At 41.3% G+C, this 144179-nt stretch overlaps 3 protein-coding genes across 3 annotated transcripts in view; 2 read left to right on the top strand and 1 right to left on the bottom strand.

Annotated features, from left to right (window-relative positions):
- LOC139689842 (ras-like GTP-binding protein RhoL) overlaps positions 1-18833 on the bottom strand; it is a 75977-nt gene extending 57144 nt beyond the window's left edge. The window contains exon 1 of the mRNA XM_071586935.1: positions 18357-18833. The gene's annotated coding sequence lies outside the window, so the exon portion shown is untranslated. The remainder of the gene's footprint in view (positions 1-18356) is intronic.
- Positions 18834-48776: 29943 nt separating this feature from the next.
- Positions 48777-76275, top strand: LOC139689863 (dnaJ homolog subfamily C member 8). Its single transcript, XM_071586962.1, has 8 exons — positions 48777-48884; positions 49241-49399; positions 49649-49715; positions 61304-61398; positions 67496-67735; positions 68533-68642; positions 72887-72936; positions 75062-76275. Exons 1-7 carry the CDS (start codon positions 48798-48800, stop codon positions 72909-72911), a joined length of 783 nt encoding a protein of 260 aa, XP_071443063.1. The 5' UTR covers positions 48777-48797; the 3' UTR covers positions 72912-72936; positions 75062-76275.
- A 7731-nt stretch (positions 76276-84006) lies between these two features.
- LOC139689867 (uncharacterized) lies at positions 84007-119893 on the top strand. The gene is made up of 6 exons (XM_071586970.1): positions 84007-84068; positions 100857-100996; positions 102521-102644; positions 106905-107112; positions 113503-113581; positions 119767-119893. The coding sequence occupies exons 2-6, from the start codon at positions 100895-100897 to the stop codon at positions 119770-119772; spliced, it is 519 nt and encodes a 172-aa protein (XP_071443071.1). The 5' UTR covers positions 84007-84068; positions 100857-100894; the 3' UTR covers positions 119773-119893.
- The last annotated feature ends 24286 nt before the right edge of the window (positions 119894-144179 follow it).

The raw sequence follows: 144179 nt of genomic DNA, 5'->3' as shown, positions 1-144179 counted from the left end.
CGTAAAAACGGATTTAGTGGCGCACGGACGTTGGAAATGTTGGAAAAGTGTTTCGGCAACGATTCTCTAAAAAAAACGGTCGTTTACCAGTGGCACGAGCGGTTCAGAAGTGGTCGTGAGTCAATCGAAGATGATGAACGCAGTGGCAGACCATCGACATCGAAAGTCGGTGAAAAAATTGATAAAGTAAAAGAAATGTTGGTCAATAACCGCAAATTAACCATCAGAGAAATAGCGGAGGACTTGAACATTGCCTATGGATCCGCCCAAGACATTGTGGTTAATGATTTGGGTTTCCGTCGTGTAGCAGCAAAGTTGGTGCCAAAAGACCTCAATTTCATGCAAAAAAGAGACCGTGTTGACGTCGCAAAAGACATGATTTGCGAGGCTGAATCCGATCCCACATTCATCAAAAGGATCATTACTGGAGACGAGACGTGGGTTTATGAGTACGACACGCAATCCAGACATCAGGCAAGTGAATGGCGTTCACCAAATGAGCCGAGACCAAAAAAACCACGTCGTTTTCAGTCAAAAAAGAAGGCAATGCTGACGGTTTTCATGGATTACAACGGTGTAGTGCATCATGAATTTTTGCCAGAAGGCCAGACAGTAAACAAAGAGTATTATTTGGGCGTTATGAGACGTTTGCGTGAAGCAATTCGCCGAAAGAGACCAGAAATGTGGGCAGAAAACTCGTGGATTTTGCACCATGATAACGCACCGTCGCACAGTGCTATCATTATTCGTAATTTTTTGACAAAAAATGCAACAAATACCATCCAACAGCCACCGAATTCACCTGATTTGGCTCCCTGTGACTTCTTTCTGTTCAATCGAGTTAAAAAACCATTACGGGGAACGCGTTTTAGCAGCCGAGAGGAAGTAATGGAAAAATCGCAGGAAGCACTGATGGACATACCGAAAACCGAATATAAAAAATGTTTCGAGGATTGGATCAAGCGCTGGCATAAGTGTGTTGCAGTCGATGGGGATTACTTTGAAGGGGACAATATAGATTTAGATGAATAAACTTGTATTTTTAATTTTCTGAATAAATTCCGGGAAATTTTTGATCAAGGTAGTATATATTTATGGTAATCTACTGGTTAAGGTAGGTTTTGGATGGACACAACTACCAAACAAATACTTTATTACTCCTAACAAAACACAAAATCCATCATCCTACTCTATATCAGGTCCCTCTTCATCTCTGAGTACTTTCTTCCTCCCTTCATCCCGTCCAACATCCCTATCCTGTTCCTTCCCTTTCCTCTTTTGCCCAACATTCTACCCTCTATCACAGTCTTCAACATCCCACTGCCGGTCAATACCCCCTTCATCGACCTTTCCTGCCTCCATATGATTGCTCCCAACAAACCCCTCTCTTCGCCCACCATACCAAGTACTTCCTCATTTGTTTTCTTCTCTGTCCATTTCACCTGCTCCATTCTTCTCCACACCCACATTTCAAAAGCCTCCAGTCTACGCCTATCCTCCTGCTTCAATGACCACGTTTCCGCACCGTACATAGCTATGCTCCATATCAAAGTTTTTACGAGTGTTTTCTTAACATCCTTACTCAACGTCCCCGTCATCAACTCCCTCCTCCTTGTGAAAGCCTCTTTGCCTAGCGCAATTCTTCTCCTTACGTCCTTACTACTTTGACCGTGTTGGTCCAAACACTACCGAGATACGTAAACTGTTCTACCTGCTCTAGTTTTTGCCCTCCTATTTTAATGTTAAGCTTGGCCTTTTTCTTTCTAGAAAATCGCATAACCTTTGTTTTCTTAATATTGATTCTCATCCCATAGCTGTCGCAATGAATTTCCAATTCACTAAGCAATACTTGCAGTCCCTTGGCTGACTGACAAACTAAAGCTAGGTCATCAGCAAACCTAACTGATTTTACGAATTCCCCGCCCACTTTCATTCCTACCTCGAGTTCTTCCCATGCCTCTTTGATCATTTCCTCTGCATACAGCAACGGTGATAATGGGCAACCCTGCCTTACACCCCTTCCTAACACTGCCCATCCTGACTCCCCGTTTCCCACCCGCACCTGAGCATTCTGAGACATGTACAGGTTGCGGATTAGCCTCCTTTCCCGCCAATCTATTCCTATTTTTGCAGAATACTCATTAGTTTTTCCCAATTCACTCTATCAAACGCTTTTTCGAAATCTACGAAACAGGCAAATACCTCCTGGTTGTGTTCTATATTCCTCTCGATTAATAATCTCATTACTGCAATGGCATCACGCGTACCTCTCCCCTTCCTAAACCCAAACTGATCATCCCCTAAGTAATCATTTGCCCTACTCTCTATCCTTTTGTTTATGATCCTGAGAACAACTTTAGCTGCGTGGGATATCAAACTAATTGTCCTATAGTCCTCACATGACGTGGCCTTTACCTTTTTCGGAATAGGAACTAAAACTGATCTCACAAAGTCTTCCCGCCAGATTCCTTCCTCATAGATACTATGAATGAGCCCAGATAGCCTCTTCCTCCCACATTTTCCTAAGCCTTTTAAAAGTTCCGCGGGAATGTTATCCACCCCTGTGGCCTTATTTAGTTTCATCTCCCTTAATGCCCTTTCTATCTCATTGTCTAGTATGCCTGGACCTAAGCTATCTTCCTCTACGTCATGTTCCTTTTCAATGTCTAACTTTGTTGGTCTAAGCTCTTTACTATACAGTTCTTCTATATACTCCTTCCATCTCTCTTGGATCTTTCCTGCGTCAACTATTACCTTACCCGCCTTATCTCTAACTGTTAGCATAGGTCTTCCTTTCTTACTCCCCGATAAAGATTTAACTTTGCTGTACAGCGCACCGATTTCACCCTTCCTCTGCAGACTTTCCATATCCTCGCACTGCGTCTTCCACCATGCTTCCTTTGCTTTATTTGTTGCCCGCCTCAATTTATTGTTCAATTCTTTGTACTTCATTTTGCCTAATTCTGTATTTATATTCTTCCATTTTCGCCGCTCATCCATCTTTGTAATCATCTCATCCGTGATCCATGGTTTCCTAGTCCTTTTAGCGTTAACGGTTCCAATAGTGTCTTTTGCGACTTAGACAACCCTTTCTTGATCATTTCCCATTTTTCTTCGATAGTACTAAGCCCTTTACCATCCTCCATGATTTTCTCTACCGCCTGTTTGTATTCCTTCCTTTTCAACCCATTTAATGCTTCCACATTCCATTTTCTAACTCGCCGCCCCTGCCTTATCTTTTTGAAACGCACGCTATATTTCATAACAACTAAATTGTGGTCTGAGTCCGCATCCGCTCCCGGGAAGCTGTGGGAATTTATCACACTGTTCCTAAACCGGTGTCTAACCAGGATATAATCTAGCTGATACCTTTCTGAGTCACCTGGCATTTTCCATGTATACCTGCGTCTTTTGTGGTGTCTAAACCAAGTGTTGGTGATGACTAACCCCTGTCTCCTGCAGAACTCAACTGCTATCTCCCTGCGGTCATTCCTCGTGCCTAAACCGTAGTCCCCCACCTCATCACCATCTCTTCTTTCGCCTACCGTCGCATTCCAATCCCCCATCACTATCAAATGTTTCCCTGCAGGAACACACGCGATCATGTCCTCTAACTGATCGTATATCCTATCGACCTCTTCTTCCTTGTGGTTGCTCGGTGGCATGTATACCTGAATAATAACTAAGTTCGTCGGTTCTGCTTTTATCTCCACTAATAGTATTCTATCTGTTACCTGTCCAATGTTGATTACGCTTCTTCCTACCTCTTCATTTAATACTATGGCAACCCCTTGTTGGCTCTCATCTTCACCGCTGTATATTATTCTATAATTATCACTCCAGTAATCCCCACTATTCATCCATCTCACCTCGTATAGACCTAAAATATCTATGTTTCCCCTTTCCAACTCTCGCTTAACATTCTCCAATTTCCCTGTCCTCATCATTGTCCTAACATTCCACGTTCCTATTCTAACTAATGTGGTCTTCTTCTCCTGCGTCTTCAGTCCTGCTGCTGCTGGTTTTCCCTTGCAAGGGTTTCGTGGGATGACGACCGCGGAAGCCTTGCCTCCCCCGCTGTCGGGCACGACACACGGCCGATTCGGCCGAGCCCCGTGGTTGCCAGGACTCAAAATATCTCTCTAACCCGGGCCCTCTGGGTGGGAAGCCAGTACGTTAGCCACCGCTCCATCCCGATCCCCGCACTGGATTCATATTCCTGTTATTGCATTTTTTTTAATAATTTCGTTTTATTCTTTTTACTAGCGGGTGCAGACACCATGCATTGCACCTATCTATCTCATTCTTGTCTCAAACCTTTTGTCTCTCGTATTTTTTTCAAATATCTAAAGAAAGGTTTTGATGAGGTTCGTATATTTTGAGATTTCATTATTCCTGATTTAATTTGAACTTCTGAAATGTCATGGAATGCTTCAAAATTATATTTTCCAAGTGTTATTTACTAGTTTCCAGAGTCTATGCAAAATGGATATTAAACCAGTTCTGTATGTTATTGTTTCATGTGCGCATTGTTTGGTGAAAATATTTACAAATGAAGGAATCGGAAAGATGCAGTGGCTGACTTCCACCTTGAGTAGTAGTAGTTGTTTTTATGGGAGGCGACCGACAACTGAGGTCATTTGCGCCATAGGGGATGGACAGGAAAGGATGAAGGGTGGAGAGAAACCCGGCGTCGGCTTTAGCCTACTCTTTACGAAAGGCGCCAAGAGGTCCGCAGCTTAACGTCCCATCCGACGGACGGCGTACTCACTCAAATTGCCCCCCACAAAACATCTCTAGTAAATATCGAGATACCACTTGAAAAATAGTCAACACCGCCGGGACTTGAACCCGGGCCCTCTGGGTGGGAACCCAGTACCAATTGTAGCCAATTACGAGCCCTGGTGATGGATGAGAGGCAACCCACAGAGCAACCCCCCATCCAATCAAATCTTTTAAATGAAAAACAAGTCGAACACAGTAATGTCTGGTTTTTGAAATTGAGAAGACATTTCTCGAGTTCTATGCCTGTTTTCTTGCGATCAGTAATTACTATCGTTCCATACTTAGCGTTACATCCTGAACTCAACCAATGATTGAATCGACTTTTTTTGCTCCAGCTTCCTCAAGCATTTTAATTTTGCTGAAATGTTCTCCGGACCGAGAGACTTGGCCATTGAACTGCAGCCCTCACGACAAGACCACTACAAGACTATATTTTTGGATAACATCTTAGCTGAATAAATGATCTCTGCCACAAAATACAAGGTCTGCCCTAAATGTAAGCTGACTTATTTTTTCCCAGGTAGACGGACGGATGGACGAGCTGCGGTTTCTCTGGCTGGCCTCGAGGGAGGGGAGTCTCAGGAAATGCTGGAGGCCGGTGGCAGTTGGCCCCCAGCCTTGTCGGAAGGCGGGTCGTTCGTTTGCAAAACCTCTATGATGTCACCTAGTTACGCTCCATCATGAACCGGTTGTAGTAACACAACTACACCAACCAAATTCGTGCGAAACCGGGAAGGAGACGCATGAGAAATCATGCTCGAGGCAGCTGAATTCCAGAAGACGAACGAGGCGTTGAAAACTCACTGGCAGCGGTGTGAGGACGCAATGTGAGGGTGCTACTTCAAGGACTTAAAGCGTCAATGTATCAATTCTGGCTCTAAATATTTTTAATGAACTCAGCCCTACTACTTTTGGGGCATATCTTGTGACCAAATTATTTCTCAATTAACTTCACCTAGCGCCAGTATTCCTCACAGAAACCATCTACTTCTAATATTTTTAAGATACTTGTTTTAACATATTTCCATTTCCAAAATATTTCCATTGAATTAGAGTTACCTGTTTCCGTTGCAAAAATACCTTGAGTCATGCTTCGAAAGGAAACGTTAACAAGAATAGGTGCGGAGGACCCACATTTCAGCTAATTGCAATCATCCAATGGCAACGTTTCGCCAAGCATTGAAGCGGTCACGAAAAGGAACCGACACACTCGAATTTGGGAATCTGTTATCCAAGGACATCTGCGACCGAAGAGGTTGAATTTGCGAGGGAGGATTTTTGCAAGAGGGCCTACATTTCGTCGCACAGACAAGTGAAGCGCAATTTAGCTTCGCCGTAACACGAAATATATCGGAACTACCCGCAGTCACTACGTGTGCAAGTATTACTAAATCTGTGGAACATAATTTCTCCAAGACTATCATGAGATTTCGTCATGGCAACCTGGAAATTCCCTGCGGAAACTCGCTCTGTTGGTAGAGAGTCATCCGAAATTAGAGATACAACCACTCAAGAGTCAAAGGACGGACAGAAATGAGCACAATCAGGGAAAAAAGATAAGAAAGAGCTTCAACTATGGGGATGGTCAATGTCCAATGGGCACCGAGAAGAGGTCATCTCAGGAGAAATAGCTACATGAAATCGCTTGGAAGATTAACACAGCGCTGCATCCGAAACCGATAGAATTCCCTGAAAAAAGAAGTCCCACTCAATAATTGGCAAATCATGCCGATGTTTTAATGTATTCAACGCGCAAGACATCCTGCACTTCCAATCGAGCCGCGGCATCACCAATATCAAACCACCTCGGTCCATATCGGGATGTTATTTGAGTAACTATTATCTTGATATGCACAAAAATAAAGTGAGAAGATGTAAAGAGGCAAGGAAAATAACTGGAGGTTTAACATAAAGCAAGGTGTTTCACTTCACTGCGCGAGTATTCCGGAAGATTACGGACGCTGGAAGAGTGTGCCACGTTAATCGAATGAATGTTTCATTAATTAGAACGCGTGACACCCCTCATGAGTCAAAAAGTGGCTTTGATTTATGGTAATATGAATTTGACAGAGAAAAGTATGAAGGATACAAATATTTGGAGGGCAGGCTGCCATGATACGGCAGCAAATTCCGCCAGGCGTTCATTTCGAAGTTCCCAAGAGACACTTGTCACGCACTCTCGACGGCCCGACCCACATAAGAGCACACAGCGGGACTCCGATGAGGGCATCGGATTTGCGGATCTCGATACCTCCAATCAATTCGCATATCAAAGGAACGTAAAAGCGATTAGAAGTATCGCGACGACATTAAGGTATCGTGTAAAATCGAAAGGTGCTTAGGCAACCTTACTTTGAAAAGTTCATTGGTTCATTAAGTGCGTAAGTTCAAGTCTAGCCCACCTCGCGCGGAAGGGCATCTGGTGGAGATTGGTGGACACGGATTGCATGCGCCCCTCATCCGATTTGAAATCTCGGATTCATAAAGCGACGGAAGGACGCTTACTACGTGCACGTGGAAAATAAATAATCTTCGCGCTATGCCAACGGATGTGCGTAAGAGGGGAAGTGTGTGCCGTCGACGATACGACCGAAGTCATAAAGAAAGAGATGGCCTAAGAACCGAAATTTGAAGAGCTTTTGAAGCTATCCCTCCCGCCATAGGTCAGCTTATGCGGAGCTTCCCCAGGGCTTTACAAAAAATTGAAACGTCAGAGTTAACTGATTTCGAAAACATTTTTAAGTCGACCTCAACTGTTTCCCACTTCTTCGCTCAGGGAAAAACCCCGCCCGGAAGAAACACCCAAACTGTGAACGAAACATACTACTACCGACACACAAAGGAACAGTCGAAAAAATGGGCTCATGAAAGCCATTCGGCTCCGAAGAAGACGAAGACGGAGAAATTGGCCGATAATTTGATGACCACGGCTCTTTGGCATGCACGCGAAATCATCCACATCGATTACTCGCAAAAGAGCAGACGATAAATGGAGGGAGTACGCACTATGGGGAATTATTGCCCTTGTTAGGGCGAAGAAATGAAGTAAAACGTCCTCATTTGGCGAAGAAATAAATTCTTCTCCATCAAGACAATGCACGGGTGGACACCTGCGGAGTTTAATGGCGAAATTAGGGGAATAAAGTTCAAATTATTACAACTTCCACCGTATTCCCCAGATTCAATCCCAAGTGACTTCTTTTCATTACTTGAACTTGAAAAAAAAGCTCGGCTGAAAACGATTCTTGTCAAACGGGGAGGTTATCGCCAACATAGATATCTATTTTGATGAACTTCCGAAACCATACTTTTTGGACGGCTTAACTAAGTTGGAGAAACGCTGGAAAGGCTAATCGACCTAAAACGAGATTTTTTTGAAAGATATTTTAAAACTCCACCCAAAACAAACTTGTTTGCAGACGACACAGTGATTTACAGAGAAAAACGGACACCGGCGGATTGCGTGCCACACGCTTGTGCATTTAGACCAGATATCGGAGTGGTGTCAAAAAGAATGGCGGTTGAAATTCGAATGGGCAGAGTAATGAGTTTAAAGTAACAGAAAAGAGAAACAAGACAAAATGAAGGACACTAAGACTTTCAGGAAGATACAGAACTGACATCAAAGAGATAATTATCGCGGCCTGATTGGACCACTGCGATAAAATAAGAGCGACAGGCGTGCGTCCATTCCAATTTCAAGTGCTCGTTCCTTCCCCTCACACTCGCTCGTTCGGAGGGTCTTCCCCGAGAAATCCCGACTTCGTTCCCCATGGCAAGAATCCATCATGTGCGAGCGAGAATGAAAACATCACAGCATAACTTGGCGTAAAATAACGAAAATCACAATCACTAAGCCCTCTTCTCCTATTTATAAATCCCACTGCAAATTACAATTGCTGTTGTGAGGCGGATCATTATCAATTAGTAACTGAAGATTACACGGACATGGAATTCAACTCGCGCAAAATTCCACCGTAAAAATTCTGACTTCGGTCGGGTAGTGACGAGGGCACCGCTGCGGGAGTGGGTGGATGACCACAGGCTTCTTCGCCCCGAAGGATCGTGGTCAGCTCCTGGGAAGGGCAATGTCCAGGACACGAATGGAGGTTGCGACATCAAGAGCCGCCGCTTTATCGCCGCTGACTCCCTGCTCCGCCGTCTCACGGGGACGTGATCTCACTGCGATTAGCGCCATTCTATCTCACCCGATAACCGCACATTCGCTAGACAAAAAACGAACTCTCTTCCTTCATCCATCGGCTTGTCTTTCTGTGGAAAAAGATGAAAACCTGGAGGTAGCTTTATACGATTAACGCAATCCCATATCCATTCCTCTGCGAGGAGAGGGAAGGCACTGTTTTGAAATAATCTGCCCTTACAGCTCCTTTTTTTTAAAACCGCGGTTTTTAAGAGATCTTACTCTTTCTCTCGCTGCGGATTGGAATTGGCATTCACGCGGTTAATTGGGACAATAACAACCTGGGGGCAACGATGGGGTTCCTGCGCCGACCACATTTCCCATACGGCCAATTAACACCAAATCCGCACATCGACGATACTTCCGTAATTTTCTCTCGAGGTACGCTTAACACAAGAAAAAAATGTAATTCTATCTGCATCGAAGTTTTAAGTTCGATATGAATGTTTTTCATATTTTAGCGACAAAAATACAATGCAGAAATTGGCATTAATTTTAATGAAAAAGATTTTCATACCTCCCTCTAAATTCAGTGCTTATTTTTTGTATTGGACCAACTGCCAATAAATACTTCTCCAATCTCATTTTTTATGCCTTTTCTGTTCGTTAGCGTCACAGGTTGAATAAAGAGTGAACAAAATAATTTTACCTGAGGGCGAATTTTGGCCAACATATAATTAGCTCATCTACTCTTATTAATGTAATTTGTTTGTTGCGGAGTATTGATGCAGATGAGTCCAGTTTTATACACGTTTATGTCAGATAATGAAGCACTGAAAATTTGAATATGTTATAAAAACATCGTATCTTCAGACACAAGGTCAGCTGATCGACTGAAGAGCCGCCGCTCAAACCAACAAGGAGTCAGGATGATACTATCTGGAACAATTAGATGGAGGTCAACCATTTAATCCTCAACGCATAATGACCTAAGCTCCTCCGGGTAAACTGTGCCGTTTTGTTTGATTTGACAATGCTCCAATATCTGAGCCTAAACTTAGTATAGTCTAACTTATATCCTGAATCCCCATGGGTTTTAGACTACGCCTTTTATGGTGATTAAATAAGTGTTCGTTATGATTAAGTCCTGTCGCACCCGTTCAGGACTCGGTCATTCCTCGTGTCTAAACCGAGGTCCCCCACCTAAGTACCGTCTCTTCCTTCGCCTACCGTCGCACTCCAATGCCCCATCTCTATCAAAAGTATTCCTGCAGGAACACACGCGATTATGTCCTCTTAAGTGATCGCGTAGCGACTTCTTCCACCCTAAGATTGCTTGGTGACATGTGGACCTGGGCACTGGCCAAGTTCATTGATTCCACTTGTATTTCTACTAGTAATATTCTGTCAGTCGCTCGCTCTACTGATCACACTTTCATTCCGTCAAGTGTTGCGCAATCAGATTAATAACATTAATATTATATGAATATGACCTCGCAGGGCCCAAAATCCCTCAATGACGCTAATTTAAATTTATTAAATGAATATCATATTTTGTCAACCTGACCTGTCCTGGTGCGTGTGAAGAGAGCGCGTCATCGCCTCCGAGGGCGCCGTGTGCGCGACACCCGGGGGAGGGGGATGATGATTGGGAGAGGGGGGAGGGACCCCCGCTTCCTCCGGAAGTCGCGTGTTTCCCTCCCCCTCCCCCTGAAGCACTCCAGCCTGGAGAGTGAGACCTGGGCTTCCATTCGGACATTTGGTGTTTCGTCCGTCGACGGCATCCCGGTCGCCTCACTCCCCGCGGGGACGAACGTTGAATATTCCTGGCGTCGTGGAGAACTCCACGGAGGCCCGTCGAGCTACGCAGTTCGGGCGCGCGATATGGAAAATTGCGATTCTACTCTATTAAAGGCATCACATGGAATGGATCTCATGTCATTCTGTTAGGTACATTGGTCCAATTCAGCATCCGTGGCCTAATACTACCCAAAAAAAACACTCATGTCCCGAAGGTCGTCAGATCCGCATGTTTCAGCGCCGAGGTCTCGCAAAACATTCGCGCTCCAACACACATACATTGGTCGCTTGGATCATGTATATAAAATTCGGGAAATAGATGCCAGAACTAGCCGACTCAAGGACTCCTTCTTCCCACGGACAATAAGGGATAGCAACTGTAGGGTTAAGGTTAGCAAAAATTCCACTTACCACCCTCATCGTCTAAGGGAATAATAAGTTCTACTCAATTGCACTTTCACTAACCTCGTGTGTTTTGTTGTCAAAACCCATTCTTTCCGAATGACCTCATTAGAATAACTTTACATAATGTAGTGCTCTTAACAGTGTTTCTTGCTCTGCCTTTTCGGTTTTTAAGATTCCCCTTCCATCCCTCGTCTCTCTCTCTCTCTGTGGGGGGACCCTCCCGCTGACTGCAGCTTTGGGTCATATTACCTACCTGTGACCTTAGGAGAGGAGACCGTTGTATGTTGCCGGTGTCCTGGCTTCAAGTGAAAGTACTTACTAATAAGTCTCATTCCACATGACACATACATGTCTTCTTTTTCAATTCTCCACACATTTTTTAATAAAAATGCATGGATAATATAAAGATGTATATTTGACAGCTTTAAAAAAGTGCTCACGCATCGGAATCAAGTGGAATGTAACACGCTGTATGTTCATGTTATTCGTATTTAAGCAATTCACAAACAAAACCTATTAGAAGGTCACTGCAAGGGATATAGATTCACTTAACGACTGAAGCATAAAAATATTATTCGTTTGAAGCCATTTTAAGTCGCCCTTTCCCTTTTAATTCTGGAACTCCCAATCCGATCTCCAGGTGAGGACTACTGGCAGGGTAATACCAGTCAATGTGGACAAATGTGAGATACATATATGGAACTTCAGGCAACTAGGAAAGTGCAGAAAATGCGCAGATAGATGTTGACGGAGAGACTGGGGGGTGAGCGAAATTGAGCGAACCGGGCCCGACGACTTCTCGAGCGACGGATCAATTAGGTGGTGATTGAAAATTTTTGCATAAAAAGTATCGAGAACAGTTTTTCCCTGACGTGACTGCACGTCGCACAGCGCACCACGCAGGCTCTGTGGTGGGAAAGGGGAGGTGCCTGACCTTCAACACGCGCCAAGGGCCAATCGCCTGCAACCATTCGTTTAGGGTAGATGGTATTTATAGAGGATCCCTGTCGAGTGACTTCATGCAAGCGCAAAGTGCAGCGAACGATTGAATGGCGGTACGCCATCAAATTTTGTGTTAGACTTGAAAATCGGGTACGGAGAAGTTGAGCATGTTCTCCAGGTGTTGAGAATGAAGGCACTTCACAAACTGCAGTTTGTAATAGTGGCGCAATCTCTTCAAAGATGGCCGAGAGAGTGTGGAGGACGAGCCCAACGCTGGACGGACGTCGACTTCAAGAACCGACGACAACGTGTGCGAGAGGTGCTGAATTTAGACCGTCGGTTGTTAAGTGTACGCATGTTCGAGATATATTGTATTGGTATTTATGTAATGACAGTGCATACCACTATCACCGAAAATTTGGTGACGCAAAAGATCTGCGCCAAACTCGTCCCGAAGGTCTCTGATGCACACGTGGACACGTGAAATACATGTACACATACATACATCGAAGGTGAGTACGCCAACTTGGCTAGAATTTCAGAACTTGCAATCGCAAGTTATCAACAGCGGGCCTTCACTTATAGAGAGACACGAATTTCCTGAAAAACAAACCAATAGTACGAAATAACAGTAATGTATTTTTTCACTAACAGTGGAGATATCAGCATCATTTCAGCTGCATTAAACATTATAATCCCACGTATTCACCATAGATATCGTGAAAATCACCCCAAAGCATAAGTAAACCCTTCTTAGTATCTAAACAGACGAGGATAAACTAAACATTTCATGTAAAAAATAAAAGTCGCAAATATGCAGGCACTTAAATCAAAATTGAACAAATTTTAACGTTCTTTAAATTATAATAAACAATTTTCAGGCACTTATTTTCAAGTGTGCGTCAACACCTTTGACCTTTCCAGGGCATCCGCCAAATCCCCGAGTAGCTAACCATGCTGGCGCGAACCATGGATTTGAAAATTAAAGACGCCATACGGGTTGTCAAGAGTTCATTTTTTCAGTGTCCACGATGAAAGTTGAAAGAGCACTACATAAAGATACAACATAACAGTTTCATGGCTTGATTAGGTGAAACTCCGCCATGATAAGGATTGAGAAAAAACTTTGCTATTCCACAAAAAATAGATTTAATTTTTTGTACTACCATGGTTTCAATGCCAATATTTCATCATCATTGGGTATTTTCATGGTTTCAATTCTGCTCGTCATCTTCAGGTGAGCGTGACGCGCGGCATTGAAACCATGGCCGTGCTAAAATAAAGAATAGTGGAAAAATACATTGTCGTCTTCATTTAATTAGCAAAGTTTCGTTTCTTCCCACCTATTAATGAAGGAGACAGTGCACGGGTGCGTGCAAACACCTTTCGCTGTTTCGATGGCGAAATTTATGGAATTTATTTTCGAACTTTTGCAGAATCCATCGTTTCATCGGATTTGGGCACCAGTGACTTCATTTCTTTCATCTCCAAACTAGACGAAACAAAAGAGCCGAGACGGAGGACGATTCACGTGGAACGAGGCCATCGCCAACACTTCGAGGGAGGGCCTCCCGAAATCCTACTTTTTCGAGGGTTTGAAAAAAGTTGCAAAAATGCAGGGAGAAGGGTGACGAATTAAATGAGGAGATCAGTTCGAAACAAAGCACACCCAAAACAATTTGCTGTTTTATTTGTTTCAAAGGGCTTACCGAACGAGCCACGTATATGAACTAGCTGATAAAGGGTATAAAGCCGGATACATAAACATGTATCATTCTTTCCGTTACCCTCAACAGTATCGGAAAAATAAACATTGATGCATTCATATGTTACATTGTCATTTCAAAGCGACACCTGTTGGCCGGCGAGTAACCAGCTTTGAAGAATCAGATTCAAACCTTTTAAACGAATTGTGGCACACGCCTGCGTGTCATACCGAAATCATTCCGTGATAACATATTGTTTTTAAAATTTAATATGTTGGTAATGATTGAAAAAACTCCTTTCCCAAGGCAGCAAACTAAAAAAGTTCAATGCGACAGCAATCTACTTGGCAGCAGCCACAGGGAGAGAGGATTATTTATTTCCATGGAGACGACGACGCCGTTGGAGGTTAAGTGACGCCATCGTCTGGAGCACGCTGCTAGGGTTTAGGGGTCGTGCAAAGGAAGGGCTTCACTTCGAATGAAGCAGGGGAATGATGCCCGCTTCGTGAAGAACCGTTGAAGGGGCGAAGATAAAGCGCTTCATCATCATTGATAAGAAATAGCCTCGGTTGGGAGGCACCGGAAGTCCCAATATTATATCCTGAACTTGAACCAACACAATTAATGCAAATTATTCCTACTACACGGCGACACTACGATAGAATAGCCGTAGCGCTGCAATATACAATGGGAATCACTACTGCCCTTTCGCACTGCTATTCGAGCCATCAACCGAAAGCCATTGATGTCAATGCTGTGCCACACACGCCCTTAGAGAACAAGGGTTGTAGAAGTTAATATCAAGGGCGGCGCACATGCGGGGCCGGCCCCCTCACCGTGCTTTTGCCACCCCCCCTCCCCCCTGGCGAGGACGGCCCAAGGCGCAATGACGTAAACACGCAGCTGATTAGCGAGAAGAATTAGTCCCGTCACATTGCCGCTATGGAGTCCACGGCGCTACTCGCGAACACTAGGGGGCGGAGATCACGAGGAAAAATATTTCCATTATTGGAATAAGATCGCGACTGACTCCACTCGAACAGAAACATCCGTTAAATTACGGGAGGCTGATTTCCCCTGTTTTATACCCCCCCCCCCCCTCGCCCACCCTCACCTTGCAAGGGTCCGTCAGGCATGAAGTCCCCCCCTATTTACATCATAAGGACAAGGGATGCCATTTCTACGTATTACATGCATCAAACAATCACCATCAAAACAATACGTAGATATAAGAGCATTTCGTTCGGACGACCGCTGATTAATACGCCATCACCTCTTCTGCCGATAAGGTACCCAAGCTACATACTTCGATAGACGTCGTCTGTTTTTATGAAGAACAGGCCAAGTTGAAACGGACATTTCCGAGTCCTTGAAATATTCTGATAAGTACTTGAATGAGATGACAACGCGGAAGGGACAGTTTCATTGGTGAATGTCTGAAAGGTGCCTTTACTCCGGCGACAGAGGGCAACTGAAATGGAGTCAGCACAATAAGCGTCTGAACCAACGCAGAAATAAACTTCCTCAGAGGGCAACACGATGGCGCGCACCCTCACCCACCTCCCCGCCGGAATTAATACAAGGGGGTGGATGGCGCCCCAATACGCGTTTGCCTCGATCGAAAAATGGGCGCGCGAAAGAGATAGACACGCCCTCATCTCATTCAAATAGAAAGGAGGGAGAGAGAGAGTTCCGAAAATTTGGGAAAGTGAGGGAACTGGGGCGTTGAAAAGTTATGCGCGCCCCAATTAGTTAAGATTTTGGGTCGCTCGCGGTTCGCTGCACCTATGGTGCGGGGGGGGGCGCCCCTGGCGCTCCAGGAGGTGCGGGATTCCTCTTGGATTTCGAGAACAAGTGGGCGAAATCCAGGGTAACCGAACACTTGTCGGAAATCGAGGTGTGTTACGCGCATCTCGAGGTCATTTAACATGAGGCGAGTAATTGATCACTTGGATGGATGCGATTTTGCACAACAAAAAATTGCGTTCTACTGATACAGCGAATTGCAACAACGACTGCTTGAAGGACTGCAGGGGAGAGGCTCGTCACGGTGTTCGCACATCCACGCAATCATTCACTCGCGAAGTTTCAACGATTTCCTTCGTCTCCACACACGGCGCATGTCCCAACGTCAATCTATGGCACATAATCTCTATCGCTTTCGGGGACGTGTGCTGACTATCAAATGGTGTTATAAAATTGATACCTACAAATTGCCTTATTTGCTCTGCTAGGAAATATGTCATTCGATGTATACCATGCTACCATGCCATGATATCTAAAGGTCCGTCCCAAAATAGTGGGACTGAGTAGATTTAAAAGAAAGCATTGCCAGAATTGATGCATTCACTCGAAAGTCTTCGAAGTGGCAATACCCTTGTGCGTCCACACACCGCTGACAGCGGGTTCTCAACACCTCGTACGGCTTCTGGAAGGCGGCGTCCGGAATGCTGTTAACCCTCCTCGTCACGGCCTCTTGTAACGCTTCCACCGAGCCGTGGTGACGTCCTTTCAAAGCGGATTTGAGGCAGGTGACGAGGAAGGAGTCTGGTGGTGCATTGTCTAAAAAACTTGGACCCTCAGTGACGTGGTCGAGAAGCTCTTGGCAGATATCCGCGTTCGAGTTTTCTTTTGTTCATTTTGGAGCACTCGTGGCACCAACTTCGCACACACCTTTCTCATGCCCATGTTTTCGGTCACGAGTCGATGGACATCAGTCTTAAAGATGCCAGGTTCATCAGAAACCAATGCGAACAAAATCTGCGATCCATGTCCAACAAAGCCTTCACTCTTGCAAAACTTTCGTAACTTGCGTGTCGCTGTTCCAATGAACGGTTCTTGACGGAGCGTAACGAAGTCACGTTACAGAGTTTTCGTAAACGGAAATTCGCACTCCTCAAAGGCTGGGAGCCAACTAGCTGCCACTGGCCTTCAGCCTTTCCTGAGACTCCCTCGAACCTAGCCAGAGGAAACCGCCGCCGCCCATCCATCCGTCAGCCTATCCCGGAAACAAATAAGTTCTACAACTTTTGTGGCAGAACTTGTATTTTCAATCAATAAAACAACAATCGCTGACTGCGCACTCATTTCTCATAGGGACTTAATTGTCGCACTTTCAGACGCACCACCTAGGGTCAGTCGTCGCGGCGACCCTCGTCTTCTCGGAACGTCGTTGCCCTGCGCTTAATGGGAAATTCAATGCGCCTTGAAGACTCCGCGAGTCTCTTGAGTGGCCTCCAGTGCGAGCACCGCTCACCGCCGAGCTTCGTGGCCGGCCCACGACGGACGAACCCGAAGTGTGCACTGCACCAAACACGGGTCAGTCGGTCACCGGCGTCACACCACTATCTGCGAGGGACAGTCGAGGGTGGCGGCGTTCGGTGCTGCACCAAGGGGCCGTGCGCCACCCACTCAAAGGCGCCGGCTCTCCGATGACACCTGGGGGCCACTGTCAAGGGTTGGAGCACACCCCCAGGGTTCTTGCACGAGTTCCTCAGGATCGGCAACGAGAATTTATTGCCCTAGGAACTGTAACCATGCACTGGGCTTCTGGCGCCAGACCTTACGTTCAAATGGACGACGTTTACCAATAATATAAGGCTCAATGTTATTACTTCGTAAATTAATGGCAGCCTTTTCGGAGGGGAGGAAGAGAGAAGTACTATGGGAGGAATTCAAAAGAGATGATCATATTCTCGCGTCGAATGTTGAAATGGTGAAGATAGAACGGAGGGAGTCGTCCCGCGATGGATCGAGAGGCATGGGGAGGAAGAGGAGGCCAGATGGATATAGTACGCGAGTGTGTAGGTACCCAGGGAGTGGCGACCGGATATTTGGTGTCGTAATTCTAAGCAACTGCGGGATATGCCTCAACAGCGACTTTAAACGCAGTCATATGCTAAATGCGCATTATAATGCAGAAATTTCGAAGTGGAACAATGGTTCGCCTTGAAGGGGATTCCGGGTGAGGAGAATGATTCTTACACTTCTAAATTTCTGCACAATTATGTAGTGTGGTGCTCGGGGGGGGGGGCGGGGTGAATGCGTCGGTCCCTGGGTCCATAAAATACAATCCCTGCCGATGCATTGCCTAATTTCCATAACAATGTTCCTGAAAATTACCATCATTCCACTAATTCCAGACTCAATGCCCCTGATTTTTTTATCCATCACCCACGCCCAGGGATGCGCAGGGTACTCTCAGAAGTACCCTGCTCGTGTGCTTCGAGGAAGGCGGTGGCCATCTCATTCTTCACAAAAATGTCGCGTTCAAAATGTAATTTATTGCGTATCAATGAAAACCTATTATATGTTAATAGCATTAGTACACTGCATTAGGGTACTTTTTATGGACCCTGCAGTTCGTTAAACACTACCGCACCGCTAAGCCGTACCTAAGTTAACATAAAAATTAGGATATTATGCAGCCGTTCTACTTAATGAGGTTACATGAATTCTGCCGCCCTACCACTTAGTGCAGGTACCGAGGAGCCGACCACTACGATTCACACCCTGGTGCCGGCGTCCAGCTCGTTTCCTTGGACACGCCCCAAGTATCGCCTGGAATCCCCACCCACCTGCTGTTCACCGACGTGGCGAGATGGCACGAGCTCGTGGTCACCGAGTCTCCGGTCAGGCGACGACCGTCTTCATGTCCAGCCTCGTGGACCCAAGGAACGGTCGACCACGCATGCGTGAATCACTTCCAGCCGGAAAGCGGGCGCACACCGACGACAGAGACACACGATTTCCAGCGAAAGCGATCAGGCACGCGTCACCAGACGGAGGACACCAGCAAACACCTGGATGACGGGACCCTCTCGGCAACTCGCCCCCCCAACAGACCTCTATCGTTCGACGTGGACGGACCCGCTGGCAACTGACTGGCTGACTGCGACGCGGTAAACGACGCCCACCGGCGGACTGCCGCGGTGCGATTACGCGCGCCCTCTGCGGGGCCGACGGTCGCGACAATCGGGCCGCGGTGGTGGTGGCACGCACGATGCAGCCGCGCGCCTTATCGCGGACGGCGGCGGAACGACATCCGCTTCTTCGGAAGAGAGAAAGCGGCTGGCTGCGGAAGGGATGGCGGCGGTCGTCCTCGCGGATAAGGGCACGCTCTTGCGGGGGATATGTTTCTTCAACACCGCCCCCCTTGGCCCACCCCCCAAGGACACCCTCTTCCCCCCCCCCCCAACGCGCACCACATGCTCTACGAGTCAACCGATGCTGCGGGGACATCTGACGGGGGAAAAGGTAACTGCCTGTGGTCGACCAGCAATAGGTAGGCAGTTGTTTCGGTTTCCAAAGTTCACTTCAGAGGGCTAGCGTTGTTAATGTCATCAAAGGGAAGATTCTTTCTCTTGCAAGAGTGTCTAAAACTTAACATTTCCCTCGACCGTTAAACACAATATATCAAAATCGTCCAGGAGCGTACTCCCATTTCTCAATTCATATTTTCCACAGAAATATTCCCATACACAGCAGTAGGTTTTATTGGAGGCGACCGGCAGCTGTGGTCATTTGCTCCATTTAGGATGGATAGGAAAGGATGAAGGGTGGAGAGAAAACCTGCGTCGGGATTAGCCTACTCTTGAAGAAAGGCGCAGCTTAACGTCCCATCCGACGGACGGCGTACTCACTCAAAGTGCCCTCCATAAAGCACCTCAAGTAGGGATCAAGATACCAATGGAAAATATCTGCCACCGTCGGACTTCGAACCAGGGCTCTCTGATTGAGAAGCCAGTAAGTTAGCCACCGCACCATCTCGATCTCGATTGCCCCCCCCCCCCGGGGCCATCTATCTCCCCACACTCTGGGAACATTTAAAATTGATATTCGCCCTCCTCGTAGATGCTACTTTTTCGAAAGACAATATTGAGCAGTAAATACGAGGGAAAGTCAGAATTAGAGCACGGAGGCCCGCTTCCGCACTTAGCTAACTTTCCCGCAGTCCATTCTCATGATCGAGGTGTCTTCCTCGCCAGGTTGCCCTCACCGCCGTACCATGCGTTGTTGAAGTGCCGAGGGCCCTCAGCCGCCGCCAAGGTGACCTCGGAAGCGGAGCAAACAAACAACCGCCTGAGGTAGGGAGGCACCGTTTATTCGCATGTCTTCTGGTGCTCTCGGTGCACGCCAAATATACTGTTGCCAGCCTCCAAGCTATGTATTAACTCAAAATTATTGGAGAAAATTTCATTACCTGGAAATAGATTTAATATGAGACATTTTGATCGATACATTGTTCGTACGAAATAATTAACGCAGAATGAGTTACCAAAATTCATGAGGTTGGGACTCTAGTATTTTTTCAATAGAATATAATTATTTATTCCCCACCCCCAAGAACTCCACACTAGGTGCGGTGGAAGGGGTTGTGTGAGTTGATGACTCCTGACCTGTGCTGGCGGGAGCAAAGGTAATCGCTTCCGGTAGGGTCACCCATGCCAGATGCATAGGTCGAAGGTTAGGAGCCAGACGAAAGGTAGTCCGCGCGGCATCTGTTCCTCAATGAGGCGGTTGCAAAGGCGTCCGACTTCAGTGGGGAGAAAATTTGAGTGGTGGTACTGCGTCGAAAACAATATTGAGGAAGACTACAGGAAACCACCGAAATCATTTTTTTTAGTTACGTAGGGGAATGATGGAAGTAACGTTGAGTAAGGAAGTAAACGAAAGGCTCGTCAGAACTTTGATAAGGAGCGCGGTTATGTACAGCGTGGTCACAATGTCATTGAAGCAGGAGGATAGACGTAGACTGGCTGCTTTCGGAATGTGGGCGAGGAGAAGAACGGAGAAGGCGAAATGGACGGAAAGGAAAACATGAGGAAGTATTAGGTATGGTGAAAGGGGAGGAGACGGGTTTGTTGGGAGAAATCCTAAGGAGGCAGGAAAAATGGATGAAGGGCGTACTGATAGATAGATCGATAGAGGTCTTTATGTGGGCGAAATTGAGACCAAATGGTCCCTTCTTCCATTTAACCCATATTGATCGGTAGAGGGATGTTGAAGACAGTAATAGAGGGGAGAATGCTAGGCAAACGAGGAAAGGGCAGGGCAAGGATAGGGATGCTGGACGGGGTGAAGGGATTAAGGAGAGACTCAGCGATGAAGAGTGACGCATTTGGATTGTCGGATATCATGTTGCGTTTTGTTAAGAGAGACACGGGAATTGACGTCGTTTGGTAGTGTGTGTCCATCAAAAACCAATCTTAACCAATATATTACCAATTCTTACAAGACGCCCAGGCTGGACACTAGTGAGACAATCAGCCCGGGCTACTCGACCCAATTGGTCGTGTCCTGCCCGGCAGCTGATGGACCAAAATCTGCACACTACTCCGCAAGGGCGAGTGGCGGGGGTCGGCACCTGTAAAAAAGAACAAAACCAAATGCAAAATCAACAAATTTATGCCGATTCACGGCTACATAGGCGTGTGTAGTGCAAAAACCAATTAAACTTACACACATGCGAATACCTACACTAGCAACATATACGTCGCATGCACCTACGAATAGACTTTATGTCTACACAGCGTGTCATCTTGAACTCGCTTGTGTTTCGAATGTCTTTGATATTTCTACATGTACTGACTTTGATTTCTTACAATTGTCATTCCTGACTGTGTATGATTTCGTGTTCTGAACCCTCAACTAAAAGCCTTGAGTAATCCTCTGAAACACCTTTCGCCCTCGTCTTCTTATCATAACGATTTCAATTAACCATTTAGGGATTTATCAAATATTATGTCCAAATAAGGAAGTATTTCTCAAGTCCTCGTTTCGTATACGCGAGCAGGGGTTTGATCAGGGCCGGGCGAATTAGTTGTCCTTGAGTTGGGTAAATAGAGGAATGTTGAATCAATCAAGTCTTACATTGAAGAAGAGCTTTGCCTGCACTACACCGCGGGCTGCGCTGGAGGTCATCTACATATAAATACGACCCCGAAAGCAGTGGCAAGGGCGTGTGGCGGGGGGTGTTAGGTCATCAATCTAGAATGAACAATTACTATCAATACACTTCTAAACAAAAATCAGTTCGATCGTGCACTCGAACCAATTTAATCACACGAAAGAGGGTACTTACATGCGAAAATACTATATTCAATATCAGGACACCTATATTTAAATGATGGGGAGGAGTATCTTAAACAGATGGCTATATTTACGAAGCATGTTAGTAGCAAGCATGTTAGTAGTAAGCATGTTGGTTATCACCAGAATATCTGAACTACCAATAATAATATTTGCCTCGCCTCTGCGATAATGTTTGTTTATTTTCATCCCTAATGGCACGAGGAAAAAACGAAATTTTAAATCTATCCGTTCTACTATCTATCTCCCTGACTTGACGCACGTGACCTGATAGCGGATGATTTGTACACTCTCAGGTTAACTAGTTGCTAGCATCCCAATTCGTCCAATAGTGTCGTGACACTGCTGCCTTGTTTATAAAAACCTTTTACAAACCTAGCTGCTCGATGTAGTTGCGAAACTAAGCCTACCCCATGAGGATCCCATACATCCGCAGAGCACACTCAAGGTGGGGCCTGGATAAAGTGAAATAACAAAGCTCCTTGACCCTCTCATTACGTTTCCTCATCTGTATCTACACAAATGCCCCACGACCGACCAAATAGGTGTGTGGCAGGGGGTGAAAACACCAGGTGGGGTGTGTAAGAGAGGCAAAGAGAGAGGAAGGGAAAAGGAAAACAATATTCACCAAAAACAAAAAAAAACCACCCAATGCGCATCTACACTACCAATATTGTTTATCCCCTATGCGCCTGCGATTATAGCTATTTTGATATCTAAACACACGAGGAAAAACGACATTTTAAATCTATCCGTTCCACCATCTATCCCCTTGATTACACGTGCGTGATCTCATCTACTACAGTAAGGTGGGACCTTTAATGCGTCTTTCTCATCCTCGGATAAACGTGACCTGCTTCCAATTTATAGTGGACAACGGAGGTTATCGGAAGAAACGGGAAATAACTGTATGCTGAACACTTTTATTGGAACAAGCGTTTTGTTCATCAAGGGAACTGCACATTTTTAGCAGCAGTTCAACTCCGAGAACACTACACATTAACTTCCGGGTACAATTGCCATCTGTGCCCATCCTGTGCGCCAAGGAAAAAATGAGTTCCCCGCAACAACCTGATTTTCAAATTTAAAAATTTAATTGTGCGGGTTAATTTCAATTCTTGTAATGTGAAGTTAATATCGGTAATAATGTTAAGTTTTAGTAAAAATTAAGTTTCATTGATTTAAGGTTTAAACCATTTTCATTTAACCAAAAATTACGGTGTAAACCAAACCTTGAATGGAAATGTGTCGAGACGCCCAGACATGAGAGGAAACCCTTAATATGGTTTTCGGCTAAGAAGTATTTATTGTATGTTGCTGATCGATATTGTTGCATGAGAAAGCTATCGTAATAATTCCCTATTATTGAGCGCATTACGTTTTACATTGTATTTCATAGAAATATTCCTGTTATTATTTCGTTGGGCGAACGTAAAAATCCCTCCTCCCTGGACTACAACCTTGAGGTGGTGGAAGGGCTTGTGCATTCCGGTGACCCCTAGAGCTGTGCTGGCGGGAGTAATAATAATTGCTCCTGGTAGGGTCACCCATGCCAGATAGGTCGAAGGTTAGGAGCCAGACGAAAGGTAGTCCACACAGCGTCTGTTCCTCAGTGAGGCGGCTGCAATGGCATCTGATCCCAGTGGGGCGGCCAGTAAATGATGGTGTCCTGTTAAACACACCGTTGAAGAAGGCAACGGGTAACCACCTCAATAAATATTCCCAAGATTAAATGATGGACAATGTAGGGAATATGAGTCGTGGTCAGGTCCTGAGTCATCAGGTCCCTTGGTTCGTGTGTTGTGCCCAGAAGCGGGATAGGAAAGACTCCCGCGGTCATCATCCCAAGAAATCCTTGGGAAGAAGAGAAAAAACGAAGAAGGCATTGAAAAAACCGAAATATTAAGAACAGGGACTAAGAACGAAAGGGCGATATTGAGGCAAGCGAAAATAGAAAATACGAGATCTGTCCAGAAAGTAACTTACGTTTCGGCCTAGCGTGGCGGCGAGAAGGCCCAAAGCCACCATCTTGGTGTTTAAACGCCCATGTAATCAGCACTGCGCATCCTGCCGTGGCGGTAGTGTGTGTGCAGACTGTGGTTCTTCTACTTTGCTCACATTGTAAACTGTTGAAATGTGCGCATAAAAATAGAAAATCCCGAGAGTTGTTAAATGCGATCTGTGATTAGGATTTTACAGGCAAAATACCGCAAGCCAATTTAAATTCATAGGAACTTTGTACGGAGACGGAATAATGAGTGAGGGTGGAGTGAGGCAGTGGTCCATTCTCAGTGTAAAAATGGTCTCAGCACCAATGCTCACGACAACGGCAATGGTTGGCCAAGCTACGTGATAGATGAACTGACGGTGGAAAACAAGGAAACAATCCGTGAAAATCGGCGATTTACGATTACAGATCCCTCCCGCAAGACGCGGCTCACAACACAACAGTGCTTTGAAAGTGACGCATACTTACATGCTGGTGTAAAGAAGTGGTTAAAATGTAAGGTGGCGGCAGATGTCTTCGGAGTCGGAGTTGTACAGCTTGTGCATCGTTATGATAAATGCCTCAATTTCAAAGGAAATTGCATAGGAAAATAGTTTAAGAAGAATGCATCTTTCAAATGTACATAGCAAAACGTTGTCTTGTAACTAAGTGCATATTTTATTCCTATGCGTAAGGTACGTTCTGTACAGCCCTCGTAGCGAAGTGGGAGATGGAGTGAGGAAATATAGATGGATATTTTACCTATGCGAGTTGAGATGAAAGAATACCAGGGATTATTGAAGCAATATTTAAAGAGGGATAGCAGGAGAGCAGCTATGGGTGCCACTTTCAATTAACAAAAGCTGAACAAGGCGTGGTCAGCATAGATCAAGCGACTGATTGAATATTATTCCTCGAATTGGCTGCTGAATAAGGAATGGCCTCGGGGAGAAAGCATTAGAGGGAATTCTGCTGGAGACAGCGTTTCATCATAAGGAGCACTTCGTATCAGCAGGCAGCAGGTACACCTTGAACATGCACGGGGATTCAGGGAGATTTTAGTTGGATTATTTTAGTTGGATAACACTCATGTTTAATCATTTTGATTAAATGGTACAATGTCCCGGAAGAGGATGGGAATACCTATTATAATTTATTACTCATGAAGTGTTATGTCCGATTCAAAAATATATCACAGGCAAGCCGGTGGGAAAATGGAATGTGGGGACGTTTACCAGAATTACAACAAATTATTATCACAAGGGTGGAGGGAAAATTACGGGAGAGGACAGGGGAGATTGGTTAAAGAGGCGAAAAATGGGAAAATATAAAAAAAGGGATATCGAAAGTGGCAAAAGAAACTATTGTCATAATAAAGGAAAAGAAAGGGAACAACGAATTGCGGACGAGATGGTTAGAAATATAAATGAGGCAAGGAAATAGAATAATACACATACCCTTTTGTTGGGCAATACCTTCCCGCATGACACCTTACTAGGGCTGCCATACAATTAACGCAGTTCACGCTGACAAGTATCGTAAAAGTTCGAGATAATAACGATCAAAATGTGCGATTGGGCTCGTAATTTTCGATAGCTAAGAAATCCGACGAATTGAGGCGAATCAACCGATTTCTGATGCGAGGGAGGTAGGGAGGGGTCGGGGAGAACACATTTGATGGAGGATGTTAGAAAAATCACTCATCGAAAACCTATACGTTTTGCTTATTGCTAACGAAATATCAATTTTGTTTACTTGGTCGAGCGAGGAAGTTAAACGATAATAATAATTGAGGAGTTTAATTCTATATTTATGGACATAACATTTGTTTGTAAGGTTCTGGCTCGGATTCAAATAAAAGATAAGTGGTAATAGTTTCGACACTTGTCCTCAATATGTCTCCAATTCGTCTTACCCAATTATTTTCATTACTTTTTAATTATTATTACGATACTTGGAATTCGTATACCAGAATGCAAATCTTTTATGAGATTAGCATCTGTCTGTCTCCATTTAAGAGGCTCGCTCTTTCTGGTAATAATATCATCAATCGAACCCTCGGGAGTTGATGGTCCCCTTCACATCTGCCGCCTTCCTTTGGGCGCATGCGCAGCGGCCTCCTCAATTAGAGAGGGAGGGGAGAGGCGGGAGAGGGCGTCACCTTCGTCCCTACAGCGCCACCTCCCAGGGCTGCATGGCCTCCCGGTCCTCTTGTTGTTTCATTTGACTCCTATTGCTGTGTTGTTGTTTATATATATATATGGATCGAGCGCCTGTCAAGCAACCGTAATTTTTTTCTCCCCCCCCCCAAGAAACGGTACTAAATTTTAATGGTTGCATTGAACCACAACGGATAATACGGTTCACCAATCAGGAGAGAGAGTTATTAACACTTGTTCTCTCATCATTCGTAAACAGAAATAATAAAACGCCGACAGCCGGAAACATTGAAACAGCGGAGGTGTGCTAAAATCAGGAATAAAGGAATCTCATTAACGGTGTCTTATTGAAAAGGGTTTATATTCAAATATTATTTTCCGGCAAAACGATCAACAATTATTTAACTCTGAGCTTATGCATAGTAACAAAAGGCACACAATAACTCTCACATTAACGGAGGAACCCTGGGAAATGGCACTTACGGGATACCATGAAAGACACCCTGCCAGACGTAGTACAGCGGGATATCGAAGATGGTGACATTCATAAATTCTTACAAATATTAATGCACAAGCGTTTAATATACATAAACTCTGCGTTGCGGGTTGTCTGGGAAGAGGCGGCGATGGTCGGGCAAGAGGTCGGCGCCCCTCGGATCCCACGACCGGTCGATAAGACCATGGCACACACGGCACCACCACGCTGCGATAACCCCTCAGCAATTATATATATATATACATATATATATATATACATATATATATATATATATATATATATATATATATATATATATATATATATATATATATATATACACACACACACACACAGGTATATCACACACAGGTATTCATTCACGCAAAATACAAAGCAATGTCGCCCCGCGATAATGATGATTCACGTGTATCGCAGTATAAACATCGTTTGGAAGGAAATAAATTCTGCTTCAGAGACGATCTTCAAATTTTACCTTTCAAACGCTCTGAATCATCGCCTCAAACTGTCGGGTTTGGATACTTTAAAAATATTACACCTGATGTTTCATAAATCAAATTTAATAAGTTTCGCTGGTTTCTGTTAGTTGGAAAAGCAGACAACAGCACGCACGGTATTCGCTTTCTAGGATTTTCTTAAATACCTTGTAAGTGTGCACGAAAATTTAAACTTTATCCTCTCTCGCATCGTGTCGAGAAAGCAACTAACAGCATTGATATGATAGCATCGGGTATCCTTCGAGTAGACTACAACACTCTTCGGGCGAGGGCATCCACTCGACGCGCATTCGAAGGCGTGCACACCCGACCGGCAGTTATTCGCATGGGAGGGCATAGGGCAGCATCTTCCAAATCCTTCTTCTCATCTTCCATCGTGTCTGCAGATCCGGAAGGAAGGGAAGGTTGCAGTAGGGGTCGATCAGAGCGCCTCTCCGTGTCGCCGGGGGTCCGGCTCGTGCGCGCTCCCATCGCGGGGGCGGAGGGCCCCCCTAGGGCCGTGAGTAGGGCCATGGGCCGCGGGCCCCTCCTCCTCCTCCTCCTCCAGTGGCGTCAGCAGCCTCCGCCTGGGAATCGGGAAGGACTCGCGAGACCTCCGAGCGCGGGTCCTCGTGAGGGGCGCCCCGGGGCAGGGGACCTGCGCGGCGCCCTCCCATGCGCCCCGCCCCTGCCTCCTTGGGGTCACGACGCCTGGATCCCATCTGCCGGCAGCGAGAGGAAAAAGGAATCATTAATTAATTTCAGAATAAATCAATCTTTTGATCTGCAGGTATCACAGAGGTCAGAATCCCCTAAGATGGGGCGTATCTGGGTGACCCAGTCATTCAAACCGCGTGGGCTAAACCAAGCCCAATGAATGCATCATATGGCTACCTACATATCCCCTCCAACCCCCATGATCCTTTCCTATTGGCCCCTTACCTCCCCTCCCCTCACATACCCCCGGCACAATTCCTCTCCGCTCTTCCCCGAGAACGCCATTCTGAAGACGACGACCGAGCCGTCGATACGTCAAAACAACATATTATTATTATTAAAATACACATGTGCTGATAGACATTGTCAGGTGGCACACAAGTCCCAAATAATCGCAAAAGATAATACATAAAACCAGACTTCAAAACACAAATCTCTTTAACAAAACAAGTGAATCCCCATCCCATTTACAACCATTAATCAGCAAGAAAAAAAAAGATAAATTAAAATAAAATTAAGCTATTACATATAATACAATACACCTCACATCAATCAAATTATTACATATATGCCTTACATCTATTCTTAAAAGTATACACTCTGTTAGGAAAGGGCTCGATATTGTGATAGATATATATATTGTGAGTGTCCTTGCTTTGTGTCTCCATGGTTTAAAAATCTACATCTGTGTATTTATATATTTGTTCGTCGCCGAAGAGCGTTCCATTTCGAAGATAATAATAATGATAATATATATATATATATATATATATATATATATATATATATAATCATTATTATTATTAGGTAATCTACCGCTTAAGGTAGGTTTTGGATGGACATAATTTCTAAATGAATAATTTGTGATCCCTAGCAAAACACAACATCCTACTCTACATCAGGTCCCTCTTCAGCTCTGAGTACTTTCTTCCTCCCTTCATCCAGGACCAACATCCCTATCCTGTTCCTTCCCTTTCCTCGTTTGCCTAACATTCTCCCCTCAATTACAGTCTTCAACATCCCGCTGCCGGTCAATACCCCCTTCAGCCACTTTTCCTGCCTCCATAGGATTGCTCCCAACAAACCCCTCTCTTCGCCCACCATACCAAGTACTTCCTCATTTGTTTTCTTCTCTGTCCATTTCACCTTCTCCATTCTTCTCCACACCCACATTTCAAAAGCCTCCAGTCTACGTCTATCCTCCTGCTTCAATGACCTCGTTTCCGCGCCGTACATAGCTACGCTCCATATCAAAGTTTTCACGAGTCTTTTCTTAACATCCTTACTCAACGTCCCCGTCATCAACTCCCTCCTCCTTGTGAAAGCCTCTTTGCCTAGCGCAATTCTTCTCCTTACGTCCTTACTACTTTGACCGTGTTGGTCCAAAACACTACCAAAATACATAAACTGTTCTACCTGCTCTAGTTTTTGTCCTCCTATTTTAATTTTAAGCTTGGCCTTTTTCTTTCTAGAAAATCGCATAACCTTTGTTTTCTTAATATTGATTCTCATCCCATAGCTGTCGCAATGAATTTCCAATTCACTAAGCAATACTTGCAGTCCCTTGGCTGACTGACAAACTAAAGCTAGGTCATCAGCAAACCTAACTGATTTTACGAATTCCCCGCCCACTTTCATTCCTACCTCGAGTTCTTCCCATGCCTCTTTGATCATTTCCTCTGCATACAGGTTGAACAGCAACGGTGATAATGGGCAACCCTGCCTTACACCTCTTCCTAACACTGCCCAACCTGACTCCCCGTTCCCCACTCGTACCTGAGCAGTCTGAGACATGTACAGGTTGCGGATTAGCCTCCTTTACCTCCAGTCTGTTCCTATTTTCTGCAGAATACTCATTAGTTTTTCCCAAATCACTCTATCAAACGCTTTTTCGAAATCTACGAAACAGGCAAATAACTCCTGGTTGTGTTCTACATTCCTCTCGATTAATAATCTCATTACTGCAATGGCATCACGCGTACCTCTCCCCTTCCTAAACCCAAACTGATCATCCCCTAAGTAATCAATTGCCCTGGTCTCTATCATTTTGTTTATGATCCCGAGAACAACTTTAGCTGCGTGGGATATCAAACTTATCGTCCTGTAGTATCAACATCCCACTGCCGGTCAACACCCCCTTCATCCACTTTTCCTGCCTCCATGGGATTGCTCCCAACAAACCCCTCTCTTCTCCCACCATACCAAGTACTTCCTCATTTGTTTTCTTATCTGTCCATTTCACGTCCTGTAGTCCTCACATGATGTAGCCTTTACCTTTTTCAGAATAGGAACTAAAACTGATCTCACAAAGTCTTCCGGCCAAATTCCTTCCTCATAGATACAACGAATCAGCATATGTAGTCTCTTCCTCCCACATTTTCCTAAGCCTTTTAAAAGTTCCGCGGGAATGTTATCCACCCCTGTGGCCTTATTTAGTTTCATCTCCCTTAATGCCCTTTCTATCTCATTGTCTAGTATGCCTGGACCTAAGCTATCTTCCTCTACGTCATGTTCCTTTTCAATGTCTAACTTTGTTGGTCTAAGCTCTTTACTATACAGTTCTTCTATATACTCCTTCCATCTCTCTTGGATCTTTCCTGCGTCAACTATTACCTTACCCGCCTTATCTCTAACTGTTAGCATAGGTCTTCCTTTCTTACTCCCCGATAAAGATTTAACTTTGCTGTACAGCGCACCGATTTCACCCTTCCTCTGCAGACTTTCCATATCCTCGCACTGCGTCTTCCACCATGCTTCCTTTGCTTTATTTGTTGCCCGCCTCAATTTATTGTTCAATTCTTTGTACTTCATTTTGCCTAATTCTGTATTTATATTCTTCCATTTTCGCCGCTCATCCATCTTTGTAATCATCTCATCCGTGATCCATGGTTTCCTAGTCCTTTTAGCGTTAACGGTTCCAATAGTGTCTTTTGCGGCTTAGACAACCCTTTCTTGATCATTTCCCATTTTTCTTCGATAGTACTAAGCTCTTTACCATCCTCCATGATTTTCTCTACCGCCTGTTTGTATTCCTTCTTTTTCAAACCATTTAATGCTTCTACATTCCATTTTCTATAGTAATTCCCGCTATTTTTCCATCTCACCTCGCATAGACCTAAAATATCTATTTTTCCCCTTTCCATCTCTCGCTTAACATTCTCCAATTTCCCTGTCCTCAGCATTGTCCTAACATTCAACGTTTCTATTCTAAGTAATTTGGTCTTCTTCTCCTGCGTCTTCTGTCCTGCTGCTGCTGGTTTTCCCTTGCAAGGGTTTCGTGGGATGACGACCGCGGAAGCCTTGCCTCCCCCGCTGCCGGGCACGACACACGGCCGATTGGGCCGAGCCCCGTAGTTGCCAGGACTCAAAATCTCTGTATTGTCCATCATGTAAATCTTGGGAATGATAATTGAGGTGGTTTCCCGTTGGCTTCCTCAATAGTGTTTTTAACGTGACACCATCACTTACTGGCCGCCCCACTGGGGTCAGACGCCATTGCAGCCGCTTCAATGAGGAACAGACGCTGCGTGGACTACCTGTCGTCTGGCTCCTAACCTTCCACCTATCTGGCATGGGTGACCCTACCAGGAGCAATAATTATTACTCCCACCAACACAGCTGTAGGGGTCATCGGGACGCACAAGCCCTTCCACCACGTCAAGGTTGTAGTCGGAGGAGGTATATATATATATATATATATATATATATATATATATATATATATATATATAAACCATAAACACAGTAATCAACCCGAAGGTCGGTTTAGTACGTGATGGAAGAGATCACCCATTACTAAGCCCTATACGGCGTGTGAAAATTCACACATCAGGGCAGGGGGGCCAGTTCCTTTCCCTGTGCCGGTTATGGTTTCCCAGGAAGGAAACCGGTTATGGTGTGTATGTGTGTGTGTGTGTGTGTGTGGTGTGTATGTGTAGCATGCGAGAGACTAAAGGAATTCAATTGGGATGGTACTGAACCGTCCACCGTCTTTTAGTTTGTGGACTCCATTCCCAGGAGCAATAGAATCGGACGAGAATCACCCCCTCCACTGTGTGGATGGAATACGGATGCGCATGAGATCGCCAGTGTCCGGAGACCTTTTCCGAATGCTGTCCGAGAGGAGTGGCAGGCCCACCTGATGGCGTTGCCCAACTTCTCGCCGGCCCTCTCCTCGACGGGCGCAATCAAGTCCACGGGGGCGGTGTAGCTGGGCGCGGCAGGTCCACCATCGGCGCCGGGGGCGGTGGACACCGGGGTCACGGCCACTGGCACGCCTCCGCCAAGGGAGAGAGAGAGAGAGTTAGATGGCGGATTACGTCCGCCCAAGTGGGAACACGGAGCAGTTCCTCGCTGGATTAATCCCAGCCATGCACCTGCAAGTGCCCCGAGTGAAGCCGCAATGGCGGCTGGCGGGGGGTGTTAGGTCACTAGTCATTAATGCACATTCCCAATCATGATATCTCCGCACAAACATTAGTTTGATTATGCACTAAAAAAATCAAACACAAGAAAGAAAGTACTTTAATGTGACAATCTTCAATAACGAGATAAGTTTATTCAAATAATTGGGGAGAAATGTTGAAAAGATATACTGTACAATAAATAACATGCAGAATGTCGACGAATATATATTCTCCCAATTCTAATTATCTCCTACGCAATTGCTATCATGTCCATTTTGTTCTTTAATGGTACGAGGAAAAACCAACATTTTTAATCTATCCGTTGTACCACAAATCTCCCTAATGTTACGTACATGATCGGATCTGTCTTTATGCTGGGGTACCGCCATGCGTCTTCAATATCCTAAAATAAGTAAATTGGCTATAATTTACGCAGTATATTTAACCTGTATTTAAACCTAAGGTCAAATAGTGGCCCCATCCTAATCATTCCAATCTTCTTCCAACACTGCCACCTTGATCATTGCAATTTTTCACAAACCTAGCTGTTCTTCGTTCCACTCGATCTTGTTCCAAAATTGACCCTACCCCATGAGAATCCCAGGCGCGGGTTTAGCAGTGACACGTAAGGATGAGCCCACACTATTTGGGTAGGTCGGACCATAAAGATAAGATGAGGGGATTGACTCCAGTGCAGGTATGCACAATACTCGATCTCCCCTCGGTACATCAGGAATCATAATAGCAAGAAATCAAGATCACGAAGGAAATATCAAAGACATTCCATTTAATAGTCAGGACAAGCTTAAACGCCGCGTAGACATCTGTGGTATATTCCTAGGTGCATGTGGATGAGTATGTTGGCTGCTAGTATCTATATTTGCATGTGTGTAAGCTAAAATTGTTTTTCCATACGACTCCTTGGAGGCGAATTTGCATCAACTCTTTAGTTTTACATGTATTTTCATTCTGTTTTGCGAGTTTTGACGCTGCAACGCTCCTAACCACGCACCCTCGCGGCGGCTCGCGGTTTACTCCGCAGATGGACTTCCTGAGTCGTATGGCCACTTTTGATAATTGTCCAAAATTTTCGTTCGAGTGTAAAATGTGTGCACGAATGCATACATCGTATATACGACTGTGTGTACAATATGCATTATTATAAAGCTTTCTCCTTTTTGAACAGAAGTTCCCCATTAATTACCCATTCCTCTTTTCGGCATTCAACCGGACAGATGGGGCAAACCCCGGAAATGAGGCCCCGCTGCTACCGTTATTGGAGCTGCAGCCTCCGGGAAGGGGCCTCCGGAGGAGTGTCGCCCCGGGGGGCGCCCGTCCCCCTCCACTCACCGGTCATCGCGTCGTCGCTCGCGGGGGCGTCGTCCAGCTTCCTCTTGCGGGCCGAGGAGGAGGGGGCGGCGCGGAGGGAGGGCGTGGAGGAGGGCGTGCCGTCGCCGGGAGGGCCTGCTGCCCGCTCGGGCCCGACCCTCGCTGGTACCTGATGGACCCTCGACTCGTGTGCCGCGCGGTGCTCGCTGCAGCAAGAAATCAGTCGGCAGAACCTGCATCGCGTCTGCAAAAGGAATGGAACCATGTCCAGCCGGAACTACGGGCCAGTCGGCCGCTACTCGGCCACATCGGCTGGAGCCGGCGACGATATTGATGGTTGGAGCAGATCAATGATGTTTGTACTGTGAGCTTACTCCGTGGCGATACTCGCTGATCTAATCATGCGTCGATCAAAGATTTTGGAATCAGGAAATGAAACGCGAACGCTCCATTTTGAGGTCGGTGCGGTTTTGTAATGAGTCGTCGGTTACAGCAGATGCCTCACCCTACACCACCAGCTCCATTTCACGGGGTTGCGAAGGGATGTGTTTCCGGCGACGAAATTCCGCCAATTGCAGCTTGGAAAGGGCGATAGAGAGTGTGAGGGGCGCCAAGAACGAATGGAGGACCCCGGGTGGGGGGGGCGCAAGAACCGACGGGCGTTGCACTTGGACTCAACCACATCCAAGCGACCACTTCAATGAACTAGAGCAAGTGCAGCCAGTCACATACCAAGGCAATGGTTTGATGAAGATGGGCAGAATATGTTGGAAGTTAAAAGAAGAATTGCTTGTACAAAGAGAAAGGAACATATGATTGGGACATTACTATTATTATTGCTTCTGGAGTTGGGATTGGAATCATTAGAAGAGAGACGATTGGATGATAGTTTGAACTTAGTATGTGGATTCAGATCCGCATATTTCAGCACCGAGGTCTCGCAAATTATTCGCACTCGCACATACTTTGGCCGCTTGGATCATGTATATAAAATTCGAGAAATAGATGCTAGAACTGGCAGACTCAAGGACTCCTTCCTCCCACGGACAATACGGGATAGCAACTGCAGGGTTGTAGATAGCAAAAATTCCACTTGCCACCCTCAGCGTCATTGGGAATTATTAGGTCTACTCAATTGAATGCTCTTTCACTAACCTCGTGCGTTTTGTTTCAAAACACTTCCCACGTGACCGCATGGGACTGCCATTTAATAAGTATTGCTTGATCTGCTTTGTTTGTTTTCAGGCTTATCTTTCCATACCTCGTCTCTCTCTGTTTGGGGGGACGCCGTCCGCTGCCTGCCTCCTCCCTGTTGCGAGGTGTGTCGCATTCCCCCCAGGCGACTTAAGGGGTGGAGACCATGAGCTGCATGTCATGTGACAGTAGAGTTTTCCTTTCTTACTTTTCAATTCTGCATGACCTGCCTTGTTAATGTGGAGGGCTGTCATTTAAATGGTTTCGGTACATTTTTATTCCCTTTTTCCGCATAACAAGTGACAATTTTGCACGTTATTCGATCCCCTTTCCTTTCCTCACCCACATTCTCCCTTATATCACTCACCCTTCCCACCTGGTGCTTGCACCCCCTGCCACACACCTTTACGGTGGATCGCGGGGTATTTATGCCGGTGTCGATTAGCGGAAGGTGCTAAGATGAGACTGGGGACGACTGAAGTGGACCGTGGTGTTTTGCCCGACACTTGCCCCGATAAAGTCAAGAGGGCAGGCCGCGACAGTTTGTTGAGATGTGGCTGTGTTGGGAAAACAGAGCGACGGGAGAAAACCATTTTAAGAAGCCCTAGGCGTGGTTAGAGAAGAAGTTATCGGTGGAAGTTGGGCGAGGGCATTAGAATGGACACCGCAGATTATAATCAGTGGCAATCCAATGCTGCGAAAACTGCGAAACACATACGCACATGCGAGGGCGGTTCATCTCTGTTGTAAAAAACATACCGCGAAAAACTGCAATCCTTGGAGAGATATTCTGACAAAATGTGCAAGGTCCACGCGGTGCTTGATTTTGATCTACATGTTACCCCGCCAGCAGCCGCCAGGGCGTGTGGCGGAGGATGTTAGGTCACCGCCCGTAAAAGAGAATGAAACCAAATACAAAACCAACAAAGTCATGCAAATCTACACCCACCGAGGCGAATACGATATTCATGTGGAAACCATTTTAAATTACACACATGCAAATACAATCATATACTAGTAACTAACATACAAATGCACCTTGGAATATACCAAAAATGTCTACGCAACGTATAATCTTGTCCTGACTTGTAAATGGAATGTCTTTAATATTTCTAGAATGACTTTGGTTTCTTACTATTATGATTCCTGATTGTCAAAGGGAAGAACGTGTATTTCCATTTATCTGTCCTGGAGTCCATCTCCCTTATTTTATCTTTGTGGTCTGATCTACCGAAATAGTGTGGGGCCATTATAATTCCTTTAATGCCATCGTTAAACTCGTTTGTCCTGAGCCTTTCTTAAAGTTTCAGCCTAAAGGGTAAGGAGCATTGTAACGGACACTGTATTCATTACATTGCAGTCCCATGCGGCCAATCGGGAAGGTTTTTGACGACAAAACACACGAGAATAGTGAAAGCACAGCGCATCTACGCAATAAACTGCGAGCTACCGGGAAGTTGTGTGGCAGGGGGTGTATCCATCCACACCAGGTATGCACTGCACACGAACAGATAAAATATCGCACCGACCATGACACGAAAATATAGAAGAAAACGTCGACATGTAATGAACCAGTGCCCACTCAACGGACTCAAGAGGACTGTACATGGCACCACCACTAAATGATGGCTAAATCTTGCAACAAGAGTTATTTTTGTAGTAAAATATAGCCTCGACTACTTTAAATATATGTACGCATACATGCGTCAGCATAGACGCACGCAAACACTGATGCATATATGCATGACGATACACTAAAATGTCTACGTCTACACAATGACCCACAAGGCGCCGCAACGGTGTGTGGCGGGGGGTGTTAGGTCACCAGCCATGCATACACAATCCCAATCATGTCACCTCTACACAAATATTAGTTTGATCATGCACCCCAAAAATGTTAATTAGACGAAGGAAAATACTTAAAATGGAACTATATTCAATAACAGGATACGTGTATTCAAATCATGCTGTAGAACTGTTAAAAAGATGGATCCATTAAATAAAATATATGCAGGATATATTTTACCAGGAGGGGATCGGGATTGGTACGGCGGCTATCGTACTTGCTTCCCACTCAGAGGGCCCAGGTTCAAATCCCAGCGATGTTGTATATTTTTCAGAGGTATCTCGATCCCTACTTGAGGTGCTTTGTGGAGGGCACTTGGAGTGAGTACGCCGTCCGTCGGATGGGACGTCAAGCTGTGGACCCCTTGGCACCTTTCGTAAAGAGTAGGCTAATGCCGACGCCGGGTTTCTCTCCACCCTTCATCCTTTCCTGTCCATCCCCTATGGCGCAAATGACCTTAGCTATCGGCCGCCTTCCCTAAATACTACTACTATATTTTACCAGGAGGAAAGTCATCATGTCACACTTGAATGCAAGACTGCATATTCTAGGGAGAATAATATGGTGGTTTCCCATTGCCTTCCACATCGCAGTACTGCGGCCTCTACCGTGCACTTCACTCATGCCCGCACCTGCGGGAGCAGAGGCCACCAATGCCTAATGGTGAAACTGCTGCCTTTCACCATTGTAGTTGTTAATGATAATATGTGCGAGGTCTGTTCAAGAAGTATCGCGACTCTTCTGTTTTCCAATAATTATTTATTTATCCATAAATATCTATTTTGTCCCCTTCAAAGTAATCCCCATCAGATATTATACACTTGTGCCAACGTTTTTCCCAATCCTCGAAGCACTTCAAAAATCATTTTTGTGATCTTGTTCAGCTCCTCCTTCGATGCAGTCTTTATCTCGTCAATCGTAGCGTAGCATCGTCCGTTCATGGGCCTCCTCAGTTTCAGGAATAAGAAAAGAACACTGGGGACCAGATCTTGAGAACACGGTGACTGCGGCATTATTAGTGTGTTGTTTTTGGCCAAAAAGTCGCGCACGATTAACGATGCGTTGGCAGGGTCGTTTTCAAGGTGCAATACCAATTTTTGTTCTTCCACAAATCCGGGCGTTTGAGGCGGATTGCTTCGTGCAAATTGCACATAACTTGCATGTAATATTCTTTATTCACTGATCTACCTAGTTGCAAGAACTCATGATGCACCGCGCCCCTGCAATCGAAGACAACTGTAAGCAAAGCTTTCACATTCGACCGAACTTGGCGCGCTTTCTTCGGTCTTGGCTCATGCTGCAGCTTCCATTGGGATGATTGAGCTTTAGTTTCCACGTCATAACCATAAACCCATGATTCCTCACCAGTTATAACCCTCTGGAGCAACTTGGTTGTTGCGGATAGAGTCCAACACCTCAATAGCAATGTCAATGCGTTGCTGTTTTTGGTCGATATTGAGCAATTTTGGTACGAATTTCGGGACGGCCTGTGTCATGCCCAAATCATTGGTAAAATGGAATGGCACGCGCCAATCGATATGTTTAGGTCCTCAGCAACTTCTCTAGCGATTGGCCAATACTGTTTTCTCCACTTCATCAATGTTATCGTCTGTTGTTGACGTGCTCGGACATCCGGCACGCTCTTCGTTGTTCACATCTTCTCGGGCCTCTGAGAACATTTTGTACCTCCGATAAACGTTGCTTCGGTTCAAGATAGCTTCTTTATATGTAATAGTCAACATTCGGAATGCGTCCGCGCACTTAATTTCGTTTTTCACACAAAATTTGATATAGATTCTTTGATCCATTGTTTGGAATTGAAGACTAGCCAAAACACGTCCAAGCAAAACAGCTCTCAACAATTAACTGAACATTCAAAATGACCGAACGTTTCGGCATTAGTGAGAGACATAACGCGCTACCAAAAGATCGAAAATCAAATTTCGCGATACTATTTGAACAGACCTAAAATGAAAAATTTCGGGAATCGAACCAGTGACCTACAGCTGGACAGGCAGACACGCTACCTCTGGTCTACCCCGTCCCATGAGGTGGAACAGGCAATTCCCGTGAAGAAGAGGCAATTACTATATTCAAAGAACCTACGATTGGAAACAAGGAAGCAATTCGTCAAGACTTCCGTGTGGAGCATGGCGCTCAATAGATCCGAGACTTGGAAAATTAGAAAAGTGGACCAGAGAAGAATAGAAGCCTTTGAAACATGGACAGACAAAGTAACGAACGAGGAAGTATAGAGTAGAGCAGAAGAGGATAGGACCACATGGAGAACTCTACAGAAAAGAAGAAATAGATGAATTGGACACACATTGAGGCAAAATAGATTGATTAGGAATATAATAGAAGGAAAAATAGAAGGGAAGATTCCACGAGGAAGACCAAGAGACAAGAGCATAGGACAAGTAAAGAACACAAAACAGAGAGGGTGTCAAGGATTGAGGGAATTGACATTAAATAGAGTAGAATGGAGGGCTGCAGTTAACCACTCATAGGATTGAAATACTGATAATGATGATGCAGGATATTAACTCGTTTTTCTGAACCTTTCTCTTGGCTTATTCTCTTCGCATTTTAAGCGGGTCCCAGCCTAATTCCACTTAAAGCACTCTCACAAGTTTGCACGTTATTTGATAGATTTTAATTGAATATTTTCCCTTTCTCTCCCATATCCTCCCTTGTCACTAACCCTTCCCACATGGTACTTGCAGCCCCTGCCATACACCTTTTTGCTGGATTGTTGAGTATTCGTGTGGACGTCGAGTCCCTTAAAAGGCCTGTCACACTGGCCCTCTTATTGCAACAATTTTTGAAGAATCTGACGGATTTTCTCTGTACTTTATCTAATTCTTTTAGCGACACTTTCTCCCAAGGATCCCAAATACTTGCGGCATATTCCAAATGAGACCTAACTAAAGCGAAATAACACCTCTCTTTTACTTTCTCATTACATTACCCCACCACCCGAACAATGAAGCCAAGTTTTTTAACAGCGGATCCGCATATGGATCCTGAGATGTGCTCCCCATGAAAGTCGTGGTATTAGAACTACCCTCAAATAATTAACTTGATCGGCCGTATTTAGTACTGAACCCTCTATTTCATAATTGATGTCCTTCTCATCACTTCATTTGCTCCAAAATTGCAAAACTTCGCATTTTCCTATGTAAAGTACCAATCCCCATTCCTTGCACCAATCCGATGTTGTGTCTAAGTATCTGGATCGCTATCGCAATCTGATGGCCTCCTTATTCCCTGTGTACCACTTTTTCAGCAGCATATAATGTCAGTTTACACCAACGCGTGATCTTAAGTCGTTAATGTATATTAGGAATATGGAAGCGGCCCTATTGCACTTCCCTGGGGGACGCCCGAAGTTACATCCACCTCCTTTGGTTACTAACCATTGATGACTACTATTTGTTCGGGACATAACATTAAGTCTCGAATGCAATTCATTATTTTCTCATTGATATAGAAATTGATTGAGTTTGTGCAACATTTCATTGTGCAAAACTTAATCGAGGGCTCTCTCGAGGGAAAAGGTACAAGCAAGTTATTGCTTCGTGTTTTGCACCACACTCGTTAAACCAGTCGGCACCAGCACCCATCGTTGGAAATAATATCCTTGACCCATTACCAACATATTTATCCGAATACGCGCTGAATACAGCAATACGTAAAGGTCTTAGTGACCACAGAAGATTGTTAGTTAAAATTAATTTGACGGCTATGAAAGATCAGACTTCCAAAAGAAAAATTTACTCAATGAATAACTGATCACTTTTCCACTTGGTAATCAAGTGGAAAAGTACTACGACCAGATGTTCATTATGTTCTCTTTCCACTACATCACGCCTGAAGTTACTCAATTTGTAAAAATCTACTCGTTTGACCGGGCCGATCACGAAGGATTGAGGTGTGACCTACAGCAGCCGTATGGTATATTTAATGAAAGTAGTCGCAACGGAGACAGCCAGAGTGTTTGGAGTGCTTTTCTCGATGTAACAGAGGCTCCAGGAATAGTAGTAAATTGAAGAGGGAACTAGAAAATTAAAATGTGACAGGGCGGAAGCTAGATGGAACGACGTAGAAGTACGTAAAGCATTAAAAACACCAAAGAGCAAGATTTCATTCGGAAACGAGCAAGGGCGAGTCTAGCAGCAAAGGATATGGAATAAAATGTCTAAGCGACACGTCTTCTAGGACGGCCGTCGAATGGCGCATAGAGAGAGGCATGACTAAAGGGCGTAAGCACGTCGATGCTCGAGGTTGATGCGCGGGGGCCTCCCGCCCAGAGGGGCCGGGCTTGAATCCCGCGGAAGACCGAAGTTTTCAGTTTGTACAGACCACCTCTTGGCAATGCCCGCTTACAGCCATCTGTCCGCAAGTAGGCACTTTTAAATTTGCGCGATCCTTCGTCATTGAGAACAGGTAAATACCAACGCCGGGTTTTGCACTCTTTTCTTCTTCCCGAATTCCCTGAAAATTCGAACTCCGCCAAATCGCCGAGTCGCTTTTCAAAACGACACAACTGTTCCCGGCGATCTGCAATTCTGACGATCCCTGCACCTACAGCCTGGTGGTAGGGAAAACGAGCCCAGTGCTGGGGTCCAGTGAAAAATAACTTGGGAGTCTCTTTCGCTATCGTCAGACCCATAAAGAAGGAAGCATGTGCGGAATATCCGAGGAAATCTGCATTAAAGACACTACATCTATATAAATACCCCGAGATCCGTCGAAAAGGTGTGTGGCAAGGGATGCAAAGCACCATTAGGGACGGTTAAAGGATAAGGGAAGATATGGGAGAGGAGGGAAATATTACATAAAGAAACTCAAATAACGTGCAAATTTATACATGCACATACTGGCGGAAGACTTGGTTTAAAACAAGTGTTAATTTCATCCAATAAAATAGTTGTTTGTTGTACGAAAAAGGAAGGAATAAAAATGAACCACAACTAATTATAGGATATAGACCATACCAAGTGAGGCCATTCATAACTGGAGAGTAAGAATGGGGAAGTCCTATTAACTCATGGACACGCGACTCACGGTCCGCGCCCCTAACAGCCACAGGGAGAAAATTTGACACCCCGCTGTTGGCAGTGAATGGCGTGAGGCATCCCCCGGCGAGGGATGGAAGGGGAAGCTGAAGAACAATACGGAAAAAGGGTAGGGAACCATGTAACGGAAACTATGAACGCGATAATAGAATGGCTCCCGTTTCGATGCTCAGCGATGAAGGCGAGCGAATAAATGCGCGTATCTTGAGGCCCGTATCATCGGCGAATCGGAGAGGAGTGTGCGGGAGCTTCAGTCAAAGATTGACTGCCCCCAAGGGGGGTTAGGGGGTGCCTAGGGGGTGGGTGCGAAGCCTCAACTCATCTACATCTACATAATACCCCGCAAGCCGCCGCAAGGGCGTGTGGCGGGGGGTGTTAGGTCACCAACCGTAAAAAGGAAAAATACCACATGCAAAAAAAACAACACGGAAAATTACACCCACAGCAGCGCACACACTCATGCAAAAATCCCTTCATCCAACACTCATGCAAACACATATTCCGCAAACCAACAAAAAAAACTGCACCCCATGATGCAGCACGAAAGCCATCCTACAACACGCAAGCCAGGACACAACAAGCAAGAAATTGAAACATCAATGACAAGAGTGAGGGGAAATTTCGAATGAAAGCATTTTGTAAGCGTGTTTTGAGTGGTGTTTCTAGTTGTTCATACCTCTTCCTTCAAATACACGTTTCTGAGACCCTGCAGGAGGACACACTGCACAGAAAAGGTCACGCTATCTTTGGTTTGAGCGAGTTTGGGAGTCACTCGAAGTACGAAAACGAGGTGAACGACTCAAGCCATTAGATAAATGTGAATCATTCGGGGGCTGTATCGCGCACACATCCGCAGGGGTGTTGCTGAGGGATACATGAAGGTGATCCCGGACGAAAATAGTATGAATACATGTATATGTACTAATGGACGAGAATACACGGAGAGGTAATGAATAATCCTCGGCCCTCAATTGGGAGGCAGGCAAGCATCCCAGGCCAGGAGGGATGTTGCCTGCCGATGCGCTAGGAATGGGAGGCCACGGCTGCCCGTCGCGACCGCGCCGTCAACTACCATCCTCGATTAATGACCCCCGAACGCCCATTCCATGGCAGACGCCGGTGGTGGGCATCGACCTCACTCACCTCGGGCGGAACCCTCCACATCCTGCCTTGCACACCCGCTCCTCGGAGTCACGGCCGTGCGCGTCCTCTACGGCCCTCTAGAAGGCGACCGATCCTCGGGGCAACGCACGGACGGCCCCTCTCGACTGCTGCTCTCCCCTCGGGAACCCGCAAGTGAATCCTGATCGCGATCGTTCCGTTCGCGGAAAGAATCGGCTATCGCGAGGAATAATTTGTGAAACGCGGAGGTGTGAGTATTATGGATAGATGGCGCATGCCATCGGCCGGTACGCATGCGTGGAATGAGGAAAACTCGGCGAGCCGGAATACCAGGTGCCGTGAGGCGAATGGTGGTGGCGTTTGGAATTGGTGAACCGTCACGAGCAACTGAATCTTTCATGACAAAAGATACAAAACAAGAAACATGTACGCCGATCATAAAATGACAATTTATTATAAATGCGTTTGAATTTCACATCGGCGATCACTGTTCGTATCCTCCATAAATTTTGTCTTTCTTTCTAAGATGTTATTTTTGAGGTTCGTCTACATCTACATTCATGCGATAGCCCGCAAACCCCAGAAAGGGCGTTTAGCGGGAGATGTTAGTGTCGGCGTTCCTGAGATCAGTCAGATGTTGTCGGTATTTTCTCGGGCGATTGGAGAGGTCTTCTACTGATTTGAGGCCTGCCCCCTCATCGCATCCCTCGATCGCTCCATTGCGACGTCTGCTCAAAAATTCCCAGAACTTTTTTATCACAAAAAAATACTTCACAGGCCGCATCCCTATGAAACACGTTAACACAAATCGCGACCACAGGTGGTACAATAAAGGCGTTAGGAAAGCCCTTCCAAAGCAGAGAATGTTACACTCTTTGAGTGGAGAAAGCAGGCGTGAACATATCTTCCTCGGTGAATAAACACTTATTGGACAAGTATAGATCTTCTAAAATTGAAACCAAAAGACAATTACGCGGCGCCTAACGAGGCTTTAAACGTTAAGTACTCGTACTAAGCGAGTATTTGGACAGTGACCCCAAAAGCGTTCTATGTGTTGCAATTAATGGCAGAAATTATTGTCAGTTCGATTATGGGATACCTCAATAGCTTTAACTTTTTAAGTAAAAACTAGCACGGATACAGGAAACCCGGCTCATGCGAGACCCAATTAGGATTATTGACACATGACTTACTATCATCGGGTGAGAGAGGTAGGCAAGTGGATACGATTTTTTTAGATTTTCAAAGGGCATTTGATGAGGTTCCCTATGATATACTAATTCTTAATTTGAAGTTCGCAGGTATAAACAAGGGCGCGATAAATTGAGTTGAAGACTTTCTTTCAGAGCGAGAACGGAGGGTAGTCCTTGACAGCGCTAGTTCCGACAGCTTACGAGTGACCTCGGAGGTACCTCGGGGAAGTGCAATCGGGCCGTTGCTTTTCTTGATTTTTGTTAACGATTTGAGCCGCGAAGTGAAAAGTAAGATTTGGATGTTCGCGGATGACACAGTGATTTATGAGGAGATTTCTGGGGATGAGGATCGTTTACTACCAGCTAAGGATATAGAATGTATTGCTAAATGGTGTGCAAAATGGGGCTTTTCATTGGTGATGCAGTTCTTTAAAAGATCAACAGGACTTTTTTACAAACTAGCTAGAGTTGATCTAGAATTAATTGATACTTTTTTGTGGATTGCAGGGTATTTATGTAGGTGTCCCTTTTTCTCTTTGTGAATAACCTGCGGTGTGGAGTCCACATGGTGACCTTCGCTGAGGAGGTGGAGTGCAAATTGTTGCACTACTATTTTCTTGTTGAAGTCTCTTTGATGTTCCTGTACTCGCACCCAAAGACAACTTCCTGTCTGTCCAATATAAAGATGTTGCCTCGCAAGCTGTACAGATAAATATGAGATGAGAATAAATGTAAATAAACAAAGGTTAAGATCTTCTCATGAAAGAGAGAGGCTGAGTTAAACTTTGGGCAATAACTAGAGCAAGTGGAACAATTTATGTATCTCGGAAGTGTTTTGGACCAAGATAGCCAAAGTAGTAGGGATATAAGTAGAAGAATTGCCTTAGGCAATGAGACTTTCACAAGAAGGAGGGAATTGATGACAGGGATGTCGAGTGATGATGTTAAGACAAAGGTCATTAAAACTTTGATAAGGAGCATGGGTATGTACAAGTTGATTGAAAGCTTTTGAAATGTGGGTGTGGAGAAGTGAAATGGATAGGAAGGAAAACAAATGAGTAAGTACTAAGTATGGTTGGGTACGAGATAGGATTTTCGGGAGAAATCCTAAGGAGGCAGGAAAAATGGATGAAGGGCACATTGACTGGTACTGGAATGTTGAAGACTGTAATTGAGAGGAGAATGTTAGGCAAACGAGGAAGGGGCAGGAATAGGGTAGGAATGTTTGATGGAATGAAGGGAGGAAAGAAATGTAAAGAGATTAAGAGGTTTCTGCAGTTAAATTTAATGTTAGGTCCTGTTTTGTTAGGAAAGACAAAGGAATTGTCGCTGTACTGTTTGGTGGTTTGTGTGCATTCAAAACCTACCTTAACCGGTAGATTACCTTTGATAGCACCGTAGAGAAAGGTGATGCACTCTATGGAAGTAAGAATGGAAAGTCTATGGATACAATAGGGGATTCAATGGAAACATCATCAACCCATCATTTATTCAGGAGAAATGGAAACAATGCATACAGGGGCTCTTCCGTAGAGATGCTAGAATTAAGGTGCACAAACTGATGTCAATATATGGTGGCAATGAGGATAGTTTAGGTCTAGGCATACTTCACTGCTTTATGGGAAAGACATTAGGGGAAACAAAATAAATAAGGCCATTGGGATATGTAATGTCCCTATAGACTGTCTTTAGGGTCAATAAACCATGGAGGAAAGATTTTTTTTATGGGTTTTTCCTTATGCTTTATGAGAGAACAATTTGGCAGGAAGACTTTGTCACATCAATATCATAATAACAGGGAGGTGAGACATCTATCCACTACAACCCATGCCATTCAATGAGCATGCAGGTGAAAGAAGAAGGAAGAATTGGAAGAAGAAATTGTAGGAATGAATGTTTATAGAATTCATAAATGTTGAAGGCTGTCAACCAAAAAAGGCAGCCAGATTAAGTATTTGAGAGGAGCAAAGAATATACATGTATTCATATGCACTCTATATTGTAGTGTAGAGACTTTAATCATATCATCCCATGTGAGGCTTTGAAATGTAGCCAAGTGTAGTCAGCATGTCAAGTCAAAATGTACCTTAACTGGTAGACTGTTGCTAACTTTGATAATAAAATGGAGCTATCTGAAAAGGGTGGGTACATCGATGGAAGCATTAGCACTTCAAAAATACTAAATCTCTTTTCATAATTAATAAGCTGTCTGTAGGTACGGTGCTGAGCTCATGTTTACAGTCCTACCATCAATGATGGGTTCATATAACATGTATTTATCTGAAATAAGGCTTTGTGGTAGTTACTGTATTGTATTTAATATCTATAAATGATTTAACTACCCATTACTTTGGCATACTAAGGAGGACAACAGTCATTCCATTTGCAGATGACCCCCTCACATGTACACCTGTCATTTGCTTATTTTCCCACTGTGGTTGTAAATAACTTAAATGCATCTACTGAAGAACTAGATTGGAGAGTGTGACGGTATTTATCTTGATCTAAAATTGGTTTAATCCAAGCCACGTATTTCTTAAGAGGGCATAAGTGTCAAAATAACCCCTTCCTTGATTAAAATGGTTTAGGCACACCCAGATTTCTAATATATTCAAATTTCCTCTCATTTATCACTGAACAAACAATTTCTAAAAGTCCAAACACTGATTTCCACTTTTTGCTCAGGGCCTCAGCCTGTAACTGTGTCTTCTGAGTAAGGAGAAAAATGAATTTCCTCGAGAAAATGAGTCATACTGCATGAGCCTTTAACTTGCAAAGCAACTTACAGGAGACACAAATTTCACTATCTCTCACATCAGTCTAGGGAGGGCATGCTAAAGTTTCTTTAGAGGAGATATTGCAAATTGGGAGAGGTAATTCTATCTGAAATTGTGAGGCTTGTTAAGGACCTGGGGAGATTAATTTTTCTATTCCAAGAGTATTTATTTGATCAGCTATAACTCCCAATTCAGGGTTTTCGGTTTTCTCAAGTACTTCTTGTAAATCTTGAATTACTGAGTCCCTACCTTATGAGACACGAGGTTAATATGTTTTGATGTTGTGGATCATCATCTTCAGCCTGTTAGTTTCTTTGCTAAGGCTGACAATAGAATTTCCACTTCCACTTGTAAACACTAATTATAATTTATGTACTGAGCAGGTGTTGGTTGATGGGTATCGCCAATTGTTGCAAATGAAAAAATGGTATGACTCAGTGAGCTAGATTGCAGCCAGCATAGACAAAGTAAATACTTTTGCTGTAAAACAATCGCTCTTTCATGTAACTTGAGCTCTAAAGCAAAAGTCTTTTTAAGTAAATGAATAGCTTAGTGCATGCATTACAAATAAGCTATTTCATGGTATAAAACTGATGAGGTTCATTAAATGATAAAAACTGATATAGGTTAGTTTTGGGTGAAGATGCTTTCATAGGCATCAACCAAATCCCTGCCTACATTGTGGTAGAGGCAAAGTCTTTATTTTATATGACTATGTTGAGGCAGTTAAATAAGCAACTTCTTTAATTCAACTTTGACTAAATTCAAAACACTTCTCAGAACATTGTCGGCAAATTGTTAAAGCTGTGTTATTTAAATAAAAAATTGTATTTTATTGTTCCAAGATCATTATTGGCTCTTTGTTGTCAAATTTTCTTATTTAGTGAACTGAATTGCTGTTATATATTTATATATGCATATGTGTAAATTTCACATGCCGTCGGGCTTAGTACTGGGTGAACTCTACAATCACCTACCAAAGCGACCTTTGGGTTGATTACTGTATTTATGATTTATATGAGGTCATGGTAGCCCAGGGGGTAGAGCTTCGGACTTCTGACCACGAGGATCCTGGCACAATTCCTGGGCAAGCCTCTCTGGGCACCCCCAGTTCCACCCAAGCTGTTTGATTTTCTGGGAACCAGATCTTCCAGGGAAATCATGACTGACACAGGGAATGGAACTGGCCCCCCTTGACACCCTGCTAATGTGTGAATTTTCACATGTCGTACAGGGCTTAGCACTGAGTGATTTCTATCATCACCTACATCGCATACCAAAACTGACTGGGTCGTTTACACGGTGTATATGGTTATATATAAATTGCAACTTTACTTTTCCATTTACTTTACATAAATTTGGCCATTACCAAGGAACATAGAATTTTATTCATATATTCATAATTGATTATTAATAATTTAATAATCAACTATTACGTATGGTTTGTAAAAAATAAGCAAAATTTGCCCTAAATGTAAGTTAGTAAATATAAATTGTTGCATGAACTTATTACTAATACATTCCCAAAATAGCTTTATTCATATTTACTCATACCCGCTTAGCACATGGAAGAAGTTCTCACCCAAATAAGGCTCCGATGATGCTATATGGGTCAGCCAGTGACCCATCCATTGGGGGGGGGGGGGGGGGAATGGGCTTGGCAGTGAGAAGACAAGTCAGCACAAAAGTACTGTTCGATCTCAAGTGAGTAATGAAGTTGGCGGTGGGGGGGGGGGAGGTTTTACAATGTGGGGAGGGAGAGGTTGGAGGGGAGAGGTGCATTGCTAGAAATGATCGTTGGTGAATTCCGGCTTATTTTTAATAATGTCTTCTCGCTGCCAAGCCCTTTAACTGTCCCCGTCGATGGCCACTGGCTGGCCGATGTAACGGTGTTGGAGCCATATAAGTGTCTTATTATTGGCTACAAGGATTAATCTAACTTCAAATTATAAATGTTTTGAAATTCCATTTTTGCTACGCTACCTACTCTTCCCAATGGATAAGGATTAATTTTTTGTTAAATTTAAAACCGGCGGCATTTTGGGTGCTTTACAGCAAGGGAAACTCTCGCGGATATTGCCGGAACCGACAAATAAAAGACCGACGATTTACAACGAGCCTCCTAAAGCCAACTTAATAAAATGGCGACACATCATACCAAAACAGCTAATCTTCCAACTGGTGTCCCTATTAAGAAAGAATTAGAGTTCAACGAATTTTACACAGAGGTAAAAATAATCTAACAACTTTAAAATTTATTCTGTACATGCCCTAGAAGGCCATGCGTCTTCGACCTCTATAATGTAGAGTACAATATGAAAGCCGAAGGGCAGTCTTTTAAAATTTACTTGTAGACCACAAAACTTCCTTCCCTATGTAGTCCATAGTTGGAAAGGCTTTGCTGGGTTTATTACGTTGAAATAGCTGGCAAAAGGCTAAGCATTCCGCTAATCAAAGTCAGCGATGTTGATGTTTTCCATCGTTTAAACCCTAGTTAGATAAAAGAGTAATTTAAGTCATCAAGATTGCAAATATCATAATTGTTTGATTGTATGTGTTTACCTCAAACATTCTATACAAACAGGTTAAAGAAATAGAGAAAAGAGACTCTGTACTTACTCCTAAACAACAAATTGACCGACTTCTCAGGCCAGGATCTACATACTTTAATCTCAATCCATTTGCAGTTCTTCAAGTAGAACCAGAAGCGCAACTCGATGAAATCAAAAAAAAATACAAAAGGGTGAGATATCATGAATATAAAATAAAATTTTACATTGGAATGTGTAAGTTGAAGATGCTCGATGAATATTGTATGAACAATCTGAAGATTTTATACCCTTTTTTAGTATTTTTAATCATAAGTGTTCGATATTGTCAATAATGTTAATTTAAATGTTAATATGGTTATTCTGCGGTTAAATATTGTTTTTTTAAACATTATTTGTTTAATTGTTGAGCTCTAACCGATGTTAACACATCTATTTTACAGCTCTCCATTTTGGTCCATCCCGACAAAAATCAGGATGATCCGGAGAGAGCGCAACAGGCCTTTGAAAGTGAGTGATTTGCGGATTTTATTCTATCGTTAAATATTGATGATAAGTCATGGGAATGTGTGAAGTTCCTCGCTAAGTATGTATTTTATTTATAAACGAGCCAGTTAGAGCTGATATCAATACATTTGCAGTCGAAGATAATTCAAAGTTCAAGAAAGTGCACATGAGAATCGCTATCTGTTGATTTATGTTCATTGAGTTATTGTAGCCACAATTCCTACTGTAAGGGGCATTTTTGAAAGGAATGGGTTTTCCCACCATCCTGGGTATAATTTTTAAATAATTAGTCGATGGTAGACTAGAAGAATCAATCTTCTTATGTAATAACTTACAAAAGAAGAAAGAGGCATGGTTTTCCCGTGGGCAGAGTGCTGGGCTATTGAGCAGAGGGCCCAGATGAAAGAATAAGGTCCTGAAGATGTTACGCTGTAGCAAAACCTGAATCGTAATACAATTATTTTATGTGGAGAAGGCAAATGTCTACTTTTATCATGAAGGATTTCCACCATGTTACGCCTGAAACTGTTATTCAGAGGCCCCAGGGTCGATTCCGAGTGATGCATCATATTGTCTCTCTCAGCTTTGTGTGAGCTGTGTGATATTTTGGGTACCGTAAACCCATTTTTGGGCCGCGAGAAACCTCGGGCAGCACAGGGAATAAGGAACTGGCCCCTTGACTCTAAGTTGCAGATTTCGCAGGATGTATGAGGTAAGGTCTACCCTTGAACTTTGGGTTTTCTAACCTTTATGGTACCCATACCCTCTTCATCTTTAATTAATTCTCCTGTACCACCTATTCATTACAAAAAGAAACAAATTACTAGGTTTACCATGCAGATTCAAGGAACATAAAAAGCAAACAGTTATTAAATTTCTATGGAACCTTTATTTTGGAAAATAAATCAAGTACATACTAATAAATGTATTAAAATGCAGTTAAAATATGGTGAGACACTTGGTTTTGTTTTATATCCATGAAAAGCTTTACTCTTGGTACACTTTATGGGAAATGTACCCACCTGTATGTGCCATGTAGACTCTAGGTTGTGTTATGTTTTGGACTTAATTGAAAACAGAATTTTATATCCTGATTCACCTGTATAAGTTATTAACAATGGAATCATAGCCATGTGAGGGCATTTGGTGATAAGGGGATGTGCTTCTCCTCGTGTATGCCAAATATTTTGTAGGAATTCCATTTTGAGTTTCCCAATATTTCAGAGATCCATGACTATTTGTGTCACTGGATAATTTTTACAGAGATATAAAAAGGGTTACTTATCCGAACTTCATTCATTTGATCTGGAGAAATTATTCTTGCCACTGCATCTATCAAAGATTTTAAATCCCTCCCCCGGGACTGCAAATTAAGGAGATGGGAGGAATTGTGTATTCTGATGAGCTTCAGAGCCATGCCAACTGTGCTTACGTCCTTCACTCCATTCAACAGTCCAATCGCCTTCTTATCCCTTCTAGCCTAATGTTCTCCACTGGGTCATAGGCTTCAACATTGCATTGCCAATCAGTATGCTTTGCATCATCCATCTTTCCTGCCTCCTTATGATAATCTCCAACAATCCCCTCTCCTCCCCTTTCATCATACCCAGCTCGTCCTCATTTTTCTTCCTTCCTGAACATTTCACCTCCTCCATCCTCCTTCACTCCCACATTTCAGAAGCCTCCTATCTAAGGCTATCGTCCTGCGTCTGTGACCATGTTTCCATGCCGTACATCACTACATTCCTTATCAAAGTTTGAAACCAGCCTTTTCTAAACATCTTTACTCAACCTCTCTGCCATCAATTCCCTCCTGAAAGTTTTTTGCCGGAAATAATTCTTCTCCTTATGCCACTTCTAATTTGATCCAAACCACTTCCAAGGTTCATAAACCATTCCAGCTTTTCAAGTATTGTCACCTATTTTAAAAATTAACTTAACCTTTTTGTTACTCAAAAACTACATAAACTTTCAATGCAATAATGTCAGTATAAAAATCATTCGCCTTGACTGGGATTCAAGCCCGGATCCCTTGATGTCCAGCCAAGTGCTTTAGCCAGTTAAGCTATTGAGGCATCCTCTTAAACTCCGATATTTGGGGGATTTTTAAAGGAACAAGATGTTGTGATGTACTTACAATTTCACAGGCATTAGTAGTCGTGCGCGACGCACCACAGTCCACGAGGTTAAAGCCAACTTTAAACACTTAGTCTTTTCACCTTAGGCAAATTTCAAAGGCAATCTTGCTCAAGGCAAATGATTTTTACCCTCTAAAATTGTTACATTGAAATGCACGTACAAAGGAATACTCCATCAAATGCTACTGTTGCGGTATCCCGCAGTTTCATGGAATTTCACTTAACCTTTATTTTATTTACATTAATTTACATCCCCTACCTATCGCACTAACTTTCCAATGCACTCAGCAATGCTTGCGACCCCTTGGATGACCATTGGCTACGTGGCAAACTGCTTGATCATCTATAAGCCTCACTGATTTTATGAATTGTCCACTGACTTTTATTCCTTACTTCAGTTCTTCCCTTGTCTCTTTGATCATTTCATCCACATACCTTCAACTTGAAGGGTGATGTTGGACAGCCCTGCCTTACTCCTCATCCTAAAACTGCCCATCTGGACTCACCATACCCCACTCACATCTGAGCAGTCCATAACATGCACAGGCTGTGGATAAGCCTCCTATCCCTCAAACCTACTCCTTTAATTCTATGAAACAGACAAATACATCGTGATTTTATTTAATGTTCATCTCTTTTTTTGTGATCTCAAACTACAATCTCATCACACGTGCCTCTTCCTTCCTGAACTCAAACTGATGATCCCACCAAGAATCATTTGCTCTGTCCTCCATCACCTTATCGATGACCCTGACAACCACATCAGCTGCATTTGGAATTAACGTTATTGTTCAATAGTCTCCCATGTGTCTGTCTTTCCCATTTTTGGAATAGGAACTAATACTGAACTAAGAGACGAGATCTGATGAAATCTTCTGGCCAGATTCCTGTCTCATAAACGCTACTCAATAAGTCCATAAAGACTCTTCCTCCCACATTTTCCTAAACCTTTAAGTAGCTCCATAGGAATGTTGACTACTCCCATGGCCCCATTTGATTTCATCTCCCTTAATGCCCTTTCTATCTCATCGTCGAGTATGTCTGGACTTAAGCTATCTTCCTCTGTGTCATGCTCCTTTTCTATGTCCAACCTTGTTAGTGTAAGTTCTTTACCATACAGTACTTCCATATATTCCTTCCATCTCTCTTGTATCTTTTCTGTGTCAACTATTATCTCACCCAACTTATCTCCGACTGTCAACCGAGATCTTCCCCTCTTACTCCCTGATAGTGTTTCAATCTTCTTGAATAGTGCACCAATTTCACCTTCCCTTTGCTAGCTTTCCATATCCTTGCCCTGCATTTTACACTATGCTTCTTTTGCTCCATTTGTTACCTGCCTCTGTTAATTTTTATACTTCATTCTGCCTATTTTGTTATTTATATTCTTCCATATCTTTCTCTCATCTATCTCTCCAGTCATCTTGTCCATAGCCCTTAGTTTCCTTGCTCTTTTCTAATTTACACCTTTTATAGTTTTCCTTGTGGCTTTCTGCATCCCTTTTATATATGTTTCCATTTTTTATCTGTAGTACCCAGCTCCCTGTCCTCTACCATGGTTTTCTCTAGAAGCTGCTTTTGCCCTTGTTGGTCCTGTTAACCTTTTGCACTCGGATGTCGAGTGTGACTCGACACGGTTAGCAACGGCAGCAGCTCGTATGTCGAGCCACACTCGACACTGAGTTTCACCGCAAGGGGAATTGGGATTTAACTATTTTTCCAATAACTTTTCTTGTAATCATTGCATGAAAGGAAAAGGAAAGTTAAAGCTTAATTAATAGCATGGCTTGTTTTATAAATGAATAGTATCGACCCATAATGTCGTCGTTGACATAAATGCCGTCTCCCAAAGGATGCCACCACCTACGCAGATGTTTTTTGTAATCTATTGACTGTGTTGTAAGTTCTTTTTCATTTGCATTATTTGCCCTTCATTACTTGGACGTCAACTAAATGTAAAGAGATGTCTTTTAGAGATTATCGGTGCCTGAAAAAAGATCGCCAGAATGTAAAGTTACCTCAGTCAGCTGATCCTTCAATCATAGTTCATGGTTTTCTAGTTTGGACTCTTTTATTTCCTTTTCTTCCTAATGTCCGCTGTCTCATCAAACATTCTGCCTGCTCTTTTCCTATCTATTGCATAGTCAGGAAACATGAGTAGGAGGGTCCAAGATATGATCTATTATGTTCATAGTAGAACACGAACCTTAGGCCTTTTCCTGGAGTCATGCTTTTTTGAGGTTGCATCATCATTGTTTGAGGAGTGTCCAAGACACGAGTGATTGATTCATAGTAACTCGAACCCTAGCACTTTTCCTTTGTCGTGCTTTTTTGAGGTTGCATCATCCTCCTGTGGTAAAGAACCTTCCTTATCTTAGTCCCCGAAATTTGATTACGTTTCTAGAAGCATAGCGCAGGTGTTTTCCCTGATGACAGAGGGTTCTCTTACAACGGATGCTTTCCATTTAGTTGGACGAATGCTTAGCCAACTAGTAGTTGCTCATTCTGAATGATTTTCACCTCCCCACGATGGATAAGTATTCCAAAGAATTAGAAAGCAGCGACGAAGAATTTTACATCGAAACTGACGAATTTATTAACAAATATATTAGTGACAAAAGTGAGTTATCTGAGAATGCGTTTGGAGATGATGAACCAGTCGCTGGTCCAAGTGGAACTATGGAAAGGAAAGCGTCCAAAGATCAGGGTGGATGTACCGACAGTGACAGTGATGTTGAGTTCATACCGACAAAACGAAGACGCACAATTGTTTATTCAAGTGATAGTGATGGAATTATAGGTGATGGCATTGTGCATTCGGGCATAAGGCCCAGTGAAAGTAGTGTTTATAGTGGAAAACCAAAAAAAAGAAGTGGAATGCTGTATCTGTTAATGACCTTGAGCCTAGCAGAATCCCCTTCTCCACTGGTCAGTTACGTGTTGGACCTCAAGTTCCTTCTGAATGTGCCACACCTATAGAGTTTTTTCAGTTGTTTTTTACAGACACATGGATACAAAATATAACAGAAGAAACTAATGAGTATGCTAGGCATAAAATTAGCCAGAAAGAACTATCGCGGCGATCCACTTGGAATAATTGGAAAGATGTGACGATTGCGGAAATGAAGGCTTTTCTTGGCGTAATACTAAATATGGGTGTATTGAATCACCCTAACTTACAGAGTAATTGGTTCACTGATTTTGAGTCTCATACACCATTTTTTCGAGCTGTTTTCAAAAGAGAAAGGTTCTTGAAAATATTTGGATGTTACGCTTGAAAAATGATCAAAAGTCAAGTAAATATTTGAGAGCAAGAACCGAGAAGGTAAACTGCTTCCTGTCATACCTTGAAATGAAATTTAGGGAGAGATTCTGCCCTGGAACGGAGATTTCTGTTGATGAGGCTGTTGTTGGTTTCAAGGGAAAGGTACACTTTGTCACGTATAATCCTAAAAAGCCAACAAAATGGGGTATTCGTCTATATGTCCTCTCAGATTCCAAAAGTGGTTACGTACATTCATTTTTCCCTTATTATGGTGGAATAACAACTGAAACATTGGTGAGACCTGATCTCCCTTTAACTAGCAGAATAGTTTTAGAACTGCATGAAAGATTGAAGAACTCTGTATCTGGTTCTCAAGGCTATAATTTCTTCGCTGACAGGTACTACACTAGTGTCACTCTTGCGAGGGAATTGCTAAAGGAAAAAACACACTTGTGTGGGACAATAATGCCCAATAGGAAAGATAATCCACCTGTGATCATGCATCCAAAGCTAAAGAAAGGAGAGACAGTGGCTTACAGGGATGAAAATGTAATGCTCCTTGCATGGAAAGACAGGAGGATGGTCACAATGCTCAGTACGTGGGACACTGCAGAGACTGAGTCCATGGAAAGGAGAGTTAGTGGTGGTGGGAATGAAATAGTTCTCAAACCCAAGGTTGTGACAAATTACACCAAGTTTATGGGGGGAGTTGATACAGCGGATCATTACACAAGCACATACTGTTTCATGAGGAAAACTCTAAAATGGTGGCGTAAATTGTTTTTCTGGGGGCTTGAGGTCAGTGTTGTAAATTCATTTATATTCTATAAAGAATGCTGACAAAGAAAAAATGAAAAACCGATCTTGCATGTGAAATTTGTTAGGAAACTAGTATACGATCTCGTTGGAGAATTCCGAGATGGTACACAAACTTCCAGGTTAGATTACCATCCACAAACATAGAGCAACGTTTAGATGGAAAACTCCATATTATCACACCTCACCCTAACAAAAAACATGAAGATTGTGCAGTTTGCTCTAACCAAAAAATCAAAGGTGGAAGAAGAGAGACGATATATATCTGTGAGACATGTGAATGTAAACCAGGTCTTCGTGTTGGTGAATGCTTCCAAAAATATCATACCATGAAAAATTATAGAGTTTAAATTATGATTCATCAATAAATTTATCAATAATTATGTCAAACAATCCAAATAAATTAGATTGTATGAAAAGAAACTCCAGTTTTTCATTCTAGTGCCACGCTTGGTAAATTTGGGGTATTTAAAAAATTGAATCCTGAGTAGACTAAGGCAATCGAGAAAAAAGCACCCGAGTGCAAAAGGTTAGCACTTCCAAATTCCATTTCGTGAACTCACTGTTAAATCTTGTTGAATCAGATGCAACGCTTCATTATTGTTCAATTGCAGTCCGAATCTGCCTTCCCTCTCTGAAACTATGCGGATTGATGCTCCTCCTTGATCTGTGTTACCATAATTTAAAAAAAACCACTAAGACAGCAATGAACCCAAATGTTGGTTTGGTATTTGATGGTAGAGTTCACCCACTGTTGAGCCCAATGGCATGTAAAATCCACAAATCAGGAAAGGGGGGCCAGAACCCAGCTATAGTTTCCCAGAAAGTTCTGGTGTAAGTGATATCAAGCAGCTCAGGTGAAGCTGAGTGTGCCCAGGGAGGCACACCTGGATCCTCTTGTCAGCAGTCCAATGCTCTAACCCTTTCCTGTGCCCCCCTCTTCATTTCCACACACCCCTCACCCACACCGTCCGTCTTTTTGATCCCCGCCCTCTCCGACATGACCCTTCCACCCTTCATTCCATCATCTATTTCCCTTCGCAGCACGTGTCCTAGCCAATCGCTTTTTCTTTTTTCCGACTGTTTCCTGCAATATCCCCCCGCTCCCCTCCTCAACACTTCCTCACTCGGTCTCTCCACTTCATTCCCTCCTTTCATCCCCACTTCACCACGAACGCCCACACCGCGGTCCCTTTTAATCACTCTCCATGCCTCACATCCATTCTCAACTACTGTCCCCCTCAGCCCAATATCCATCCTGCCTCATAACTCACTTTTCTTCTCCTGCTGAACGCTTCCTTATTTTAATCGCTATCCTTATTACTATTATTTCCATTTCACTCCTCCAGCTCTCTGTTTCCTCCTCATCCAGAAAGGTGGAAGAATGGCGAGAAACAGTACTGCCTGATAGTGACATTAGATATCAAAAATGCATTCAACTCGGCCAGATGGGATCGTATGATGGAGGCGCTCTCCGAAATGGATGTCCCTGGATATTTATTGAAGATTGTACGGAGCTACTTCAAAGACCGAATCCTGAGTTATGACACCAATGAAGGTCCTAAGAAGTATAATGTAACCGGAGGAGTTCCACAAGGCTCGGTGCTTGGACCGCTACTCTGGAACATCATGTATGATGGGCTGCTGAAAATTAAAGGCACCAGAGCAGTGACAAAAGTGGTGTTTGCTGACAATGTCGCAATGGTCATCGTGGCAAGGCATCTCGATGAGGTCACCCATCTCTTCAGTCATTCCTTTGAGATGTGTAGAGAATGGATGGAGCAAATGAGATTAGAGCTGGCCGAACTCAAAACGGAAGCGGTACTAGTCACCAGCAGGAAGACCCTGGAGACCATAACTCTGAGAGTGGGAGAACATCGAATTGCCACCCAGTCATCCTTACGATACCTCAGCGTGCAGATTGACTCGCGTCTGAATTTCAAAGCCCAGGTAGAGAGCGCAAGCTCAAAGGCAGCTGCAGTTGGGAAGGCCCTATCACGGCTCATGCCCAACGTCGGAGGTCCAAAGCAGAAGAGGAGAGCACTCCTGACGTCAGTCTTCACATCAGTCATCACGTATGGCATTGCCATTTGGGCCAACGCACTCACAACCCAGAGCACACGGAGGAAAGTGACGTCCGTGTATCGGCTAAGCGCCCCACGAGTAGCAAGTGGATTCCGCACGGTGTCCAAGGAAGCAATAGAAGTCATCTCAGGACTTCTGCCAATCAAGATACTGGCGGAAGAACGGAAGGAGATCTTTAAACGAAGGAAAGCTTTACGAGACTTGAAAGACAAGAAAAAAGAAGAGCAACTGAAAACTGAAGAACGTAAAAGGAGTTTAGAACGGTGGCAGAAAAGTTGGGATGACTCGACTAAGGGCAGATGGACGCACCGGTTGATTCCTCAAGTTGACAAGTGGCGGAATCGCAGTCACGGTGAGGTCAACTATTACCTGACACAGATGCTATCAGGCCATGGGTGCTACCGAGCCTACCTCTACAAATTCAAGCACGACGAGTCCTTGGAGTGCCCATCCTGTATAGGAGTCGACGAAAATACGGAGCATGTGTTTTTCAAGTGCCCTAGATACAATGAGAGCTAGAAGTGACGATTAAACAGAGTATAACTCCAGAAGGTTTGACGGAGGTGATGATGTCATCAAAGGAGACATGGAGAGCAGTCGATATCTTTGCATCGAAAGTTCTAAAGGACCCACGAATCAAAGAGCAGGAGAGAAAGACGAACGAAGATCGAAGAAAGGAAAATGAAGATGGAAGAAAGAAGAATGAAGATAGAATATAAGAGAGAGAGAAAGAAGAGTATTAGAAAAAAAACCGGAAGGAAGATAAGCACCCCGAACCCCTAATCTTGCCGCCAACATCATGGCAGGGAGGGGGGAGTAGGGATGCTGCTAAACAGATGAAAGAGCTAGCAATAGTTACGCTAATCCCCCGCGAAGTAATGCCTGACGGCAGTTCCGCGGGGGATCAGCCTTGGATGTAAAGAAGGTAGTTTTTTACTTGGTATGGGTCGCCGAGGCACACTCCGGCCGCGTTCCAATACATCCAGGAACCCGTGGTTATTCACCCTTGGGTGACTTCGAGACCAGACCGAGCCCAATGTCGTACTTATCCTTGTGTGTGGTGTAAGGGCGTGCGTAAAGAGCATTTTCTCTTCCCTCTTTAAAAAAAAAACATGTACACACCCATGTACATGCACATGCCCATGCACATGTACACACACATATATATATTCACACATTTATATAAACATATATATATATATATATATATATATATATATATATATATATATATATATATATATATATAAAAGGTAGGTTTTAGGAATACATATGTACTTAGCATATACATAGCTTTTTACTTATTTTCCCTTCAGAAGTCTGCCAACCTTTCTCATTCCTCCCTCCATGTCCATACTGCACAAACGTTCCTTTCACCACTCCTTTCCACGTCACACTGTTCCAGTCACCCATTACATCATGGCATTGCATTGTCCTTCCTACTGTGATCAAATGTAATGCCTCCGCATAGTTCTTCACCACATCCTTCCCACCTCTTCTTCTCTTATTCCATTAATGTCCACCATTTTTTTTCTCCGTCTCTCTGCTCACATTTTCCTCAGTTTCATTTTTGGAGGCTTCTTGCATTCCAAGTTTCAATTTTAACTCCTTTCATCCTCGCCTTTTCTTTCTTCTCAGGTGCTGTTGTCTTTGTGTACAACCCCTCTGGGAAATCTGAATGAGGGGCGATTTTACTTCCAGAATATTTCATTTGGAGAGATTCCACGTCATGTCCTTCTTTTCTGGTTGAGATCACCATTATCTAGGGAATTCCATCTGTGCGAGTGAGTGTGGGTTTTACAGGTAGGGATAAAGGATCCTTCCCTGCCGCTGTTAGGCATGTCAAGGTGTCCTGGCATATGGTTGGCATTCACCAGTTGGCTCCATGGGTAAGTTTGTCATTGGGGCTCAAGAATTATGAGGCATTTGTAGGGTTTGAGCTTCAAAAAATCTTTGAAGTGAGCATAGTGTAGATGTTGCTGAGCAAATGCATTCCTCTTTTAGCATTTGTGTCAATTGGCCCCAGTTACCTGGCTTGCTGGAGTTGCTTGGCCCTTGGAAATCTACCGATACGTGGACCTCTAAATGCACCCTGCGATGTAATGGTATTCTGGATTCATGGAGTATTTTGCCTCTTCAATGTGTGACACCTTCTACTTCTCCTTATTTTAGTTTCATGCGGCCGCTTGATTTATGTGGGCCGACTGAATCATGTGCACTTACTTAACCCTTTTAGTGTCAGCCTCTTTTCCCAGGCATACATGGAAAATACCAGGGCTGATTTGATGAATTTGCAGGTTTGCTCTTAGAAATGTGCATGTATAAAGCCTAATATGAATGTGTTTTAGCTAATTTTTTTCTATACATTTAAAATAGTTACAGGTGCGATAAAAAAATTCAATGATGTTGTTATCTCGTCTACACATTGAGAAAAAAATGTAATTTTAGAATTTATTTTTTTATGTAAGCTTTTACTTAAAGATTAGAAAATTTATCATTAATTAATTTTTTTGCATTAATAATTTTGTTATTATTAGTTTCTAATACTATTACTTAGCTCACTCAAACAATTCAATGCTTTTGGCATTATTTTCAAATAGTCACATTGAGTATACTAAAAATGTACTCAAGTCCCACACACATAATCTTCCCGGGAATCAGCTGATAATTCTCCTCTATCCAAATCTTCAAACAGGGAACTCTAGGAAGAAGATATTCATTGTTTTTTTTTGACAAATTACGTCCAACAGAATGAATTATTGAGTAATCATTGTCACTGCTAGTCTTTCCTAAGCAACATCTATAGGGCTTCTGCAAAAAATCCCATACCAGAGCTAAGATTTCCATTAATATGAGATGTCTTGTGTTGCCGAAAAAGTGTTGAAGACAAAAGGGACGAGGTAACTAGTGCTCTCTACAAGAACGACCATATGGTAATGCAAAGCTAGCAAGTAATACTGAGATCATGATAAAATGTAAGCTTATATAAAAGCTTACATTGACATGGTATCTGCTACGCAGAAAAAGAGGACACAATATGATGCAGAAAACTCCTATGTTCAAATAACCAAAATGCGAACATATATTTCATTTTCATCATGAAAATCTGTCAGCAATGATAAGGAAGCATAACAGATATTCATACATTTTCTACAAAAGTTTTGCAGTGCACAGAACAGTCAACATGCAAGTGGTGAAATACCCGGCTGATCAATCAGCCTGCTGGCCCCAAAAGGGTTAATCGGTTGATGGTTCAATCAAGTGATGTCATTCCTTTTTCTTTTCAGTTGTGAATCGAGCATACAAAACTCTGGAATGTGAGGAAACCCGAATAAAGTGCTTGGATGTCATTGAGGAGGCCAAGGAGCGGACGGAGCACATGGTAAGATAAGGTTTTAGGGTGCCTCTCGACCAACAACTGCCACCATCGACCAGTGTGTTATTTTTTGATAAATTTGCTAAAGCTCTCTTAAATTGTAAGTCATGATATTCTTGGTACAGAGCAGACTTGTTGAGCTTTCAGTTGTTGTCAGTCTTTCAGTGTTGTCATGTCTTCAGAGAACTCATTTCAGTGTTAGGAACTCTGAATTTGGCACATCCGAACCCTATAGCATTAAAACCAAGCATTTGAGCTTTCAGGGTGAGTGACTTCTGTCTGCATGGCTTGGAAAGTCTTGCAATTGTGGATTGACACTCAAGGGTGACACTGCTGATGTTACTGTTGCAAAAGCATGCCCCAATTTTTTTATTATTTGTAGTTTAATGCCTTTATTTATAGGTAATTGGAAGGATATTTTTCTTTCTTTGCATCAGAAAAACCTTGTTTTTGGTTATGTACATTTCGTCTCTCAGTTGAGGAGATAATTATTACATTCTCCTTTTGTTAACTTACATGTTTGCTTGGCTTATTTACATAAGAAGGGGGGTGATGTTCCTATGGAACAATTCTAAGATTTGTGTTGATGATCAATCAACAGAAATTATTACTTCCAAAGCATACCCATGAGTAACAAGGACTTCATATTTTCACATGGATGCATATGTCAAACATCATCACAAATACATGTCGACTATTATCTAATCCACCCCAGGAGATCATGAGGTACTATATTGACTCAAATTTCCCTTCAAGCATGAATGTAATCAAAGCTGTTTCCTTGATAAATAACCAGTTTAGTTTGTATGCCATGTTCAGGCTATGACTTTTGATTTATTTATGAACATTTGTCTCGCCATGCTTTTTACAGAATTTACTGATGTTTGCTGTCATACTGGAGACACTGTTTTTCCTTTAAATATGTCTAATATATGTGCAATCAAAATTATGAGTTGAAATTTGTCTCTAAAACTTTTGGTTTATATTAATATACAATTTTCATGTATTCTATTGCATTTTATTTTATCGTAAAAGATTATTTGACTAAAACTGTGGATATTTTTTTCTGTTCTCTAAAAGTAATAAGTTGTGTTATATATGAGGCATGCTCATAAAGTAAGGGCCGTTTGGTCAAAGGAAAAAATATACTGATATGAAACACATTTTATTGGCACTTTTAGTCAGCTACCAACCTACCCCACTTCTCGACATAATCACCGTTCACTTCTAAGCATTTTTCATGCTGCTGCACCAGCTTCTTTAACCCCTCTGGGCCTAGAAGCTCGCCGCCTGAGAGTTGAACCAATTGACTACGCCGTTCTTGAGTTTGTTCGTCTTTGGTTTCGAAACGTTGTCCACTGAGCCACTGTTTCAAGTGCAAGAAGAGGAAGTAGTCGCTAGGTGCAAGGTTAGGTGCGGTGGGGGGCCCAAAAACTCTCGTCCACTGGACATTCTTTGCTCTTTGTGGTGCTCGGTGAGTATTTTCGGTGCCCACCTTGCACACAATTTGTGGTATCAGAGGATTTCTGTGACAATATTGTTGACAGAAGTGCGTCCAAGTTGAGGAAAATGTTCAGCCAGGCCATTAATCGTCAATCTACGATCACATTGCAGTTTTTGTTTTACTTACGAAACAATTTCATCGGTCAGAATACTGGGCCTGCCACTTCGCATGCAAGAATCATGTCCCAGAATGCACTTCACAGCTGGCGCAATGAACGATTGTCGTGGACATTGTTGTTTGCATACACGGACAAGCAAACGACTTCTGAAACAAAACAAACGCTGCTATAGCTTCTCAATGAATCAGTAGATGGTGCTGTAGGAGTAAAACTGTGTTCTGAAGCGCCAATATTTAAATATAAGCAAACGGCCCTTACTTTATGAATATGCCTCGTATTTTTTACGTCCCTACTGAAAGAGTAAAATGAGTTAAATCCTTTGGCATCTAGAGTTGCAATTCATCCAAAGTTCACATGCATGTGTCAATTGATGAGGTAAAAGCAGTCAAATTCCTGTATTCCATTCGGATATCAATGATGCTGCTCCCAATTTCAAGCTAAGGTTCCTTTGGGGTGGGGCACACTGGCTGGCGGCAAGTTAACATTCTTCATTTCTTGGTGCAAGTTAATCGTTCAGGATAAAGGGGGGGGGGGAATCACCCAGAATGACCATGAGGCTATTGCGCATGAGCAGTCATGGTTAGCATGATTGAGGAACAGTTGTGTTTCTTCATATACAATGTTGAAAAGAATTTTTAAATTTAATTGCATTTTAAATCACGAGTTATTTTTAGCTTGAGAATTCATAGCTGAGCATTGTTAAAAATTAAAATAGGTTCTGCCATGATACAACACCCAAGTGTAACTGGCTCGTTTAATTATTCCCTAGAATATCCAAGAGATGGCATTCATATTATCAGAAAAGGTTTGCTTTTAGTAAGCCTCTCACTAGATTGCTGTTTAAGTTCCAGCTATATCCATCTCTTGAATTCAATCGCATAAGCCATTGAAGCGACAAACTTTTGTTTGTTTGAAAAATGGAAAAAAATGTTTCCTACATTGATCAAACTCTTCTATTTTAGGGCTTAATGCGGAAAAAAATCAAAGGCGAGTAGGATGAAGTTCATGGCACACAATCTACTTCTGCATTTACAACAGTTAACGATTGGGTAATGGGACGTTAAGCTGCGGACCCCTTGGCGCCTTTCGTAAAGAGTAGGCTAATGCCGACGCCGGGTTTCTCTCCACCCTTCATCCTTTCCTATCCATCCCCTATGGCGCAAATGACCTTAGCTGTCGGTCGCCTCCCCTCAAAACTACTACTACTACTACGATTGGGTAAATGAGTTAAGATGTGGCCATACATCCACAAGTGATGAACATTACTCGGAACTTCCAGTGAAAGGGACTTTTGCTTTGATGATTGACCTAATCCATAATATATTTTTGAGTTCCCTATGAATCTAAGTTTGCGTAATAGTCGAGGCCAGGTATACCACCACGTATAGTGTTTTCAAGTTTGCCCAGAAAATAGGGTGTTGAAAGAAAATCTTGGCAAGATGAGTGGTGCATTTGCTCTGAATGGAAAATAAATGCAATCTTATTTATTTATTTTTCACTAGTCCAAATACAGCATTTTGGCCTTTACATTGGACTTTACACAATGATATAACAATTGGCACAAATTATGGTCAATTCAGAGGCTGGTGTGGTGTAATTTTGTTGCAATCCTGACAAGTTTCTGCATTGAACCATAACTTTGGACGAAATATGGTTACTATGCTAATACACTCCAGAGACAAAAGAACATTTGAAACACTGGGTTTTGAAAGGCGACCGAGCTCCGAAGAAGGTGCAGGGGGTGAAATCAACCGACAAGGTGTTGGCCACGGTTTTTGGGATGCATGTTAATGTATTGGTTATTGCAAAAATGACAAAAGATACATGGGTGTTATTATGCATCAGTTACGTGAACATGTGTTATTGCATTGGTCGAGTAAAGAAATCCAGAGAGAACATTGCATTTGGCAAAGAAGTTAGTTCTCTTCCATCACAACAATGCACCTTCTAAGTTTGAATGGTGAAAGCTTTGGAATTAAAGTTCTAATTATTATAATACCCACCGTATTCACCAGATTTAGCCCCAAATGGCTTTCTTTATTTTCAAACTTGAAAAATTGGCTTGTTAGAAAGAGATTTTGCGTTGAATTAGGTCGCAGCCAGCAAATATTTCAGATGCCTATTTTAAGAACCTTAGGATGTTCTTCTTTTAGGAATGCTTAGTATAATTAGGAAAATTGTGTTGAGCTAATAGGAAAAATATGTTGAAAAATAAAGTGTGATGAAGGACATCTTTAAATCTATTTGTATGAATAAACTGCTAGAAGAAAAAAATTATTTCAATTCTCCATATAAGCTCAGTTTTTTCAACGTAAGTAGTCCAGGAAGTATTGGAATTATTGGGTAGAAAAGATAATATTGTAATAAATTATATTGAAAAGATGTGCTGAATGCAAGGAAATCAAGAAGGGAACACAGGATTTTAATGCATAAAGAATTAGTAAATGTCCTAATATCAAAATGGTATTCTATGGTTCATGGTTCTCAGGATCATCAACAAAAGGATGGAGAGCGGTGTGAATGGGTACTTAGGGGATGATCAGTTTGGGTTTAGGAAGGGCAGAGGTACGGGTGATGCCATTGCAGTATTGAGATCACTAATCAAGATGAATATAGAATACAATCAAGAAGTATTTGCCTGTTTCCTAGATTTCAAAAAGGTGTTTGATAGAGTGAATTGGAAGAAGTTAATGAGTATATTGTAGAAAATAGGAAAATATAGGAGGGACAGGAGGCTAATCCGCAACCTGTACATGTCTCAGACTGCTCAGATAAGAGTGGCAAATGGGTAGTCTGGATGGGCAGTGTTGGTAAGAGCTGTAAGGCAGGGTTGTCGATTGTCACTGGTGCCGTTCAACGTGTATGTGGAGAAAATAATTAAAGAGGCATGGGAAGAACTGGAGGTAGGAATGAAAGTCGGTGGGATATTGGTGAAGTCATTTAGGTTTGCTGATGACCAAGCTCTAGTTTGTCAGTCAGCCAAGGGGCTGCAAGCATTGCTGAGTGAATTGGAAATTCAGTGCGACAGGTATGGGATGAGAATCAATATTAATAAAACAAAGGTTTTGCGATTTTCTAGAAAGAAAAAGGCTAAGTTAAACATTAAAATAGGACAGCATATTGATTAGGGACAGGAAGGGGCAGAAATAGGATATTGGGATGTTGAAGGGAATGAAGGGAGGAAAGAAGTATGGGGAGATGAATATGGGCTTGTTGTGGAGTAGGATAATGGGTTGTGTTTTGTTTAGAGAGACAAGAGATATTTGGTAGTTGTGTCCAGCCGAAAGCTGCCTTAAGTTGTGGATTTTCTATGATGAAAATTCTATGGTTGATAAAAGTTTTCCTAGAACGGTGAAGGGGAAAGCTTTGGTGAAGTGTGATTGGGGAAGAAACGATTGGGGAGTGAATGAGTTGAGTGAGGATTGTGTGTGAGGGAGATAGGTGCGGGGCATGGAGGAGGATAAATAGAGAGTCATCTTTATTTTGGGGTGAGATTGGGACCATGGAGTCCGGGTTCTGGGACCGTGGAGGAAGGGTGAGAAGAAATACTTGCATTTTGAAAGTTTCCCTGTTGTGAACAAGATGTAAACAGTGGTTTTCAATGACCTTGCAATTACATGAGCAAATAAATCCTGGGTTTGTGCTTCTGTTTCCTTGATTAATTGTGTGCTGTTATGTAGTTGAGCACTAATTGGGTAGCTCTTGCCAAATGATTCATTTGAATAAAATGTATGTAACTTACAAATAGGATTCTTGATTTGGTCAAGTATTGTAAACACTGACCTTGATCTGCTGTGGATTTAGGCAGATTATAATGCAGTTTGCCCATTATATTGCCATTTTAGGTTATGTTATGTATTTTGTCTGTGTGGTGCGGCAACTTATTAATTTTCCATTTCACGATGTAGACAATTTAGTATGAAAATGCCTGAGTATTAGTTTTCGTCCATTATCTACCGAGGGTGATGAATGCATGTTTTGTCATTTCCTACTTGGATGTGATCTCTTTTAAGTTTGTAAAGATTTCACAGAACTTCCCATTCAATGATACATGGTTTTAGTCTTTCTGATAAAACATAAGCTATTAATTAGGAATTTCATGCTGAAATATTTTTAATTCCCCTGATTTATTCATTAATGCATTATTCACTTTGAGTGGAAAATGTAGCCTTTAAAGCTCTGAAAGCATATTAATCTATTGCCTCCTTGCCAAAGGGCAAAAAAAAACAAGTGTGCTTCTTGATTTTTCCTTTACTGGGGAAAGCCTCCAGGCCTTGAGCATTTACTAATTGCACTTTCACACAGAAGTGTTGCCTTGTTTGGTGCTAATTGACAAGTTCATACATATCTGTGACGTGGGGCGGAGGGAGAGGCCTTTGAATGGGAAACTGATGGGATCCACTCCTTTGGCCCCCCGAACCAATCAATGAGACCTTCCCTCCCAGTCACACACACACACACGTGTCTCCTCCTCGGCATAGATAAGCGAGAAGAAGAAAAAGCTCAAGCGGGAAGGGCGTGACCCAGCGGTTGATGAGGACGACCCGGTGAACCGTCGACATGCCATCTATGTCATGACCATGCGGTTGTTTGCAGACATGGAGCGGAGGAGGCGTGACCTTGAGCAGCGGGACATGGAAGAGCGCAAGCGCAAGAGGGAGCAGGAGATTCAGGAGGAGCAGAAGGCCACGCTTGAGAAGGAGTGGCAGAAAAACTTTGAGGTGGGCAACGGACATGGTTTGATGGAAGGGGTGTAAGAGAGGGAGAGAGAGAGTGGACTGGGGGGGCACCCCCCCCCCCTCAGCCAACCCTCCCCCAGGGCATGCATTCATAGAATTGGACATTAATCTCAGAATCCTTCCCTTTTGCCCATGTCTAACAAATAGAGCAATGGCATTTCTGAATCCATCCCTAGCCTATGAATGTTTTATTTGGTACATTAGTGTTTTCCTGCCATGGTTAATCTCTTGAGATGTCATGCTCATGTGTTGGCCAACTGGTGGAGTCGATTGTTCTGAAGTTGGCTCCTATCCCTTGCCTCAACCATCCTCAATTGTATTGCATAGCCCTGGGAACGCTTCTCGCGTTGTAATTGTGAGTCTTCTTTGTCATGGCCGTTGCATTTGGTATCATCAAGAGAGGAGTGTGAAATGTTAAGTTTTACTCATTCGGCATAGTGACATTGATTTAAAATTTTGTAATGGCTCAAATCCAGAATTTGATAAAAAATGAATCCTTATTTTCTTCAAATATTAATCCCTTTTTGCGTTGAGTTTTGTGTTCTTTTTTCAATGTTTTATTGTTTGAGTACTCAAATAAAATCCAAGTTCATTTGTGTTCGATTTGTATATTGTAATGGGTCTATTGACAGCATCATTACATTTTCCCAATTCAAATTTAATGTTTCAAGTTGTTAATAATGATTTCACTTTTAAATTACAATTATATCAATTTGAAGGCAGATGTGATGCAAACGCATGACTAGTGAGTACGATCACATCTTTTCTTGTGCTCGCAGGAATCTCGAGAGAACAGAGTGAACAGTTGGAAGGCTTTTCAAGCATCAGGTTCCGGCAAGAATAAGAAGTTCAAGGGATTTAAGCCACCCAAGCACAAAGCTGAGTCTAGGTATGAATTGCTCACCCCATATTTGTGAGGGGTTCTTCATCTGTGCACTTTTTTCTTCCTGTCATGAAGAATGCATTGCACTGTCTTTCACTTAAATAATGGACATCAAATGTTTTGAAATATTTGCCTCCTTCATGGCTCTTTAGTGATGATTCATTCTAAAAAGTGTAACTGACTTATGTTTTCAACCTTGACTGCTTGTTTGTTGGAAATTAATCTTGATCAGCCCGATTGACGCCAACGGAATAAGTTTCTGAATGCTAAGCACTATCTCAGCTCCTTTTAATGTAACTGTTTGGGAATTTGAAATTGAGCCTGTAGCTGTGATTGTTCAAAATCCAACTGCCAATCCTCTTGTGTGCTTTGCGCTCCTGACTTTTGCTGCTGCTCGCCCCTCCATGTTCCTCAGCCTCCAGCCAGTTATTCCAGCATTGGTCCAACCTGTTCCGTTTGACGTTCCTCTCCCCTGCCCCACCCCAAAGTCCATTCCCACCTCGTCCTCTCCCCAAAAATGCTAATATTCTGACGGCTCTTCTTCATTTGTCTCCGCCCACAAAGATTCACCTTCCCTGCATTTCAGTTGAATTTAGAATATTTCAATTCCATGTGTGGCGTGTTATTCTTTATGTTTAAACCACTCCAGAGTGTTTGTCTCCAAGTGAGTATTTTGCCGTCTGTGGAGGAATGCTTCTCTCCTTCCGCACACAAAGAGGTCTGCAGCATTCCGAGGAGCATCCCTAGCTTTGGTCAGACAAGGGGCGGAAACGTGCAAATCCTCAGGATGCTAGTGCAGATCCCGGGGGCTTGCTTTGTGATGAGCCATCGCAAGGCATACCTTGGAGATGGAGCGTATGGATGTTTGTTTTCACTGACTCTTGGTAGCGATAAACACAATGGTTCTAGAAATATATTCTTTAGAGCACACATGACATCTAGAGTATGGACCAGCCATGTTTGTGTGCATTAATACATCTTTTAATGTACAGTGAAACCTCTGATTTATGGATCCATAAGTTATGTAACCATTTAATTCACTAATTTTTTTTATGGACGAGGTACAGGGTCCCATATGAATCAATGCAATGAAAACCTCAAATGTGAACTCCTGAAACCCAAAATTCCTGTACAATCTCATCCTACACCTCCCCTCGCGGAGAAAAGGAGCCAATTTCTTTCCAGGTGTCATTTGTAAATGTACGTTGCTATGCTTACATTAAATATTAATTTTCTCTAGTGTAACTGTCTTCTGACAGATTACAATTGGATATCTTTCTTCACCCTTGGTCCTGATCATGTGCTTTCATTTGTCTGTAATTTCTGCCATTTAACCTTCCGATCCTTCCTCTGTGGGATGTTAAGCAGTGGAAATATTTTTTGAAGGAGAACAGGAAGGCAGGTATGGTAGGAGAAAGATTGGTGCATCAAATAATGCATTTTGAAAGTCACCGACAAAACTATTGAAACAGTAAATAAGTAAGGCCAAGGAAAATTATCTATCTCAAGCAAGATAGGTGAGAGAAGGAAATGTAAAAATATCGTTGCAATTGAGCATAAGACAGTACAAAAACATAAATAATGCACTAAGGCCTAAAACAAAGAGGGTAAATCATAATGGAGGGCGTAATGTAAGGATATGGAGAGTTTACAAGGTTTGTTCAAAAACTATCATGACTTTTGTGTTTTTTTTTCAAAAATCATTTATTTATCCATAAATATCTATTTTGTCCCCTTCAAATCAATCCCCATCAGATATCATACACATGTGCCAATGTTTTCTCAATCCTCGAAGCACTTCAAAAAATCATTTTCTGTGATCTTGTCTAGCTCCTCCTTCGATGCAGTCTTTATCTTGTCAATCATAGCGTTGTGTCATCCTTTTACATGCCTCCTTAGTTTAGGGAACAAGAAAAAGTCCCTGGGGGCCAGATCTGGGGAATACGGTGGCTGTGGCATCATTAGTGTGTTGTTTTTGGCCAAACAAGTAACGATGTGTCGTTGTCAAGATGCAAAAGCCAATATTTGTTCTTCCACAAATCCGGTCTTTGTGGAAGATTGCTTCGTGCAAATTGCGCATAACTTGCAGGTAATATTTCTTATTTACCGTTCTACCCTGTGGCAAGAACTCGTGATGCTTTTTGAACAGACCTCGTACAAGGGAAGTGTGAAATTGGTGCGCGTACGAGACGATGAAAGCACTCGTAGGGAGTAAGAAGGGAAAATGTGTGTCAACAATCGTTGTTAATTCATGGAAAATGTTAATTGAACCACTGAAATTTAAGAGACATGGAAGGAATACATAGAGGAACTGTATGGTAAAGACATAAGACCGGCAAGGTTAGGCACATAAAGAGAGTTTATTGTAGATGAGGACAGCTTAGGTCTAGGCCTAATCAATGGCAAGATAGTAGGGGCATTAAAGGAATTGAAATCAAATAAGGCCGTGGGGCTATACAACGTTCCTGCAATACTACTTAATGGTTTAGGAAAATGTCAGAGGAAGAGCTTTTACGGACCAATTCATTCATTTAATTGGGAGGAATTAGGTGGGAACACTTCATCAGATCAGTGTAATTTCCTATTCTAAAAATGCTGAAGGCTACATCATGCGAGAACTGGAGAACGATTAGCCTGACTTCACCTACGGCTAAGTTTGGTCCAGCCTGGGAATATGCCAACGTATTTGGCCCTTAATCTAATATGTAATTTGGTAAAGTGGTGGAAGTGATGTCATATCAGCTAACTCCCAGCAGCCACAGTTCCCTCTTGCATTTTCCCAATGCTGGAGTTATTCAGTTTCCAATAAGTTCTTCGAAATGCTTTTTCCTTCTTTTATCCGAATGGCTACAGATTATCATTCTGGTGCTATGCATATTGGAATGGGGTGATATAAAAGTTTTGCAAAAACACCTGAATATCTTTGACAATAATGATAAAATAATCATTAAAAAATAATGCCAGAACAAATAAATATGCACAATATAATATAAAGGTGATCTATAATAAAGGTAGGGAAAAACAATTGCTCGATGGGCAAGTGAACCGTCTGCCCAACCCACTGTGGAGTTCAATTATTTAGGCTTCAGTAAATATTCCTAACTCATCCATGTTTAAACTTTTGGGTACGTTTTCCAAAAAGTTAAGTATCTGTCTACCAATTCATTTTTCCCGCACTCTCTTGATGTCAATTTATATCAAAATGCAGGGACTGATTTGTAGAAGCTCCTCTTTTCCCATGATTAAGTACCTTATAACCCTAAAAAGTGACCATGTAGAACTTATTAATCATTTAGAAATAAAAACATATGTTCTAGAGTACACTATAGAATATTTCCTTAGCAAACCAGATTGCGAGACTGTTACTGTCAGGGTGTGCCAATCATTGTTAGCGACAGGAGGTTGAAACCTTGGTGAGCAAAAAATGTATATCTTTGAAAAATAAGAATATGTTGGGTCCTCGATTGTTGTGTAGTCCTTTCGGCTCCCCTTTGTCCCCCATTCCAGCTTATTTCCTTTGCCCATCTCCCAGCATCCCAATTCCCCATTGAAGCTGTCTGTATGTAGCCCACCCTTTGGCCCTCCCACTCTTTGGACTAACTCCTCCAGGAGTCAATAATTGATATCTTTGGTTATGCACCCTCTTTTGTTTTCAAAAATATGCTAACAGAAGTTTGAATTGTTAGCGTCTTATCGTATTTCTTGAAAAAGTCAAGGTGTGGGAATTCTCTCAGGGCTGCTAGGTGCTTAACCCACTGGGTGCCAAATGTCATTGAAATATTGATTTGTTCTGGAGTTGAAAGAGAGCATCCATTGCGTGAAAGGCAGCTGACATTTGGCTTTGATGAGAGGGGCCGTGGCCTTGAAGTGTGTGATTGGGAGAGACTACTTTGTGTGGTGCCTCTGGTGCGTTGTTACGTCTTAAATTTAATATTGGTATTTTTGAATCTTGATATTCCATCATTCATTGCTTGCGCTCATAATGTTCAGATGACTTTCCATCTTTTAGTTATTAACAAGCTTTTTTTTTGTTTGCACACTCTTTTCATTCAAATTGACAAAATTAATTTCTTGGATTAACCTTCAGGAGTGCTGCTACTGTTTTTGTACAATCTTGTGCTGTGCAATTTACCTTAATGTTATTTTTATTTTTGCTGTAATGTGAAAGTTTGGAGAATTTTTTAGGCTTTAGCAAAATGTTCTCATACAACCTTTTCATTCCTTTGTTGCCCTTGCGGACTGGTGAGCAGTGAGCGGTCTGATGGTGATCATTGATGATGCTCACACCATTCTGACAAAGGTCAGTACACCTCATTTCTTGCAGGGTTGGCAATCCTCCTGAAATGCCATTTCCCTTGCATGGCGTGGGCTGTGCCGTGTGTGCCAATGGAGGTGGGGCACCCCCCCCCCTCACCGGCGCCCTCCTCCTCAGCATCAGCCTTTCCCTTGTGTTGGCCACTTGGAAAATGCTTCACGTCATACTGTTGGTTCTGTCTTGAATATCAATAATCTAAAATAAGATCAAAGTGAAATAAAAAATTGATTTCAAGTCTCCGGCATGTATTGTGCCAATTTGATGAGGGCATAATGCAGTGAAGGCATTTTTAGTTTTTTTTAACATGTTCAATTTGGTTGGTTTCCAAAAACATTTGTTCATAAAATGTTGGTCACCGTACCAGGTGCAAATATTTTTCCATGATTCTTCCTCAGTCTTTCACCTCTGTTAATTTTATGGATTTGTATGCAATTGAAAAATGTGATCCATATCCAAGATCTCAAGTACCAAAATGGTGTATTTAAAAAAAACTGTTGAGGGCAAAACAGAGTCTCGAAATGTACGTTAGTTGGTCAAACAGCAAAATAATGCAGCTTCCCAAGTATTCTCCTTGAGTCATGGTAGCATCTATGCCTAAGAAGAGGGTACCGGAGAGTGTGTGTGCTATGGTACGAGCTTGGCATAACTGCTACTGCTTTGCTAAACGGACTCCTCTAGGGAAGGGTTCCTTGAATTAATAACTTCTATGCACAAACCTTAACCCATAAGCATACTGGTATATGTCCTTGAGCTGGCCCCAAACACCGCAAGCGTACTGGTTCACAGAATGCATTGTGTAACTTGTCAATTGATCATTATGATATCTCAAAAGTTTTTTATTTAGCAATTTGACTGCATACACGTACCTGTTTGTAGCTGCCATCTGGTGGCTGTTAAGAAAAATTTTTCCTATTGCGTTTTACCATAGAAATTTCCTTTAAATTTTGAATGCCCATATTTTTTATGTTCAGTTGACCATATTTATGTAATTTTTATTTGCTTCATATTAAAGAGTTAATAACCCTTAAAAACATAAAAATTTGGTCGAAATCGGTGTACAAAAATGATATAAAATGTCTCATTTTGATGAATGGTACCTTTTCGTTTAAAATCTCGAAGAGAGTGTGGTGTTTGGGGTGGGTTTTAATCCCAAGGAAAGGATGCGAATGGTCTGAATCCATTGACGCATGGCGTAGTTCCAACAATGAAAACCTCATTCAAGGCAAACGTCAAGGTGGCCCAAACGTGGTTAAAGTTTGAGAGTTGGCAGATTCAAATATCTAAGGGATTAAGTTGAGCAGAACATCTCAGAAAAAGAAGCAATTTAATCGATGGTTAGAAATGTCACAAAAATAAAACAAATTTCATTACTATCGACCAGTCAGTATCATAAAAGAAAAGCACAGCTTGTTTCACCCGTTAAAATCATTGTCAGGCACAGTTGTTCATGCTAATACTGGGTGCGGCACTTAAATCTGGACAAGCTTGCGTTTCCTCGAATGAGATTTCCTCGCTGGGTTAGCAAAACCTTCTCCCAGACTTCTCCGAAACATGATAGTTCGCCATAATATTGTAAAAAATTGATCCGTGGTACCAGAAGAATCAGACTAATGCAAAATATAATGCCCAGTGTGATCACTTTCGATAATAGTGGCTCTTTGATTGTACTCAGCACTTGTGCGTAACATCTGGGCCATATTGAGGTTATGGCTGCTATTTACTATCAAGACCGCCAATTGCAACCTCCAGTGGAACAACAATGTGGTGAGAAATTGAAATTCGTCCGGATTGAAGCACCGCACCCCGTATGTTACATATTTATTTTAATTTTGTGGCAATGCCCCATATTCACTAAGTAATGCCTGTCTGGGTGAATTTGATAATTTAATTATTGATTTGAGAATGAGGCACTGATTAGTTTATTTTCTATTCATTGCTTGTCGCTAAAATTTGGCGAATCAGTTGATTGCTTGGTAATTGAGAAAAAAGAGCACCTCTGATTGCAATGGTTAACCCTGTGGTGCTGGGCATTTGGTGTCATCTGCTGCTGCGCCATCTGCCGACCAAATGCCGACTCTAGCTAACATTTTCTCTCCTCTCTGCTTTCCAGTCCCCAGCAATAGAAGTGGTCTCCAACATTGAATGGCACGCATTGGAAATAGCCTCAAGGAATTATTCTTTGGTCTCAGAAGATGGTTGCTGGGCAGAAGGAAGGAATCGGAGGAGTGGCAATCAGTGGCGGTCTCCCTTTTCTTGGGGAGATACTCGCCTAAAGACTAAAACCGCCGTCCTTGCCTCCCTGCCCTCTCTCTGCTTGCGAGGAGGGAGAGCCATGGAGGGAGATGGGTTGAACAGTAGCAGTGACATTGTTTTGCACAGTGTGCACAAACTATGACTTGCGCTGTTGAACTTTCACTTCTGAAGAGTGGCAATCTTTCTTTGATTGTCCATTGCAATCAAGAGTTGTATTTAAAATTCTCTCTACATTTCTGATAGCGTCAATTTTTAAGGGAGAGATTGTAAACCTCTCTTCTCCTTTCATCCAAGGAAAAGTTGATTCCAGTGTCTCCTGTGACCAGCTGTGTTGAGTGCCGTTGGAAGTTTTGAATAGGTTGCTTACCGCCGGAGTGACTCAGTGCTTTCTGTGACTAATGCTGTGAAATGTTTACATGTTGAAATTTTTTTCTAAGTAGCATATGTAGTTGGGACCATTTGAAAATAGAAGTTTTTTATACAGTCCTGTTGTCTGTGCTCTGTGATTTAAAATATTAAGTTTTGGATGAGTTGTTTGTTTCCGGCTCATTCTGGACACCTTCATTGAATTGCAATTTTTTTTTGTTGTAAATTTCAGTGGTTCCCCAAACTATAAACATATGAAACCTTCAAACCCTTGATTTTTATCGAGTTAAAGGAAATGGACTGCTCGTGGATTATGATTTGCGAATGATTCACTCTGGAGAATTGGATGGCCGTGTGTGCTTTTACAGTGTTAAGAACCCTCTGTAATGGATATGCATTTGGTGTGTGCCTATGCTGGGAAATGTTACAAAACATGTTGCATAATGAATTGGTTCGATATTGAATCAGTGAAGAAATACTCCTTGGGCATAAAACACTCTTTTAAGACATTGACCACCAAGCATTGATTCTGAAACTTGTGATGCATATTTATCAGACAAAATTTTCTGTACTGTGAGTTAATTCACTGAATTTTTTATTATTTATAAATCTAGGGAAGGAAATGAAATATCGAAAAGATCACTGCAGATAAAAATTTTGTGAGATTGGAAAAACCTTTACTCAAAAATAAAAATTTATAGTACATTTAAATTAATTTCAATGATTTCTCCACAGATTTATCTTTGGCTGTGTCCTGTAATAGATGGCCTTGTGTGTGTGTGTGAATAGCAGTTGAGAGGAAGTGGTGGTGATTATAGCCTTGCAATTTCCCACATTTGTACAGCTGTTGTGTAGGGGGGGGTGTCCGTGGGGGTACCATTTTTAAGTAACTATTACTGATAAATAACAAATATATCTGGATAAATTTTACTCTGCATATTAATTAATTCTTATGTGCATAGTTTTGTAAATTACAGCTATTAATTTTCCATACTAAAAAGAAAGACTCGTGCTTTTCCACAGATTTTATTATAGACACGAATTTGCAATTTATAGGAAACCCACATATACAGACCATATAATTTCTAATGATTCCGCACACCACTTTTCTCACAAACACGCAGCCCTCCACTCCATGATCCACCGCCTCCTGCACATCCCCCTTTCCCCCAAAAACTTCAAAATTGAACTTGTGAATATCATTAATATAGCTACCAACAATGGTTTCAACCCCAAACTAGTTGACACATTACTACGGAAAAAACAAAAAGCAATGGCCATAAAAAGCATTTTCGTATCACAGCCCGCAGTATCTAAAGATTTTAAGTGGTGCTCGATCCCATTTCTGGGAGATCTTTCATATAGGATTTCCAACTGCCTACCCACCTCACTCAAAGCAGCCTTCTACCCTCCCATAACCCTCTCCAAACTTCTAGCCAATGGAAAAGACACCCAGGATAGCCTTCTCAAATCAGGCATTTATAAACTGAAATGCGAGGATTGCAACAGCGTGTATGTCGGTCAGACCGGCAGGAATATCAAGTTACGAGTCAAGGAACACGCAAGGTGTCACAAAAATCAGAATAACAACTCTCTCTTCGCCAAGCATTTACTAGAATTCAACCACAGCAGTGGCTTTGTCCCAGAGATATTACACACACTCCCAAAAGGATTAAAAATGGACGCTCTCGAGCAATTAGAGATTAGAAGGCACTTGGTAAACCCCAACACAACACTTTGTAATGAGCAATTGTTCCCATACCCCTCCCCACTCCTCTCAGAAAAACTAGCCTGGAAATGGTCAAAACAATCCATCAACGCACCTGCGAGCCCCCACCCCTCTCAAATCCTCCCAACCCTCCCCGCCCCCACTCTGTACTGAGGGTATATATTCTTGCTCTGTCTGTTTTGCAAATTTGTACCTGATGATGCCGCAAGTCGGTGAAACGCGTTGTACCGTATAATAAAATCTGTGGAATAGTACGAGTCTTTCTTTCTTTTTAGTATGGATATTAAATATTTCAACGAAGTGAAGCCTGAAACAATAGAATATATGGAAGCTATTAATTTTGATTGGTTTTCATTCCGACTGAAGTAACCCATAGATTGGAGATGTTAGAGACTCGCTGTGAATTGATTAAGTTTCTTCATTTGAAAGGTGCCACAGTGCCAGGCAAATCCCCAATCAATGACATAAAGGCTGTCAGTGGAGATGATATCCCTTTGCCATATGACTCTGTTGTGAGGTGGCAGGAAAGGAATGTTCAAACTGGCAGCCACATGTTGTCCCTCTCACAGACAATGATCCTAGAAGTGGAAATGGACCGTCACTCATGGACGATGCTACCACACTGAAGAAGACTTAAAGCTTTCATTAAACCAAAGAGCAACCATCCAAATAGCAATGAATGAGATTGATTTAAGCTGTGACAGTGTGTAGAAAATTATTCGCAGAGAACTGCAAATCTCAAAGGTGTCGTCACTCTTTGAGTTCCATGACTACCAACTCCTTTTTAATGCAACAATTTCAGAGCGTAAAAATCATTCGCCTTGACTGGGACTCGAACCCAGATCCCTCAATATCCGGTCGAGTGCTTTAGCCACTTAAGCTACCGAGGCGTCCTCTTAAACTCTGAAAATTTTAAAACTCTGAAAATTTTGGGGCTTTTAAAGGAACTAGATTAAGAACTCCGAAGTTCCGAGTCAGCTATAGATTTCGGTCGGGGATGCTCAAGGCCAGCAGCAGCTGAAAGTCATGCAAACGCGCTCACGAGACCGTGAACCACGCAGTGAAGACCTTTATACATCTGAAGAGCAGAGAGAAATAGAAGAGAGATTTGAAACATTTAACGAATCAGTATCAACCATGGCATCCCCACCAGCCTCACAGCCTTTGACCGAAACGCAGGAACTCCGAGCAGAAATCACAGCCATGGCCAGCCAACTAGCCCTACTTACTCAGGCGATGAACCAGCGAGGACTCCCCGGAGCAGTTATTCCGCCATCATTCGCAGCCCTGCTACCACCCGGTGCAGCCGAAGGAATGGACCCTCCACCAGATAACGAGGTATTGCAATTGTTCTCTGCATTGAGCTCCCGGAAAACCAGCCCTAGGCTTAAAGCCCGCGATTTGCATGAGATCAACCTCATTCTTACCATGGCCTCAAGTTGGGAAGGCCTTAATGAGATCCAGAAGAAATCACTGTACAATCGTGCGCGAACCCTGTTAGCAGTGGCAACAATGGGATGGGGAGATGCGCTGCGTATGGCCACTGAGGTGCCAGTCAACTTATTGCACTTACCTCCCGGCTTCACCCTTAGCCAACAACCGCCGACGCCCGCCCCACCTCCACCACCCGTCTATCAGCCCTTTCGCCAATACCCCGCCCGCCAGCGTGGCCGCGGACGGGGTCAACGAGGCCGAAGCAGAGCTCCACTTGCCTGAAGCATCCATCTCAACCGGCGAAGAGCAGCTCCTGCGGTGGGTCAACTCCGGAGAACCCGAAGACCCCACAGCCTGGGAAACCAGCTCTTCCGCTGATTCCTCATCCGGCGTCGGTTCGAACGCGTCGGATCCGGACATGGACAACGACCACGACGACGAGGTGTCATACGAAGAATCCGACGCCTGGAGCAGCTGCTGCTGGCCTTGAGCATCCCCGACCGAAATCTATAGCTGACTGCCCCCACGCCCGCCCCGTGTGTTAATATATCCGGCCGACCAATATGGCCGACGGACACATTAAAACGCGGGTACGGCCCGTGAGGGCTCGTCTGCCAGATTATCGGCCGTGGATACCCAAGACCAGGTCACTGTCTGCGACTGTACGTTCTTTATTATCTCAAAATACATATTGAATAGCAAGGGGCGTGTCCGGAACATGACTCCGTTCCCTTTTTGTAATGTATATAATGCACTCGTATTATCCAAGTAAACCTTAATGTTAACATTTGCAAGATTTAAATCATTTAACAGAAGAATGGTTTCGGTGAGGCCGAACAATGCCGCGTAGAGTTCTGTTTCGTTGATGTGCCAGTCTGTTGGAACCGGGAATGACCGAGATAGTTGCCACTGTGGTATCACTATTCCGCCTTGCGTTGGGGTGGCGTCTGTGTAGACTTCGATGGTCTCGGTGGGCTGCGGCAAGACTACTTCCTTGGAGAAGATGTCCATCTCCAGGAGCCGCTTCCATGCCGCATCCTCTCGTCGGTACACTTGGGATATCAAGCATGGCGGAATGCGGAGCACCCAGGCGACCCAGGCTAGGTAACCTGCCGCCTTGGGGATGTCTTGCTGCCGAAGTCGGGCCATAATGGGGATAAGAGCGGCCACTCGCCGGCGCGCCTTGGCCGTTAATTTCAAGCTTAAATCACAGGTGTTAATTTGCACTCCCAGGTATTGCAAGGTTTGCGTAGGGGTTAGCACTGACTTACGTATATTCACTGTTATACCCAGGGTATCTTGTAGGAACCGAGATACTTCATATCCGCAGACCTTTGCTTCGGAATATAACAGCCAATCATCAAGGTACACTATTGTTTTGACTGGGAATTTTCTTCGTACGAAAATCATGACGTCCTCCGCCCAGCGCCGCAGTCCTAAGGAACTAGAAGAGAACTCCGTTAAAAGTTACTGTTGCGGCATCTCCCGCAGTTTCTTTGGAATTTACCAACTCCTTTGCTGAAACAAACATGGGATGACCTGGAATTGCAACCATGGCACTACTGGCAATGGAAATCATGTGGCTTGGGATTTTTCCCCATCTGCCATATTCTCCTAATCTTGCCGCAAGCAACTATTTGTTATTGACAGAATTAAACAAGTAATTCATGGTGCAATATTTGACGACACAATTAAAAGATCAAGGCATGCTGGAAGAGATGTGTAACCCTGAATTGTGGGAAGTGTTGAGAGTAACAAATGAAAATTAAGTTCCTATGTTGATTATTTTTTTGTAATAATTAAACCTTTATGCTATCTTCTCATGATGTAAAAGCTTATTTAATACTTTTTGTATAATTATAGATTGATGAAATCTAGTTACACCATGAAAGACGTCATTGATGGTCTCAGTGGTGGTGGGCTAACGTTCTCGCCTGCTAATCCAGAGGTAGCTGGTTCGATTCCCACCTGAGTGGGCTTTCATCGACTTGAGTGTTTGTAAATGTCTTGAATGTAATGTACATGGGTCAGGTGGAAGAAGGGACTATGAAGTCTCAATCATGCCATGGTAAGAGTCGTTTGATAAATAAAATGGCAGCTTCTGATCTTAACTAACAAAAAGTTAAAAGCATAAATAATTTTGTTTTTTCTTTAAGAAAATACGTCTGATATTGCTGAAAACTGAAATCTTCTTTTGTAAGGGAGAAAAATGAAGTTGTTTCTGAAGGTGAAAAATAATGTGAAAACTTATGTAATGATAGGTACATTATTGGACTTGAAGAAGGTACCTTTCCATTTTTCTTCATTTTAGCAGATCTGCAGTTTCAGGCTTAAAGAAGTTGAAGGCATCAATGATGAAGAATACATTTTTTTCTCTTTTCCACCAAATGGAAGATTACTGGAGCCACAAGATCAAAGGTATTTAAGGAAGGTGTTGTACTTGATGATGGCACAAAGAACCAAAATAAGAACTCTCCACAATAAATCTTTTTATTTCATGTTTAAGTTCATTATTTTGCTGTAATCCCTAACCAGCCCAGTAAGCATAAATTTTTACAATAATTAAAATCATGTTTTCTCGTTCTTTTTTATGTTCAATTGTATCAATAATTGCTCTGATATCACTGAACTAGGTAAAATACTCTTGTCATATCTGGACACCACCGATAGTCCTAAGAGTGTCCATGGGGTCAAAATTGGCCACTATTCCCTTGACGTCATGAGGTGTCCCGAGGTTCAAACCGCCAACTTTGACTTAGCCCTAGAACCATTCTTTAAGTGGGATGCCAACGTTTGGGCTACCAGGTGAGCAGAATGCCCACCCAGCCACCAAAATTGGCATGTTAATGAGAGTAAATTTTATGTACATAAAATCAATTTTATTTGCTTTGGTTAATAAATAAAGTTTTGAAATTACATTATCCACCAATAACACCATGTAATGTTGGAGCAATGATGAGGGCAGGGAAATTTAGAGAAAATAAAATGAGTAATGGGAAGAGAAATTAGTAGATGTTATGGGGCTGTTCGAGGTGAGATGTAAGGAGAGCAGGAATCACTGGAGTGTTAGCTAAAGAGTAATTACAGCAGAGGGGTCATGAGTCAATGAGGGGTGGCGACGATATTGAATAAGAAAAAGGTGGATACTTATAATGAAGTGTAAAGAGTTCAATAATAAACTGAGTCAGTGAACAAGTAAGGTGCAGGAAGCATTGTCGGAGATGCAGTGTGGGGATATGGAACTTTTTACAAAGAAAGGGCAAAATTGGTGTGTTAAATGAAGGCAAAAGCACTTTTAGGAAGTGAAAAGGGAAAATTATAGCAATCCATCAAAGACAAGTCAGGAAAATACTATTTGACTCAGAGAAGGTTCAAATGAGATGAAGGGAATATATAGAAGAATCAACTGTATGGAAAAACATTATGTCAGTAAGGTTAGGCATGGAAAGAGAATGTGAGGTAGATAGCTTTTGACTAGACTTACTCAGCAGCAAAATTGGCGTGAAGGGAATTGAAATAAAGCTGCGGGGGTGATAAACATTCTTGCAGAACTACATAGAAGTTAAAAAAAGGGATGAGGAAGGATTTTTGTGGACTAATTCATTGAATTTATGAGGATGGAATTTGGCTGGAAGACTTCATCAGATCAGTTTTGGTTCATATTAAAAAAAGGCTACATAATGTGAGGACAACAGAACGATAAGTTTGATATCCCAAACAGCTTAAGTGGTTCTCAGGATCATCAACAAAAGGACTGATAGCCGGGCAAATGATTACTTAAGGAATAGATCAGTGTGGGTTTAGGAAGGGGAGAGGCACATATGATGCCATTGGAAGGCCAAAAACCGTAACCACACCATTTTACATGCATATTTATGCCTGTTGTGGTGTCTAAACAAAGCATTCATTACAATTAACCTACATCTTTGGCAGAACTCTGTTGTTTTCTTCCCTTGTTATTTTTGGGTCCCTAAAACATAGTCTCCCATCTCCATGCCCTCTCTTTTGTCGCATCCAAAGGGGAAGCTGAAGCGACTACAAAAATAAAAGCAAATGAAAGAAAACTGCAGAAAGTTTATTGTCAAACTGCTCAATTGCAAAGGGTACGTAGGTGCGGACAGAGCAAGGTGTTGTTTGTCGCAATAGGTCTTGCTGCGGACTGCTGGCTAATTGGTGAACGCATCTTTGTCTCCACTCTCCAGTGCTGTCCTCTGGTGGGAAGAATAGGAAGACTCCAAAGCTGACAGATGAAATATGTGTAACCGCCACACTTTCTTCACCTAACGTTACATTCCAATCACCCATTACTATCAAATGTTTCATCCTGGGGACACACATGATTATGCCCTCTTACAGATTGTATACCCTATCATTTTCTTCTTCCCTATGTTTGCATGGTGGCAGGGATACCTGAACCATGACCAAGGTCATTGGTTTTAATTATACTTCTGGTGATAATATTCTACAGGTTGAATGGTCCATGTTCATTATGCTTCTGCCTACCTTCTCATTCAACATTGTGGCCATCCCTTGCTGGCTCTCGTCCCCTCCGCTGTATATTTCTCTATAACCACTACTCTAGTAACCATTGCTAGCCTTCCATCTCTCCTCGCAGCGACCTAAAACAGCTATCTTTCCTCTCTCCATCTCTCGCTTTATATTCTCAAATAATCTTGTGCTCAACATCATCCAAGCATTCCAATTCACTGTCATAACAGATTCGGCCCTCAACTGTGTCTTCTGTGCTTCTACTATGCTTCTCGCTTTCCAAGGATTTCGTGAGATGACGTCCATGGCAGACTTGCCTTCTCCACTTCCGCGTACGACACACGGTGGTGTAAGCCGAGTCCCGTATTTGCCAGGAATCGTTTTCATTATGGTGTCCATCCTAACAGTCTATGAGTAAATAATTGAATTGGTTTGCCGTTGACATCCTCAATAATGTTTTAATGTGACAGAGAAGTCATTTTTCCTCACTTTTGAAATCCACCGCATTAGGAAACAACTTAAAATAAACGGAACTAACCTAATGCGATTAATCACCGATTAACCTTTGGGTGGTGCCCTGACGGCCGCCGTCGCGTTTGATTTCAAGTCAAAATATGAAATTTCTCAGGTCTCGGCCCAGAGTACTACGAATGAAAACTTCTCCGGGTTGATTTTACGAACAATGTAATAGAGATTAGGGATTCCTCCGCTGTGCGAATCAACGCCCTCACGCCAAACGTGGCGTGTCAGTGTGCAGCCGATCGCTGCGCTGTGCGGAAGAACGCGAGAACTCGCTATTTGGCGGAAAAGAGAAGATCGACCGACGGAAGAGAGGACACTTCAGCACGTAAGTGACCTTTGCTCAGAGCACGCCCTGTGCTCTCACTCTTCTTGTGTCTGTTGGGGAGGACACCATGAACACCAATTCCGCTGCAATTCTAAATTCCATATGATTGATATAAATTAAAATGTGCTGGCGCAATAACGCCTCGTTCACATCATTCGGTACGTGAAGATTGGAAGTGGTTTCGCGATTAAGTGGGTAATGCGATCGCTGAGAACCAATATGTTCTACCTTGGCAAGGAATTAACCAAATCGCAGCCGTATTTCATTGTATGCATTCGAGTGCTATTGCACACTTTATATAGATATATACGAGTATTTAAGTAAAATCCCTCTCTACACCTATGCTATAACCTTAAGGCAGTGGGGGATTGGGATGGTTCGGTGGCTGACGTACCGATTCCCACCCAGAGCCCAGCCCAGGTTCGTATCCTGGACGAGATAGTTCTTTTTCAGTGTTATACCGATCTCTACTTGAGATGCTTTAAGTGAATATTCCGTCCGTCGAATGGGATGTTAAACTGCGGACCCATAGGCGCCTCTGGTGAAGAATGGGCTCATACCGACGCCGGTGTTCTCTTCATCCTTCCTCCATTCTCATCCATCCCCAATGGCGCAAATGACCTTAGCTGTAGGTCGCCTCCCCTAACATTATCACTACTACTCTTCAAAAGAAATTTAAAGCACCTACGTGCCTCACCAGTTGAATCCTGGCAGTTCTTCTATTTATAAACAGTTTTGAATTAAACATTTTTAACATGGAGATTAATGCTTCATCAACGGTCGGAACCATCCATTGCAAATCGTGCCTTTCTATTGCTTTTCTAAAATTAATTATTTTTCACTGGTAAATTTTATTCCAAACTTATTTCACGAAATTGAAAAATTATAAATAGTAGAACATCTCTTCTCTGCCTCTCCAGACATTTTCCGCTTTTGTACACACTTCAAGGTCTCAGTGCCATGAGGTCTCGTCTACCTTAACAGAAAACCCATACAGCCATATAATTGAAAAGAGTCACTGCGCCCTATTTCATGGGGAGGTCACAATCGACTTAAATGGGCCCTCGTTTTAAACTACGTAGTAACTCCTGCATCAGTACGTCGAGTTGAGGGATGATTGCGACATTTAAGTGGCTCTAGTAGACGAGGCAAATACCATTGGTGACGACACCAATTCCAATAGCCGCGTGTACGCAGTCACGTCAATTTTACATGTCTTGAAAATACAGGAGGTAGTTCGGTAGTAAGGTGTAGAAGTCAGCGTCGTGGCATTCCATTCAGCCACACTAAAGGATAACGTGGATGACGTCAGTTGTTATCAACCATAAGATAAGAGCTCAGCGGCAATCCTTCATTAAATGAAAATAACTGAAATGGCCACACAGCTTTAGCAAACCAAACGAGACTTGCAGTGAAGAATTAGTTCAGTATTCAGAGGAGGGCCGTCAAAATGCGCGGATTCGTATTCACGTCTCTGGACGCCTTCAAGCTTATGACGGTTCTTAATTCCCAATTTTAATCTTTAGTACGTGCCATTTTATCCGTGCGAGGATGGCAAGTTGGCCCCTGGCTTAGGAATGATCGCCAGATACGTGAACGGTGCGAATGTGACCCTGGTGCGTCTAATCTCAATGACGGCGACAACAACCCCGCCAGAGGACAACATGTCCAATTAGTAGCCGCTGTAACTGTTATGCAGTCAACCTTCCGGTTAACATCCACAGGAAATTTGTGTTAGTGCCTTGATACCTAGTGAGGGTCGATTCTCTGAAAGTTACCGCGATCATTTGCCATATTTTCTCTGCGTGAGTTTTTTACGTTCCGGGCGCCTGCAGTGACGCGGAATTCTTCGCACATCTCGACTTTGAGGACCTGCAGATTCTTGTTGATACGACAAAATTCATTATGTGTTGATGCTCCCAATTTTCACGGTCGTTAGATTTATTTTCATTTGGATGCTGATTAGCGCAAGAAATAATCGTACTGATTCCATATTTATATCTCCGTGCTTGCGTCTGCCGGGATAAAGGGCGATGACATCAGTGAAAGTCGTCCAAGTGATAAGATCCTTTTGGGTCAGGCGAAGTTCTCAAAGGAAGGCGAGGCCAGTCTCTATTTTCAATCATGAGCTCAACCGTGCGTTCCCCAGAGGGCAGAGCCGTAGGGATTATGCTGACAAAATGATCGCCTTCAGTGTTTCCAATCGAAGATTTTGTCGACCGCAGTTCGCCCTCGAATTCTTCCCATTTTGCCGGCCACTCCCTTGCCAATCAAACGCTCCTGCTCTTCCGCGTCCCTTTTCACTCGGCGACCGACTATTTCGATGCCTTGGTATTCCCACTCGCGGCGAATTCCCTTCTATCACATCCATCATAACACAACACGTCTTTCCCGCCCTTCTTTGTTGTCCTCGCTGTCGCCGTAGTGACCTGGAGCATCAACCTCTCAACTAGTTACGGCAGCTTATACTCTCCTATGTTCCACTGACTGCCACCACACTCCTCACCAGTGCTCCTTCATTTTCTCTTCTTCTTCTTTGTGACGCATCTTTTGTTGCTTCTTAGCGTTACACGCCTTCTTATCTTGAGATAGCCCCGCTTGATGTCTGTCGAGATCCTCTCCTTCCATGATATGCTACTTCCGCCGTATTAAGGTGAACGAGTCTGCCTGTTCTGATTTCTCGTCTCTCTCGGATACACCTGCCTCCAAGGTCTTCCTTCTGAAAAAAGGAGTTTCAATATTCTTTGCGTACTCTCACTGTGTGCTCTCTCTCAATTATTTTGTCCACTGACTTTCAATCATACTTTCACATGTTTCGCACTCTTACTCTCTTGAACTTTCCCTCGTTCACATAGATTCCTTTGATCAACATTCTTCGTATGCCTTGTGCTGCCTATTCCTAACATATGTTGAAGTGCAGCTAAGAGGATTCACCTTTGTCCATCTTAATGAATAACTCATCGCAGCACTTTTCCACGGAGATTTTTTTAATTTTACGACCGGGTTTCGATGTATTAAATTATCATCAGGTTACATCACCTGATGATGATGTAATACATCAAAATCCAGTCGCAAAATAAAAAAAAATTATCTCGTGGAAAAGTGCTACGATGAGTTATTCATTAAGATGGACAAAGGTGATTCCTCTTAGCAGCACTTCAACATATGTTAGGAATAGGCAGCACAAGGCATACGAAGGCATTATGTACGATTTCCACCACGTCACGCCAGAAGTTACTCAATTTGTTTGTCCATCTTCTTTTTATTTCTCCTTCTTCTATTACTCCACCGACTTGTTTTCATGTTGAACTAGGGGTTTGCGTCTTGTATCGGTCTATATTTGATTCTTGTATCGGAGGTAGACGATTCTTATGCTGTAGTTAGCTAGGTCAAGTGGTTTCAGTCATATAAACGTATTTTCAATGATTTCCTTCGAGTCCAAAAGTGCCTCGTATATTTCCATCAAGAGTATGTCGTTGACAAATAATTTTTCTTTCAGTACACATCAGTTAGGGCGAACTATTTCCTTATTTCTTATTCCTGAATTCTCATTGGTTTTCTCACAGGCAGTTGTCACACTTTCTCCGCTGATTATCTGTGCTAGGCATTAAGATTTATTTGACATTAGACTCAACGTTCGGTGATCTCCTCTCCACACTCCTCTCTACAGATATCAGTAAAGGTATTTCTAATTGCAATCATCACCTTTACCACGATCATTTACAAATATACAGCCATTCCCGCCTTAATTACCTACCTAGAACTATTAACGAAATTAATTCAGACCTTGCTGCTTAGTCGCTATGGAGTATACAAAATTTACTAAAATTAAAACCCATCAAAAGTCAAGTCTATTATAATCGAGTACCATAAACTACATTCTAAAATAAGCATTGATGAACTCCCACCACTAACATTGCATGGATCTATCATACCATACCTAAGGACAGCAAATAATTCAGGGGCAACCATTAATGAAACGTTATCATGGACTGATCATACAATTGCTATCCGCCGAAAAATAAACTCATTCACTGAAAAGGTTAACGCACATCACTCCCCATCCTTAAAGATGCTTCTTGTATGATCATCTCTTCTCTAATCCCATTTTGATTACTGTGATGTGGTATACTTTATCCTCTTTTATTTCCTCTCTCAACTCCTCCTCCTAGGTATCTTCCGCTTCTTCTATATCCGACTCGAATATCACTTTCCTTGATATCGGCATTCACCTCCAAAACAATACGTTTCGCACCTCAATCCATATTAAACCAACTAATAAGCCACAGTATCTTCATTTCGACAGCTGCCATTCACCTCATACACAGCGCTCCATCCCATTCTCACTCTCAGTCCGTGGCTTCCGTCTCTGCAACAACATCCCCTCCAACAGAAATACTTCGACCTGACTCTCAGAAAATGTGGGTACCCTGAAAAACTACTGAACAGTAAAATCCTCAAACCGTCAACCCAATACACTCCCCTCCCCTAACCAAACCGCCCAAAATACCCTAATCTTATCACCACTTTCTTCCCCGGAACACACAAAATTAAACATTTAATCCGTGACCTCTTCCCAATTATTAATAACACTCGGTCCACATCACTTTTATTCCCACATTGTCCCTCTGTTTCGTTTGAAAGCCCGTCGAACTTGCGAGACTTCAAGTCTAGAAAACCAACTGCGAGGCCGCCAGTCTCTCCCCCGCCCCTATCCGCAATATGCAACCGCCCACGCTGCAAATGTTGCCATCTTCTAAGACCCTCCCCCTCACTTAGTAGCAACTCCCAACCGGTCACCACCTGTACCTCAAAAAATATTATATATCGCCTCTCCTGTAAATTCTACCCTGCCTTATACGTGGGCGAATGCACGACCACACTCTCCCTCCGCATGAATAATTACCGATATTCCACCAAATCTCCCACCTCCCTTAATTATCCCATCCCTACTCACACTGCTTCCCACAATCAATCTTTTGATCTGCAGGTATCACAGAGGTCAGAACCCCCTAAGATGGGGCATATCTGGGTGACCCAGTCATTCAAACCGCGTGGGCTGAACCAAGCCCAATGAATGCATCATATGGCTACCTACATATCCCCTCCAACCCCCTTGATCCTTTCCTATTGGCCCCTTACCTCTCCTCCCCTCACATATCCCCGGCATTATTCCTCTCCGCTCTTCCCCGAGAACGCCATACTGAAGACGACAACCGAGCCGTCGAAACGTCAAAACAACATATTGTGAGTGTCCTTTCTTTGTGTCTCTATGGTTTAAAAATCTACACCTGTGTTTTTATATATTGGTTAGTCGCCGAAGAGCGTTCCATTTCGAAGATAGGAGCCAGAAGAAAGGTAGTCGACGCAGCGTCTGTTCATCAGTGAGCCGGATGCAATGTCGTCTGACCCCAGTGGGGCGGCCAGTAAGTGATGATGTCAAGTTAAAAACACTATTGAGGAAGGCAACGGGAAACCACCTCAATTATCTTCCCAAGATTTAAATGATGGACAATTCAGAGATTTTGAGTCCTGGCAACTACGGGGCTCGGCCCAATCGGCCGTGTGTCCGGCAGTGGGGGAGGCAAGGCTTCCGCGGTCGTCATGCCACGAAAACCTTGCAAGGGAAAACCAGCAGCAGCAGGACAGAAGACGCAGTAAAAGAAAACCAAAGTAGTTAGACTAGGAACGTGGAATGTTAGGACAATGATGAAGACACGCAAATTGGAGAATGTTAAGCGAGAGATGGAAAGGGGAAAAATAGATATTTTACGTCTATGCGAGGTGAGATGGAAGGATAGCGGGGATTACTGGAGTGATAATTATAGAATAATAAACAGCGGCGGGGAAGAGAGCCAACGAGGGGTTACCATAATATTAAATGAAGGGGTAGGAAGAAGCGTAGTCAACATAGAGCAGGTAATAGATAGATTATTACTAGTAGAGATAAAAGCAGAACCGACGAACTTGGTTATTATTCAGGTACACATGCCACCGAGCAACCAGAAGGAAGAAGAGGTGGACAGGATATACGATCAGTTAGAGGACATACTCGCGTGTGTTCCTGCAGGGAAACATATGATAGTGATGGGGGATTGGAATGCGACGGTAGGCGAAGGAAGAGATGGTGATGAGGTGGGCGACTATGGTTTAGGCACGAGGAATGACCACGGGGAGAAAGCAGTTGAGTTCTGCAGGAGACAGGGGTTAGTCATCACCAACACTTGGTTTAGACACCACAAAAGACGCAGGTATAGATGGAAAATGCCAGGTGACTCAGAAAGGTATCAGCTAGATTATATCCTTGTTAGACACAGGTTTAGGAACAGTGTGGTAAATTCGCACAGCTTCCCGGGAGCGGATGCGGACTCTGACCACAATTTAGTGGTTATGAAATATAGCGTCCGTTTCAAAAAGATAAGAAAAATGTTTAAAGTATCAAGAAAGGTTTGTCTTAAGCCGCCAAAGACACTATTGAAACCGTTAACGCTAAAAGGACTAGGAAACCATGGATCACGGATGATATCACGGTGGATAACATTCCCGCGGAACTATTGAAATGTTTCAGAGCTGAAGAGGGGCCTGATGTAGAGTATAATGTTGTGTTTTGCTAGGGGTCACAAATTATTTAATTAGTAATTATGTCCATTCAGTAACCTACCTTAACCGGTAGATACCCTAAGAATATATATATAAATATATATATATATATATATATATATATATATATATATATGTATATATATTTATTTGTTTATTTATTTGGTAATCTACCTGTTAAGGTAGGTTTTTGGATGGACATAATTACTAATTAAATAATTTGTGACCCCTAGCAAAACACAACATCCCTCTCTACATATGATCCCTCTTCATCTCTGAGTACTTTCTTCCTCCCTTCATCCCGTCCAACATCCCTATCCTGTTCCTTCCCTTTCCTCGTTTGCCTAACATTCTCCTGTCAAATACACTCTTCAACATCCTGCTTGCACTATCAGACGCTGAGTGGACTACCTTTCGTCTGGCTCCTGACCCTCGACCTATATTGCATGGGTGACCCTACCAGGAGCAACAATTATTATTACTGCCGCCAGCACAGCTCTAGGGGTCATCGGAACGCACAAGCCCTTCCACAACCTCAAGGTTGTACTGCGGGGAGGGTAAAAAAAAAATTTATGTATATATATATACTACCTTGATCAAAAAGTTCCCGGAATAACCACCGTGTGCCGCTCCCATCGTTCCGATTTGAGTTCTGTTTTTTTTGTTAAATTGGTACATCTGTTGTTGATATTCCCTTTAAATCTTAGTGTCATAACTTGACATTTGCAAAAGTTACGTAGCCAAGAGTACATCTATCTCTGTGTGTGTTGGCGATTTTTTACAATTTCAGAAATGGATTTAAATTTGCAACAACGAACTTGTATTAAATTTTGCGTAAAAAACGGATTTAGTGGCGCACGGACGTTGGAAATGTTGGAAAAGTGTTTCGGCAACGATTCTCTAAAAAAAACGGTCGTTTACCAGTGGCACGAGCGGTTCAGAAGTGGTCGTGAGTCAATCGAAGATGATGAACGCAGTGGCAGACCATCGACATCGAAAGTCGGTGAAAAAATTGATAAAGTAAAAGAAATGTTGGTCAATAACCGCAAATTAACCATCAGAGAAATAGCGGAGGACTTGAACATTGCCTATGGATCCGCCCAAGACATTGTGGTTAATGATTTGGGTTTCCGTCGTGTAGCAGCAAAAGACCTCAATTTCATGCAAAAAAGAGACCGTGTTGACGTCGCAAAAGACATGATTTGCGAGGCTGAATCCGATCCCACATTCATCAAAAGGATCATTACTGGAGACGAGACGTGGGTTTATGAGTACGACACGCAATCCAGACATCAGGCAAGTGAATGGCGTTCACCAAATGAGCCGAGACCAAAAAAACCACGTCGTTTTCAGTCAAAAAAGAAGGCAATGCTGACGGTTTTCATGGATTACAACGGTGTAGTGCATCATGAATTTTTGCCAGAAGGCCAGACAGTAAACAAAGAGTATTATTTGGGCGTTATGAGACGTTTGCGTGAAGCAATTCGCCGAAAGAGACCAGAAATGTGGGCAGAAAACTCGTGGATTTTGCACCATGATAACGCACCGTCGCACAGTGCTATCATTATTCGTAATTTTTTGACAAAAAATGCAACAAATACCATCCAACAGCCACCGAATTCACCTGATTTGGCTCCCTGTGACTTCTTTCTGTTCAATCGAGTTAAAAAACCATTACGGGGAACGCGTTTTAGCAGCCGAGAGGAAGTAATGGAAAAATCGCAGGAAGCACTGATGGACATACCGAAAACCGAATATAAAAAATGTTTCGAGGATTGGATCAAGCGCTGGCATAAGTGTGTTGCAGTCGATGGGGATTACTTTGAAGGGGACAATATAGATTTAGATGAATAAACTTGTATTTTTAATTTTCTGAATAAATTCCGGGAAATTTTTGATCAAGGTAGTATATATATATATATATATATATATATATATATATATATATATATATATATATACACATATATATACATATATATATGTATGTATATATGTATATATATGTATTTTTTTTTAGGTATTCTACCGGTTAAGGTAGGTTTTCGGATGGACACAATTACTAATTTAATAATTTGTGACCCCTAGCAAAACACAACTTCCTACTTTACATCCATCCTCCTACTAAAATCCATCATCCTACTCTATATCAGGTCCCTCTTCAGCTCTGAGTACTTTCTTCCTCCCTTCATCCCGTCCAACATCCCTATCCTGTTCCTTCCCTTTCCTCGTTTTCCCAACATTCTCCCCTCAATTACAGTCTTCAACATTCCGCTGCCAGTCAATACCCCCTTCAGCCACTTTTCCTGCCTCCATAGGATTGCTCCCAACAAACCCCTCTCTTCGCCCACCATACCAAGTACTTCCTCGTTTGTTTTCTTCTCTGTCCATTTCACCTTCTCCATTCTTCTCCACACCCACATTTCAAAAGCCTCCAGTCTACGTCTATCCTCCTGCTTCAATGACCACGTTTCCGCGCCGTACATAGGTAAGCTCCATATAAAAGTTTTGACGAGTCTTTTCTTAACATCCTTACTCAACGTTCCTGTCATCAACTCCCTCCTCCTTGTGAAAGCCTCTTTGCCTAGCGCAATTCTTCTCCTTACGTCCTTACTACTTTGACCGTGTTGGTCCAAACACTACCGAGATACGTAAACTGTTCTACCTGCTCTAGTTTTTGCCCTCCTATTTTAATGTTAAGCTTGGCCTTTTTCTTTCTAGAAAATCGCATAACCTTTGTTTTATTAATATTGATTCTCATCCCATACCTGTCGCACTGAATTTCCAATTCACTCAGCAATGCTTGCAGCCCCTTGGCTGACTGACAAACTAAAGCTTGGTCATCAGCAAACCTAACTGATTTTACGAATCCCCCGCCCACTTTCATTCCTACCTCGAGTTCTTCCCATGCCTCTTTGATCATTTCCTCTGCATACAGGTTGAACAGCAACAGTGATAATGGGCAACCCTGCCTTACACCCCTTCCTAACACTGCCCAACCTGACTCCCCGTTCCCCACTCGTACCTGAGCAGTCTGAGACATGTACAGGTTGCTGATTAGCCTCCTTTCCCGCCAATCTATTCCTATTTTTGCAGAATACTCATTAGTTTTTCCCAATTCACTCTATCAAACGCTTTTTCGAAATCTACGAAACAGGCAAATACCTCCTGGTTGTGTTCTATATTCCTCTCGATTAATAATCTCATTACTGCAATGGCATCACGCGTACCTCTCCCCTTCCTAAACCCAAACTGATCATCCCCTAAGTAATCATTTGCCCTGGGCTCTATCATTTTGTTTATGATTCTGAGAACAACTTAAGCTGCGTGGATATTAAACTTATTGTCCTATTTTCCTAACACGATGTAGCCTTTACAATTTTGGTAATAGGAACTAAAACTGATCTCACAAAGTCTTCCGGCAAGATTCCCTCCTCATGGATACTACGAATGAGCCCATATAGCCTCTTCCTCCCACATTTTCCTAAGCCTTTTAAAAATTCCGCGGGAATGTTATCCACCCCCACGGCCTTATTTGGTTTCATCTCCTTTAATGCCCTTCCTATCTCATTGTCTAGTATGCCTGGAGCTAAGCTATCTTCCTCTACGTCATGTTCCTTTTCTAACTTTGTGGGTTTAAGCTCTTTACTACACAGTTCTTCTACATATTCCTTCCATCTCTCTTGGATCTTTCCTGTGTCAACTATTACCTTATCTGCCTTATCTCTGACTGCTATCGTTGATCTCCCTTTCTTACTTCTTGATAAAGATTTAACTTTGCTCTACAGCGTACCGATTTCACCCTTCCTCTGCAGACTTTCCATATCCTCGCACTGCATCTTCCACCATGCTTCTTTTGCTTTATTTTTTGCCAGCCTTAATTTATTGTTTAATTCGTTGTACTTCATTTTGCCTAATTCTTCTATTCACATTCTTCCATATATATATATAGCATCAAACAATATAGACACACATAAAAAGTTCACCCACACGTTATTTCTTGATCATTTCGACGGAATTCTGCTCCGTCTTAATCGGAAGATATTGAAGTAATATATGTATGTATATATGTATATATATATATATATATATATATATATATATATATATATATATATATATATATATATATATATATTTAATCCCGGTCGCAAGTATAAAATAACATTACTGGATCAAGTTAACTCAATATGGCGCCAGTACGACTGACAGGGATCGGAGATAAGCTTAAAAAAGTTTGCAGTAATAATTTTTTGGAATGAGAAAATTTCTTCTCGAAATCCTTCAAAATTACCAAAAGATGATGTTTAAACTTGATAAATCACTGTCACATCTTTTTTCTCGAGATCTCTCCTGGATAAAACATACGTATATGAGGAATATGTGGGCAAGCTAACTCAAAAATAGGATTTGTTGAAAGAGTATAAGGAAGACGTGGCGAGAAGGTAAAATAGAAATGTTGTCTTTCGCTCGTTAGGCCTCATTTAGAATATGCTGCTAGTATCCTCAGGGATATTCACGAAGTTGGATTGATTGCCGAATTGGTTCGCGCGCAGCGTCAGAGGGATAGACTTGTACGATTAAAACGTTGTTATGATAAACTGGGTAGCGAGTCAAAATTATTAGAGGAAGTAGGCTGGCATACTCATGGAGAGAAGGTAAAATCACAGATTGAAATTCTTGCATGCAGTGGAAGGATGTCTCTTCAGCAGTGATGTTGAAAATGTGTTATTATTCCCATCGCACTAAGGTAGGAGATCTCTGGTCAATAACTTTCGAGAGATCAAGTGTAAAATAGTCAGTGACTTAGAGTGACATTTTTTCGCGCGAACGTTCAGGGATCAGGATACACGTCTCTGTAAACAACGGCGCTGGTTGAAACAAATTCTAAGTAGCTTGTTGAGCTTCCATACTTTATCTAACCGTTATTTTACAGTTCTTGTTACTAGCAGCTTGTCTCGCTTATGTAGAGACGTATTTCACATTTGAATACCTTAGTACATGTAGCTTTTGTTCAAATTATTTACAAAATTTGATAATTCTAACATATTGTTGATAAACAAGTAATATGCGATATAACTTTGGTTGTGTCGGTTGCATTGCATCTTCAATGTTCTCGCCGCTATCTTTTGTCAGGTTATCTTTCCGTGTCCACTCCTTAAAGCCATCCCTCGATAAACCCCTTTATTCTGTTTTGCATGCTTACAATTTATATTGGCACATTGCTGATGTGATATTTATTTGCGAACTTTCGGAGTGACTTCTCGCTAGCCTGCATGTTGTTGTGGTGTCCCCTTTGCAGGCTGTCATTTGATGGCAGCAAAAATCTGTGCGTCCTCCTCACAGTCTTGTCTAGTTTTATTTCATTATTCCTTATGTACAGCGTCCTCTTTTAATTTCTTCAGTCTAGTATTTCCATCTCTCTATGACTTGCTCTCTGAGACTACAGGATCGCACCCAAAAGTGGTAGGACTGATTTTATTTTACAAGAATTTTATTGACGATATACTTACATCGACTTAATAATCTTCAAAGTATGCTCCTTGAGCTGCTACACACTTAGTATAACGTTGCTCCCATTCCCCGTACGCCCGCTGGAAATTTTCTTTGGGGATGCCGTTGATGACCCTCGTCGAAGCCTCTTGAACGGCCTTTATCGAGTCAAAACGTCGTCCCTTGAGCTGTCTTTTCATCAGGGGGAAGAAAAAGAAGTCCGGTGGTGCCAATTCGGGAGAATAGGGCGGGTGCGGCAACGTGGCAACGCCGTATTTGGCCAGGAGCTGTCTGACGACCAGCGCGCCATGGCAGAATTTTCAGCACCATCTTGGCGCACACCTTCCGCAAGGCCAAATCCTGCGAAATAATGCGTTGGACGTTGGATGCAGACAGACCCAACTGGTCTGCAATTTCTTCACTGGTTAAGCGCCGGTCTGTGTTCAGCAGTGTCCTCACTCTGTCCACATCCGTGTCGGTTCTTGCCGTCGACGGCCGTCCGGAGCGATGGTCGTCTTCAACGAGCTCCCTACCCTCTTTAAACAACTTGTGCCTCTCAAATACTGTGGAACGGCTTAAGGCAGTGTCCCCATAAGCCTGCTTGATCATATCGAGGGTCTCAGTGTACGTCTTCCCGAGTTTCGCACAAAACTTCACGGAATAACGTTGCTCTAAATTCAGATTCATTTTGTTTTTCGACGCGGACAAAAAACTTGCTTCACTAAAAACGGTGTCCTCACTCAACGACAGCCCGCGGGCGACTAAGGTTGATGTCGGTCTGTTGCTAAGAGCCCCCTCCACCTTACCCTGCCAGGCAGACCCCCCTCCACCGCTCCGTTCGCGCCAGAGAAAATCAGTCCTACTACTTTTGGGTGCGACCCTGTTTTGCGTCTTTCATCTTGTGCTATTTTATTTCCCAACATCTCTGGTTTTTTAGACGGGCTAAGTGACACTCATCTCTGTTTACCAAATTAACTGCAAACCCCGTTCCTTCCACCTCGGGCAGTGAACCGCGTCCTCAGCAGTCGCATCATCGCGCCTCATACTGTTTTTCTTCCGCCTTAGCCTCTCTACCAGTGCCCAAGGGATATGTTTATATTATTTACCCACTTCCCCTTTAGACACACCGTTGTCAACTCAAAACCAAACCCTCGAGGCAGCATGCATTTGGCTCCTAGGGGCATGCCCGGACCCCGGCCTGGACTATGCCCATTAGCGGGTGCACCCTCCCACTTCCCGTTTATCGCCACTCCTACCACTCGCCCCCTCCCCAAAACCCCCCTTACATGCCCTACCGATCACTAGTGCTCTCAGTGTATCAGCCTTCCGTTTAAAAATGGTGGTTGTGCCACTGATGTATTCAGAAAAACAAATAAGCATTTATGTGTTGGGTGCCTCCGTCATTCTGCGAATGTGAGGCGGCCCCTTTTTTTGAAAATTTGAGAGGCATAACATGACATGAGAGACATGGCATTAAAAACTGATCGATTTGGTGGGAAACAGTGCAATTCTATTAGCTGTTCAACGCGCCGTAGCTAGGGGTCAAAGTGCGGTTGAGACACAATTACCGATTGTAGAACATAACTGTCTATAGTTCAAATAGCTGATTTCAAAATGCCTTAGGGTTCAGAATTTTCATTTATTTAGGAATAATTCTGTACCTTCAGAAATGGACCTTCCCCATAAACTTCAAGCTTGGCGTGGTGGAAGGGATTTTGCGTTCTGGTGACCCCCAGAGCTGTGCTGGCGGGAGTAATAATAATTGCTCCTGGTAGGATTACCCATGTCAGTTAGGTCGAATGCTAGCAGCCAGACAAAAGTTAGTCCACGCAGCGTCTGTTCCTCAGTGAGGCGGCTGCAAAGGCATATGATGCCAGTGGGGTGGCCAATTGGTGATGGTGTCACAAACTACTTTTGAGGAAGGCAATTGCAATTCACCTCAATTACTTACCCCAAGAATTGAAGGATTGCGGTAACGATAGCGGCGGAGTAACGGCCTTGCCGGCCAACTCAGAGGTAGCGAGTACGATTCCCGCCTAGGGCATGGAAGTTTGTAATTGCTTTACATGTAATGTGTAGGGTTAGTAGTAGAAGAGACAATTGAGTCCCAATATCGCCCAAACAAAGTCGTTAGATAAATAAAAATGGGCGCAAAGGAGGAAATTAATCCTGGCAACCACGGGACTCGGCCCGGGAGAAGCCAGACGTCCGCGGTTGTCATCTCGTGAAATCCTTTCAAAGTAAAAGCGCTGGTAGTAGGGCAGGAGACACAACAGCAGATTGGACTAGTGAGAAAAGGCACTTCATGGTGATGTTCAGGACAGGGAAACAAGAATATGCGTGTATACACGTGTAGCGAGAGATGGAGAGTGGAATAGTATATAGATATTTTAGGACTGTGCGAGGTGAGAAGGAAAGATAGCGCGAATTAATGGAGTGATAAACATTAATACACAGCGGAGGTGAATAGAGCCAGCAAAGGTTGGCAATAATATTGAACAATACGTAGTGAACATTGAGAAAGCGACAGAGGGAATATTATTAGTAGAAGCAAAAGTGGAAGCAATTAACTTGGTCAATGCTCAGGTCTACATACCACCAGCCAATCGTTAGAAGGAAGAAGTAGAAAGGGCATACAATCAGCTAGAGGGCATAATCGCGGGTGTTCTTAGAGGGAAACATATGATAGTTTGGGGGTTTGAAACACGATGGTAGGCGGAAAAGAGAAGGTAGTGAGTTATAGGCCCTTCCTACGGTTCAGGAGCATGTAATGACTGCGGGGAAAAAGTAATGTAATTCTGAAGGAGGCAGTATTTAATCATGATGAACATTTGTTTTAAACATGGAAAAAGACAAGCATATGCGTACTAAAATGTCTGCTGAATCAGAGAGATTTATTTTTGTCTATATTATGAATAATTCAAGATTTTATTTATATTTACAAGACAATATTTTTTTATTTAGCTTTTATTCGGAAACTGCCTTTTTGGTCTTAACATCGGTTTTATTTTGACGCGAAAATATCAAAGGTAAATCTAAACACCCAAACCTTTGAAGAGGGAAACCCCAGCAATGCGGGATTTGAACTTGGGATCGGTTGGGCTGGTCCATCCCTTTCCGGAGGATGGGACGACCGCAACCAGGGTCGGCGAAGCTAATTGGGCGTAATTAAATTGCACAGTTGTCCCGGAGGGGATTCAGATCATGAATTGGTGCTAATGAAGTGCAGCGACAGATTCAAGAGGATGGAACAGAAAAGAAGGGGAGGGAATGTATCACTTTCTCCACTTCCCTCTCTCTCTTGCATCTCGAATGCTATCGGCCTCTGGCTCGTAGTTCTCCTGCCGAGGGAGCCACCGTCCCCCGCCGGAGGGGATCGCCTCTGTGACGCTGCCGGATGTCCAGCCGAACGACACTGGGGTTGGCCGAGTCTCGTCGGCCCTCATGACGTTGAGTTCCCTCTTCCGCAGGGAGCAGACGCAGGGAGCAGCGTGGCAGATGCCGCTCCGGAGCCAAGCCGCCGCCTTCCTCGGTCTGCTGCTCCTCGGTACGTCGAGTGGCGACGGTAGGCGACTGATCGCGTGGCCGGAAGAAGGGCGCCTCCGGGGCATTCCGCGGAATGCCCCGGAGGCCTCTCCTTCGGGAGCCCGGCCCTGCTGAGCCCTTGAGGAAGGGCCGCGGCTAACGACTCTCCTCGACCTCTCTCGAAGGACGAAGTATGGCATGGCGACTCCCGGAACTATGTATTGTCAATCGAATGCTTCGGAGGCGGGGATTTCCGGGCGAGAGCTTGTTATGTGCCTTTAGTTCGGGATGAATAGTAACGACTAAAGCCCTGGTAGAGAGGCTAATGCGGGAGGAGGTTAGCATGAGGTTTTCTGGTTGTTGATGCGGATTTTAAGGGGTGTGGCGCCGGTTCCCTCCTTCGTTTGGTGGTGCACAACACCCCTAGACAAGGGCTCTCCCAAAGGTGGTATGACTTATTTTTTACCGGATAGACGGACCGACGAGCGACGGTTTCTCTGGATGGGTTGGAGGGAGGGGAGTCTCGGGAAAGGCTGAAGTCCAGTGGCAGTTGGCTCCAAGCCTTTGCGGTGTACGGATAGTTCGTTCGCGAAACCACTATAACGTGACCTGGTTACACTCGGAAACTCGCCCACGGATCTCCCAAGAGTTTCTCGACCATCTGAATGGGGATCCGAATTTTTTAGACAACGGCCAACCAGACTTCTTCCCTTCCCCACCTCAAATAGATGCTGAAAGGACGTCATCAAGGTTCGTTGGAAGTGTTAAGGCCGTGACGAGGGAGCTTAGCAGCAGTCCGGGCGCCGCCTACCAGAGGGCATAGAAAACCCACTGGCAGCGGTGTGTGGACGCCGTCACATTGACGATTTTGAGTGAATGCATCAATTCTAGCAATAATTTTGTTTAAATCAACTCAGTGCTACTACTTTAGGTACATGCTTTGTACGTTTGTTGCATCGTACGAAGACCCTAATTACTATCGGCAACATGGTGATGACACCTCTTGAACAGCACATTTTGTTTGTTTAATGATTAAAGTAATATGTAAGTGCATAATGTTGTGCTCAGTCCCAATGCCTAAGACGAAGTCGCTCGTACGGCATGACTCATTTATTTAACTTCACTCCCGGAAGTTGTGTGTAATTGTCGTTGTTCAACTTCTGCCCGCAGTGTGTGACGGATCCGCGAGAAGGCAACAGCTACCGGCAATGGCGGCCATTTCGGCGGCCCCGCTGACCACGATTGATGGCGGCCCGCTACAGACCACCATTGACGCAGCAACCGTGCGAGAAGCAGCCCGAGGAGACGAGGTCAGGATCCGATCCAACACTATTGGCCGCGTTACACTTCTCCTCGCGAAACTATATTAAATTAGACTGTCCCAATAATTATCATAACTTCGGCGTTTTCTCAAATATGATTTGAACGTAGACGACCGCAGTCTAAACGCCCTCCTTCCACTCAGATCGATTGATGACTACTGCCTATGATGTGGGACTGGGAGCTCGAATGAATGGAAGCAAGGTGGATTTGGGGAAGGCCACGGCTCATCGCATCCGCCACTATCGACATGGAGGAGGCTTGAAAGCTAACTATCAGACAAATGTGTGATACGACTCGAGACAGTCTTCTATTTCACTGTTTAAATATTCACTAGATCCTAGACACCATAGTTGTACTGCTGAACGCACTGATGTGTGCAAAGCGCGCATTCAATCATGCGGAGTCTGGCCGCATTCGTCACAATCCCGTCAACGGCTCGCCCCACGGGTCGGATGCCCCCTCCGCCCCCGCATCACGCGCCCGTCCCGCCAAGTAGCCGAGGGCGTGCCGGGTGCGGGCGCTCTTCTGAGTATGCGGCGCGGAAGAAGAGCAGCGGGCTTGCAGCACTCGCATTGCTCGCTCTAACCCACCGCAGGGGGGAGGGGGCGTGGAGGATGGGGGGGGTGGCTTGGGGGGGGGAAAGGGGTGAGGGGAGGACACTCCTAGTTAGTCCTCTCCCCCGTCCACCTAACACAGCAGCTAAAATCATGCGTTGAGATTGCATCTCAAATCTCCGAATATAAAAATATCCCTTTTTGGGAATAGATGCGGAACAGTTGACGAGATACTTCAGTTTACATAAAGGATGTAAAAGGGTCTTTTCTCTGCCGCAATGTAGCAGATATAGTGGCTATCATTGGCCCTGAATTCGCTGGCTCAATCGCAATATATGACTATTTTTGTGGATTTTTTAATGTATTAATTATTCATAATTTCGATCGATATTTTATTACTATTGATTTTAGCACTATATAAATTTTGATGATTTGACTTTAACAATAACATGGAAAAAATGTCGGTATTGGCATGTTTTACTTCATTTTTGTTGGAATGTTTTAATTAATTTCTTGTTTTCTTGCAAATAAATGACATTTTATATTCATTGAATCATTTATGAAAATATTATCAAATATGCAAAAAATAAAGATTTGAAGCGCTAATTCACATTTAGAAAGATGATAAATAGTTGAGAGAAAACTGCAACCAATGCTGAACAAGATATTACACCACAAACAGTATTTAACTTGCTACAGCCTCACTCGAGAACGGTACCACTTCCCCTTGCTGCTACAATTCATCAGTCATTTACACACTTCTTCGCTAGTTTTCGGACCTCATTAGCCCAAAAGAAGGTATATTCGGGAGAGGGTTGGAGTACGAGTGACATGCAGTTTCCAATTATCAAAGAACTCGCTCGGTGGGCCTCGCCCTTCCCGGGGCCTCCTCTTTTCGCCACGGCCCTTCGTCACTCAGTAGTCATAGAGCGTCCTCCGTCTTCTTTTCCCATCCAGGTGAGGTTCAAGCTGGGGTCCCAACTGCCAGTGAGCCGCAGCAAGACGTCGGACGCCGCCGTCGGAACCCCAGGAAGTGTGCAGCAGACCGCCGACGGTGACGGCGCCTCCTCTTTGCCTCCAGGTGGGTGGAGGGATCCATTCCATTCTCTGCGGTCGGGGAGGGGGGGTGGGCACCCGTTGAGCTACCAAAGTGTTTCACTTTTGGGATCGTTTCAATCTCCAGATGAGGCAAGGCAGGTATATGCGGGGTGGGGATCTCACCTGAAGCAGGCATGGTGACTGAATACGAGTGTGCCTTCTCCGGTTGACTCTCCGCGCTGAACAGCCAATCGCACGCGTCCCGAAGGGTTCAAAGGTGCCGGGGACAAATCTTCTCGTCCATGGTGCCCAGTCGTATTTTGCTACGGCTACGCTGTGTGCGCAAAGTAACTGACGCCCAGCCCGTGATTAATGTCATGTTCCTCTGAGTTAATTTACACGTCCTCTGAATACCGTCTCCAATGCAATATACTCAGTAAAATTCAGTTTTGGCAAGTGTAAGATGCTGGGCAAAATATTACCATCGGCAGACTCTGTGTGCATGCAAAAAATCAAGGACTTTAAAACTAACTCCTACGTTTGAGAAACGGGTCTCCGGAAACTGCGAATATGACGGATCGCTAAGAAAAAACCAATGCTCCTTGTCTCTGGAGTGTAGAAGTGCATCCATGTTTCGTCCAAAGTTACTTATGGATGAAGAAACACGTCAGCATTGCGACGGAAAAGCTCCAAAACCTGCCTCCGAATCGACAACCCCGCGATTGCGTTTATTCTCCACTGAGAGCAAACGCGGCACCCGTCTTGCCGAGATTTTTTTCATCTCAAATGTTTGTGCAACACTGAAAAACTGCACCACCCTGTGATATTCCTGTGACCTCAACTATTTCGCAAACTTTGTTTCATCGATCACGAAAAACTGTATGAAGTATCCGGACAATGTTGATGTGCGACCACGTTTAAACTCAATTGTAAATAGTTGCAAACACTGGAGCAGATGTGGCATGAACTTCATGCTAATTTCATCCAACTCTGCTTTCTTCTCTTTAGGTTTAAGCCTTTTAAATAGAAATGTTTAACCCCAGCATGAAACTCATTTTTTTCATTTTTCTAAATATACCAGCTTGTCGATTTAATCAACAGTGAAAATCAAACCACACGGTGAATAGAGCTAAGACTTTAACAGCGATCTAGTGAGAGATGAGGCTTCCTCAAAGCTAACATTTCCCTATACTACGAGTATCTTATATTGTATTTGATGAAGAATTACCGAACGACCGACGTAAAGGGTGCGTTCCGAAAGTAATGCAATTCTTTTTTTTTTTAAGTAATGATTCAACGGATTTGCACAAACACTTTAAATTCTTCAAAGTGCTCTCCTTGGGCCTCTACACATTTTTTCCAGCGACTTTGCCGTGACCGGTACGAGCCCTGGGGAGCGTCGTCGGGGACCTCTCGCAAGGTCTTCGCCACGGTTGATTGGATCTCTTCTACCGACCAGAAACGGGTTCGTAGTTGGTAGCTTTTATCGGAGGCAACCGACAGCTAAGGTCCTTTGCGCTATTAGCATTAGGATGAATGAGAGAGGAAGGGTGGAGAGAAACCCCGCGTCGGGATTATCCCACTCTTGTCGAAAGGAGCCAAGGTGTCTGCTTTTTAACCCATTCCATCCGACGGACGTCGTATTCACTCAAAGTGCTCTCCACAAAGCACCTCACATAGGGATCGGGATACCACTGAATATTATCTACTGCACCCAGGATTCGAACCGTGGACCTCTAGGTGGGAAGCCAGTATGATAGCAACCGCACCATCCCGCCCCCCACGGTTTCTTTTCAGGGCTGCCTTAATCTGAGGGAATAAAAAGAAATATGCTGGGGCGACGTCAGGACTATAGCGGGGTATGGTAGCGTTGACACCTGGTGTTTTGCCAGGAACTCACGGACTCGTAGCGCGCTGTGGCAAGGCGCGTTATCGTGATGGAAATGCCAGGGAGCGGAGATGTCTTTTCTCGTCATGATTACCCTTTTTCCAGCACATTCGCGTAGTAGGCAGTGTTAACTGTCTGTCTTTGAGAAATAAACTCTTTATGGGCCACTCCTGTACTGTCGAAAAGGACAATGGGCATTGTTTCCGCTTATGATTTGCTCTTTCTTGCCTTTTTTGGGCTTGAAGGACTGGTCGGTGTGCCACTCAGAGCTTTGGCATTTTGTTTCTGGGTCGTATTAAAAAACACAGGTTTCATCACCAATGATGACGTTTTCCAAATAATCAGGTTCATTTTCAATACGTTGCAAAAGTTCACTTGAAATTTCCGCTCGGTTGGTCTTTCGTGACACTGTCGGCGCGCAGAGGTTTACGATGGAGAGCACTGAGACCGGTTTCACGGCAAAACCTAGCGTCCCCTTCACCCACCTGTACTCCCAAGTGGTTCGATCCCACTCCGACCATTGGGAACGGTACGGGAAATTCATTTGCATAACGTTTGGAACGCACCCTGTAAGCTTAGGTGCCACCATCGCATCCGATCTTGCATGGGGGAAAATGTACGCACTTTTTATAGAAGGGCCATAAATAAGCTATAATTCTTCGAACATATAGTTAGAAATCGTAGCGATGAGATCGTGAATGAGAAGTGCTGTTTTTCTTTCTATAAAGCCCCACAGTGTATGTGGAGGGCAAATGGCATCCATCTAAAGTCGTTATCACATAATTGAACAAGACAAAGAAAAGGGGACCACCATATTCATCAAAAATTCTTACGAAAGAACACAAAGCGCCGCACGATTACAAATAAGATCTGGAATGGGAATCCAAATACGTATGCGAAGACGTGGAGCTGAATTAAATCCTATCACTAGATTACCAATCGCGTAGCTTTGCATTCGGCAAAGAAGAAATAATTCATCCCCTAATCAAATCGTCAGAGCAGGCAATTGTCACGAAATAAAGAATGCATATATAAGGTGTTATTGGAATTAGAATACATATATAAGGTGTTTGCCCTTGAGCTGCTCGCGACAGCAGCTCAAGGGCAAACACCGAGGCAAGAACGCGTAGGCACTGGCGATAATAGTCCGGGACATAAAAGCCACATTCCCCGAAATTCACTTGGTTATAGGTTCCCTAATGCCCCCTGCCACGCGCCTTTGCCCCGGGTGTCGGGGTTTCGTGCAGACACATTTGTAGATCTCATGCATCTCAGAATTTTCCACACTACATGGATAGAATGATATCTGAAAGTTTTTGACTGCGGTGCATGTGAGCCGAGTCTTTTTACTGGGTTTCCTTATTCATTATCTTATCGTCAGTGGAATAGTTGCTAAAAGTATAACATTCGTTAAGTATTTAACGGATGTTGCATTCAAATGTCCGGTCGCCCCCTTCCGAGTGCCACACCTGTTTGCGGCAGCTTGCGAGGTAACCTGGAACACATTGAACCCGCACTCAGTCATTGTGCAAGAAAGTCTGCTCCCCATCCCTGCATGTGACGCTAACAGATACGCATAACAGTGATGCTCTCACGTTTGTGCGCGCGGCTTTGTTGAGGACACGAGACACCGACGGCGAGTCTCAGTGCACTCGGGTAGTCAAGAACCTGCGCGGGAATTTCAAGCGCCAACCGCATTGGCAGGGAATGCCCCTGCTGCCCACCCCACCAACTTGCCACCTGTATCTCATCAAGAGTATCTCAACATGGTTGCCAGGATCAGCAATCTATGTACATGGCGCCCTGTTAGTCACCGCTAGGGTGTGTGGCGGGGGGTGATTACACACCAAGCGCACAACATCATAAATTAAGCTTCTCTTAATTTTTAGCTCCAATATATGTTTGTAAAACAATTCAAATTGTGTGCATTCTATTCCATGTATGTATACTCTATTCCATTAAATACAGGTAGGTATTGCAATGTCGCTGTTGAAATTCCCAGAAATGAATATTGTTTATGTAGAGTTGCCATCTTTTAATCTAATAAAAAGAGTTGTTGAGATGGAGGCGAGGGGCCCTGATTATTGAAATTAATACAAGCAAAATATAAAGGATACAGAGTCAGCCTAACAAATATTTTTTATTTTTTAAAAAGATTTTTGGGACAAAAGATGACCACCAAATAATGTTGAAAATATTATATTATTTTCCATCAAAATGAAAAAATAATAACACTAACTTCAATTTATTATCTAAAGTTGTTGGTTTCTATTTAGATTTTGTCAATTAGTTTTGTGTAATCATGCAGTGATGCTAAACCCTGGTAAAACCAGGATTCCTGCACATGCCCCCCGTCAATTAGTGGTTAGACGGTGAAATTGCAGTGCAATGGCTTTTCTTTTTATGGCCCTCCAGTGGACACCACAAGGAGCAGCACCATGGAAAGGTCTAAGAAACCCTCGGACACGGCCCGCCGCCACTGGTACCACAACCATCACTCGGGCAAAGCTCTGCCCCCTCAGTCACACGAGACCCTAGCGGCAGGGGCCCTGACAGGGGCCCTCTTTGTAGGTATGGCCCTCTTTGGCTACCTGGGACTCATCTGCTGGAGGAGATCACTCGAGTGAGTGTATGTTGAAATAGCTTGGGTTAATCATATGGCCCTAATAAAGGGCCTTGAAGCACTCCTGGGTTCTACTGCAATCATTTTCAGAGAGCAAAAGTTACATATTGCAAGGTATAATGCCATCGAAGTAGATGCCCTAACAATAGCAAATACGAGGGAGGTTCAATAAGTACCCGTGTTAGAAATGAAGAAAACATTTTTTTTACTTTTCAACATAGTCCCATTTTAGAAAGATACACTTCTCCCAATGTTCCGGCCACTTTTTAACCCCTCCAAAATAGGATTTGTCGAACTCTCCCAAATACGCCTGTCTCGGCGATAACCTCCTCGTATGAGCTATTTTTTTCCCGCGAGCCATTTCTTCATGTTAGGGAATAAGAAAAAATCTCAGGGAGCCAGATCGGGTGAATACGGGGCGTGCGGCAGCAATTCATAACGTAGTTCATGCAGTTTGGCGACGACAACTCCGGATGAATGTGCTGGTGCGTAATCGTGGTGAACAACACCTTCTTCTTTGCCAAATGAGGCCGTGTCTCCTTCAATTTTTTGTCAAAGCCGTCCAATAACTCACTGTAGTATTTCCCAGTGATCTTTCTTCCTTTTTCTAAAAAAATCCATGAAGAAGACGCCATTTGCATCCCAAAAAACCGTCGCCATGACCTTTCCGGCCGATCAGACCATCTTCGCCTTCTTTGGAGCAGATTCACCGGGAGAAATCCATTGTTTTGATTGTTGCTTAGTTTCTGGTGTGTAATGATGAATCCAGGTTTCATCAACAGTGATAACTCGACGCAAAAACACCTTCGGATCTCGCTTAAATTGCTGCAAACGCTGCTTCGAAGTTGACAGCCAGTTCAGCTAGTTGTCCACTGTGAGCAATCGCGGCACCCATCGGGCCGACAATTTTTTCATCGCCAACTTATCATGTAAAATATTAATTGCTGTTCCGGTCGACACACCCACGGCCTCTGCTACTTCGTGCACTTTCGTTCGTCGATCAGCGAGAATCATGGCGTGGACTTTTTCAATGATTACCTCGGTAACCACGTCTGCCGGGCGTCCTGGTCGCTTCTCATCAAAAACAGATGTTCGCCTATGTTTAAATCCGATGAACCAATATCTAACTGTGGTCATAGATGACGAAGTGTCCCCATAAATAGCATCCAACTTTGCTTTTATCTCCTCGCATTTCTTCCCATCCAAAAACAAAAAGCGAATTACCGAACGATACTGCTCTTTTCCCATCTTAGCGAAAATCACGAAACACGTCTTACTCGAATGGCTACCAATTCCAAACTAATCTTTAAATCAGTCTGAAATATGTTTCACCATTGTTTGATAGATGGCAGCACTCGATGATAATATAAACTTCCCTCAGGAACGCCCTTTGTCGTCAAACACGGGTACTTATTGAACCGCCCTCGTAGGTCAAAAAATACAAATTGTGGAAAACTTTCAATGGTGCATTAAAGGAAACAATAGCTTCCTCTATTTTAGATCTTAATCTGAGTTAAATACGAATTATTACCCAACCATGCTTTCCCCTGACAAATAGTGAAAAAATATAGCTGTCACTGGAAATTCAGCAAAAACATTCATAATTTCACCATGTCAGAATCCTTTGTCTCAACCGGGAATCGAGCCTAAATACTAAATGAAAGTGTCATGAGAGAATGTTTTCTTTGGTAGCTTAATTGATTAGAGTGCCCCAAGGTAAGGAATTGGGAGATCCAGGTTCGAGTCCTGGTGAAGGTGAGTGATTCACACAATTTGTGATATTTCTGAATTTCGATGCTCATTACTGGATGACTCCCATAAAGTAATTGCCGCATAATTTCCTGCAGCTCTATGTGAAATATCAATGATGGAAAATATTGAAATATATTCTCTCATCAAATTGCAAAAATAGTGCTTCAATGATCTCATATCACATATATTTTTAATCACAAAATTGAACTCAGTAATGATGTACCGAAATAAGCTTTGCCTAGATTTGCTGTCAAGGCAGGCTAGCCAGTTTTTCCGACAAAGGTAATCAACATTATGTGTATCATTACATATGTGTTAAAGGTGAAATCAAGTAAGGTTGCTGATTTTCAAATAAATGTAAATGCAGGTCTTAATATTAAATGAAAATTTTGCAAAATATTTAGATATACTAGTTATTGGTGGGGAGATGGTCAACTGACTGCTGAGGTCAGACACCACTAGGAATAGTTTAGAGGGATAGGTAGGCATCAATTGATAGAGATAGGGTTTTTAGAGAATGGGGAAGAGTGGCCTAAGGAACTCATGGAGAAAAGCCAGAGTGTCACTGATATGGCTTGCCTTATCGAGATTGTTTCTGAAGTGCATCTTTCCTTTGCATATATATGCATCTCTATCCCAAATTGCATGAATATACCTGCAAGAATAGAGTGAAAAAAATGGCAAATCCCATGTTTTTGATGCAGAGGCATATGGGAAAGGGGCTCGAGGGATCTCCTCATCAAAAAAAATATCTGCACATTGAGAGAAAGCATGTAAGTAAATAAGCAATGTGTATACTCCTAATTGTCCAGCATTTGCCGTCATTTTTCCAAGGGTTTGATTTCTCAGCAAGATCTTATTGATGGCACAGAGGGTGCAATTGCCAAAAATTTTAATAATGTTCCTGAGTCATACTGCAGGAGTTTATTGCTAAAGCAAGTCATTCTAATTCTACTGAGAATGAGAGCAATGCTCAGTTTCCACAACTTATCCACATTAGCATTTTCAAAGATCGAATCTCACACATCCTCAGGACCAAGCAAAAGCATGCTTTCCAAGAATCCAATATTTTGTAAAAAAAGAGATTGCCTATCAATCCAGGAGCAACAATGTAAATTATGAATGGTGAGGTTAAATACACAATGTCAAATATATGAATCTCGTCATCACATACTAAATGAAGTCAAGTGCCATCTAATATTATACATTTTTATATCCTTGGTGGAGGGTGCAGTTGTGGCAGGAAAGGAGAGAGGGAGGAGAGGGGAGGGTTGGCCAACCAACCAATATTTCTAACCAGTATTTTGCATCCGATTGCTGCCATATCATAGTAATTCTACTGAAGGGGTTTTCAGCTTTCTTTGGAGACTTGTGTGTCTTCTCTGACGTTATTGAAACACATTTAATCTCTTCAAGCATGAAACAGGCTGCAATCATGCAACCTGTGTAATGAGTTTCTTTCTCAAAGTTTAGGTGGAGGCTGATAGCAAATTCATCTCATCTGCTAGACAACAAAATACAAATGTGTCTGGGCCTTCCTACTAAAACATTTATTCCATCATAGTCGCCATTCTCTCCGAGGCTTCTTCCTTTTGCCTCCCAATCTGATGATTCCACTGGAACCAAGGTGGGGAAAGAAAGCACGAAGCAAAGTCCTCCGGCTGTGTAAACCTTCAATTCCATGCTTGTTATTTTCAAGACATTTACATTTCTTTTAGTTCTGTGAAGACAAGTTAACTACTGTGTTGTAGAGACCTGCCATTGGCTGCGAGTTGTGCCATTTTCGTAATTCAATTCATAATTGAACTCCCTCAAGTCACAAATGATGATGCCAAGTCACTCTTATATTGGCTGTTTTATTTTAGGAACAGGAATGAGACCCACAGCATCCAAAAGGCCAGAACAATTAGCTTCTGTTAAGTGATTTTTTGAATTTGATGTACCAAGACTGAAATCATATGATGAAGATTTTACTGAAAAAATAAAGAGAAATTAAGATTGCCATTGCCATTAAGATGCCTGGCCAGTTGCTGCTTTCATTCTTTGTGTGATTCCAATTTAGCCAATTCAAAAGGAAATAGTGACTAAACTATTATTTATTCACATATATCTGCACCAGTAACAGATTTCTATTATTTATGTGATATTTAAGCTATTGTTATTTGCCATTATTTAAGTGATAGTTGCATCAGCAGTATCAATAGGTGCAACATAATAATTAATTTGTGGCTGCCAGGTGAAACCTATGCTCATTCACAGAGTGACAACAAAGTACTGTCAGGAGAGGGGGCAAAATCTCCGAGGTTTTATCATAATCATTGTTCAGATGGCCATGATTAACTGATTTTGATGTCGAAGATAGCACATACTTCAAATACTGGGTATCTTTTCCAAAGTCAGGAGTTGGTATCAACTCTAAATTTCCTTGGGTAAAAAAATTCAGATAACAAGAAGAAAGCATTGGAATGTTTTGATAAACACTCTGCTCATGAGTATCAAGAAAATAATGTTAATGATAGAGATTTGGAATTACCAGTGAAAAAGAACCTCAAAAATTATGTTCTAAATCAGTTACACAATGTTAAACTAAGAAAATCAGTTCAGAACAGAAACAAATTCCTACCTGAAACTGAGATAATTATATTGTGTGAAAGACAAGAACTTGCTTTAGGAGGAAGTAGAGATTATGGTGAGATGGATATTGAAAAACAGCCTAATTGGAATGAAAGAAACTGGCATTATCTACTGAGACATCATGTTAGTGTAAAAATTGAGTCAAAAATAGCTTCACAAGGTTGTGGAGAAAGGGATCAGTGCACAGGTTCTACCATACAAAATGCAATAATCGAGTCATATAATATTTCTGGATACAGTGGTTGCAAAATGTTTTTCTTTGTGTTTCTTGACAGTGCTGTAGACACCAGTTAGATAGAGCAGGCTTACCTTTGTGCTTGATGCATTGACATTGCAATGTGATGCTCCTTAAGAAAGAGCTTCCTGGAAATTCTCATTAGTGATTTAACTTGAGGCATCCTTCATGCTATAATGTTTGACTAAATTTAGAACAGAAATCAACAATGTCAGGGAAACTCAGAGGGTACCGCACAAGCCGAGGTCAGGGGGGCATATGCACTTACACTATCGTGACACCTTCTCCCTTCGACTTGCTCTCTCAATTCAGCCATTCAGTGAAACGCTTCAAAGCACATGTCAGTTGGAACTGCTCAAGAATCACAGGGACTGCTCACAACATATTCCTGTGCCTGGAAATGAAAACAATGACTTTTCGATTGAATCGATGGATGGGAATCACCTCCTATGGCAGAAACTTAGATAAGACTTTGTGCAACTTGATAGGGTGAGAGATTTGATGCAGTCACTCTTAGTACTTATTGAGCCATAGATAGAAACTCTGAGAACTATTAGGATGGCCAAAAGGTTCATCAAAAACATCCAAAGAGGCAGATCCATTAAATTGTTCTATTCTATGATGTGAATTTATCATAACCTTCTAAGGGACAGCTAAGGTGAGGAGTAGGCTGAGCATAAAGCAAAATCCTTGAAAAACCCATTCTATGTCTGAGAAAGGCTACGGAGTTAGCAAATGATACTTAACAGAAGTGGAAATCCTATGATATGGCACCATGGAAACCTTCAACATTTTCTTAGAAAGAGAAGTGGATACTTGCTAAAATCTGAATGTTGCAATATTAGTTCCATGAATGTTGTGAATCAAAAGGAATAAACCAAACAATGCAGTCCATGACTCAAGAGAGTGCATGTGTCAGAGGGGCAGTCTACTATATTCCATTTTAGGAATATTGGTAATAGAGTTGAAATCTTAGTTTGCTGAAGAGAGTGCTAATGGGACCTCCCTAACTTTTGGTAATAGGTGAGGAACTACAACAGAGGGGGTGCTGTTGAAGAAGTTCCTTTTGTGTTCTATGGTGATGGAGAAGGATGTGCAGCAAACAAAATCCAAGACCCTCATGCATCATGATTGGACTTGATACTTGTGACAAAGACATGTGTCCAAGCATAAGTACTCTTCTGCAGATTTTGGTCACACTTCCAGTGACAACTGCCATGCCAGAGAGATCATTTGAAAAAGGATAATGATACAAAGGGGTACCCAATAATAACTGGAATCGTGTTTTTAAAGCTATATATATTTTTTTACAAACCAACCATATCAACTTCGAAGTAACTTCCATTACACTTGATACATTTATCCAATCTGCGATTCCATTCCTGGGAGCATTTTTTAGACTCATCTGTTTGATGTCTCAAGCTCTTGCCATGGTGTTTTCTTTACTGCTTTCACATCACCAAAACATTGTCCTTTCCTGTCCCTCTTCATTTGCGGAATAAAGAAGAAATCGCACAGAGCAACGTGAGGTGAATAAGGGGCGTGGGATAAGGGAGCCATAATTTCTCTGAAGTATCCTTTAATAGTATAAAAACAAGGATTTGGAATGCTTTGTGTAAGTTAGATATGGACCTGTCAGGGTGTGCAAGCATTTAACTTGTCATTTTTGCACATTAATGATTTATTTATACCTAATGTGGTCACCAGTTTTTTACCATATCAACATCAGACTTTCCATTAATGCGACTTTGCCATGGTTCTCTTCATAGGCTGAAATATGGCAACAGGGAGCTGTTGGTGAATGAGAGGGAGGAGGGGGTGGTTGCAGATGGTTACCAAAATTACATGGTGAGTCACGTGTGTGGAGAAAAAATGTTGGCAGTTTGATAAACATCATTTATAATACATTTATTTGTCCGGAGATTTCTTGCATATTCATACATACTAGGACACGTCAAATTTAAATTTCACAATTTTAGAAGAGATACAATATATATATATATATATATATATATATATATATATATATATATATATATATATATATATATATATACATACCAATACACTAGTATAATTACATATTAATTGTTTAAGCCAGAATTGACGCATAGCGACAATTCCAGGTATTCATTTACAGAATAGAACATATTATTTTTTAAAAGGTTGAACAGCTTTTTCTTGAAAACAGGTACTTTTGTTTCACATTTGATTTCATGGGGAAGTTTATTGAATAACCTCAAGCCCATTGCTTTGGGCCCATGGGCAGTACTGTGTGTCCTGACAAATGGTTGGTGCAGGTCATTGCAGGTTCTTGTATAGTGACTATGGTAATTGTGGTTGGACTTGTACTGGGAAATATTACCCTTTGCATGTAAGATGACATTAAATATATATATGCAAGGTACTGGTAATAAACCAAGTCTTTTGAGGAGAGGTTAACATGGTGCATCGCAAGGAGCATTGCTCATAATACGTATAATCCTCTTTTGGATTTTGAAGATTATGCCCACATGGGGAGAGGAACCCCAGAAGAGGTAACCTGAGAATAAAATTCACTGTAGTAAATGGATAGAAGGACCTCTAAATTTCCAGAATATCTAGTATTTTCAATGAGGAAAAATAGGGAGCTTAACTTTCTACGTAATTTGAAAATGTGTTCCTCCCAAGACATGTTTCTATGCAGGATTACTCCCAGGAATTGGGTACTGGAATTTTGGGGAATGCTCACACCTTCTGCATGTACTGAGATTGCAGATGAAACTTTCTTTTTATTAGTAAAATTAATCAGGCTGGATTTATTTATATTAGGTTTTAGGAAGTTATGAAGACATCATTCATTGAAAATCTGAGCTACTTCGGCTGCTCTTTCTAACTGTCTACTGAGGAGGCTGATACAATGATATTTGTATCATCAGCATACAGTATTGGGTCTATCCCTTTAATGAACTTAAGATTGTCTGGGAGATCATTGATATAGATTAAAAATAAAATAGGACCAAGTACAGAACCCTGGGGAACACCCAGTGTTACTTCTCTACCAGGGGAAACAAATTTGGAGCCATTTATTGAGAGCTGAGCATACTAATGCCGTTCACTTAGATAAGATTCAATCCATTTGTAGGGTGTGCCTCTTATACCATAGCATTTCAGTTTATACAGAAGTAACTGATGATTGACGAAGTCAAAAGCTTTACTGAAATCGAGAAAAAATCCTAAAGTTTCAGTTCTATTATCCAATCCTAAAAGTATTTGATTCACCATGTGATATGTGGCTGTTGTAGTGAACCTTGTTTTTCTAAATCCATGTTAAGATGTGGATAATAGGTTATATGTCTCAAGATATGATACAAGACGTTGATAAAAAACTATTTCAAATATTTTCCCCAGCTGGTTCAACACGGATATTGGTCTATAAGAATTCATTGCCATTTTGTAACCTTTCCCTTTGTATATTGGCACGATTTTTGCTGATTTAAGAGGGCTTGGGAAAATTCCAGTTTTTAGGTATTCATTAATTAAGAACAGCAGCTGATCCTTAATAGCATTAAATGACCTTTTTATGACTATCCCTGGGATGTCATCTAATCCAGGACTAAATTTGCTAGGGAATTTATTGATTATGTTGGTCAGTTCCATGACTGAACATGGGAATATATATAATGAATTGCATGAGTTAGGAATTTGAGAATAATTAGCTGCATTGACTGAAACTGTGGGATTTTGACGGGATAGGTAGAAATCATTCAGAATGGAGGCCGTTTTAGAGTAATCTGATATAGCATTACCATCATTGGGATTCATGTCTTGATGACTAATACAAATATACCCTAGTAATTCACCCATTTAATTATAAGAAATACTTTTTGCAAAATAATACTTAAAAAGTGCCTAAATAGATAAGATTTAGATTTAAGCACACTCCTGAGACCAAGACGAGAGCTTTTTAGCCATTTGTAATGTATGCTAATTGAATCTGAGGGCCCCATCAGAAATCCATTGCACCTTGACTTGAGAAAACATTTTCTGTTTCCTATCACTGTGTGTTATTCACTTTCCCACCATTCACTCACAATAGTGGCCACTATTCTATTTGAGCCACGTCCTTTTGCCTGGGTTCATCATTTTGGTTATTTCATTTTGAGATGTGAACCTCATCTAGTGATAGGCGTATAGGGAAGCTGCCAAGTTGGGAATTTGGTGAATTTCTTCCTGACATTATTTTTGCGTTTTTGAAGTGGCTCAATGTTTTTAAGCAATCCACTACTTTGCAAGGCCAGTGAGTCATTTGACTGGGCTCCAGCATGTACAGTAAAACCACCTTATGATGCTGTTGAGAAGGACCACACTATATTTATGATTATTATTTGGTAGTTAACATGTAAAAGTAGGTTTTGATGTTTTAAAGGAAACACTCCAATATTTCTTATGATTGCAAAACAAATACAATCTGACCTCCCTCACTACTCATCTTTAATCCTACATACTTCCTTCCTCCCTTCATTCTGTCAGCATATTGTGATCCGCTCACGTATTAGTTCATGTTTTTGTTACTAGTATTAAGTGGCTGCTAATGCATTTATACGTGTTCATGCAGTATTGGGGTTTTCACCCCCCCATGGATTAATTTTGAACGATTAAGAGCTATTTCTATGATCTGTATCAGTCTAGAAGCGTTTTACTTTGTTTACGTGAAAGTTAACGCTTTTTTTGAGAGTTGTGATACATTTTTTAACCTGCAACATTTAATGTTACCCTCAATGCAAGCATGGCTGTAGAGAACAGAAGCAGAACGTGCAAAAATGTTATTTTAAACAAATTTTTGCCAATTATTTTCTGATTTCCCAGGTCATGAAAGAAATGATGGAAATTCTGATGAAAATGATGACAAAATTCCAAGTGACAGTGATGAAAATGTAATAATTTCTAAGAACACTGTTCATGTTCTAACTTTACAGTATTTCAGTGATTCTGAAGTTGATGACAGTAATGATTTGACAAATGCGATAATTGGCGGTGTTTTATTTTGGTCGGACAACAACGTTATGCCTGCTTTAGAAATATTTGCTGGCACAAAAAGTGTAGAAATAACTCCACATGATCCAAAAAATATGAGTGATGTAGTTAGATCATTAATTGGGGATAACCACTTTTCAATGATGGCGGAGGAATCAAATTGTTACTATGAGCAAAATGCTTATAAATACGGAGAATCTACTAAAAGATTGAAGAGGCACGATATGACCATTGGAGAAATGAAAAAAATTTTAAGATTGGTTATCCTAATGGGGCAGCTGCATAAAGACAGAATAAGTGATTACTGGACACTAGACCCTCTAACAGAAGCACACATTGAGCAGTGATGAGAAAGACTGCAAAGTGGTCAAAGAAGACAGTGTGCTGTATTTGTGGAATAGTGCCCTATTAAATACTTTCAGGGTGCATTTGGAGCTTAATGGAAAACAAATTGTGCATAAAAATATCTTTCATGAAGTTGCAAGACACTGGGTGAGTCACAGAGATACAGAAGAGTCCATCTCAAATTCTCAAGAGAAAAACATTCATATTTTTTGTACAAGGCGTGCACCTAAGATGGACTACTGGGGAGACTTTCAATGGACATGAAAAAGGATAATTAGAGAAAATGGTGCTGGAAGTAAGATAATTCCTCAGAGCCCTTGGAGAATGTGTGCAGCAAGGAAAAGGAGAAGTAAAACCCTTTTTATTTGTGGATTTTTTTTTGTGTTCCACTCCATAGAGAGACAAGTTTAGAAAAATACCACACTCTTGTTGATTTCTCTGGTATATGATCTCTACGCTTTTGAAATTTCATTAAAAATATCCAGTAGTTCAGGAATAGTGTGTATTTTTGTGAGGGCTTAAACCTTTCATGCAGAGGCATAAAAAATGGCCAGCCCCAAGGGCTGGTAAATTGAAATGGTACCAACACACAAATTATTGAACATCGCCACCCTTTTCCTCCCCCTCTCACCTATCATTCTCCCACCATCTTTAGCCCTCAACATTCTATAAATTAGTAAAATACTTTGTGCCGCCTTTCCAATATCCTCCATTTGAATTATTTCAGTAATCCTACTCCTCCACCACCATGCCTAGTACTCTTCATTTGCTTTTCTTTCCATCCATTTGCCTTTTCCATCCTCCTTTAGACCCACACCTCAAAAGCCTCAAATACATCTTACTAAAATAACCATGCTTCCAACCTGTACAGAATCAAAACCCATATCAAAGTTTTACTGAGCCTTATTCAATGTTCTTGCCATCAAGTCCCTCCTTGTCATTGCTGAATGCAATTCTTCTGATTATATGCCTATTACTTTCAACATATAGGTTTCAAACACTTCCAAAATATGTTGACTGTTCCACCTACTCTAGTTTTTGCCCTCTTAATTTAAGGTTGATTAGCATTCCCATTTCTCAAAAATATCATGAAGTTTGTTTCACATATATAGAATCCTATCTCACTCATCCTGTCATGCTGATGTTTAGATGTACTAAGGAATGCCTGTAACCCTTTGGCTGACTGACTAAATAAGCTTTGATCATCTGCAAACCTAACTGATTGTAGGAATTCCCCGCTGACTTTCACTTCTCTCTCCAGTTCTTCCCACATCACTTTCTTTCTAGTTTGTGAAAGCTTCACTCTCAACCCAACTGGCTGGAAACTCAAATATCCCCCACCCCCATCAACTCTCCCTGTTATACTTTAACGCTGTTGTCCCTCCTCCACACAGCCACCTTCCTAACTGCATGATACACACATGACTAATTTTGTTTGAAATCAAACTTGAATTAGGCATTAATAATAATCATAAATTTATCAGTGGACTAAGTGAGGCCCTTGTCAAAAAAATGCTGCACATGTCTGAACAGAACTTTGAATGAATAACAAAAAGCCAATGGAAAATGTACAACATATATTTAGTTAAAATGAAAATAATACTGGATAGATAGCAAACTTTATATTTCAAAATATTCTGTCAACACAGAGCATTCTATGTAACAGAGAGGTTACCAAGCTGCAAAAAGATTCCTAAAACTAAAAAGATCCCAAAGATGAATTAAATGAATCAAGATCATATTATGTGTTATTATGCATCATAGCTTGAAATATGGGTACATTAGTTTAACTTATCACAGGCATAATATGAGGAAAGGAAAACTTATCACCCAGGAGAGGGATTGAAAATACATGATTACATCGTGATGGTATATTTGGAACTTGAAAGAATATTAGCGTCAATGAAGTTGAACATTTAATATAGTAGTTTCACTTGCATTAAAATATTAGTTTAAAATGCTTTCTTCTAAGATGGAGAGGAGGCAAACCATGACGTCATGAGTGAAATCCTCTCGGGTCTTCCACCGAGTTAGTGCCTCCATTGCTGCTGATGTTTCAAAAACAGACTCGATCATTGTCCTCAGATCTTTTCTTTCATTCATCTTCAGAGGGTATGTTTGTCATGCTTTTTGCAGATTCCATTCATTAATTAGCTCTTAAAATTATATTTTCACCCTCAACGAACCATTTGTATGTCATATTGTCCAATATTGTCATATTTCAATTTTTTATAATAAAATGATGAAAAAATATTTGAGCATAATACCTCCACAAGATGATTCTGGGGGATTGAGATGGTATGATGGCTAATTGATGGTCTCCCCATCCATTGGACCCAGGTTCGAATCCTGGAGATGGCATATCTTTTTCAGTGGAATCCAGATCCCTACTTGGAGGTGCTTTTGGATAGCACTGTCTGAATATGCCATCCGTCAGATGGGACGTTACACTGTGTGACCCCTTGGTGTCTTTCACGAAAGAGTTGGCTAATATCAATGCTGGGTTTCCCCTACTACTACTCTAATAACTACTACCACTAAAATGATTCTAGTTTGATCGAATATTAATTGCACCTAACCTTCAGTCAAGTTAATGTTTAAAAGTCAATCAATAATAATGGGTAGGAATGAATATTTCCAACTACTAATTGAAAATTTTCTTATATTTCCAGGTATGATTTCTTGCACTCTAAATGATAATCAACAGCCTCTTCAGCATGGCATCTCTTTGAAATGTAATTATTTAAATGAGTTTCTAAATACTAAAATCTAAATAATTTCTGTGGTACTACATATGAACTGTATTTTTTGAGAAATAGTTATTAAAATAAAAAGAATATTAAGCTATAATTCATTACAGTTATTACATGAACCTTAAAAAGCTGTGCAAGACCACTTGTAATGTAAAGCACCCTTGGAAGTCCTCAGCAGTTGGCCTTCTTAGTTTTGTCACCGTTTCTTGCTTTATTGTGTCCACATCTTCCCAGTGATGTCCCCTCATCACATTTTTTCATTTGGGAATAGGAAAAAGTGGCCGGGGGCGAGATCTGGCGAATAAGGAGGATGATCAAGGATGGTTGAATTCTTTACCAAAAAGTGGCGAACAATCAATGCTGAATGTGCAGGCTCATGGTGAAGGATTCATCCATTGTCTTGAGTCAAATTTGGTCGCACACGGCGTACATGATCTCACAAATGCTTGAGAACTGTATGGTAGAACTCAGCATTTGCTGTTTGTCCTACAGGAAGAAATTTCTGATGAACAACACCTTCGGCATCAAAGAAAAGCAGGAGCATGACTTTGATTTTCGATCAGCTTTTTCTTGAATTTTTGGTTTGATTAAACCCATTTGAAAATGGCTGTTTTCTTCAGAGCATTATCACCGTAAACAGCTGTCAACATTTCAGTAATATTTGATAACTTTCACTGCACTTCACCAAACATTTTGACGTTGATTCGTTGCTCCGTGATTACGTCACTTCCCATTTTCGACGAACAGTAAAAATAAGGACACCAGAAAGTAATATAACTGGCACACCATATGCACAGCTCGACGATCCGCCAAGCACAGGCGTCTCATTGAGTCTCAGGGTTATAGTCCGCGTCATGACCGCCAGATTGCACCAATTCGCATATTTATTGGATAGACTTACATGACAGCTATATGGGGCATATCAATGACGCATAGATATATAGATCACATTATTCCTAAATACAGGGTGAGTTCCAAAAGCAATGCATTTTATTGTTTTTTTAAAATAATTATTTGAACAGATTTGCACTGGATGTTTCCGCGGAGGAGACTCGAAATCCCGAGCATAGAATAAGCATTTGAATTCGAAGTAAATATTTAATTCAGTATGACACCAGGGTTGAAGGATGAATACCATCGGTTTTTGACCCAATATGAGAACTTTCGGCGTGTCACCCTTTCGAACCCAAGTCTGGCGCTTGTTACATACCTCAACCCTTCAGTCAGGGAGATGGAGAGTACTCTGTTTGTTGTCATAAGCGACTAATAGGGCAGGGAGGGAGATGTTCCCGAGTCTGCAAGGGGACAAAAGGAGCCACCGTCATCCACCGCCTACGCCGGCCGCCCCGCGTCACCCAAATGCGAGGGGAGAGCGAGTCCTCTGGCTCCCTAGCCGGGAGTCGGATGACCGGTGTGGGGCCCTTGGAGTAACCAGGTTTTCTGTGTACTGCCTGTCTATTGGCTTCCGTATCTTCCTTACGCTTCGATAGCATCAGCGGGAAGATAATGTGCGTGATATCGATGCATATCGATTTGAAGCGGGAAGGAATGCGAGAGACTAGGAAAAGCCTCTCCTTTCCTCAATTGCCGAGTTATTCCGTCCCTCATGCCCGGGGATTATAAAAGTGCCATAAAATGCAAGTGCTACACTTTTAATTAAGACGGCAAAAGATGTCCCAAGCGATAATCCGCTCTACGTAGGAATTTTACATAACATTCCAGAAGACGTGAAGATGATTGCAATCTGAGCAATTATGGGATTCATAAGCAGCCACGATCTAATTCACATAAAAGTCGAGGAAGTGAAGGAAGAATTGGCATCGCAAGGAGTGAGTGAATGCCAAAGACATGGGTAACATGGTGCAATGACTAGGTGATAATAATAATAATGCTTCATTCATTTTGAAAAATGGCACAACCACAGTAAATGTCGTATAAATAAATATTACTTAACATATAAACAAAAGTTCTTAAATGCGATGAAGATTATGACAAAAGAATTCATCCAATGAGTAAAATGGGTGAGCAAGTAACCAGGTATAAACCCTAATCTTGAAACTTTGGATATCGTCTGATTTCAACTGTGTAGGCAGATAGTTATACAGTCGTAAGTTCATATTATGACATGTCTTGTGAGTTGAAATAAAATGAAATAATTGACTTTGTAATTCCACAAACTTACAAAGTCAATTGTTTCATTTCATTATGTTATGCAAATTCCATAAAGTTACGCCTGAGACAACAAATTTGTGTTCTAAGTTCATGATAATCTACTACAAGTAGTATTTAGATGTGATTTACCTCTTGTGGAGTAGTTATAGATATTAGATCTTAATTGGTAAGTTTCTATATTGACTTTCCCATGAATAAGAGCCTTAAAGATATATAAACTAAATACAGTCATGATTCCGTACCTAATAAAAAAAGGTTTGCAAGAAAGGTTTGCTTTCTTAGGAAATCTCTCATTGGTAAAATGAAAATTGACTCTTATATTTGTGCTCCCTCTTCCTCATCATTTAATGAATTGGCATCAATGTTTCTCACAACTCTTTGCTACTCTCAGAGATTCTCTCAAGTTTACAACGAAAAATGACACCCAAGGTGCTCTCCCTATTCCTTATTATTTAAAGAATTGGCATAAATTTTCCTTACAACTATTGTTATTATCCGACATTCTCTCAAGGCAACTACAAAAATTGACTCCCCACTTGCTGTCCCTCATCACTACCATTTAACTAATTTCCATCAATTTCCTTCTAAGCAACTTATGGTTTTCTCAAAGATTCTTTCAAGTATACAACGAAAATTGACTCCTTACATGCTTTTTCCATTTCTTAGCATTCAATTAATTGACATTAATTTTCCTCTGAACACTATTTGTTTTCTCAAATAATCTCTCAAGTGTACAATGAAAATTGACTCCTTACTTGCTGTCCCTTTACCTTACCATTTACTGAATTGGCATCAACTTTCCTAAGAACACTTTTTGGTTAATCCAAAGACCCTCTCAACTGTACGACGAAAATTGACTCCTCACTCTCTGTCCATACTCCTTAACATAAATGAAATGGAATCAATTTACCTCAATCTTTATGTATTTATCAGAGATTCTCTCAAGGTGACAACTAAAATTGACACCCTGCTTGCTGGCCCTATTGCTTACCATCAATGAATTAGAATATTTTTTCTTCACATCTCTTTGTTTTTATCAGGCATTCTCTCAAGGTGAAGCACAATAATTTACTCCCTAATTCCTGGCCCTATTCCTTACCATCAATGAATTGGCATCAATTTTCCTTACAACTGTTTGTTTCCATCAGACATTCTCTCAAGGTGAAACAGAAATATTTACTCCCTAATTGCTGGCCCTATTCCTGATCATCAATGAATTGGCACGAATTTTCCTTGAATTCTTTGTTTTATTTGACATTTTCGCAAGGTGACACAAAAAAAATGACTCCCTACCTGATGGCCCTATTGCTTACCATCAATGAATTAGCATCAATTACCATCAAACTTCTTTTTGTTATCGGATATTCTTTTAAGGTGAAACACAAAAATTAACTCCCTACTTGCTCGCCCGTTTCAATACCATAAATTAATTAGCATCAGTTTCTTTGAACTCTTAGTTTTTATCAAACATTCTCTCAAGGCTAAAAACGAAAACTGACTACCTACTTGCTAGCCCTATTCCTTACTAGCAATAAATTAGCATCAATTTTCCTCACAACTCTGTTTTTATCAGACATTCCATCAAGTGAAACAAAATTTACCCCTTACATGCTTGGATAATTTCTAACAATGAATTAATTAGCATCATTTTCATCATAACTTTTTGTTTTTATCAGAAATCCTCTCAAGATGAAACACAAAAATTTTCTCCTTAATTGGTTGCCCTACTGCTTAATATGAAAATGCATTAGCATCATTTTTTCCATGAACTCTTTGTTTATATAAGACATTCTTTCATGGTGAAATGTGACAATTGACTTCCTCCTTGCTGGCACCATTGTTTACCATCAATAAATTGGCAACATTTTTCCATGAACTCTTTGTTTAAATAAGACATTCATTCATGGTGAAATGTGAAAATTGACTTCCTCCTTGCAGGCCCCATTGCTGACCATCAATAAATTGGCATCCATTTTCCATGAACTCTTTGTTTATATAGGACATTCCTTCATGGTAAAATACGAAAATTGACTTCCTCCTTGCTGGCCCCATTGCTTACCATGAATTAATTGGCATCAATCTTCCATGAACTCGTTGTTCAGATAAGATTTTCTTTCATGTTGAATTTGAAAATTGACTACCTGCTTGCTGGCCCCATTGCTAACCATCAATGAATTGTAAAAATTTTTCCATGAACTCTTTGTTCATATAAGATATTCTTCCAGGGTGAAATGTGAAAATTGACTTCCTCCTTGCTGGCCCCATATCTTAACATCAATATATTGGCATCAATTTGCCATGAACTCTTTGTTTATATAAGACATTCTTTCATGGTAAAATATCAAAATTGACTTCCTCCCTGAGGGCCCCATTGCTTACCATCAATTAATTGGCAAAAAATTTCCATGAACTCTTTGTTTATATAAGACATTCTTTCATGTTAAATTTGAAAATTGAATTCCTCCTTACTGGCCCGATTGTTTACCATCAATGAATTGGCATCAATTTTCCATGAACTCTTTGTTCTTATTAGACATTCTTTCATGGTAAAATATGAAAATTGACTTCTTCCTTGAGGGCCCCATTGCTTACCATCAATAAATTGGCAAAAAATTTCCATGAACTCTTTGTTTATATAAGACATTCTCTCATATTCAAATATGAAAATTGACTTCCTCCTTGCTGGCCCCATTGTTTACCATCAATTTTCCATGAACTCTTCGTTTATATAAGACATTCTCTCATGTTAAAATATGAAAATTGTTTTCCTCCATGCTGGCCCCATTGCTTACCATCAATAAATGGGCATCATTTTTTCATGAACTCTTTGTTCTTATAAGACATTCTTCCAGGATGAAATGTGAAAATTGACTTCCTCCTTGCTGGCCCCATATCTTAACATCAATAAATTGGCATCAATTTTCCATGAACTCTTTGTTCATATAAGACATTCTTTCATGGTAAACTATGAAAATTGACTTCCTCTTTGCTGGCCCCATTGCTTACCATCAATAAATTGGCATCAATTTTCCATGAACTCTTTGTTTATATAAAACATTCTGTAATGGTGAAATATGAAAATTGACTTCCTCCTTAAGGGCCCCATTGTTTACCAACAATATAGTAGTAGTAGTTTTGAGGGGAGGCGACGGACAGCTAAGGTCATTTGCGCCATAGGGGATGGACAGGAAAGGATGAAGGGTGGAGAGAAACCCGGCGTCGGCGTTAGCCTGCTCTTTACGAAAGGCGCCAAGGGGTCCGCAGTTTAACGTCCCATCCGACGGACGGCGTACTCACTCAAAGTGCCCTCCACAAAGCACCTCAAGTAGGGATCGAGATACCTCTGAAAAATATTCAACACTGCCAGGATTTGAACCCGCGCCCTCAGGGTGGGAAGCCAGTACGTTAGCCCCCGCACCATCTTGATCCCACCAACAATATATTGGCATCAATTTGCCATGAACTCTTTGTTTATATAAGACATTCTTTCATGGTAAAATATGAAAATTGACTTCCTCCTTAAGGGCCCCATTGCTTACCATCAACAAATTGGCATCAAATTTCCAGGAACTCTTTGTTTATATAGGACATTCTTTCATGGTAAAATACAAAAATTGACTTCCTGCTTGCTGGCCCCATTGCTGACCATCAATAAATTGGCATCCTTTTTCCATGAACTCTTTGTTTATATAGGACATTCCTTCATGGTAAAATACGAAAATTGACTTCCTCCTTGCTGGCCCCATTGCTTACCATGAATTAATTGGCATCAATCTTCCATGAACTCGTTGTTCAGATAAGATTTTCTTTCATGTTGAATTTGAAAATTGACTACCTGCTTGCTGGCCCCATTGCTAACCATCAATGAATTGTAAAAATTTTTCCATGAACTCTTTGTTTATGTGGCGGTTCATTTGTTGATGTAGCAGTTCATTTGTTTGTGCGATTCAGGGGTGTGCCGCGAGGTGTCACCCTAGGCATTTTGACCCACGAGGGACCAGTCACGCCTCAACTCCCGCCGAGTGTTCATCCCTCTTGTGAACGTTGCGCCCATGGCAATATATCCTTCCGTGTTGACCTTGGTCTGTTATCCACAGCACTCAGAATAAAACTGCTGCTTATTCAAACGCTTTACATGTGCTTTATTAGTATTTCCTAGCACCGCCTGCGCTAATATAATTTCCAGCACACCCACATTTACATAAGACATTCTTTAATGGTGAAATATGAAAGTTGACTTTCTCCTTGTTGGCCCCATTGCTTACCATCAGTAAATTGACATCAAATTTCCATGAACTCTTTGTTTATATAAGACATTTTTTCATTGTAAAGTATGAAAATTAACTTTCGCCTTGCTGGCCGAATTGCTTACCATCAATAAATTGGCATTAGTTTTCCATGAACTCTTTGTTTATATAAGACATTCTTTCATGGTTAAATGTTAAAATTGACATCCTCTTTTCTGGCCCCATTGCTTACCATCAATAAATTGGCATCAATTTTCCATTAACTCTTTGTTTATATAAGACATTCTTTAATGGTGAAATATGAAAGTTGACTTTCTCCTTGCCGGCTTTTTGCTTACCATCAATAAATTGGCATCAGTTTTCCATGAACTCTTTGTTTATATAAGACATTCTGTAATGGTGAAATGTGATAATTGACTTTCTCCTTGTTGGCCCTATAGCTTACCATCAATAAATTGACATCAAATTTCCATGAACTCTTTGTTTATGTAAGACAATCTTTCATTGTAAAGTATGAAAATTGACTTTCTCCTTACTGGCCCAATTGCTAACCATCATTAAATTGGCAACAAATTTCCTTGAACTCTTTGTTTATATAAGACATTCTTCCAGGATGAAATGTGAAAATTGACTTCCTCCTTGCTGGCCCCATATCTTAACATCAATGAATTGTCATCAATTTTCCATGAACTCTTTGTTTATATAAAATATTCTCTCATGTTACAATATGAAAATTGACTTCCCTCCTTCTGGCCCCATGGCTTACTATCAATAAATGGGCATCATTTTTTCATGAACTCTTTGTTCATATAAGACATTCTTCCAGGATGAAATGTGAAAATTGACTTCCTGCTTGCTGGCCCCATTGCTTGCCATCAATAAATTGGCATCAATTTTACTTGAACTCTTTGTTTATATAAGACATTCTTTCATGTTAAATTTGAAAATTGATTCCTCTTTGCTGGCCCCATTGCTTACCATCAATAAATTGGCGTCCATTTCCCATGAACTCTTTGTTTATATAAGACATTGTTCCAAGGTAAAATATGAAAATTGTTTTCCTCCATGCTGGCCCCGTTGTTTACCATCAATGAATTGGCATCAATTTCCCATGAACTCTTTGTTTATATAAGACATTCTCTCATGTTAAAATATGAAAATGGAATTCCTCCTTACTGGCCCCATTGCTTACCATCAATAAATGTGCATCATTTTTTCATGAACTCGTTGTTCACATAAGACATCTTCCAGGATGAAACGTGAAAATTGACTTCCTGCTTGCTGGCCCAATATCTTAACATCAATAAATTGGCATCAATTTTCCATGAACTCTTTGTTTACATAAGACATTCTTTAATGGTGAAATATGAAAGTTGACTTCCTCCTTGTTGGCACCATTGATTACCATCAGTAAATGGACATCAAATTTCCATGAACTCTTTGTTTATGTAAGACAATCTTTCATTGTAAAGTATGAAAATTGACTTTCTCCTTACTGGCCCAATTGCTAACCATCATTAAATTGGCAACAAATTTCCATGAACTCTTTGTTTATATAAGACATTCTCTCATATTCAAATATGAAAATTGACTTCCTCCTTGCTGGCCCCATTGTTTACCATCAATTTTCCATGAACTCTTCGTTTATATAAGACATTCTCTCATGTTAAAATATGAAAATTGTTTTCCTCCATGCTGGCCCCATTGCTTACCATCAATAAATGGGCATCATTTTTTCATGAACTCTTTGTTCTTATAAGACATTCTTCCAGGATGAAATGTGAAAATTGACTTCCTCCTTGCTGGCCCCATATCTTAACATCAATAAATTGGCATCAATTTTCCATGAACTCTTTGTTCATATAAGACATTCTTTCATGGTAAACTATGAAAATTGACTTCCTCTTTGCTGGCCCCATTGCTTACCATCAATAAATTGGCATCAATTTTCCATGAACTCTTTGTTTATATAAAACATTCTGTAATGGTGAAATATGAAAATTGACTTCCTCCTTAAGGGCCCCATTGTTTACCAACAATATAGTAGTAGTAGTTTTGAGGGGAGGCGACGGACAGCTAAGGTCATTTGCGCCATAGGGGATGGACAGGAAAGGATGAAGGGTGGAGAGAAACCCGGCGTCGGCGTTAGCCTGCTCTTTACGAAAGGCGCCAAGGGGTCCGCAGTTTAACGTCCCATCCGACGGACGGCGTACTCACTCAAAGTGCCCTCCACAAAGCACCTCAAGTAGGGATCGAGATACCTCTGAAAAATATTCAACACTGCCAGGATTTGAACCCGCGCCCTCAGGGTGGGAAGCCAGTACGTTAGCCCCCGCACCATCTTGATCCCACCAACAATATATTGGCATCAATTTGCCATGAACTCTTTGTTTATATAAGACATTCTTTCATGGTAAAATATGAAAATTGACTTCCTCCTTAAGGGCCCCATTGCTTACCATCAACAAATTGGCATCAAATTTCCAGGAACTCTTTGTTTATATAGGACATTCTTTCATGGTAAAATACAAAAATTGACTTCCTGCTTGCTGGCCCCATTGCTGACCATCAATAAATTGGCATCCTTTTTCCATGAACTCTTTGTTTATATAGGACATTCCTTCATGGTAAAATACGAAAATTGACTTCCTCCTTGCTGGCCCCATTGCTTACCATGAATTAATTGGCATCAATCTTCCATGAACTCGTTGTTCAGATAAGATTTTCTTTCATGTTGAATTTGAAAATTGACTACCTGCTTGCTGGCCCCATTGCTAACCATCAATGAATTGTAAAAATTTTTCCATGAACTCTTTGTTTATGTGGCGGTTCATTTGTTGATGTAGCAGTTCATTTGTTTGTGCGATTCAGGGGTGTGCCGCGAGGTGTCACCCTTGGCATTTTGACCCACGAGGGACCAGTCACGCCTCAACTCCCGCCGAGTGTTCATCCCTCTTGTGAACGTTGCGCCCATGGCAATATATCCTTCCGTGTTGACCTTGGTCTGTTATCCACAGCACTCAGAATAAAACTGCTGCTTATTCAAACGCTTTATATGTGCTTTATTAGTATTTCCTAGCACCGCCTGCGCTAATATAATTTCCAGCACACCCACATTTACATAAGACATTCTTTAATGGTGAAATATGAAAGTTGACTTTCTCCTTGTTGGCCCCATTGCTTACCATCAGTAAATTGACATCAAATTTCCATGAACTCTTTGTTTATATAAGACATTTTTTCATTGTAAAGTATGAAAATTAACTTTCGCCTTGCTGGCCGAATTGCTTACCATCAATAAATTGGCATTAGTTTTCCATGAACTCTTTGTTTATATAAGACATTCTTTCATGGTTAAATGTTAAAATTGACATCCTCTTTTCTGGCCCCATTGCTTACCATCAATAAATTGGCATCAATTTTCCATTAACTCTTTGTTTATATAAGACATTCTTTAATGGTGAAATATGAAAGTTGACTTTCTCCTTGCCGGCTTTTTGCTTACCATCAATAAATTGGCATCAGTTTTCCATGAACTCTTTGTTTATATAAGACATTCTGTAATGGTGAAATGTGATAATTGACTTTCTCCTTGTTGGCCCTATAGCTTACCATCAATAAATTGACATCAAATTTCCATGAACTCTTTGTTTATGTAAGACAATCTTTCATTGTAAAGTATGAAAATTGACTTTCTCCTTACTGGCCCAATTGCTAACCATCATTAAATTGGCAACAAATTTCCTTGAACTCTTTGTTTATATAAGACATTCTTCCAGGATGAAATGTGAAAATTGACTTCCTCCTTGCTGGCCCCATATCTTAACATCAATGAATTGTCATCAATTTTCCATGAACTCTTTGTTTCTATAAAATATTCTCTCATGTTACAATATGAAAATTGACTTCCCTCCTTCTGGCCCCATGGCTTACTATCAATAAATTGGCATCATTTTTTCATGAACTCTTTGTTCATATAAGACATTCTTCCAGGATGAAATGTGAAAATTGACTTCCTGCTTGCTGGCCCCATTGCTTGCCATCAATAAATTGGCATCAATTTTACTTGAACTCTTTGTTTATATAAGACATTCTTTCATGTTAAATTTGAAAATTGACTTCCTCTTTGCTGGCCCCATTGCTTACCATCAATAAATTGGCGTCCATTTCCCATGAACTCTTTGTTTATATAAGACATTCTTTCATGTTAAATTTGAAAATTGACTTCCTCTTTGCTGGCCCCATTGCTTACCATCAATAAATTGGCGTCCATTTCCCATGAACTCTTTGTTTATATAAGACATTGTTCCATTGTAAAATATGAAAATTGTTTTCCTCCATGCTGGCCCCGTTGTTTACCATCAATGAATTGGCATCAATTTTCCATGAACTCTTTGTTTATATAAGACATTCTCTCATGTTAAAATATGAAAATGGAATTCCTCCTTACTGGCCCCATTGCTTACCATCAGTAAATTGACATCAAATTTCCATGAACTCTTTGTTTATGTAAGACAATCTTTCATTGTAAAGTATGAAAATTGACTTTCTCCTTACTGGCCCAATTGCTAACCATCATTAAATTGGCAACAAATTTCCTTGAACTCTTTGTTTATATAAGACATTCTTTCATGTTAAATTTGAAAATTGACATCCTCCTGGCAGGCCCCATTGCTTACCATCATTAAATTGGCAACAAATTTCCTTAAACTCTTTGTTCATATAAGACACTCTGTAATGGTGAAATGTGAAACTTGACTTCCTCTTTGCTGGCCCCATTGCTTACCATCCATGAATTGGCAAAAAATTTCCATGAACTCTTTGTTTATATAAGACATTCTTTCATGTTAAATTGGAAAATTGAATTCCTCTTTACTGGCCCCATTGCTTACCATCAATAAATTGACATCAAATTTCCATGAACTCTTTGTTTATATAAGATAATCTTTCATTATAAAGTATGAAAATTGACTTTCTCCTTACTGGCCCAATTGCTAACCATCATTAAATTGGCAACAAATTTCCTTGAACTCTTTGTTTATATGAGACATTCTATCATGTTAAATTTGAAAATTCACTTCCTCCTTGCTGGCCCCATAGCTTACCATCAATAAATTGGCATGAATTTTCCTTGAACTCTTTGTTTATATAAGACATTCTTTCATGGTAAAATATGAAAATTGTTTTTCTCCATGCTGACTCCATTGTTTACCATCAATGAATTGGCATCAATGTTCCATGAACTCTTTGTTTATATAAGATATTCTCTCATGTTACAATATGAAAATTGAATTCCCTCCTACTGGCCCCATTGCTTAACATCGAAAAATGGGCATCATTTTTTCCTGAACTCTTTGTTCACATAAGAAATTCTTCCAGGATGAAAAGTGAAAATTGACTTCCTCCTTGCTGGCCCCATATCTTAACATCAATAAATTGGCATCAATTTTCCATGAACCCTTTGTTTATATAAGACATTTTTCATGGTTAAATGTGAAAATTGACTTCCTCTTTTCAGGCCCCATTTCTTGCCATCAATAAATTGCCATCAAATTTCCATGAACTCTTTGTTTATATAAGACATTCTTTCATCGTAAAGTATGAAAAATTTACTTTCTCCTTACTGGCCCAATTGCTTATCATCAATAAATTGGCATGAAATTTCCATGATTTCTTTGTTTATATAAGACATTCTTTCATTGTAAAATATAAAAATTGTTTTTCTCCATGCTGGCCCCATTGCTTACCATCAATAAATTGGCATCATGTTTTCATGAACTCTTTGTTCATATAAGATATTCTTCCAGGGTGAAATGTGAAAATTGACTTCCTCTTTTCTGACCCCATATCTTAACATCAATAAATTGGCATCAATTTTCCATGATCTCTTTGTTTATATAAGACATTCTTCCAGGGTGAAATATGAAAGTTGACTTTCTCCTTGTTGGCCTCATTGCTTACCATCAGTAAATTGACATCAAATTTCCGTGAACCTTTGTTTATATAAGATATTTTTTCATTGTAAAGTATAAAAATTGACTTTCGCCTTGCTGGAAGAATTGCTTACCATCAATAAATTGGCATCAATTTTCCATGATCTCTTTGTTTATATAAGACATTCTTTAATGGTGAAATATGAAAATTGACTTCCTCTTTGCTGGCCCCATTGCTTACCATCAATAAATTGGCATCAGTTTTCCATGAACTCTTTTTTATTATAATACACTCTTTAATGGTGAAATGTGACAATTGACGTCCTCTTTGCTGGCCCCATTGCTTATTATCAATAAATTGGCATCAATTTTCCGTGAACTCTTTGTTTATATAAGATATTCCTTCATGGTGAAATGTGAAAATTTACTTGCTGTTTGCGGGCCCTATTGCTTACCATCAATAAATTTACATCAATTTTCCTTCATCTCTTTGTTTATATAAGACATTCTTTCATGGTGAAATGTGAAAATTGACTTCCTGCTTGCTGGCCCCATTGCTTACCATCCATAAATTGGCTAAAAATTTCCATGAACTCTTTGTTTATATAAGACATTCTTTCATGTTAAATTGGAAAATTGAATTCCTCTTTACTGGCCCCATTGCTTACCATCAATAAATTGGCATCAATGTTACTTGAACTCTTTGTTTATATAAGACATTCTTTCTTGTTAAATTTGAAAATTGACTTCCTCTTTTCTGGCCCAATTGCTTACCATCAATAAATTGGCATCATTTTTTCATGAACTCTTTGTTCTAATAAGATATTCTTCCAGGGTGAAATGTGAAAATCGACTTCCTGCTTGCTGGCCCCATTGCTTAACATCAATAAATTGACATCAAATTTCCATGAACTCTATGTTTATATAAGACAATCTTTCATTGTAAAGTATGAAAATTGACTTTCTCCTTACTGGCCCAATTGCTAACCGTCATTAAATTGGCAACAAATTTCCTTGAACTCTTTGTTTATATAAGACATTCTATCAGGTTAAATTTGAAAATTGACTTCTTCCTTGCTGGCCCCATTGCTTACCATTAATAAATTGGCATCAATTTTCCTTGAACTCTTTGTTTATATAAGACATTCTTTCATGGTAAAATATGAAAATTGTTTTTCTCCATGCTGGCTCCATTGTTTACCATCAATGAATTGGCATCAATTTTCCATGAACTCTTTGTTTATATAAGATATTCTCTCATGTTACAATATGAAAATTGACTTCCATTCTACTGGCCCCATTGCTTAATATCGATAAATGGGCATTTTTTTTTCATGAACTCTTTGTTCACATAAGAAATTCTTCCAGGATGAAAAGTGAAAATTGACTTCCTCCTTGCTGGCCCCATATCTTAACATCAATAAATTGGCATCAATTTTCCATGAACTCTTTGTTTATATAAGACATTCTTTCATTGTAAAGTATGAAAAATTTACTTTCTCCTTACTGGCCCAATTGCTTATCATCAATAAATTGGCATGAAATTTCCATGATTTCTTTGTTTGTATAAGAGATTCTTTCATTGTAAAATATGAAAATTGTTTTTCTCCATGCTGGCCCCATTGCTTACCATCAATAAATTGGCATCATTTTTTCATGAACTCTTTGTTCATATAAGATATTCTTCCAGGGTGAAATGTGAAAATTGACTTCCTCCTTGCTGGCCCCATATCTTAACATCAATAAATTGGCATCAATTTTCCATGAACCCTTTGTTTATATAAGACATTCTTTCATAGTTAAATGTGAAAATTGACTTCCTCTTTTCTGGCCCCATTGCTTGCCATCAATAAATTGACATCAAATTTCCATGAACCCCTTTTTTATATAAGACATTCTTTCATTGTAAAGTATGAAAAATTTACTTTCTCCTTACTGGCCCCATTGCTTACCATCAATAAATTGGCATCAGTTTTCCATGAACTCTTTTTTTATATAATACACTCTTTAATGGTGAAATGTGAAAATTGACGTCCTCTTTTCTGGCCCCATTGCTTATTATCAATAAATTGGCATCAATTTTCCATGAACTCTTTGTTTATATAAGACATTCCTTCATGGTGAAATGTGAAAATTTACTTGCTCTTTGCGGGCCCTATTGCTTACCATCAATAAATTTACATCAATTTTTCTTCATCTCTTTGTTTATATAAGACATTCTTTCATGGTGAAATGTGAAAATTAACTTTCTCCTTGCTGGCCCCATTGCTTAACATCAATAAATTGACATCAAATTTCCATGAACTCTTTGTTTATATAAGATAATCTTTCATTGTAAAGTATGAAAATTGACTTTCTCCTTACTGGCCCAATTGCTAACCATCATTAAATTGGCAACAAATTTCTTTGAACTCTTTGTTTATATAAGACATTCTATCATGTTAAATTTGAAAATTGACTTCCTCCTTGCTGGCCCCATAGCTTACCATCAATAAATTGGCATGAATTTTCCTTGAACTCTTTGTTTATATAAGACATTCTTTCATGGTAAAATATGAAAATTGTTTTTCTCCATGCTGGCTCCATTGTTTACCATCAATGAATTGGCATCAAATTTCCATGAACTCTTTTTTATATAAGATATTCTCTCATGTTACAATATGAAAATTGACTTCCCTCCTACTGGCCCCATTGCTTAACATCGATAAATGGGCATCATTTTTTCATGAATTCTTTGTTCACATAAGAAATTCTTCCAGGATGAAAAGTGAGAATTGACTTCCTTCTTGCTGGCCCCATATGTTAACATCAATAAATTGGCATTAATTTTCCATGAACCCTTTGTTTATATAAGACATTCTTTCATGGTTAAATGTGAAAATTGACTTCCTCTTTTCTGGCCCCATTGCTTGCCATCAATAAATTGACATCAAATTTCCATGAACTCTTTGTTTATATAAGACATTCTTTCATTGTAAAGTAGGAAAAATTTACTTTCTCCTTACTGGCGCAATTACTTATCATCAATAAATTGGCATGAAATTTCCATGATTTGTTTGTTTATATAAGACATTCTTTCATTGTAAAATAAGAAAATTGTTTTTCTCCATGCTGGCCCCATTGCTTACCATCAATAAATTGGCATCATTTTTTCATGAACTCTTTGTTCTTATAAGACATTCTTCCAGGATGAAATGTGAAAATTGACTTCCTCCTTGCTGGCCCCATATCTTAACATCAATAAATTGGCATCAATTTTCCATGAACTCTTTGTTAACATAAGACATTCTTTAATGGTGAAATATGAAAGTTGACTTCCTCCTTGCTGGCCCCATAGCTTACCATCAAAAAATTGGCATGAATTTTCCTTGAACTCTTTGTTTATATAAGACATTCTTTCATGGTAAAATATGAAAATTGTTTTTCTCCATGCTGACTCCATTGTTTACCATCAATGAATTGGCATCAATGTTCCATGAACTCTTTGTTTATATAAGATATTCTCTCATGTTACAATATGAAAATTGAATTCCCTCCTACTGGCCCCATTGCTTAACATCGATAAATGGGCATCATTTTTTCCTGAACTCTTTGTTCACATAAGAAATTCTTCCAGGATGAAAAGTGAAAATTGACTTCCTCCTTGCTGGCCCCATATCTTAACATCAATAAATTGGCATCAATTTTCCATGAACCCTTTGTTTATATAAGACATTTTTCATGGTTAAATGTGAAAATTGACTTCCTCTTTTCAGGCCCCATTTCTTGCCATCAATAAATTGCCATCAAATTTCCATGAACTCTTTGTTTATATAAGACATTCTTTCAACGTAAAGTATGAAAAATTTACTTTCTCCTTACTGGCCCAATTGCTTATCATCAATAAATTGGCATGAAATTTCCATGATTTCTTTGTTTATATAAGACATTCTTTAATGGTGAAATATAAAAATTGACTTCCTCTTTGCTGGCCCCATTGCTTACCATCAATAAATTGGCATCAGTTTTCCATGAACTCTTTTTTTATATAATACACCCTTTAATGGTGAAATGTGAAAATTGACGTCCTCTTTGCTGGCCCCATTGCTAATTATCAATAAATTGGCATCAATTTCCCATGAACTCTTTGTTTATATAAGACATTTCTTCATGGTGAAATGTGAAAATTTACTTGCTCTTTGCGGGCCCTATTGCTTACCATCAATAAATTTACATCAATTTTTCTTCATCTCTTTGTTTATATAAGACATTCTTTCATGGTGAAATGTGAAAATTAACTTTCTCCTTGCTGGCCCCATTGCTTAACATCAATAAATTGACATCAAATTTCCATGAACTCTTTGTTTATATAAGATAATCTTTCATTATAAAGTATGAAAATTGACTTTCTCCTTACTGGCCCAATTGCTAACCATCATTAAATTGGCAACAAATTTCCTTGAACTCTTTGTTTATATAAGACATTCTATCATGTTAAATTTGAAAATTGACTTCCTCCTTGCTGGCCCCATAGCTTACCATCAATAAATTGGCATGAATTTTCCTTGAACTCTTTGTTTATATAAGACATTCTTTCATGGTAAAATATGAAAATTGTTTTTCTCCATGCTGACTCCATTGTTTACCATCAATGAATTGGCATCAATGTTCCATGAACTCTTTGTTTATATAAGATATTCTCTCATGTTACAATATGAAAATTGAATTCCCTCCTACTGGCCCCATTGCTTAACATCGATAAATGGGCATCATTTTTTCCTGAACTCTTTGTTCACATAAGAAATTCTTCCAGGATGAAAAGTGAAAATTGACTTCCTCCTTGCTGGCCCCATATCTTAACATCAATAAATTGGCATCAATTTTCCATGAACCCTTTGTTTATATAAGACATTTTTCATGGTTAAATGTGAAAATTGACTTCCTCTTTTCAGGCCCCATTTCTTGCCATCAATAAATTGCCATCAAATTTCCATGAACTCTTTGTTTATATAAAACATTCTTTCAACGTAAAGTATGAAAAATTTACTTTCTCCTTACTGGCCCAATTGCTTATCATCAATAAATTGGCATGAAATTTCCATGATTTCTTTGTTTATATAAGACATTCTTTAATGGTGAAATATAAAAATTGACTTCCTCTTTGCTGGCCCCATTGCTTACCATCAATAAATTGGCATCAGTTTTCCATGAACTCTTTTTTTATATAATACACTCTTTAATGGTGAAATGTGAAAATTGACGTCCTCTTTGCTGGCCCCATTGCTTATTATGAATAAATTGGCATCAATTTTCCATGAACCCTTTGTTTATATAAGACAATCTTTCATGGTTAAATGTGAAAATTGACTTCCTCTTTTCTGGCCCTATTGCTTGCCATCAATAAATTGACATCAAATTTCCATGAACCCCTTTTTTATATAAGACATTCTTTCATTGTAAAGTATGAAAAATTTACTTTCTCCTTACTGGCCCCATTGCTTACCATCAATAAATTGGCATCAGTTTTCCATGAACTCTTTTTTTATATAATACACTCTTTAATGGTGAAATGTGAAAATTGACGTCCTCTTTGCTGGCCCCATTGCTTATTATCAATAAATTGGCATCAATTTTCCATGAACTCTTTGTTTATATAAGACATTCCTTCATGGTGAAATGTGAAAATTTACTTGCTCTTTGCGGGCCCTATTGCTTACCATCAATAAATTTACATCAATTTTTCTTCATCTCTTTGTTTATATAAGACATTCTTTCATGGTGAAATGTGAAAATTAACTTTCTCCTTGCTGGCCCCATTGCTTAACATCAATAAATTGACATCAAATTTCCATGAACTCTTTGTTTATATAAGATAATCTTTCATTGTAAAGTATGAAAATTGACTTTCTCCTTACTGGCCCAATTGCTAACCATCATTAAATTGGCAACAAATTTCCTTGAACTCTTTGTTTATATAAGACATTCTATCATGTTAAATTTGAAAATTGACTTCCTCCTTGCTGGCCCCATAGCTTACCATCAATAAATTGGCATGAATTTTCCTTGAACTCTTTGTTTATATAAGACATTCTTCCATGGTAAAATATGAAAATTGTTTTTCTCCATGCTGGCTCCATTGTTTACCATCAATGAATTGGCATCAAATTTCCATGAACTCTTTTTTATATAAGATATTCTCTCATGTTACAATATGAAAATTGACTTCCCTCCTACTGGCCCCATTGCTTAACATCGATAATTGGGCATCATTTTTTCATGAATTCTTTGTTCACATAAGAAATTCTTCCAGGATGAAAAGTGAGAATTGACTTCCTTCTTGCTGGCCCCATATCTTAACATCAATAAATTGGCATCAATTTTCCATGAACCCTTTGTTTATATAAGACATTCTTTCATGGTTAAATGTGAAAATTGACTTCCTCTTTGCTGGCCCCATTGCTTATTATCAATAAATTGGCATCAATGTTACTTGAACTCTTTGTTTATATAAGACATTCATTCTTGTTAAATTTGAAAATTGACTTCCTCTTTTCTGGCCCAATTGCTTACCATCAATAAATTGGCATCATTTTTCCTTCATCTCTTTGTTTATATAAGACATTCTTTCATGGTGAAATGTGAAAATTGACTTCCTGCTTGCTGGCCCCATTGCTTACCATCCATAAATTGGCTAAAAATTTCCATGAACTCTTTGTTTATATAAGACATTCTTTCATGTTAAATTGGAAAATTGAATTCCTCTTTACTGGCCCCATTGCTTACCATCAATAAATTGGCATCAATGTTACTTGAACTCTTTGTTTATATAAGACATTCTTTCTTGTTAAATTTGAAAATTGACTTCCTCTTTTCTGGCCCAATTGCTTACCATCAATAAATTGGCATCATTTTTTCATGAACTCTTTGTTCTAATAAGATATTCTTCCAGGGTGAAATGTGAAAATCGACTTCCTGCTTGCTGGCCCCATTGCTTAACATCAATAAATTGACATCAAATTTCCATGAACTCTATGTTTATATAAGACAATCTTTCATTGTAAAGTATGAAAATTGACTTTCTCCTTACTGGCCCAATTGCTAACCGTCATTAAATTGGCAACAAATTTCCTTGAACTCTTTGTTTATATAAGACATTCTATCAGGTTAAATTTGAAAATTGACTTCCTCCTTGCTGGCCCCATTGCTTACCATTAATAAATTGGCATCAATTTTCCTTGAACTCTTTGTTTATATAAGACATTCTTTCATGGTAAAATATGAAAATTGTTTTTCTCCATGCTGGCTCCATTGTTTACCATCAATGAATTGGCATCAATTTTCCATGAACTCTTTGTTTATATAAGATATTCTCTCATGTTACAATATGAAAATTGACTTCCATTCTACTGGCCCCATTGCTTAATATTGATAAATGGGCATTTTTTTTTCATGAACTCTTTGTTCACATAAGAAATTCTTCCAGGATGAAAAGTGAAAATTGACTTCCTCCTTGCTGGCCCCATATCTTAACATCAATAAATTGGCATCAATTTTCCATGAACTCTTTGTTTATATAAGACATTCTTTCATTGTAAAGTATGAAAAATTTACTTTCTCCTTACTGGCCCAATTGCTTATCATCAATAAATTGGCATGAAATTTCCATGATTTCTTTGTTTGTATAAGAGATTCTTTCATTGTAAAATATGAAAATTGTTTTTCTCCATGCTGGCCCCATTGCTTACCATCAATAAATTGGCATCATTTTTTCATGAACTCTTTGTTCATATAAGATATTCTTCCAGGGTGAAATGTAAAAATTGACTTCCTCCTTGCTGGCCCCATATCTTAACATCAATAAATTGGCATCAATTTTCCATGAACCCTTTGTTTATATAAGACATTCTTTCATGGTTAAATGTGAAAATTGACTTCCTCTTTTCTGGCCCCATTGCTTGCCATTAATAAATTGACATCAAATTTCCATGAACCCGTTTTTTATATAAGACATTCTTTCATTGTAAAGTATGAAAAATTTACTTTCTCCTTACTGGCCCCATTGCTTACCATCAATAAATTGGCATCAGTTTTCCATGAACTCTTTTTTTATATAATACACTCTTTAATGGTGAAATGTGAAAATTGACGTCCTCTTTGCTGGCCCCATTGCTTATTATCAATAAATTGGCATCAATTTTCCATGAACTCTTTGTTTATATAAGACATTCCTTCATGGTGAAATGTGAAAATTTACTTGCTCTTTGCGGGCCCTATTGCTTACCATCAATAAATTTACATCAATTTTTCTTCATCTCTTTGTTTATATAAGACATTCTTTCATGGTGAAATGTGAAAATTAACTTTCTCCTTGCTGGCCCCATTGCTTAACATCAATAAATTGACATCAAATTTCCATGAACTCTTTGTTTATATAAGATAATCTTTCATTGTAAAGTATGAAAATTGACTTTCTCCTTACTGGCCCAATTGCTAACCATCATTAAATTGGCAACAAATTTCTTTGAACTCTTTGTTTATATAAGACATTCTATCATGTTAAATTTGAAAATTGACTTCCTCCTTGCTGGCCCCATAGCTTACCATCAATAAATTGGCATGAATTTTCCTTGAACTCTTTGTTTATATAAGACATTCTTTCATGGTAAAATATGAAAATTGTTTTTCTCCATGCTGGCTCCATTGTTTACCATCAATGAATTGGCATCAAATTTCCATGAACTCTTTTTTATATAAGATATTCTCTCATGTTACAATATGAAAATTGACTTCCCTCCTACTGGCCCCATTGCTTAACATCGATAAATGGGCATCATTTTTTCATGAATTCTTTGTTCACATAAGAAATTCTTCCAGGATGAAAAGTGAGAATTGACTTCCTTCTTGCTGGCCCCATATCTTAACATCAATAAATTGGCATCAATTTTCCATGAACCCTTTGTTTATATAAGACATTCTTTCATGGTTAAATGTGAAAATTGACTTCCTCTTTTCTGGCCCCATTGCTTGCCATCAATAAATTGACATCAAATTTCCATGAACTCTTTGTTTATATAAGACATTCTTTCATTGTAAAGTAGGAAAAATTTACTTTCTCTTTTCTGGCCCCATATCTTAACATCAATAAATTGGCATCAATTTTCCATGATCTCTTTGTTTATATAAGACATTCTTTAATGGTGAAATATAAAAATTGACTTCCTCATTGCTGGCCCCATTGCTTACCATCAATAAATTGGCATCAGTTTTCCATGAACTCTTTTTTATTATAATACACTCTTTAATGGTAAAATGTGAAAATTGACGTCCTCTTTGCTGGCCCCATTGCTTATTATCAATAAATTGGCATCAATTTTCCATGAACTCTTTGTTTATATAAGACATTCCTTCATGGTGAAATGTGAAAATTTACTTGCTCTTTGCGGGCCCTATTGCTTACCATCAATAATTATACATCAATTTTTCTTCATCTCTTTGTTTATATAAGACATTCTTTCATGGTGAAATGTGAAAATTAACTTTCTCCTTGCTGGCCCCATTGCTTAACATCAATAAATTGACATCAAATTTCCATGAACTCTTTGTTTATATAAGATAATCTTTCATTATAAAGTATGAAAATTGACTTTCTCCTTACTGGCTCAATTGCTAACCATCATTAAATTGGCAACAAATTTCCTTGAACTCTTTGTTTATATAAGACATTCTATCATGTTAAATTTGAAAATTGACTTCCTCCTTGCTGGCCCCATTGCTTACCATCAATAAATTGGCATGAATTTTCCTTGAACTCTTTGTTTATATAAGACATTCTTCCATGGTAAAATATGAAAATTGTTTTTCTCCATGCTGGCTCCATTGTTTACCATCAATGAATTGGCATCAAATTTCCATGAACTCTTTTTTATATAAGATATTCTCTCATGTTACAATATGAAAATTGACTTCCCTCCTACTGGCCCCATTGCTTAACATCGATAATTGGGCATCATTTTTTCATGAATTCTTTGTTCACATAAGAAATTCTTCCAGGATGAAAAGTGAAAATTGACTTCCTCCTTGCTGGCCCCATTGCTTATCATCAATAAATTGACATCAAATTTGCATGAACTCTTTGTTTATATCAGACATTCTTTCATTGTAAAGTATGAAAAATTTACTTTCTCCTTACTGGCCCAATTGCTTATCAGCAATAAATTGGCATGAAATTTCCATGATTTCTTTGTTTGTATAAGACATTCTTTCATTGTAAAATATGAAAATTGTTTTTCTCCATGCTGGCTCCATTGTTTACCATCAATAAATTGGCATCATGTTTTCATGAACTCTTTGTTTATATAAGACATTCTTCCAGGATGAAATGTGAAAATTGACTTTCTCCTTGCTGGCCCCATTGCTTAACATCAATAAATTGGCATCAATTTTCCATGAACTCTTTGTTTATATAAGATATTCTCTCATGTTACAATATGAAAATTGACTTCCCTCCTACTGGCCCCATTGCTTAACATCGATAAATGGGCATCATTTTTTCATGAACTCTGTGTTCACATAAGAAATTCTTCCAGGATGAAATGTGAAAATTGACTTCTTCTTTGCTGGCCCCATATCTTAACATCAATAAATTGGCATCAATTTTTCATGAACCCTTTGTTTATATAAGACATTCTTTCATGGTTAAATGTGAAAATTGACTTCCTCTTTGCTGGCCCCATTGCTTATTATCAATAAATTGGCATCAATTTTCCATGAACTCTTTGTTTATATAAGATATTCCTTCATGGTGAAATGTGAAAATTTACTTGCTGTTTGCGGGCCCTATTGCTTACCATCAATAAATTTACATCAATTTTCCTTCATCTCTTTGTTTATATAAGACATTCTTTCATGGTGAAATGTAAAAATTGACTTCCTGCTTGCTGGCCCCATTGCTTACCATCCATAAATTGGCTAAAAATTTCCATGAACTCTTTGTTTATATAAGACATTCTTTCATGTTAAATTGGAAAATTGAATTCCTCTTTACTGGCCCCATTGCTTACCATCAATAAATTGGCATCAATGTTACTTGAACTCTTTGTTTATATAAGACATTCTTTCTTGTTAAATTTGAAAATTGACTTCCTCTTTTCTGGCCCCATTGCTTACCATCAATAAATTGGCATCATTTTTTCATGAACTCTTTGTTCTAATAAGATATTCTTCCAGGGTGAAATGTGAAAATCGACTTCCTGCTTGCTGGCCCCATTGCTTAACATCAATAAATTGACATCAAATTTCCATGAACTCTATGTTTATATAAGACAATCTTTCATTGTAAAGTATGAAAATTGACTTTCTCCTTACTGGCCCAATTGCTAACCGTCATTAAATTGGCAACAAATTTCCTTGAACTCTTTGTTTATATAAGACATTCTATCAGGTTAAATTTGAAAATTGACTTCCTCCTTGCTGGCCCCATTGCTTACCATTAATAAATTGGCATCAATTTTCCTTGAACTCTTTGTTTATATAAGACATTCTTTCATGGTAAAATATGAAAATTGTTTTTCTCCATGCTGGCTCCATTGTTTACCATCAATGAATTGGCATCAATTTTCCATGAACTCTTTGTTTATATAAGATATTCTCTCATGTTACAATATGAAAATTGACTTCCATTCTACTGGCCCCATTGCTTAATATCGATAAATGGGCATTTTTTTTTCATGAACTCTTTGTTCACATAAGAAATTCTTCCAGGATGAAAAGTGAAAATTGACTTCCTCCTTGCTGGCCCCATATCTTAACATCAATAAATTGGCATCAATTTTCCATGAACTCTTTGTTTATATAAGACATTCTTTCATTGTAAAGTATGAAAAATTTACTTTCTCCTTACTGGCCCAATTGCTTATCATCAATAAATTGGCATGAAATTTCCATGATTTCTTTGTTTGTATAAGAGATTCTTTCATTGTAAAATATGAAAATTGTTTTTCTC

This window comes from Hetaerina americana, unplaced genomic scaffold (genome assembly GCF_022747635.1).
Source record: "Hetaerina americana unplaced genomic scaffold, ioHetAmer1.1.p SCAF_28, whole genome shotgun sequence".
Taxonomy (NCBI): domain Eukaryota; kingdom Metazoa; phylum Arthropoda; class Insecta; order Odonata; family Calopterygidae; genus Hetaerina; species Hetaerina americana.
The sequence above is the reverse complement of the archived record's forward strand: the minus strand, read 5'-3'. Positions and strand labels throughout refer to the sequence as shown.

Bases quoted from the DNA above. Each gene is read 5' to 3' on its own strand.
- LOC139689863 (XM_071586962.1), top strand. From the start codon at position 48,798: ATGGCGACACATCATACCAAAACAGCTAATCTTCCAACTGGTGTCCCT. The intron at 49,400-49,648 runs GTGAGATATCAT...TCTATTTTACAG, and splicing joins TCAAAAAAAAATACAAAAGG to CTCTCCATTTTGGTCCATCC. The intron at 49,716-61,303 runs GTGAGTGATTTG...TTTTCTTTTCAG, and splicing joins AGCGCAACAGGCCTTTGAAA to TTGTGAATCGAGCATACAAA.
- LOC139689867 (XM_071586970.1), top strand. From the start codon at position 100,895: ATGGCGGCCATTTCGGCGGCCCCGCTGACCACGATTGATGGCGGCCCG. The intron at 102,645-106,904 runs GTGGGTGGAGGG...ATGGCCCTCCAG, and splicing joins CGCCTCCTCTTTGCCTCCAG to TGGACACCACAAGGAGCAGC. The intron at 107,113-113,502 runs GTGAGTGTATGT...TTCTCTTCATAG, and splicing joins TGCTGGAGGAGATCACTCGA to GCTGAAATATGGCAACAGGG.